The sequence below is a fragment of the Staurois parvus genome, unplaced genomic scaffold, assembly GCF_062004578.1.
Source record: "Staurois parvus isolate SC_StPar_1 unplaced genomic scaffold, SC_StPar_1.0 ptg000104l, whole genome shotgun sequence".
In the NCBI taxonomy this organism is placed as follows: Eukaryota; Metazoa; Chordata; class Amphibia; order Anura; family Ranidae; genus Staurois; species Staurois parvus.
Genome location: NW_028317900.1, coordinates 3,516,945 through 3,661,123, shown reverse-complemented (window position 1 = coordinate 3,661,123; position 144,179 = coordinate 3,516,945). Strand labels below are relative to the sequence as shown.

The window sequence follows — 144,179 nt, the reverse complement described above, 5'->3', positions numbered from 1 at the left end:
CTGGTTTTCAGAGCTGAGAGATCCTGTGTACATTCTGCACTTTGAATGGGTGTAGGGAAAAGACAGGTGTAGATAAACAGGTATAATTTATGTAGAACAATTTATTTAATCTCCATGTCACTTCACTGAGTATATGTAAGGGATTACAACCACTTTAAAGTGTTTGTAATCCCATATGTTCTCTCTTAATATATAGGTTGGGCGCACAGACTACAAGTGCCACATCCATTAAACACATAACTTGAAATTGCAGAAATATCTTTTAAGTAGCTAGTCATACTGGTGTGATTTCACATGTGATTTGCAAATTGAAATCACACCTGAAATTGCATCTAAGTAGTTCTTGCATTACTTTTTCTGCAGTTTTGTTGCGATATCACATACATAGAATATAATGGAAATCACACTGCAAATTGCAAGAAATTGTTGAAGATCCTCACAAGTAGCAATAAAGCTTTCAGAAATCGCACCTGAAATCGTGCTTAAATTGCACACAAATCGCACGATTTTAAATCGCAGTGGTGTGACCGGTGACTTAAATCTGATTTCTGCAGGTTAGGTGATTTCAGTCTTTCTCCTCCACTCTGCTCAGCCCATGTCATTGGATGGCCACAGCATGTGAAAGAGGGCGCTATACTTTGAGTCCGAAGTCATGGGCATGCAGCCACCCCTCCCTCCTTAAATTCAAATTAAAATTAATACGTTTTTACAATCACCTCAGGGGATATTATTTAAGGTTATTGACCCTTTCAAATTTGAAAAAGACGTTTGGGTGGGAAGGTGTACCCCACATGACTTTACAGAAGATTCTAGAATCAGTGGGGCTCAATATATAAGAAAGCCCCACTGGGATATTTTGCCAGCGCATCAGAGTCAGCGCAACAAGCTCCACTGAGCTATAATACACTTGGAGCTCATTGTTAAGATCTGACCATGAAGACCCTCATGCGGCAAGTGTTGGAGTGGGTCAGCGGCAGCAGAGCAGATGATTGGCTTTGACACTGCCTGGAGATGCCTGAAGCTGAAGAGGAATGTCGGGGTCAAAAAGCTGGAAGTGCCGCAGATGAGCAGGTGTGGGAAGACTCACTAGACCGGCGCCAGATGTGAGGAAGAATGGTGGAGCGGAGCCCAGGAGAGAGTCAGCTTCAGTGGCATAAACCTCTGGCAAGGCAAAATTAATATTCGGGTCAAGAGGAGGTATAGATGACACCACCGGAAGAGGCAATGTCCAACTCAGGATCCAGAAGAGCGAGCCTGAGGGAGAAGAAGAGAAGAGTGGCACACCAGTGAGTGACAGGCTGGTTGCTAGGCGATGAGAACAAACTTTGGTCATGCCATCCATAGAAGATAGAGAGGTAGAGCCAGAGCCTGTGTAGGTAATTCCTCCACTATCCATTGGGGCAACAGGGAGCAAGGCAGGGCTCCAGCAGCTAGTAGCAACAGTGATAACCAGTGGTGGGGGTGAATTTTCATGATTATTACACAATATTTTAGATGCTATTACTAGGATGTCTAAAAACAGTAACCCTTTAATGAATAATAGTAATACAGTTAATTCTAATGTTAATTTGTTATGGATTGGAAATTTAGCATCTACAGTAGTTAATAGTCATAATGATTTACAAACCACCAATGGTAATACTACTATTATTATGCTTGGAATTAATTCATTACAAAATAATATTAATATTAATTCTTCCATCCTGGAGACTTGTTGAAAAGAGGTATTGCCACGTAACATATCTCCTTTGGGATATCATTTATCTTCTAATGTAAAAGAAAAAATGTGGGGAATTTGTAGACATATTTTCATTGCTTCCTTCAGCAAAATAATTTACCTTGAAACATGATAAGAAATCAGAAGAAAAAAGAGATGATGATCATCCAAGACCAGTAGCAAGGTCATTTAATAATTGGCTGCAAGCCTTTTCAATTTATGCCAGAGTATTAGGTGAAAAACATCCAGAATATTGTTGTGGATTATTGTTGTGGATTATTCCAACATATAGAGCATGTATTAGAAGCTTATACAAATTTCAGAGGTCTGGGATGGTTTTAGACAAAAATTGTCCATATATCCCAAAATGGGGATTGAAAGACATAGGTTTGTGGCTAAACCTATATTTACCACAAAGAACAGCCTTAACTAAAACACAGGCTTCAGCTATTATATCTCCTTATAAAAGAGGATATTGTTATGCATATAATGAAAGTCAATGCAAATTGGTGGGGGCTTTAGATATAAACATGAATGCTCAATGCCCAGGACCGCACCCAGTGCTCAAATGTTTTAAAAGAACAGGCAATCCATAATAAAAATCTAGAAATTTGTTCACCAAAAGCCTATACACCGATGAAGTTGGCAAACATGTGGTGGTGGCTGGAAATATACCCAAAGCAGGAAAAAGCTACATTTTTATTGCAGGTTTTACTAATGGTTTCAGATTACCTACTGTTTATGGTTTAGGTTGTACGATAGTTAAAAATTTAATTTCTGTTTACAGTTTATCTAATATTGTCAGGGAAAAATGATTTAAAGAAATTGAAGAAGGCCGTATGGCGAGCTTTTAGTGAACCACCATTTGATAATTTCAGAATTTCGCTATTAGGCATTATACCTAAAATAGGAGCCAAGCTCATACAGCCTCATACACCATTTATCATTTCCTAAAAGTGCTTCATTTTATTTTTTTATTTTAATTTATTAAAATAAGTGATGATATGACATCAGTTTCATATTGTACCTTTGAGGAAGCTATTCATAAAATTAGAATGTTTGGCCCTGGAGCATTGCTGGTAAAAATAGGTTGTCTATTGCCCCTTCATCATATAATTCAGTAGGTATATACTTTGAAGATCAATATTTCTATGACATTTGCCTACCAATGGGATGTTCATTATTATGTTCATATTTTGAAACATTTGCAATATTCCTTCAGTAGGCAGTGACATTTAAATCTGGATCTGAAGGTATACTGCACTATTTAGATGACTTTTTATTTATGGGCCCGGCTAATTCCCTGATGTGTTCATCCATACTAGAATTATTCAAACTCATTTCACAGCACTTTGGCGTGCCATTGGCTAATGAGAAGACTATGCTACCCACATCAGTGATTTAATTTCTAGGCATTAATATTGACACAGTTTGTATGGAATTCCTGTTACCACCATCAAAAACAGAAAAAAAATTAAGGCATTTATATGTATTTTCTTGTGATGCAGAAAAGTTCTTTTAAAGGACCTACAGTCATTGCTGGGTTTATTGACATTTTCATCTAGAGTTATGCCAGTCGGCAGAAGTTTTTTTAGTCTATTGAATTTACCTTTTCACACATTAGGATGACAGAAGAGTTAAAAGAAGATCTAATGGTTTGGTATAATTTTTTTCAAGAGTTTAATGGAAGATAATTTCTTCAAGATGAGTTTGTTTTTGCAAAAGACTTTGAATTATTTACGGGTGCGGCAGGATCGTGTGGTTTCGCTGCAATATGGTGCATTAATTGGTGTTGCAGCGAATGGTCGGTAACATGGATTGAAAAGAAGGCTACAAAAAATATAGTTTTGTTAGAACTATTTCCGAATGTGGTAGCACTAGAAATTTGGGGTAAGCATTTTGTTAAGAATATTGCTACAATCGGACCACAAAGGAGTACTATACGCGGTAAATTGTCTTTCGTCAAAATCAAATTTTGTTATAAAACTGATTAGATACCTGGTTCTGATGTGTTTACGACTCAAAATTTGGATCAATGCCAGGTATGTAGCAGGAAAGGAGAATCAAATTGCAGGCTCTTTGTCTCGATTCCAGATGTCGAGATTTCATCAGCTGTTGCCCGACACAGGCAACAAAGGTGTGGAATGCCCAATGCATCTTTGGGACTTAATTTAAGAGTGCTAATTGATGTCGTCACAAATTCGGTAGCTAAAAATACATGGACTGAATATTCAGTCACCTGGAATATAAGGATAACATTTAATAAAGAGTTTTGTCTTTCTTATGTTCATGAATGCAACTGAATTATTCTCATAGCCATATAGTTAAATTCTTGCTGGCATATCATTCTTTAAGACACAGAATTTGCTACCTTTGTAACAAATTATTTTCAGTACAGCAGGCTCTTAGAGGATATAAAAAATCTCACAACATCCATGATGATATAAGAACTATTTCACCGGAAATAGAAAAAAAAAATTGTGTACTAACTGAAACAATTTGCTTCTCTAACTTTGAAACAGTATTATTTAATGCAGCATTTGTAGCAGAATTCTCTGGTGCATTACGCATCTAAGAATTAGTGCCACAGAACAAAAAAATGGAGTCAGGATTAAAGTTTCATGAAGTGAGCATTTCAGCAGGCAGAGTGCATCTCTTTATAGCAAAACACTTTCCTCCTGCGCTGGGAATGGACTCGATGGAACCAGTAAGGATGTTCTGAAACATGCACTGCTTGCTGCCCTCAACAAACCGGGATGGTCCAACTTCACTGAATGCAAATAGAAATACAAAAAGGGCGCACCGACCTAGTGCATTATCGTTTAAAATATTTATTGAAAGAACAAGGTAAGTATTACACTCACAATGAACATAAAAACACAAGCATATCACACCAAACAGGATAGTGAATCCAAGCAGCATCTGAGTCCAGACGATGGAACCCTGGATGACCAACTGGCTAACGCATTTCAAGGCCACAACCTCTTGGTTGGCTCTGAGGAAGATAATACTTACCTTGTTCTTTCAGTAAATATTTTAAACGATATTGCACTGGTCTGTGCACCCTTTTTGTTTTTCTATTTGCATCTCTTTATAGAAAAGGCTAGGAGAGATCAAGTAGGTAAAGAAAAGTGGATTACCCTCCATGCCTGTAGTGATACGGTCATTTGTCCAATAAAGGCAGTTCAAAAATACCCAGAAAAGAGGCCCGACACGCAAGGCCAATTTCTAGTACATGCTGATTTTTCACCACTTGCCAAATATCAATTTGATTTTGTGCTCAAGAAGTGTTTGGCTTGGATGGGTTTGCATAATTATAAATTTACTACTTATTCATTTAGAATAGAAGCAGCTACAAAGGCAGCAAAAATAGGTTTAGCTAATGCTATGATCAAACAACTGGGCAGATGGGAATCTAAGCGTTTCCAAATTTACGTTAGAGCCAATCTTTCTGTTTTATATTGCAGATTTCAAAGGATGTGTTTGGATCATTGGACATTTTTTTGAGCACAGAAAAGAGCTTCTCAACACTGTTACACTAATCTTTAGATGGATCCCTCTAATTGTTACGTTTATTGGAAGGGAATACGAGGTCTACAATGGGCTAACATGTTTTTTCATCTCTCCAGGTAGTTTGCTGCATGGGCATCGCCAGATATTTTAATCATTCACCTTGGGGGAAGCAATACTGGTAAAGTAAACACACTGGAATTAATGTCCATGATGAAGCATGATATAAACCACTTCAAAATGTCACCGAATACTATAATCATCTATTTGGGTGGTTAGTCCTCAATTTAAACACTTAGAAAAAATTAGATGATTGAATAGAGTGATGGAGAAGTTAATTCCTATGTTAGATGTTTTTTCTTACAGGCATGTAGATTTAGAAGGTGGTTTTAGAGGAATGCATCGTCCTGATCGATTTGTCAGACGTGGGTTTCGACATATTTAATGTAGGACTACAGAATAATATTGAGATGGCCTCGGGTCTGGCATAGGCTGAACTTGTTAAATCAAGTTCGGCTTGTGAGGACTGTTAGTTATGTTATATTAATTTTAGCTCGAGTCCCAATTTTTTTATGACTAGATAAGATACTTAATAAGATACTGTATATTGTATTTTGAATTTTAAATATTAAATAAAGTTTTTTAATATATTGTTATTCATTATTTAATGTAATTATACCAAAAGTGTGGCAGCCAAATAGTTATGCCATAAAGCTGTGTTTGTCTCCTTTTTTATTCAAGTTGTATGTATAGTATTTGGAAGAGGGAAATAGGTCCGGACTGCATTCCCATGTGAAAGAGGGCACTATACTTTGAACCCAAAGTCATGGGCATGTGGCTGTCCCTCCCTCCTTAAATTTAACGTAAAACTAACAAGTTGAGTGATATTAATTTATATTATATTATATGGTGATATTATTTAAGGTCAATGGCCCTTTAAAATTTGAAAATGATGTTTGGGTGGGAAGTGGTATCCCACATGACTTTACAGAAGATTCTAGAATCAGTGGGGCTCAATATATAGGAAAGCCCCGCTGGGATATTTTGCTATTGCGTCAGAGTTGGCGCATTGAGCACCCCACCTTCCCAACGTTTGCTGATAGGCACTTTCTGTGGTTTTGTCACTCTTTCAATTGAAAGTGTGGACTGTTAATTATATTGTATTAATTTTTGCTCGAGTTCTTTATGACTGAGCAATTACACTGGATAAGATGTATTTTGAATTTTGATTATTAAATAAAGTTATTTATTGTATTATTTATTATTAATTTTTTTATTTAATTATACCAATAAAATTTCTGCGGCCAATATTTATTCCATAAAACAGTGTGTGTCTCTTTTATTCAAGTTATATGTATAGTATACGGGGGAGAGAAATAGGTGCTACCTGCATTCCTGTGTCATGTGCTGCTATCAGGAAATCTCAGAAGCATATTTATTTTCTGCACTATTATGTCAGCAAGGCTCCCCCGATATCAATCACACACTTGGAGCCACCGTATCATGACTACAATGAAAGGACAGAACAGACTGTGGGCTTTTTTTTTTTAATAGAAAGGAATGGAGCATGCATGTCTTGATGGCATGGCTGCACAGACTGGATTAGTAGGCAGACCTCTGCCACCTGAAACAAGGGCAATGGAAGTAACTGGTGGGATCGACAGGTATTTTATGCTTCCTGACATACTATAGAAAAAAGGGCCCATATACTTTGACAAATTTAATTGGAAGAATAGTTTTTTGATTTACAGACACTTTTAGAATATTTAAGAAATACTTTTCCAAACACAAGAACTGTTTAAAGGGAAATTAATGTTACACTTAAGAGTTTCTAAACTTTTACCGAAAAATATAAATGTGCTTAATTTAACCTTTTGCCACTCACACAATACTTATGTAGGGCTGCATGGAATGTAGGCCTTAATGCCCACACTCTACACAAATACATCCGTGGAAGCCGAGGTTTGTGTGCAGAGAGCATGCCTACTACTTGCTCATAGCAAAGTGACCAAGATGTCATGGACAACTCAAGATCTCCCTTCAGGATCAGCAGCCAGTGGGATGGGATCCCAATCATGTGACTACTGTGACAGCCATGCACTGTAATCATGTGATCTGGAAGTCTGTCCCACCTCCCAGCATTAAGACCCAGTTAAAAGGCCACTTGGAGGGGACAGAAAGGAGTTAAAGGAAACTTGTGTGGAAAAGTCAAGGTCTTGAAATAAGAACACAGATCATATTTTCTGATTAATTGATTTGGCTTTTCTTGCTGTATAGGTTAGCAGGTTAAAATAGTATTGAAGACTGGGCCAGCATGACAGTGAGGAAGCTAACTAGAAGGATATTAGCAATAGCAACTTGTGTATTTCTCCCATGAAGTTTCCTTTAATGAATTTAATCATAAATCTGTATTTTAATAACTGCTTTGCTTTATTAAAATTCTATAATTAATTATATACTGTATGTACATGGGGCCAGGAATGTTTATCCATTAGGCCCCTTTTACATGGGTTTTTTGATCAGGTCCACCTATTTAGGTGGAGCAGATCAGAGGTAGCCAGGAATATATGGACAGCAGAATCCATTTACTCCCAGCTGGCCATACATCAGAGCGGGCTCTGTCTGTAACTTCTCTACAGAAACTGAGTGGACACAGATGTGTCATCCGCTCGCTCTGCTCTGCTCCAATCAGCAGGGATCAGGTCACAGATCACCTGCTGATCAGAACAAAATCCATCTTGTGTGAAAGGGGGTTTACAGATGTACTGTAGTTCCCAGATAGTATTGTAGTTTAGTGATTGGGCTTTAATGTTAAACTCACATTGTTCAAATCTATTAGACTGGTGAAAACAATACAATTTAAAGATACTTTATCTTGTTATCTTTTTTTAGATTTGTACAGTGAAGTTGCCAAGAGCACTGTCTAAAATACAGGCAGTCAATGACAGTCTAAACAAGTACCAAATCCAGTTACTATATAATGAAAACCCTCAAGTAAACAAAAAACTTCCTTTACCCTCCCTGACTGAGCCAAATCCTCCTACATTTGTGTCTCACACACTCCCCCTCAAAGACACTGCAGCTCACAGTGGGAGGGTTTCAGTAACAGATGCAATGTTGCCAATCCAGAAAACAGTAGGCAGAGCTAGGTATGTCCAGGTGCTGATTGACAAGCTTAGGCTTGTGAATTCTCAGTGACAATGCTGATAGCCACACACCCCTGAAGCATTTTTTCATCCTACTGTAGTACCAGCAGGCACACTTTACATAAGAGTGGCTTAAGGAGCACTGCAGTATCATAACAACACTATCACAGGAAGCTACATTATGTGGACTGTTATTGACAGCCTCTACAGTTATTGTAGGGCTTTGTAGTGGACTAGAAAACTGTAAGTGCAGATGCAGTTATAATAAGTGCTGCAACACTTATGTTTTTTATTTGGGTGGCCATAGTTCTACGTTAATAATTAAAAGATGAAGGTGGAATTCTGTTAGGTTTTCATGTCATCACTCACAGTAAATGAAACACTCCCCCTGCCATGGATTAAACTATATTCATTTATTGCTAATGGGCATATAGATTATGGCAGACATATAATCAAAAGTATCTTTCCTATTCTGCTGCCAAGCTTATTCCCAAGGTCTAAAACATCTGAAAGAGAGCAGAGACACAGCACTAATGCAGATGCATTGACTTTCTATTGCACAGAACAGTAATTAATCAACATGCTCTCTGGGTCTGATATTATTTTATATAGAATACAAGAAAAAAGAAGAAAGTCCTACCTTGCCTGGCCTAAAGTCAAAATAAAACACAGACACGATGTAGAGGAAGACTCCACTAAAAAATCTCCGTTAAAGAAGCAGATACTTATCAGATGCCACCAGGTTCCTGAGGCTAAAGCTTTCATCAAAAGTTAAAAGATCAGTTTTAGAAGGATTATGTGTCGTTTTAGCCATCTCCAAGGATCTATGAATAGTGGAAATATGGTGTAGCTGGAAATAATTACACTTTTGTAGGTATTTTATGGAGTATTTGGCATTGCATTGCTGCCCATTTATCAGGGCAATAATATTTTGTGTAGCACAGATGGCTGTTTAGAATTCATAACCTTTGATATTTTAGGTTCCTAAGTAATATTGGCAAATGTTGGAAACTGATGTTACAAAATGTTTTGACAGCTTTCTATTACCTTTCAGCTTTTTGATTGTGAGCCACCACTTGGTCATATGTTTAAGGCTGATATATTCTATCAGGCAGATGTATATAATGTGTAGTTAAGACAGCTTTGTATATAACAGTTTAGCAAAGTGTTCTTCACTTGTGGTTTTCATATATTTAATGCACAAGAACTGGACCACTGGAGTGCTAAAAGAGAGATAGATGAATGCTGAGCTATGCTGAAAGTAGCAATGAAATGATAAGCTTTCAGGCTACAAGCAAATTCTATATTATATATAATATATACTGTAATAAACTACGTAGCTCTCGGAATTGCAAAGGTTCTACACCAATAGCTACAGAGCTCAACTCCCAGTGCTAAAAGGTACACTGCAGATACTGGTCTTTTATGGTTCCCACTTTTCTACCAAGATATGCATTTCACCAGCTTTGTAAGTTCTGGTGTTGACTGAGCAAATGTTTGTGGATCATACTACTACATTACTCTTAGATGATTGCAGTAAATGTAGTAACCTACCAACTGAAATTAAATGTTTGGTTGTATCAAAAGAAATAAAGAAAATCCACAACAGTTACTGCTTAAAAGTCAATTTATTTTACTTAGAGCAAATTTCCTTTAGTGGCATATGTGGTAGAGTGACAACTGTCACAGATGGTGTGTATTCTATTTTAGGAGGTTTTGGCTCTTTTAAGGCAGAACACTGTTGGATCAAGAAGTGATGAGAGATCATTCCACCAGAGACACTGAAAAGCAAGGTCCACTTATTTCTTGGATCTCAACCCCAATTACAAAATGTTACATTAAAATGTAACAGAACAGCCCCAGTAGGAGAAAAGAGAAAATATATTCACCTTGCCCCCAGCTTTCGCATTTGCAAGAAAACACTCCAGAACTTTGCACTGTTCACAAGATTCTCATCATTCCTACAATCTCACCACAAGTATCGAGAAGTCATTATTGCCTAGGCGCCATGGGCAGTATATTTACTAACGTTGGGGTTGAAACCTCTTTTAGGTCATTTTTATTGACTGTGTTTTTTCAGTCCCAATGACAACTGCTCCCTTTATCTTCTCTGCTGTTGTAAGGACAGGAAATGAGGAGAAATCTACCCAATAGTGTCATATACAGCAGTAAAATCTTTATCAAATATTTACTCTTTGAAAGTCTATCTGAAAGGCATTTGATTAGAATAAGACCTTTTATTAAAGTATATGAAAATCAGGTTTATGTTCCAATTTAGGATGAGCCTTGTCCATGATCAATGCACCATCATCTTCCATTCACCTCCATGCATTTCTTTACCTAGACTCTTTCTTCTTACTGCCTTATTTCAATGTTTTCTTATAGTGCAATTATAATTCTTCAGGAGGTCTCTTTATAAATATAATTTAATTGTGTAGACAGTATGACCAGTCCAGATTTTTTGTATCATTATTCTAATCTATATTAATTTCATTTTCACCAATGGTTTTACCTTCAAATAACTAAACTGATTGGCTGGTACATAGACTCGTCCTGCAGTAAGATAATCCTATAGATCAGCCTTTCTCAACCTTTTCAACAAAGAGGAACCCTTGAAATATCTTCCTCGTATCAGGGAACCTCTGCTAAAAATTACTATATCTACAACTCATGATACATTAGTGTGATGGTCAGTGGGAAAAATGCTCCTTACACTTGTGGTCATTGGGAAGAATTGTTCTCTTTCAGATAGCTAAACAGATGAATGATGTCAGTGGAAACTTATCTGAGAGGCAGAAACTGCTCAATGCTCAAGGAACCCCTAGCAACCTCTGGAACCCTTGAGTTCCATGGAACCATGATTGAGAAACCCTGCTATAGATATTTCACTTGAGATAAAGTTCAATAACTTTGAATGTTACTTTTTAGTTTAACAAGGATATTCAATGTCAGTAAAGAATATCCTAAGCTTTTAACTAAATGGACCATTTGATCAGATGTGGACATCTCAGCATTAGGCTTCTTTGGAGATTATGACTTTGTATAGGTGCCAAAAATATTTTGCATAGATTTGTTTCTAATATGATTTTAAGCATTAAAGTGGTGGTAAACCTCTGGCATGAAATACAAACAAAGCATATCCCTCTGTAGTGTAGTGCACTAAGTATCATTTCTGTCCACTGCTTCATTCCTCTGCTATCAGCATAAGTCACTTCTGACAAGTTTTTCTAACACCAGGAGAAAAATGGTGACGGGAGGGACCTTCAGCAGCTTGACAGCCTCAGCTCTGTTCCTGTATGCTGTGTGAAGGGGGTATGTCCCTTCCCTCAAATCAGCTCTCAGAGCTCTCTTGCGAGTAAGTGCAACTTTAGCTCCCCTCCACCTGCTTTCCAGAGCTGAGAGATCCTGTGCACATTCTACACTTTGAACAGATATAGAGAAGAGAAGACTGCAAATAAACAGGTACAATGTGTGTAGGAGGGTTTGTTTAATCTCTGCGTATCACCTGAGGCCAGTCACTTCACAGGGTATTTGTAAGGGTTTTCAACGTCTTTAAAATATTATTTCTGTTACTATTGTCATGATAGTATGTAAAGCCATAACAGTCCTAACTTCACTAGAGGTTCATGGTGTGTGTCAATGCCTATGTTCATATTAAGGGTCTGTTCATACTGTTTAGCATCACCATGTGGCTGTTAATAAGCATTATGATGCAAGTTAATGTGCCTTGCTTTTAAGGTAGATCAATCATTTAAATTTCCTGCCTAACACACCAAAATGCACCAAAAAAGAATGCAGCACATTCAACAGCACACAGCAACACAGGTCATTTCACCGCAGTGCATTGTGCTTCATAGCAAGCAAGAGCTCTGAGAAGGTGTGTTGAGGTACCCTTCAGAATGAACGGCGCCACTTCGCACTGATGCACATACCACATGTTACCATGTGTTGTGGAAAGGTGCATTTCCTGCAGCACAATTTTGTGAATGCCTTAAAGTTAAGGGTTGTGAGTTACATTCAGGAGTTATATTGAGGATAAGTTAGTTAATTCAGTTTTTGGGTTTGAAAAGTGATCTGCAATAGAATGTACTATATACTGTATATACCATTGAAAGCATTAAGCTTGGTCTGTCTCACAAGTCCAAATAAAACAAACCTGTTAGGTCAGAAATTCAGAGCCGTCTTGTGCTAACTTACTTTGTTATCCCAAGAGAGTAGTTAGCCTATTTCTTATTTTGGGACTTTAGAATTATTGCCCTTACGATGTGGAGATGAGGGAGTCTTAGTTTGGCAGGAAAAAACAAGCAGGACTGACAAAAGTCCACAAAAATTCTGTTTTCTGTCAGATCACAGCAGGGCTTGGAAGCTTAGCGCATTTCTGGCAGATCAACAGGTATTTTTTTCTACTTATTGTCACATAGGGGACCAGTATGTCGCTAGATGATAGCATTTTCATTGACACATCAGGGGTCTATTATATTAGACCCCTTATGTTTTCCCTGCACTCCACTGAAGCTAATGGATAGCAGATTGTGCTACATTAGCTTCTTCCTCGGCCACAGTGGCCATGGAAAGTGCCACTAGAAACCAGACTTAACATGATGGAAAGGGTGGCATGTGTTTGGGGAAGAATGCACCCGTGAAAGTACCAGGGGTCCTTGGAAGATGTACAGCCACAGATCCCTTGCACCTGGAAGCTGACAGTTGGCTTGTCAAATGGACACGTACTCCTGGCTGTTGTAGCAGTGGGAGTGTGTGTAAACCCCCCATTGCCACAGACATACAACACATATCGGTGGAAGTAAAAGGATTAAAGAGATACAACATGAGGAAATGTACATGTATTTCAGAGTATGCATATGCCTGTTTATTTGTCCTGACATACACTTTAACTTATCTTAATAAAACTGACCTAATGTGGTTTTTCTACTTTTTTTATTCTTAAAGTTTTGACAAGATTAACCTTTGAGGAACAATTGTGCAAAACATTTTAAACTTTTGACTTTGGCTGTGAGCGCTTAAGTGTCTGTCCCATGGTACCCCTTTGTTCTGCTTTGGATCATGATACAGAGAAACAAATATTTGGTAGTGAGGTAGCTGACCTATAGGCAAGAGTAGGCTACAATGGGAACTTTTCCCTGCTGGGAAGATGCTAATTCACATAAAGTCTTTAGCTAGATTGTATGAATGTGGTAGTGTTTAATTTCCAGAGAATATCTTAATCTACCTATATATTGTTTGCTAAATTCATTATTGCTGAAAGTTCGTCAATGGATCTTCATGTTAGTGGTATTCCTTTCAGAAAACTGTAGTTTATGGTCATGCCAGGATAAGGCCATTCTTAGGAAAGTAAATTGTCAAGTAGACTACAGAGTTTTTTTTATCACCCCTCTCAAATTTGTAGAATAAAATTTTATGGACCATTGAAATTTGTATGGAGAAGGCCCACCAGCACAGATGAGCATTCAGAGTCTGTAACTAATAAGCACTAGGACATGTCTTCCAGTCTTCTTTAAGCCACTAGATACATCAGTGCTTCAAGCTAGAGTTTCTATTCCCATTCATTGAATGTAACTGACTGCAAGTAAAACATGAGTTCAGGGAGGGGGCATAAACATGGTACCCTTAAACAGTTGAATTAAATAGATGCAACAACAGGTTGGGGGCTTTTAATTGTAAATGACTGTGATTCAGGCACCATGCCGAGGCAGAGAAAGAGGACATTATCCTTTTGCTGGTGATTCTGTTCAGTCTTTGAATTTGGTTCAGTCTGTGGTGAAAGATTTTAGCACAAATATAACAATGATATATAGGAGGTGCCCATGCATTCATATCTTTATCAAATTCAGTCCCTACAAATATCACTTAGGTATTAAAAATAAACAAAAAGTACATGAATTTTCATTTTGAGAATGTAACTAGTCAATATCCAAACATTTATGTACAGTATATCTAAAATATGTGATGCCTGCCTATTTGAAAAGGTAACAATGTTACTTTTGCGTGTGATATCTTACTTGAATCCCTCCTATCCTGTAAAACAATGGTCTCCAAACTGCGGCCCATGGGCAAGATGCAACCTTTTGCTTGCCTTTATCAGGCCCTTGGGACCTTATTCCACCCACTGCTATGAGGCACTATTCCTCCAACTGAACACTAACAGTGGGGCATAATTCCTGCCACTGGCACAAATGATGGGTTTGATAGCAATGATGGGGCACTATTCCTCCAACTAATGCCAATGAAGGGGCACTATTCCTCCTCCAATTGACTATAGATGCTATGTAATTGTTTTAATCCCACTGACCACCAAATTTGAGGCATGGTTTGCTTCCACTGATGCTCTGACATTTTTCACTCCCACTGGCCACAATCTGACCTTCCTTAAGTCTGAAGGACAGTAAACTGGCCCTTTGTTTAAAAAGTTTGGAGACCCCTGCTCCAAAACGAGCAACACAAATATCAAAAATTCTTATCTGTTAGCAGGTTCACAACCTCTTTGGCTCTTGGTCCCAGAATAGAGCCACATGAAAGTTATGTGTTCACTGTCAAAGGGTGATATTTAGACAAAGCCAACCAAACAGTTGGGTTGCTGAACATGTACCCTGACAGCACCAATATGGCCACCCAAGGCAGCTTGGTTCCTGGACTGCAAGTCCTAAAGATCCCAGACCTGCAAACAAGTATCTCACAGTTACATTTACTAGATTAGGGTGGATAATATCTGGAGGATGATATAGGATTGTGTATAAGGAGGTTTTTTATTTATTTAATTTTTTTCTATTGCTTGAGCTAGATGGACTTTTGTCTTTTTTTCCAACCTGATTAACTATGTAACTGTGTTTATTAGGTACGTTTAAGGAGTTTAAAGAATGTGTGTATTAAGGTCTTTGCAAAGAAAATTTAATGGGTGTTTCATATAAAAATTTCAGCGAGTTTTTAAAGAAACCATTTTGTTCCAAGCATGTAAAATGGGTCTTTGCAGGGGTGAGCAGACTTAAAAAATGTCCCAAAAATGTTTTTGATGGTCAGTAGTAAATGTAAAGGTGGACTGCATGTACTGTATTTCCTACTGGAAATGGCCTCTACAGCTATAATCAGCAAGATTACCAGAGCAGGTATTGATCCAGTGAATTAATCCAATTTAGTGAGGTCCCCACTATGAGAATACACAGCAGCAACATTACTCCTTGTATGTCTCTTTCCATTGGCAAAAAATTAACATTTAAACAACAAAGAAATAGCAGGCATTTTCTGGTGTCTGCACATACCTTTGTGTGTATTTTCCCACGCTTGGAAAGCCAGGGCATTTTTAATATATAAATACCAACTGTTCTTGCTAAAGATAATGGATAAGCTGCCCCTCTTGCTCTTGTGTTTTATTTTTGGTTCACGAGAATGATGAAGGGTTTAGAAACCAATAGTAAAGCATGGGAGAAGGAAGGAAGGCACCAGGTTTTGGGTGCTTAAAGCATATGTAAACCTTAAATTAAAAAGTTGGATGGCTTTCCTCACAAGGCTAATAGGAATTATACACTATATTGCCTAAAGTATATCCCCTCCAAATCATTGGATTCAGGTGTTCTAATCACCTCCATGGCCACAGGTGTATAACATCAAGCACCTAGGCATGCAGACCGCTTCTACAAACATTTGTAAAAGAATGGGTTGCTCTCAGGAGCTCAGTGAATTCAGGCGTGGTACCATGATAGGTTGCCACCTAAGTCCGTGAAATCCGTGAAATTTCCTTGCTACTAAATATTCCACAGACAAGTGTTAGTGGTATTATAACAAAGTGTAAACAACTGCAAACAACAGCAACTCAGCCACGAAGTGGTAGGCCACGTAAAATGACAGAGCGCATGCTAACGTGAGCAGTGCGCAGAAGTTGCCAACTGTCTGCAGAGTCAATAGCTAAAGACCTCCAAACTTCATGTGGCCTTCAGATTAGCACAACAACAGTGCATAGAGAGCTTCATGGAGTGGGTTTCCATGGCCGAGTAGCTGCATCCAAGCCTTACATCAGCAAGTGCAATGCAAAGCGTCAGATGCAGTGGTGTAAAGCATGCCGCCACTGGACCCTAGAGCAGTGGAGATGTGTTCTCTGGAGTGACAAATCACGCTTCTCTATCTGGCAGTTCGATGGATGTGTCTGGGTTTGGTGGTTGCTAGGAGAACAATACTTGCCTGACTGCACTGTGCCAAGTGTAAAGTTTGGTGGAAGCGGATTATGAAGGGGTGGAAGGGGATTATGATGTGGGGTTGTTTTTTAGGGGTTGGGTTTGGCCGCTTAGTTCCAGTGAAGGGAACTCTTAAGGCATCAGCATACCAAGACATTTTGAACAATTTCATTATCCAAACTTTGTGAGAACAGTTTGGGGATGGCCCCTTTTTGTTCCAACATGACTGTGCACCAGTGCACAAAGCAAGGTCCATAAAGACATGGATGAGTGAGTTTGGGGTGGAGGAACTAGACTGACCTGCACAGGGTCCTGGCCTCAACCCGATAGAACTCCTTTGGGAAGAATTAGAGCGGAGAGTGCGAGCCAGGCCTTCTCGTCCGACATCAGTGCCTGACCTCACAAATACACTTCTGGAGGAATGGTCAAACATTCCCATAAACACACTCCTAAACCTTGTGGACAGCCTTCCCAGAAGAGTTGAAACTGTTATAGCTGCCAAGGGTGGGCCAACTCAATATTGAACCCTACGGACTAAGACTGGGATGCCATTACAGTTCATGTGCATGTAAAGGCTGACGTCCCAATACTTTCGGCAATATAGTGTATTTATAAATGCAGTCTGCAGAACTAGGTAAATATCTGGTGGTCATGCCAATCCCTTTAGGATGTCCTTTTTCTGATCACACTGGTCATGGAAATAGCTTAATCCTCAAGTAGTCAGTTAACATCTTTTCTTCCTGAGTGATATAGAACATTGTGGTGGCACATAGAGTGGAGCCTCAATAAATGACAATAAACACTGTTTTGCCTCCTACAGCCTGAAACTTTGTAAGTCTCCAAGCCCCCCCCCCCTTCCCCAGAGCTGTAGGGAGAAGAAGGGACTAAGTGTCACATGACTGCAGAAAAATTAAAGAAAAACAGGTATTTGCAGAGCGGTTTTTATTAGGGATGCACCAATACCAGATTTTTAAGAATGACACTGATACCAACACTTTTCAACACTTGCCAATACCAATTACTGATACTTAATTTTTTGATGTGGTGTGATTTGAGCCTGTACAAAATGAATGGGCTCGAATCGCACTGTAAAGAAGATTTGAACAGGAATGAGGTGTGATTCCTGTCTGAATCACATGTGGCTTTCCGCACCACTTTTGTGTGAACCCCCTGGGTTCATTTTGTATGGGCTCAAATTGCACACCACACAAAAAAGTATTGGTTACATACAGTATTGGAGCATTTGCATGAGTACCAGTATCGGTATCGGTGCAACCCTAGTTTTTACATTTTCTCCTTAATGTTTGAGGAACAGGAAAGCTTTGCATTGCTTTTCATGTCATTATTTGGCTTTATAGATACTTTAGGAATAATTTCAAAGGTATCAGAAGATGCCTACTTTCAGTAATATTTCAAATCTTTGGTTTTTGCCAAAGGTGAGTGCTTCTTTAGTCTGTTATTATGTAATATGTTTATAGGACTGTACCTATAGGGAAGCAGGTTAAAGACAAGATTTAAATTTATGTGATTTGCAACTGCAATGCGTACTATCAAGGTGTTTATTTGAAGTTATAAAATGTGCAGAAACATCATCTTAGCTAATATGTATATGTAACCGGCACTGATCTAGACATAACAACTTCAGGCATAACCTGATCTTTATTTACCATGGGATTCTCTCCTTCCAGAAACATCATTAAATATGAATGGGGTCCTCTTCATTAAGAAACCAGCTGTTTGGACTTCCCACAGAACAAAGCTTTGCAATACACATTGAGGACAGGAATGAAAGCTGGTGCATGGTTCACTGGAAACCAATCCGATTCCTTGTTTTAGTTCAACTTGTGTAGTTTAGAAAAAAATAGAGAATTCTGCTAAATTGCAGCAAGTACACCAACTTGCATAAATGCCCCCACTCCCCTTCAAAGGAAGAGATATTAGAACCACATCAGAGTACAGCAGTCATACATTACATGAATTTAAGCTTCGGTCACCCCTTCCATGAACTGCACTCCGTCGCACAGGTGGGCTCAGACTTAGCCAAATTACTTAAATTTACCAATTTTTAATGCTTTCACACTGTTTATTTTTTTGTTTTCAAGTAGAAAAATATTTCTCATACATTCAAAGTGGTACACAAAAGAAAATGAGTGGGATTTCTAGTTTTCTTCAATGATTTTCGCTCGTATTATCCGATAGCACCATATCGATACATTCTTAACGTAAACATCCTGAGCACTTTCTTAGAAAGCGAGACCAGAATATATTCATTGTCATATATTTTAAATATATATATATATAAATATATAAAGAGAAAGAGAAAAAAAAGATAATTTGGTGACTATTGCGTTAGCCACTGGGATGGGATGAGATATTTTAGAGTACACTGAGGAGAGTTGGGCATGGCAGGATTTAATAACTGTGTTCACAGATGTAATGATAGACAGGTTTGTGGGAAGAGCAAAAAAAGGGGTCTGTAACGCTTTCGTTGTGATGAATCCATGCAACACAAGGTGTTGTACATCCCTGTGACACTGAATGGGTTACCGTATTGTTTATGGGATAGGGCCACTGGAACTCACCTCATGTCTTCATAGATACACCATATTACTGAGGTAGGTTCCGCTGACCCTAGCAACCTTTGAGAAAACAAAATAAAGTAAAAAAGACAAAATGTGTATGTGTTGACATTAAAATATGAATTCAGCTCCCCCATGAATAGTGAATGAATGGAACATTCTAGGAACTAGGTTGACAGCTGGGCGGGGAAAAGTTTGCACACCTGCATTTTGATTGGCTTACAACATTGTGTTTTCTTTTTATGTTTTTGGAAGGAAGAGCTTTCTTACCAACCGCAGTCAGGAGGGTTCCCAAATGGATTAATCTCTGAAAGACAAAGTAGTGAAAGAGGAAGAGGAGGTGTGGAGAGGTAGTAGCAGAGTGATGTGAAATGAGTTCTAAGGGAAAGTGGATAGTGTAGGATTCGAAAACCATTCTCAGACAGTCATTTAATGGTGATTGACACTTTTTTGTAATGACTCTAATAATTATCTGTCGATCTTCAAACACTTCATTATTAAAACACTGATTACTTGTATTTTATAGTCCATTGACATCTATCATCAAATTTTACTGTCCTGTCATTCAAAATGCTATATACACATTCACTGATGCCCAGAAAGGGCCCGCTCATGACTGAGGTAGAAGCGGAGCCAAGAACCATATTTTCAAACCACTTTTTAAAATTGTGCACTCAGAGGGGATTTGCACCCGTTGCATGTGCCCCCTAATTATTCCTTATAGTTGTAGCTTTCAGTTATGGTATAAAAACAAGTTGCTCCCCATTCACCAAAACCAGGGAAGAAATAACATAACACCCTTGGGACTGGTTTGGTTAATGTTTCTCCTGCAGTGTGGATAAAGCTAACTATTAGCTCCTACATCTTTGCATACTAATTTTATGATGGGTCAGACAGAATGCTGATTCCTTGATTAGCACACCTGCTCCAGCATATACGTCATTCAAATCTGGTTACTCTGTAAATTTAATGTGAGGATAGATTCAAACATGATGTTCTCTTTTCAAAAACACACCAGTGTTTCTTGGAAGAAAATCCTTTCTTGCATCCTTTCCACATCCAAATGACTTTACAACTGAGATGATTCACTGAACTTTACCTAAGAAAAAGAGCTTGATTTTGAGCTATTTATTTTTTAAAGTAAACTTGCCAGCATTATGCCATCTGATCCTTCCGAAAATATATTTTGGAACTTATATATAAAGGATTTTTTTATGTGCTTTCTTGGATGTCATCACTGAAATCAGAAAGCTTGGCTTTTTACTGTGTTGTCCCTTTCTTAAAAATGTTAAAATTAAAGTTTGGTCCAAAGATTTCCCAGTGTGTATTAGTAAAATGGACCGTGTTCATTTAGTGTTGTGTAGATTGCATTAAGATATCCTATCTGCCGACTCCATAGCAGTTGGATAGCCAGCAATGAAGCAGTTAAATGTGGGGGGAAAGATTGTGCAGCACAGCATCCATTCAATCACAGCAAAGTAAATGAAATATTGATTGAAAGTGTCCCTGAAAAGAGAAAGCCATTAAGGAGGCACGGGAGTCGTGGCGTTCTTCATCCTCTGAACTCCCTCCCCCCACCTTCAACAAAGCATGAAAATTAAGTGCATTATTCCCAGGAGTTGGGCCTTTGTCCCTGAGCAGATACTGCTGGTGAGGACAGAGATAATGCTACTGTAAGCTGAACCTCTTGTGTCAGCTACAGCTTACCTCCATCCCAATTGTAATAATGCCTAGTCCTAAAAATCACTCACCCAACCAGCAAATGAACAAAAATGTCATGGATCCTATAAAGTACAAAACCTCACACTGACACGTTATTTGTGCAGCTCAGTAACTGCCAACTGGTAGGACTAGGAGCCCCATGTGGTCCTCCTACCTACTGTTGAATCGACTCGTTCAAGAGTATATTGTAATTATGATTTTCTTGGTTTCTTCCAAACACTTTTTAGGTTCTATTATGATAAACTGAATAGTGGTGGACAATCTAGTGCACTACTACCCCTTCTACCATCTTATCAATTATTCTTACTAGAGACATTACCAGTCATTAATATAATGACTATATTTACCTGAGTTGACCTTTTTTTACAGTTTCCATCTCATAGAGTTAAGTAAAGTTGTAATTTGTGGCCCTTTGAAGGGGTTAGAGGGTTAATTCTCTCTCTGGATTATATTATTAATACCTACTAAGTGTATGTGAGTATGGCTATTTGTTTAAATTTGTAAGAGCTGCTATCCATACTCATAAATTTCAGCATAAACCTTCTATCCTATAATATCACAGTAGCAAGACATCTAGTGGCTACATGCAGAACTTAACATAGCATTATTATCTTGTTGTAAATCCCTGAGAATGAGCATGCTTTATTCTGTTACCTGTGTGCTACTTTGGTTGGCCAATGTGCACTCTATTATTATTATAGCTTTGGCCACAGAAATAACTGGTTACCTTCCTTTGTTTGAAAACTCTTAGAGTTTGGTAGGCCATTGGGAATTATTTATATCCCGTTTGCTACAAGGCCTAACTATGATTGCCAGCCATCAGCAACACACCTGTATCTCAGTGTTATTAAAGGAAACCTTTGCTAAGGGAATATGGAACTCTCCATCTAAAAATGGTAGTTACCTAGCTGTCATGCTGTTCCAAAGGCTTGAAGTATATTAGTCACTAACCCAGAACAAGTGTGCAAATGAGGAGTTCTGACCTTCTAGTCTGCTTGCTTATTCCAGACCAAAGACTCAAAATATTGAAGCAAGAGATGACCAATATTCTTAAAAAGAGGTCAGCAAAGGCAGATTACTATATTTCCCTAACTGCAAGGTTCCATTAACCATTAAAGCTCCAAACATAGAAATTACTTGTGAATGGTGAAGAGTATCTTTGTGTTTGAAACTAGACTTCTTTCGAGGCAGGGTGACAGCAGTACACAAAAAGGGGTGCACAGTGAGAGTACACACACCAATTCTTCAAACTACTTTAAGCGGGAGACTTTAAAGCAGACTTTAATATCTGTTGTTTTGGTGTGAAAAGTATGTATGTACCTTGCTCTATATTTCCCCTTCTAGTGCAAATTCTCTTCTCCTTCACAATTTAGATCTGGCAGGTAGAACCAACAAGCAAGTAAGGTGACAAAACCCAGTGGGAACTTGTGTAAAAAACTGGAGAACAGGAAAAAAGAACAGGTGCTTCAATTGTCTAGAGCAACCAAAATAATACTTGCTCTTTATTTGTAGCCTGTTCTCTAGAAAATAACCTGTTTCAGAATGGAAAAGGGTGGGAATATTGGGATATTGGAAATAGCGCTGAATACCTATTTTATTGGATAAGGTGTGGGCAACCAGGCAAGCATTGGCCACATACATTCAGTGTTTAGTGGCATCCTCTCTGTAACAAACATAAAGGAAATAGTAATGTGTTTTAGGTTCAAATGTCAGTATAAATAAGAAAACAATCTGATTTAACATTTTTATTAACTGGGTATGACTCTAGTGATGTGGAACCATGAACTAACTATAGGTTGTAATCTGCTACATATACTATAAGGAAGGTCCTTCAAAGAGCATACAATCATTTTGGCTAATCCATAGAGCATCCCTGGATCCTGAAAAACCGACTAGGACTTAGGTTTAAGATGATGGCACACCCACCTTCTGTGTTTAACTGGCCCATAACTGTGATGAGTGGTTTTACTAACCTATTAGGGAGTGGGAAGTGGACTAGAGTTGGCAACCACTGAAAAAGGTTATTTTTCTATTTGTAGATTGTCTTGAATTTCTGAGTTACCTAGGAATGCTCAGTAGGACAGCAGAAAGAATGCTCAGGCCACTATAGATGCATTTTTTTACAACATAAAGGGGAGCTGGCATATTCTTTTTAGCACACCTAAACATTGATATTTCTAGGATTCATCACCCACTGGCTTCTTATCTCTCTAGCAGCAATAAATGGAGTCTCATCCTTCATGATGCCATAAATGGAGAGTTCCATCAAAAAGGATTACTGACAATGGTTGTAGCAGGTGCACAAAGTTAGAAACTCAGAACCAGAGATTCTGCAACTACAGAGATATAACCAACTAGTGGGTAGATTTGACCTTCTGGGATTTACCAAAGGTTAATATATTTATTCTGGCTCGATTTACCTTTTAAAGGAAGCCTACACTAAGAGAAATATTCAAATGTCAATTGCTGACCTCCCTCTGCAATGCTAGTTTTTTGGTTGTAATTCTGATTCAATGTTTTTGTTGCTTTCTAAGTCATTGGCCTAGAACAGGGGTCTCCAATCTATGGTCCTCCAGCTGTTGAAGTATTACAAGTTCCATCATGCCTCTGGGAGTCTTGCCTGTGGCTGTCAGAGTTTTGCAAGGCCTCATGGGACTTGCAGTTCCTCAACACCTAGAGAGCCAAAGTTTGGAGACCCCTGGCCTAGAACAAACATGCTGGTTATAAATAGTGCAGTCAAAGCTGCATATTTGTTTTGGACCTTTTTTTCAGCATGATAGGTACTTAGCATTTCCTGAAAGAGAGGTCAGCCTACAAACTTTCCCAGTATGGGTTTCCATTAAGTAGTGAGGAGTTTTGGTATTTCTGCTCAACCTACATAACATGTTTTATGGAATAATGCAGTTATTATAATAACTTAATGTGATGCAATTGTTTTCTTTTTAGGAGGACGTGTTTTTTTCTAATTCTTTGCATAGATCAGAGTTGCGCTGTAACTCTTGACAAGTGCTGCTTTCATTAATTGCTGGTAATAGCTAGTTGGTAGGGCTTACAGCACAACACTGCTCTTTACTCATGTCATTAAATAAGCCCTAGCTGTTTATCAGTAGAAAGCAAACACAGTGGTAGATACATACAATATCTGGGGTGTGAAAAAAGCAGAGTGTACATCTCATGCAAGTTGTAGTGTTAATCCTGTTAAAGCACATGCAATAATCTGTGGTTCTTTGCTAAAAAGTTCTGGGTTCTATTCCGGCCTCAATGTCTCATTTTTCTTAACTGAGAAAAATCTCTTCATCTGCCAGTGCCTTGTCTACTAACCACTATAATGTCACTTCTTATGCAGTGTATATCCAGTATAATTGTAGCCCTGTGAACACTGCAAGCACTATATAACATCAATACATCTCTAAACACAGGCAAAGCAAAACTAACACTAAGCCCTTCTAAACTGCAGGAACTGGTAACTGAGGCCCTCTGTTAGCAGATAAGAGGTCGGTTCAGCTGAATGCATTAAAACTGTGTCAATCATGTTCTGAAATAATCATTAGCATTTAAATTCCCCCATTTTGCAAAGGATGAATTGAGCATTCCAGAGTACAGCTGAGCGGGCTGGCAGGGTCTCTGTATCCATGGCAATCCCGATCCAGTCCCAATGGTCCATGTATGGGAGCTCATGCTTGGACAGAATTAAAGTGTGACAAGGCATAATTGAGTGACTGGTTTACACCACAACTGTGAGCTACAGAATTAAAAAAAAGAACTGCAAGGGGCAACATCTGAGTAACAGGAACTCAGAGACTACTGCAAAATGTCCTTATGTGTTGAATTATGGCTTACAACATGGCAACTCCCCACTGGATTTTGTTTTATTAAATTTGACCCAATATCGTAAAGGAGCAAGCTGTTAAACATCTATTTAGAACAATGGTATAGCAACTCCCAGTAAAGAAATGTTGCTAAATCTAGCTTGCTCTATATGTTCATAAAGTGCAACTGCTTTGTGCTACTGGCAGATAGCCAGGTTCTTTATCATTTTGCATCATAGGAGAAGAGGACAGTGCTGCTTTGTACACCTTTCTTGTACTAAAGTGCTGAGGGATGGAGGGGTAAGACTGTACAGGAGGTGCTAGGTGCAGGAAAATCTATGAGTGAAGCTGAGTTAATGGTGATGCTGTAAAGAAGCACATTGTCAAGACATGAATGGGTCGGGCATTCTTTTACAAGACAAAAGCAGCTTCCTGTGTAGTCCTCCGCTTCGAGACGTGCTGCTGGTTATGATTCGAAATGACAGGCAAAGAAACCTTTTCTTTGTAAACCGCCCCCCTCGTGGTGAAGTTATAATAATTGTGGTTCCTTCTGTCAGGTTTTCAAGACTGAGGAAGGAAATAGATCCATTGTATACACCCATGAGCTATACATAGAAATGGACACTTAACCCTCTCAGTGCCGAAGAGGGACTACAATGAAATGCCTTAGAGACCCTCCTGCGTCAGAGATTTAAGAGCTATTGATATGTTGCAGGCCACTTAAATTGACAAGAAGGCACTTAAAGAGCACTCAGCGGCTATGGAAGAGTAACCATTTCTGAAACATAAAAATATGTGGTACTGTACTGTCACCTGGTATTAACAACATTGAGGTGGCAGTGAATCATTGAGGCGTTGGTTGAAATGGCTGCACTGAAAGCAGAGCAAGTTACATATTCAAAGTGAGAACAAAAAGTACTGTAAATAGCAATTGACTTTAATTAAACAGACAATATGCTAGAAACAGGTACATGAAGTTCCCCCAAAGCAACCAATCAAATGCCAACTGTTATTTCTGTGATGAAAGCTGATTTCTAACTGGTTGATAAGGGTTGGTGCTGCTTACGTTCGTTGTCTCGCTCATTTGTTTTGTTCAGGAAGAGAGTGTATAGTCAAACAAGTGGGTCAGAAAGTTATCACAGCTATAAAGGTGCCTTATTGTCAGAAATGGCTGCAACATGTCAACAGAGATGGATATAGGAACATCCATGTAATGGGCTGAGAGTAAGCCCAGCTCCCACAATACACACAGTCTGAGCCAGAGGGTGCAGGTTTCTCACACTGTGAATGGAATGTATGATTCCGAGATACTGTTGGGATAGAAAGATATGACAAAGGGTTTGTAACATTTTCCCCCAAGAGTTCATATAAACAGATCCCTCAGAAGCCACTTCTCTGCCTCTCACAGCTCTTGGTATTTTAAAGTGTGAAGCAGCTCTTTCTATTCCATGATAAAATAGCTCTGCTGCTGCCTTTATTGCAAAATGAATATGCTGCAATGTGCATGGGTGCTGTGAACTCGGGACTATCTTCCCAGACTTTTCTCTGTAGAGAATAGAAGATTACAATCTAGAGACAAGGAATGACCCTTGTGGAATGCACCCTGCCACTGTTGTCTGACCACACAGTTAACCAGAAGCAGAGCGTTGTTAGTGCCACATACAACACGTCATGAGAGGCTGACGGCTGTAATCACAGTAGCATCCGGTGCAGCATGTTCATTTTAAGGAGGATATCTGAGCATGAAAAGCTGATGACCTGCAGCTCTGTGTTGGTGCACCTGCTAACACCAGGACAGTGGGGAAAAAAATCTGAGAGGTATTATTCACTGTTAATGTATTATAAATGAATTGAAACTAGTGACATGCAAGGAAAATAATGAGACGGGAGACAGTGATGGTACATGATGAACAAAGCACATTTATAATGATATGAGTAAATATATTCGCATCATCGGCTAACCACTAGTTACACTGTATTGTCATAAAAACTTACAGAGCTACAGAGACTATTAACGATAAATAACCATTACCAATTAAAACACAGTTTGTACGACAGCTTTGCTCTTTCCATTTTAAAAACAAGCAATATCATTCCTTTTTTTTTTAATATATATCAGTTTTCTCTTCTTGAAAATGTTTTTTTTTTCTTTCTGTAATCAAAGAGAAAGTGAAAATGGAAGGAAAGTAAGAAGAAATTGACTTGATCATCAGATTGGAATGGCTGGTTTCCCCCAAACTTGAGAAGCCTGTGATACAACTTGTGGGTACCCCAGTATGCCTCACAGGCCTCTGGGAAGTTGGGGGGCTCATAACAGTGAACAGAAACTGTACAGGAGTAAGGCAGGAAAGTTGAGGGTAAGGGAACTGACAGTAAGGAGGTCTTAAATCAATATTTCAGTATCCATTAAATACCGGACACTGTTGACTCAATAAAACCAAAATAGTGATGAAGGTCATTTTTTTTCAATGAACTAAACAAAAAAAATCATAAGGGTAAACAAAAAAGAAAACAAAAGATCACAGTTCAGAAAGAGAGATGCTGGACGAGAAGCCAGACGAGAGGACATCACAATCATTGTTCAGTTATCGGTTGCACAGGAGGAGCAGCGGAAAATGTCACTGAGTTGGTTATGATGGACGTTATCAATGAATTGAAGTTGAGATGGAAGGAAAACTGTTGTTTGGGAATTTCTCAGCCTGATGATCCAGAGGTAGCCAGCATTTTAGTTTTTTTTTTCTTTTTTTCTTTTTTTTATTATTATTATTTACTATTTTAATTACTCTCTTTGTCCATTGATTTTGTTTTTTTTTTATTGTTTTACGACTGCATGCATAGCATGAGAAGATGCTGGGTTTATGAATGGCCACATTTTCAGTGGCTTGAGGTGGCCCAAATGCAGAGGTTAACATAATGATCTGGCTAGTTGGCACTCAGAAACATGGAGGAGGTGACAAGTTGGAGAACAAAAAGGCTTATTCTAGAAAATAAAACCAATAAAAATGGCCCTTGGAGGAACCTGTGCTGTGACAGGTAGACACACGCCGGAAATGAACACTATCTCAGCTAAACGAGCATGCAGGGAAGTACTGACTGAAGCCGACATAAAGATGCCCCACGGAAAAAGAACATGCAGGTAAACGACTATCGGAGCCTGCAATGGCTGGTTGAGCCTTGCCCCGGAGGGATCAAAAACAGCTAAAAATCACAGATACTGTTCACAGTAAAATCTACATTGACAACACTAAGAGATTGCTAGTGTTAAAATTATACACAATCAGAAGCGTTTTTAAAAGGCAACGCCCTCGCTAAGTCGTTGCAGATAATGAAACCTCATCAACTAACAGTTGGCACTTTAATCTGTTGTGTGTGTGCGTGATTTGGCTTAGAAAAAACTCCAATACGCTCACAGCACAGCATTATATCTAAAAGGGGAGAGGATGTTAATGGATCAACTGGTGCATGGCTGGCCAGGAACTAGGGGGTCTGCTTAAAACCCCAGTCCTACGAACCCCAAATGTAAACCTTTAACCTGAATTGAAAGCAATAGTTAAGTGTCTTGATCATATCCTACCTTGGAGAATAACAAACATTGTAGCTAGAGGTTGTGCGTAAAAAAGAGGAATGCCTTCTGAGTTACAATTGTACCACCTCAGCCCTGCAATCATAGCAATTAATTGGTTAACTAGGACTGCCATGATGAAATGTTACTAAACGGGTGACAGCGTTGTTTCTCCAGAGCAGGATTGGAAACAAGGTCATCTAGGGGAGGAAAGAAAGCTAGGCTGATTTATTAAGCAATTAAAACAAGATGGGGTGAGAGACTGGGGATTTAAAAGGATTTCAGCATGAAGGGGCAGGAGGGAAAACCCAATGAAGGAAGAAAACAGACACAGCTCTTGTCAAAACCAAACGTCACCCATCAGAGTAGTTAAATCTGATGAGATTCATGAGCCATAAATGAGAGAAATGGAGCCTGGCCAGCCGGAATATTCACCGCCATACAGGTTGTTATGAAGACACTGATCTGTAAACTTATCAAAAAAGGTTATTTTTTCCACAGTTTTAACCATTTTAATATATATTTTACAGTGCTTTTTTGCAACTATATTGCTTTTAGATAATATATATATATATATCTCTTTTAATGTTTTAATTTAAAACTATTTTTCTTTTTTTTTATTCCAAAACTTGATCCCTCACACGCTGCCACCCCAGGGCAGGACGCATGAGTGAAGTTGGACAGTGCTTTTGATTTTCTTTACTCCCTTTTTGTTTTATAGGTACCTCACCCACCCAACCCTCCTGCTGTTTTCCAGCAAAACAGTAGTTCAGTTACAGCGTCGCTAAGGACTAATACTGATTACCTTGTGATTCTGAAGGGACCAGCAACACGTGGCTCTGCAGTGCATTACTGGACACGTCAGCCCTCACAGAGATTAAAATTAATGTGTCACTTCATGTTTACATTCAGTTCATTTTCGACTACAACAATGCTGGTAAAATGGCAGGCTTCAAAAAATTTTTTTGTTTTTTTTTTTACTTTCTGACGCGTAAACAATAAAACCTCAACAAGAGAGAGATAACCTGTCAAAATCCTTCAAATAAAAATTAAAAAACTTAAAAAAATAAAAAACACTAAAAAAATTCCCTCTCTAAAACATCCGTAGAACATGTATTATTTACAGATGCGCTTTGTCAACACTGTTGCGTTCATTTGCATAATTATATATTAATAACCCGACGCACACACTTCCCCTGCCAATAACAAAAAAACAAAACAAAAAAGAATATTCAAATAAAAAATAAAATATAAATCGCTCCTGCAAAATACAGTACATCCATGAAAAGAAGAAAGGGGATTGGGGAGGGGGACAATTAAGTTAACATCCAGGAAAGGGAAGGAAAGGGAGGTCATTTAACCCACTTTCTGTGGGTTGGCCGCCCGGACACCTTGCTCGTAAGTGACTCGTTGCGTTATTAGATACTGGGCAGCTTGTGTGGCGGCTGGTGTGCCTGTTATGGTTACCTTCCGGTTTCTGGTGCCGGGGACAAACTCCCCCTTTTTAGAGATCTGTATCCTGGCTCCAGTCAACTCCTGATATTCCACCAATGTCTTGCCACCTTTGCCAAGTATGGCACCTACCAGGTTTTCTGGCACAGCAATTTCTACTACGTCCTTGGAGCCGTCCGTTGACTTCTCAGTCCCCAAAATGGCACTAGCAGCTAGAGGGGATGCTGCCCCGAAATATCCATTGGTAGCTGCGGTGGCAGCAGCCAAGCTGCCTAGTGCAAACGTCCCAGCCGCTCCTCCAGCAGTACCACCACCCGCAGTTGCTTCGCTGGCGTACGTAGCCAGCAAATTGGCTGCTGCAGCTGCGGCTGGGTTGGCGCTTGCAGCAGCAGCTGCTAATGCTCCTGTGGCTGCCGCTTGACTTAATCCCAACCCTAGCGTATTGAGGTTGTAACCATAACTGGCCAAAGTGTTGAGTGCTGATGTAATAGCAACTAGATCATTGCCAGTAAAGCCAGAGAGAACAGCGGGGAAGGCTGCTACCCCAGCAAGGTTAGCATGTCCTAGGAGCCCTGCAGCAGCAGCAGCAGTAGGTAGAACTTCAGCAGTGTTGGCATAAGGGGATCCTGTGGGATTGGAGTTAGCTACAGGTCCTGTAACATTGGCATAGCTGATGTTCAGACAGCTACCACTCTGTGGGTCCTCTTGGATCTTCTGCACTATCAGCTCTACTGCCTTGCGGTTTTGCTCTGGCTCGCCACTTACAGTCACCACTCGTTCCTGCAGATTAATGCCATCTGGTTTCTGGGAAAGCTGCACCCATGCACCAGACTGTTCCATTACCGCCTTCACAGTGGCACCTCCCTTCCCGATGATCAGACCTGCAGTGCTGTTTGGAACGATGATCTTCACCTAAGGTCAAAAAAGCATGAAGAGGAGCCCATAAAAAAGAAAAAGAGAAAGACAGATGGAAATCACATGAAAAATAAAGAAGCATAAATCTTAATGAGGTGTATGATGAAGGACAGTAACTAAGCAAAATATAGTAATTAGTATATAGTATAGTAATTGTTACATGGCAGAATCATAATGGGTATCTATTTTTAGTCAATAGCCTTAAGAACCACATTTACAGAGTCAATCAAAAGAACCACAATTTAAGGGTGGTGAAGGGCTTTTTAATGTGAACTCTAATAAGAGTACCTACGTTAACAAATGGGACTCTAAGGGTGCCCAAAATAGCTATGAAATAATAATAATAATAATAATTTACTGTTACATAAATATAAGGGGCCAGTTCACACCAGAATGTGATGCGAGGTGAGTTCTGTCTGTATTTCCTTCACAGTGCTCAAAACACATTGCCTTTGCAATCTTCTTTGGGTGCCAATGTAATGTTAATGGCACCCCAAACACAGATCATAAACACAGTGCTTTTGCAGGCACCAAATCTCATGGTACTGCAGTAAAAAATAGTGCATGCATTTCCCAGAATTCTGGTGCTATTTCAGCCCATTGAAATTAATGGGCTGTAAAATCGCCCCACATCAGAATGTGCAGGAATTCAGGTGTGAACCAGCCCTTTAAAATAAGAAAAAAAAAGTGAAAAATTTTGTTAAAAGCAACAAGAATAACTTATAACTTAATGTCTCAGGAAGGCTTTGAGGTTTAATTGCTTTCAGTTTTTTTTATCTATCGTGTTTCAGATTGTAGGAGGGCTTTACTGATATCACCTACTGTGCTTTTAGTGTGTATATGGTCTAAAGCAAGGGTAGGCAACCTCAGCTGCACAGAATGAATAAACAGAACTCTGCACAGTCTCCCTGTTCATTCACAAACCAAAGCATAGTGAACACAGTTACCCATCACTCACTTTGTTCATTCAGAAAAGGAAGAGGGCTCTAAATGACATATTTAGTGGCCCCTTCTCCACTCCCCATTCTGAAATGATCCCCCACAGCAGTCAGCGGGAGAGTCGACTTTCAGATGTTGCAGGAAGAAGATACAGATGATCTGTTCCAGTAAATGCTGCCAGTCCTGTCCAGGTCCTGGGGGTTAGCAAGGAAGGAATACAATCTACCCATCACCTACCCATGAGTGACAGGTAGATTGCCATCGATGGATTTCTGACCCCCCATCTAAATTCTGATACTCTGATTCTAATAATTCTGTTACTGATGCTTCACAATTGTAAAAAAGCCCAACATGTAGGCTTACAGCTGCAGTCGTTTCCCCATCTAAAATTTTATATACATAGTCTTATATATGTCTAGAAAGTGGCCTCTTGATCTTGCCTATATAGAAGGCCTTACATATTCACATCATTAGGTACACCCCTGCAAAGTTTTTGCTGATTGCCAAGGGTTAGATGTCGGCTAGAGATATATGCCAGAATACATTTATATGCTACTTGGCATCTAATTTATAATTGTTTCTTATTTTTAATGCAGCATTGAACTAAATCACCTAGTGATCCTGCCAATAAGTCTGTTATCATTAATTAAATAATTTCCTTTAACAGAGCAAGCTGTCCAGCAGAAAATGGCAGTTAGAGGGTTGAGACAAATCATTTAACACTGACAGGGGTGCTTACAATGGCCAGCTTTTATTCATTTATGAAAAAACGTATCCCTTGGGGAACAAAACTGTTGCTGTAATTGCTAATAAAAATGTTCAGCTTTAATTTGTTAGTCAAATCCATCTGTATTTGCAACTACATCTAACACTACACTCCCCAGACTGACAATGCTGCTCTCCAATGTGTCTCCATTACTCATCCATCCAGAGTGGAGACACCCTAAGACAGTAAGTGTGTTACTAGACAGATAACCAGATGAAAATAAAGAGGAAAAAAACCTAAAAAATAAATTGGTAAAATATATTACATTTTAGTTTTTGGATTTAATACCGCTTTAATATACATGTGTATATATACAATATATGTAATAACAAAATATTGATTTACATATGACATAGTTAGTAGTTATTTTTGGTACCCTTCAAGTCCCATTTACATGATTAGGTGTTCTGCTCTTTAGGTTACAAGGAATGTGGTGCCAATGGTTCTCTCTTAATCCAACTGAGTTTGTTTATTAGTCCCTAGTAAGACTATAAGTTTTAGAATGCCCAGCAGAAATAGGTCTGGCATTTTACAATACGCAAACTGGTTGACCAAGCCAAAGTTATGACCCAGCACTAAAATCTCCCCAAAAAAAACTGTTTAAAAAGTCTCAAATGGCAAGTCAAATATAATTATATCGATATCATATAATAATATATAACTTTGATCATGCTATTGTTCCAGTGCCATCTGATAAACTTTGGGATGACTTTGGGTATCAACACTGAAGACAAGAAAATGTAAAGCTATTTACTATAACAACCAACTACACTGCCATTTTCCATGGTCAACACCTCCACTTTTTCTTTTCCTTAAGTATAACCAAGACCCTTTGTTTGGTAGTACACCTGGTGTCTAATATAAGGATATTTCTATAAGGAAATCTCAACCTAAAATGTTCTTCTGTCCAAAACTCTCCCATTCTTTGAAAGAATAAAAAATTGTATACTTTATTTTTATTTTGAAGTGTCATAAAATTAAATAGACACACACAGACAAGCACAATTTCTAATACCAAATGTTTAACAGATCTAATCATAAATAAAATGGCTTACATTATATATGATCTGCATGCAGGGATCAGGTAGATAAATTATATTGCTGGTATAATTCTAAACTAAGTCACTAATATTTGTAACAGGTCATGGGAGCAGCATGACGGGCAGCACAGAGGCTAAGTGATTAGCACTTCTGACTAGCAGTACTAGGGTCATCGGTTCAAATCCAACCATGCCACTACCTGCCTGGAGTTTGCATGTTCTCCCTGTGCCTGTGTGTGTTTCCTCTGGGTACTCTGGTTTCCTCCCACACTTCAAAGACATGCTCATAGGTTAATTGGCTCCTGTCTAAATTGGCCTTAGTATGTGTATGCATGAATGTGAGTTAGGGACCTTAGATTGTAAGCTCCTTGACAGCAGGGACTGATGTGAATGTACAATATATTTGTAAAGCACTGTGTAAATTGATGGCTCTATATAAGTACCTGAAAAAAAATAAGAGTGGGAAACATCATAGGTGCAAGGCATTATTGTCAGAGATATTTTGCTATGCTGTAAAACTTCTGTAATCAATTTTGTGAATAAATGTCCCAGTAACATGATAACAACCTTATCGGTCAATCTCTAAGATACTAATCTGTGTATCCACTGTTGTTACCTGGAACACACAGTAGAATAACTTTCAATCAGAAATTTCAGTAAAATTGTTTTTCATAAAAATGATTGACACAAGAAAAGGATCAATTTATCTGAATTTGACTGGATTTTCTACCAGGACAGATCACTCCTAGAATATATGCTGTTTATACATAAAGGCAACTTATTTTTTAAATCAATATCTTTATTATAATATCTATGTATTAAACTTTAGTTGTGATGCATCTCTATATCTATTTGTACTATGTGAAATCTTTTCCGTAGCTCACACTGAGGAAGATTTACTAAAATTGGAGCACTTATAATCTGGTGCAGCTGTGCATGGTAGCCAATCAGCTTCTAACTTCAACTTGTTCAGTTAAGATTTGACAATAAAACCTGGAAGATGATTGGTTTCTATGCACAGCTGCACTAGATTTTGCACTCTCCAGTTTTAGTAAATAACCCCCAGTGTATTTTGCTTTACTGTTCTTCAATGTGCTTCAAATAATTCTCCTTGGATTTAGGAGTGGGCTTTATGCTTCACTCAACTTGTTGGCTACCTTGTGACTTTTGAATTGTGCGGCATTGCATAAGCAGAGACATCTACGTTATTAGAAAGGGTTAAAGGTTCAATGCCACCCAAGCAAAATGCAAAGGGGTGAGAATGGCTCCTGACAGGCGCTCATAGGCAGGAGAACACCCGTAAATTACAAAATCGCTAGCAGGACCAAAGAGCGCAGAGTGTAATTGACTGTAATGAAACATTGTAATGAAATGATTGATCTAATTAGCTCTCCCTGGTTATCAGTCGTCCCCTCTGCATGAGGTGGGTGTCACAGTCTCATTCTTCTTGCATGTAAGGCCCGTAACTGAGAAGGAGACCTGCAGTGTTTGGTGCTGGTTATGAAGTATGTTTATTCCGCACTGACATATATCCATCTATATATATATTAAACTGCTTAACTACTTTATACATTTGTGTACCCTAAATATGGAAGGACAGTACCCAGTTTATCATATGGCACTTGAACTGATTGTTTTATTACTGTTAGCAAAAAAAAACAAAACAAAAACAAGATTAGAAATACTGTTCTGAGCATGTTTTCTTGTACAAGCTGCACCTTAAAACAGTTGCAAAGTTGCAAACTGCAATTGACTGCCTAAGGAAACAGTAATCTGAAACAACCACTCATGAAACATCTGTGAATGATTGACATGTGGAGTCACAAAGAAAAATGTCTCACTAAGGGGGATGTGCCATGATATAACTGCCCATCCATAGAGGCATAGTTCACCTTTACCAAACTGTGGATGTAGACAAGGGATGCCTGTAGATAAAATTGACCTGTGCAGCTTTTATCATTGTTGAGTAATGCCCTTTGCTATATGTGTAGGTCATTATATTTACGGCATGAAGAATGAGTTAAAAAGTCCTAGGACGTTGCTAAGAGAGTCCTTGCTGTTAATGTTCACCTCCACCATCACAGGAGTCAGCTCTCTCTGATTCAAACCCTTTCACATGCACGCTCTCCCCTGATGCAGTATCTCTGAGCTCAGTGCTTGAGAGCTCGCTCCTGTGATAGTGAACAGTAACAGCTAGACATCTCATATCAATGCCCCAAGAGTTTTCCAGTCAGGTTGCAGGATGTATATAAATGGCCTACACCTATACACCTATATTCAAATTTGGTCAAAGCTGCACAATTTATTTTGACACCCTTTGCCTGCATAGGCAGTTTCTTTGGTAAAGGTGAAATAAACCATTAAAGCAGAACTCCAGTCAAAACTTTTTTTCTGTTGCTTTGGAAAGCAGGGGTAAATGTTGGAACCTTTGTCAGATTTTTTTGTAATGCTGTCCGTGGGCCCCTGGGTAGATAGGTTTCCCTTTTCTGCACAGGAAGTAAATGGAAATCTTCCCAAAGTGAGGAGAATTTCCAACTTTGAGAATTGTCACTCGAACAGGTATCCCCATTCTGAGCTTTCGACTGTAATGCTGTTGCAGGTAAAAATGTAAATTATGCATTTTCTTTAGTTGCTTGCCGATCTGCTACAGTACATTTACTGCGGCAGGTCGACTCGTACAGGCACAATCACGTACCTGTACGTTGCAGCTTTCTTCCGGGTCCGCAGGCACATGTGCTCATATTGTATTTCACTGTCATTTACTGCAGCCCAAGCCGATCACCAAGTCCCAGCCAATGGTTTATGGCTGGAACCTGCTGATTGGCTCAGGGAATGACAGAAGAGAGCCCTGTGTTGGTAAACAATACAGGGCTCTCCTCAGACATCAGCGATGTGTGTTTTTTTTCTCCCCGCAAAGCAGGGAGTAAAAATCGGCACATTGCTGAGGAAAACAGCACACAGTACACACACAAACATTGTTAGGCACACATTTAACCCCTTGATTGCCCTTGATGTTAGCCTCTTTTCAGCCAATGTCATTAGTACAGTGACAGTGTATATTATTAGCACTGATCACTGTATTAGTGTCACTGGGGATGTCAGTGGCAGTTAGTCAGTTCCCCCCAGTGCCAGAGTCAGATTGTCCTCCGCAACGGTCGCTGATCGCCACCATTAGTAGCCTAAAAAATAAAATAAATACAAATTCCAGTATCTATAGCATAGTTTGAAGATGCTATAACTTTCACGCAAAAATCTATATACATTTATTGGGATTTTTTGCCAAAGACATTTATCAGAATGCATGTGGCTATAGTTTCTAAAGACATTTGATTTTTATTTTCATTCATTTTATTGAAAATGCTTTATAGCAGAAAGTAGAAAATATTGTTGGGGTTTTTTTTCCAATGTTTTGGGACTTTTTTGTTTTTGTTTGGGGTCTTGTTTGTTTAAAATTAAAAACCAGTGCTGATCAAATACCACCAAAAAAAAGCTTTATTTGTGTGAAAAAAATGATATAAATTTAATTTGCCCACAGGATTGCATAACCGCACAATTACCAGCTATCAGTAGATTAGTGCCGAGCAGCAAAAAATGGCCTGGTCATAAAGGGGGTAAAATCTTCCGGAGCTCAAGTAGTTAGCTTATTGTGATTTTGGATTTAGGATTTTCCTTCACTTGGTGATAATGATCTTCAGAGCATTTACAATAAGGGCAAATCTCCTAAATGGGGATGCAGATAGCAAAAAAAGCATGACAGACGTTTGCACCCTTACTCACTCTGTGCAAAACTAGAAAAAACATTTTGACTGGAGTTCCACATTAATGGCTTTGTCATACCACTGAGGCTCATCCCACTGTTCTGCTTGACCTTAATAATGTATGAATGTGATGACATTCCCATTCACCTTCAAGAAAGGGAAAAAACTGATACCCACTCACATATACACTATTCAAAAACAAATTAAAAATCTTTGTGCACCTTAAGGATTGCAACTGAAACATTCGATCTACAGTACCCCGAGGGAAGATCAGCAATCGAACCAGGTGTACTGCTTGTGTATGGCTGCTCTTATGCCTGTTTCACAAGCCAACATAGCTGAAAGCAAGCAAATTTCGAGCTGGAAGGAAATACCCTTTAAGCTCAATTGGCAAAGACAAACCAAATGTTTACCTTGACTGTTTTAAATTATTTGATATGCATGTGTGGACTGAAACTAGAAGGCATCTGAGCTGCCTGGAGGTTCAAGGCCTTAGCCAACCACTATGATCTGCCTGTATACATTCATAGGATCACACATTCATAGTTTCCAAAACTAAACAGTGAAGTCCCTGAATGATATGAATTAGCATTAGTAGTATGAATTCCACACTTTTAAAAAAGTAACTCTTTGGATACTAGCAATTTATTATTATTTGATTATTTTATATAAGCATTTTCTAAAACAAAACATTGCTATTATACATTGTATCATATCTCATACTGTACCTATGCAATAGCAATATTTTAAAACAAATGTACATGTTATTAATCTAGCAAATAAAATAAAACAAAACTTAGTAAAGTTTTCTGAAATCAATGCAGAGAATAATGGAGTCAATGGATTATCTGAGAAATGTCTTTTCTAGTGTTCTTTGTGGCCTATTTATAAAGATCACATCAATATTTTCCAATTTCTTTCCCAATATTGTTACTTTTAATGCTGTTCCATGCTTTTTCTCGACTCACTGTAACATACTTTATAAGGGTTGAAATAAACTATTGAAATCTCTTTGTAAATCAGATTTACTAATTTATGAACATTTACCCACAGGTTGTTTTGCCAAAAATGTCACCAATAATTTAGGCCACCATTAACTAAACAAGTTATCCATCATTTCCAATGGAGAGGAGCTAGCCCAAGAAATTTCCTTGAAGTAGTCTCTTTTTTTAAACTGTATTCATTGATATGTGGCCAGTTTACTTTCCTACATCTTTTTACCTCATGTATTATTTGCAAGTTATATAAAATGGAAATGTAATGGTGACATACAGTGCAATATGGCTAAACAAACAACTAATTTTGCTGACTTTTATAAATATGCCACATAGTATAAATGATCATTCATAAAATTCTTATAATATGAATTATTGTTTTTACAAAAAAAAAGTGATGTTATAATATAGCAGGTCATTTCTAATTCTTTCAAATCCCCATGCATGTATTTGATGTATGTCTGCTGATTAAAGAAGATGATCATTCTATAATGCGTACACTCAGGGGTTTTATATATATTTCAAGAACAGATTTAAATTTTAATGAATTGTACAGTGCATTAAACTCCAACACTGGGGCCAATTGCTGCAAGTGTAAAGGGTCTGTTGCCTGGCCAGTGAGATTCCAGCAGTCACACATCTGTGCAGGTTAGAAAGTGATATATGAACTTTTACTAGAAGTAAAAGATCATGTCTCCTTCTACTAAAGCAGACATGATCCTTTTTTCCACCCTTTTTTTCTTTTATATTTAAATCTGCTTCATTGAAGCTGACCATGCAGTACGTCTTGTGTGATATGACTCACCAAACGCTATAATGAATTAGGGACTTCATGAATAAAAGCATCAACCAGCTATATTGCCATCCTGCAACAATGTCTGTTGTTATTCTTGTTCAATGCAGGAAGTTTGAGTATCAAAAAGCCAATATGAGAATCTTATGTTATTTCCCCAAAATCTACAGATTTACTATTGCCCTGGCATATGGAACTTGGAATCCTGAGCAGTAACTTGACTGTTGTCTGTTGGGGAATGAAAACAGCTCTTGGAAATTGGACCCAGTGGTTGGCTGCCCTTTTCAGTCTGCTTTTGAAAGATCATGTTTGACACATTCTATCTATCTATCTATCTATCTATCTATCTATCTATCTATCTTTGTTCATTTGATTCTATAATATATAATGATATATATTTTTTAATAATAGTAGCAGTGACTAGTAGAGGCTGTGCATGTAGAGGTAGTAGTAGAGGATGAGCTCAATGCCTACTACAGACAGACAACTACGTATGAAACATAAATTGCCAGGAGCTTACTGGATGAAAAACTTAAAGCTACTTTGTTTTTAAAAAAAGTAGAACAAAGAAAATCTAGAACTGATACACAAATAAACCAGCTGACTTTTTTGTTTTCATTTTCTAACCAACACTGTGAAAAAAAGAAAGCTGGAATCCATTGGTTTCTGTGGGCAACATCTTCTCTTTCATCTTGGTTTTAATGAGTCCCCTGTATATTGTACAATTTAACAGAAACTGAGCATTAATAATCTAGAATGTGAGAATTTAGTTAATGATGATCCCTGGCATGTAGATGGAATTGTACTTTTCTGTGTGAAAAACATGAGACATGGAGAATGGTACTGTACCTGGCTGGCTCTGGAGATGGTCATGGGGTCGGATGGAGAGGACTTGGTGGCTGGTGGTAATGATGACAATGTCTGCAGAACAAAGCAGGGTCAGAAGCAGAATTCAGTCAGCTCTAGTAATAAAATGACCCCTTCACTGCCAACAGGCTGGAAAGCCATTTTGAGGCGCACACTGTCTGGCATTGAAGGAGTTCAACCAAAGGGGGAGGAAACATAAAAACAAAGTAAAAAAGCATTCTCAGGAAGAGCAAGGGTGGAGAGGAGGATGGATGACATTGGAAGAGTGACAGAAAACAAAACTATTTCACCAGGAAAGATAAGAAAGGAAAAAAAATGCCATCACAAGCAACATATACAAGTCAAAGCAAATCAGATTCTTGCTACTATATGTGAGGAAACAGAATCAGGAGTTTTTATAATAGTGTAACCAGTGTACTATTATGTGAGAGGAGAGGGTTTAACATAGTAAGGGCCATACTAATCATGCAATTCTAGAGAGCAATGTTCATCAGGGGATTTTAACTGACTACAGTTAATCTAACTTCATGAGTCTCAGAGACCTGCAATAGTTTCTAACAATTGCCGCAATGCGCAACGGTCAACAACCACTGAGGGTTCCTGCAGCCCATGTAATTAGTCTAATTAACTGCAATTTGTTACAAAACTGATCAGCTGCGGAGGCAGGGGTTATACTGTTCTTGCCCAATGACACAGGGGCTACAGGGGTTAAACATTTTCATACATCTGAACAGCACACACCATTTGGGACCTTCTGCGTGTTTCAGGATTTAAATTAAAATAGCAGCTGCAGAAAGGCTACTGTTCACAATTAACACAACCCCTTCAATTGCATGTCAATTAATTCACAAGTGAAAGGCTAAGCAATTCAATAACAACTCTGGAATCTCTATTTATAACAATTCACCTTATCAATTCTTTAAGAATTATTGATTTAATTGATGCCTCCAGACTTACTTTGTCACTGTTTCTTTGTGATTTGTTTTGAAAAGGCAGCCTGGACTACTCATTGGGAATTATAATTTAATGATAATTAAGTAATATGTATCATATTTGTCCAATAGGGTCAACTATAAAAGAACTAAAATCTCATATGTGTGTGTCTTCAGACTTCATATATTTCTATAGATACCCTAAGGGTGAGATATTTCCACCAGAATTCCCATTTCCAGTCTGATACAGTTCCCATTGCAAAACTAAAACAAAACTAAATTAGAGGGTAACACTTTGTTACAGTCTTGTCTCTGGATAACGGGTGACAAAAAGATATAAAGGTTAGCAGGTGATTCAACCCACTAGGTACCGCTCAAAAATTAGCAATTCATTTTGAGTGGAATTGGCCCTTGCAGGGGTATATTCCGTTTTTTTTTGCAGTGGCCTGTTTAACATTTTAAAGCAATTACAGGTAAACCTGTAGCAAGGAATAATTAGCCAAGCCATGCATCAATATTTTTTAAGACTTTAGAAAACATTTTAGCAAATGGAATACACTAAATACAAGACAACCTAACAAATCATGTATTTTACACACCTCTTGCTCCACATAAATAGCAAAATAATCAGTCACAAAGCATTTTCACAAAACATATATACTGGAAAAATATCTTTATTTAGGACAATAAAATAGATTGTCAGTGATCAAGAGACATCAGTCTGCCATTGTAATGTAACTTTATCACAGCTTTTCTGTTTTTATTGGATATTATAAGTATAATAATTATAGAAGTATCATAATTATTAGCGCTATTTGAACACTCTGTAATATATGGCAGTCAGATTTATTCTTTATAATGGCAAAAAAATAGTGTTACTATTGAACATTCATGTGTAGTTTGATTTGATTTTTCATTATATATGTGAGAAAATATACTCATAGTAATGTGCATGATGGCTAGCATATTTCAGCTGGCATGGATGTACACTTTACATATATACTTTATAATAACCGAAAAAAAGCAAAATCTACTTTCCCAGTTAACAGTAGGGCCATGTTAAATTAACAAGCAAACACAATTGTGACAGTGTTGTTTTCAGTGCTTCCAGTCCAAGCAAGACTAAATTATCCACCACAATCTTAGAGCTCTTGTACAAAATATCCTCACTTGAGTTTCACTGCCCTCCTTTATGTCAGCCATTACATGAGAGTCTGTTTGTTTTACGTTACAGGGAATGTAAGAAGAAGAAGAACGCTTGGATAAGATTCATAGAGGCTGCAAGTCGGAGAGAAGAGAGCTGGGAACTCTCATGAGGAAATCTCTCTGCTGGTATCAAACAGATTTAAGAAGCCAGATTCAACCCAATAACATCCATCTGTAATTGGAATACCAGTTTTGGGTTCATTTAGGGGACAAACGTAGGAGGCCATCTTAGGGGAAGATCTATAAAGCAGTGGCATTGCATTACCTTGGCACTACTGTTGTATTCAAAATAAAAAAGGTATATAAAGCATAGGGCTTAACAAATGTTCCCTCCTCTTCATTATGCTCAGAACTCTGAAGCATGTGAAGCCCTAATTCAAATTAACAAATGTCACAGTAATGTGACCAACCTCACCTCCGATCACAGAATGCTCTCTACAGTGTCATGCAGTAAATACTTTGTGAAATGACTCCTAAAATGCAAAGCATAGTGTGGTGTAAACTCTGCGCAGTGCAGATAGTGATATCTGCTTTCCTTTATAAAATGGCCCCTATGTCTTTAATGTGGAATTTTCTTTTGCCCATTTATAGTAAGTAGTGATTAGTTAAAGGATTGCACCTTTACTTCTGATACTTACCTTCTTACACCCTCAACCCCCACCCTGCACATCCAGAGAAGCAAATTGAAAAAATCCTGATGTATGCTCCATGTTCCCCTGGGCAGAGATTGCTCCTGCATACCCCAAATTACCAGGTAGTTCACCTGCTCTGGTAGGTGTAGTGTTGGTGAGGGAACCTAGGAAAGGTAAGTATGGTATCAGCAGGAAATGAAGGGTTGGGTTGGTCTATTAAGTAAACCTGTTATTTTGCCCTTAATAAGCAAAATACGGATTCGCTTTAAGCATATCATTTTAGAAAGTAGGCTTGTTTTGTTGCCAGCTGCCTCAGCATATTAATGGAGAGCTATGAATATCTTAATTAGAAAAGTGACTTGTAACTTCTAAATATTGCTTCTACTTGCTTTCCCATCAACCATGTATTGTCAAGTGTTTCTAAGCATAACTGAAAAAAGAAACTAATTCTTTTAGGAAAGCCAGTCATTTAGCAGTGTAGGGAAGCCTGTAATTCATCAAGCCAAACTTGTAGAGTTGCAAAACAATTGTGCAGGATTAATTGTTTGCACATGCTCAGTGCTGAGTGATAAGCTCAAACTGTGACATCCAAAGCCACAAAACGAGTGGTGTGATCTCTAGTTAGGTTGTGAAAGGGATGTCTAACATTACAACAGAACATATCTAACAAAATGATGCAACAAATTATACGTTTACTTCATCAGATCTCATCAATATGCTTTGTCAATGTTTCCTGAGTGTGTTATAGTGTACTGTATGCTTATTTTACAAAAAAATAATTGTTTTCTCATTAATGCTGGTAGTTGAAAATACGTGAACAGTGACAAAATAATGGCACACAAATGTCTCTTGAAGACTGAAGAATTAGAGGGAATTTTGTACATGGACATTTGGTCCTTACTATTGCCTCTAGCTGAGCTTTGCTGCTTTCTATTACTGTTCAGTAGCACTTTTACAATGTAAGTGGACTTGGGAGAGAGTTAATGACCCCTATGAACATAGCACAGAGCATGCATACAGTCATTCAGGGCAATGCAAAAGAAGGGCTTCAGAAGTAATTCTTCTTCAAGCTTTTGTCATTCAATGCCCTGAATTACCATATGGCCAGCCTGTACAGACATCCTAAGGGTTAGAAATCAATTTGTCTGGTTCTATGTGTTTACAGTGTTTGCTATTAAATGCCAAGAGAACACCACAGCTCAGCCAGAGGTGTACTACAGAATAAACACCCATATCCAAGCAGCCCGCTATTTGTAATCCATTAAAGAGTCAGTCCATCTAAAAGTGATATTTTAGTTATAGGTGGGGCTTGAATGTCTGAGTCATCCCACAGCTGCTTAAATGTCTTGGATACTCTCACTCATAATAGCCATGGAAGTTGTGTTGACTCAGACACTCAAATTTAAGATCTTACCAATGACATCCCAGGGATAAAAAAAATTTCATGTGGTTTAACTCTCCATTATCTATCAAAAACTGAAATATTAGTTTAGTGTGGACTGGCTCTTTACTGAATCAGCTAACTCAGGACTGGAGAAATACAGGAGTCTGAACAACTTAACTTGGTTTTAAATGATATATGATTTAATCCATTCCTGTGTTAGCCCACTCTATGCGCTTGAGTTTAATTACTTGTTCTCAATAACAATAAGGGGGCACAGAACACATACTTGTTTAATGCGGTCGGGATTGACTGTTGTTTGTGGTTGCAGGATGCTAACTGGCTCAGTCTTGGCCACGTTTTGTGGCATTTCTCGTATCTTCTCTGCAATGAACCCATGGACGGCATTGAGAGCTTCAACCGTGCCCTGGATCAGACAGACCCTCTCTGTGGTACCTGAAAGATAGAAAGATACATGCTTTGAAAATATATTTTTCATGTCATCACAGTAGCATGTAGTGCATATTAATGAACAATTGAAGGCAATACCATAGATCTCTCTTTGGGGCTGATCTATAAAAACTGGATCAAAAAGAATGGAGCTAGAGGGGAGCAGATTCCAATGGCAAGCAATCCAGTTTTATTGTTACAATCAGTCATAGATTATACATTTGGTTCCTTTGATGAATTGCTTTAGTTCTGCCACAGTTTTCATAAATAACCCCCCACACTCCCAATTATTACTGGTGTTCAGTGTCCTTACAGAAATGGCCCTTTCAAAGAAAGTCTAAAGTCAGCATTTTTTCTAGTTTTGGACAGAGTGGGGAAATGTTAGAACCCTTGTTGAGTTTTTATTGCTGTCTGTGTCCCTGTTGATGAGATTCACTCTCTCTGTCTCTTAGTTACCTTTCCTACCAAGAACGTCAGGAAGGAAAAATCCAAAAATTGGAGTTGCCACCCAAATAGAAGTAAATGTAATTCTCCAAAATAGGACCCTGATATGACCAAAATTAAAAATTAAGTTTTGGCTTCAGATGCTTTAGGCAGTAAAAGGAAAGCACTTCATGGAATGTACAAAGCTGAATTGGAATATAACAATGGAAAAAAACTCATTAAAATATAAAATTAAACATTCACATCAGTCCCTGCCCTCAAGGAGCTTACAATCTAAGATCACTAACTCACATTCAGACATACACATACCAGGGCCAATTTAGACAGGAGCCAATTAACCTACCAGCATGTCTTTGGAGTGTGGGAGGAAACCAGAGTAATAAATTACATTATTACAAGGAGAACATGCAAACTCAGAAATGCACTCTATGTCATGGTTGGGATCCAACCCTAGTGCTGCTAGGCAGAAGTGCTAACCACTTAGCCACTATGCTGCCCGATTCTGGTCAAGTGTTGTATCCATTGAAAAAATTATACTGTTCATCCATATTGAGTTTTCTTCTCACCATCCTGACTTTAAGGTTTATTGGTACTCATTTACAGAGTCTGGCTGTCAAATAATGTCAATCAGTTCTGCATCTTTTGTTTTTCTTTGTGGATAATTAATATGGATATATCTATTGAAAGACAAAATAGATTGATCTATCTTTACTCTTTACAAAGGTTCTCTTGAAATATTAAATAGTCTCTTAAAGAAATGATAACCAGAAAAGGAGGTTATATATCCCCCCAGGGCATTCTGAATATTTCACAGTCTATCTGGGGTTTAAATTATGGCTACACACTATAGACAAGATTTTTGGCAATACTAGGACTAAACAGTATACTGCACAACCCAGTCATTCTTTTTCTGTGGAACTGTATGCATAATTGTATATGTCAAAGCTTCACTACATGAACTGCTATTATTATAATGGACTCTTGTCATATAGTCATCTGCCTTTACCTTTTCTGTTGCAGGCTTCACAGTGAATAGCATGCAAATATAATGAAGGCATTTAAACAACTAAGCTTATTTAGCCTGCACAAAGAGCAATCATGATGGGATCTAACCCAAAAGAACTAGATTTAAGTAGAAGAATGCCACCCGCAATTTATATTACTTAAAATCCAAATTTTATCCTGGTTATTAAACATTAACGTCAGCTATCTTGGACTAGCAATTGTTCAAATAACTGAGTATTTCTATGAAAAGTAAAGCACATATCAGTGGGGTTTCTGAAAATCAATGGGGTTGATTTACTAAAACTGGTGAGTGCAAAATTGGGTGCAGCTGTGCATGGAAACCAATCAGCTTCTAACTTCAGCTTGTTCAATTAAGCGTTGACAAAAAAAACCTGGAAGCTGATTGGTTTCTACGCAGAGCTGCAATAGATTTTGCACTTTCCAGTTTTAGTACATTAACCCCAATACCTTTTGTATTGGCGTTACTAACAGAAAGATACAGAAAAGTGCAGTTTAATGCTATTCATGACTATTGATGCTGCTAGCAAATGTTAATTGCTGTAAACAATGTGGATATTAAAGCATTGGATTTGACAGCAGAGAACAATACTTTGGCCATCTGCCCAATCTGCATATTGGCTGTAGTTGAAACTTCTATTTTGCATCCAAGCATAGCTGTCATTCACCAGACCACCTACTGTTTAAAATAAGCTGATCCCAAAAAAAAAAATGGTGTCCTAGATACCCCTACTTCTTTCCCATGTGAACAGGCAGGCCAGGTATTCTCAATCCCAGCTACCAGAAAGTCCTTTCTATCTTTTGCATACAAAGAGAAAGATTTGCAGAGTGCAAAATCATGTGACAAAAGTCTGCGCCCCACACATGTCAATATCTACTGGCAACAAGAACAAATTCACATTAGATTTTAGATTAAGGCAATTCTAGTGGATATTTTGACTTCAGCAAATCTGCAATTTTAGCTGGAGACACTGAAGGATCAGTGGGGCAGGTCTTGATTTTTGTAGCAAATACAGAACAATTAGATGGACAGATAAGGTTTTACCCATATATTGGCAGACTAGGACAATGTTTTATGGTTCACAGGACTGCTTACTATGTGTTAGAAGTTTATGTAACTAAGCTATTGTTTATACATGAATACAAGTAATGGCTTCGTTCAAGCATCTTACCATGTTATAATATATAGATTAACGCTTTATATCTCCTGGGGAATGTGGTGGCCAGATATTTGCCATTAAATTCCTTCTTCTGCACACCTATGAATGGTACCCTAGCTGGGACCTTCAAGAAAAAGAAAAAAAAAAGGAGGGAGACTTTTGCCTCAACATGGAGTGTGAAATTCTGTGGCACATGGCACAAGGGCACTCCATTGCAGAGATCCACTAGATATGTGATTCCACCTGCCAACTGAAATATCAGTTTTGGGGTATAATGCATCTTTAACAACGTGCAAAGAACAGTGAGGTGTTGTAAACAACCAGAGTGGCTAATGTGACATGGATTTCTAAAAGGTCAATTGAGATGCCACACAACAGCTGGTAATGGGTCACTATGGGACTAAATAGGCCAACAAATTATTCTCTGGCTTTTACTCATTTCTGTGTGATAAGGAAATCTTACTGGAGGGCAACAAGCAGAAACTTCTCTGCTTGATAATACATTGCAGAGTTGGAAGAGGGAGCAAACAACAAAATGTCTCCCTTTAGATAAATATACTTGTTGAGGTTCCTCTCTCTGCTGCATGTGCTACCAAGCCATTGAAAATCACTGTTGAGAAAAAAAACCCAAATTCTTCAAAATCCTTCTTCCAGTACCTTTCGGCCAGGCATTATACATTTATGAATGCCCTCTTATTTCTAGACTGACAAATACAATCAATATCTTTTGCTGGAAAATAGTCAGCGAGTGGAAGAAGAATTATCTCCCTTTATTTTAGTGCTTTTTGTTGCCATAAAGTGGCACAGCAATTCTCAGCGGTGATCCACACACCCGCCACGCTGGCAGAGCTGTGGTTACCACCGGTAATAAAAATAAAAACCGTAAATCAACAAACCCGAGGAAAATTTTGTCATGTTTAAAAGCTTTCAGGCTTCATTAGTGTCTAAAAGGAACAGCAGGGTCCTTCATCATGGTTACTGAGCTGACAGGACAGAGCACTGTATTATAATGCTGCTGAGACGTGCTCACATAAAGCAAGGAAAAAAAAATAGCTGTGATAAGTGCTTCCCGGTCCACAGTATAAATCAAGAAAAGGCACAACATCTTCCTTGCGGACACACAACCCTCCCTCTCCTTTTTGATGCCAAGATCATGAAATAATTGAAATAACAAAGTAATCACTAAAATAACCCAAAAGAGGTAAAGTAAAGGTATAAAGACTGAAAGAAAGTTTTTGGGAAGGCTACTACCATGGCTCTGCAAGATGTCACTATGGCCCTCAGTTGTCTGAAAAATGAATCGTGCTTTTCATATATTTACTATCACTAAATTGAATTTTCCATAAACAATAGCAAATGTGATTTAAAAACTGAAGAGACTTTATCAGGCCACTGTTTTTATTGTCCTTTATTGCGATGTGCTATTTTCAGCACCTAAACATGGTGTCACTGTGGTTACCCCATTATAGAGAATAAAACATTGAAAAATACAGGGCTTTGTGTACAATGGATGTGTTGCTCATAGCAATCACGTTTTGCATTTTTATCTTTTCTGTTCTGTGTCAGTTAAAGAGTATGCACACCCAACATTTCATATTTCTGATATGTTTCTGTTGTACCATGTACTTAAATGTATTAAAAAAAGTATTCTGTTGTCTTTGTAGTGCTTTGTTTGTCTGAAATCCCTGGTGTTCCTGTCAGTCCCTTTGCTTTCCTATTAAAAACTGATGACACTAAGTAGGAGAGCACAGTGTGGTCAGTTCTCTAGCTGTGCTGGGAACTTAGCCTGCTTTCCTTCAATGATCAGACGTGTACTGACACGCCCCCACCCCTGCTGCACAGCCATTTACTGGAAAGGTCAGAGGTCAGTGGACTGCTGTTTCTCCTCCTCCAGCTCTTATGCAGCTGAGAACAGAGAGAATGTGATCACTTATAAAATAAGGGGGAAAAAGTGTTTATAATTTTTATTTAATATTTATACACAAAATGTGTTACCTTATATTTCCATTTTCAACTGAATGGGTTACTTTACATGGTTAGGGTTTACATATAGTTTAAAGGCCAATTAGTTTATTATGGAAACACAGCCAAAAGTCTTCACCTTTAGTTGCATTTTACTATAAGGACCTCTGAGGCAGCCATGCAAGGAATGATGTGAGCATGCTTGATCACTTCCCCTGCTTTTGCTTGAAGAAGTTCTTATGAGTGCATGAAAAACTTTAGGTAGCTGATAGCATTATTAAAATTTAAAAACATATTTTGCTGCGTACATAGAAGGTATAGGTACCCCAGAAAAAAGGGGCTTCCCGGCAAAGTAAAAGGGATCCTTCTTTAGATGTCCTTTGTGCTCTCAAGCACAAAAACAGGGGTTGATTTACTAAAACTGGAGAGTGTAGAATATGGTGCAGCTCTGCATAGAAACCAGTTTCCAGATGTTTATTGCAAAGCTTAACTGAACAAGCTGAAGTAAGGAGCTGATTGGCTACCGTGCCGAGCTGCACCAGTTTGTAGACTCTTCAGTTTTAGTAAATCAACCCCATAGTGTATAGGAGAGCTAATACTAGACAGGAATGGGGTAGTCATGAAACCAGAACCCGGGACCAGAACCTGGAAGATGGAGGACCTATTAATGAATACACAAATAAAGAGATGGATTTCAAATTACCTGCCCAATGGTTGTCAGTTTTCAAAACACAGGTGGAGATTACCAGTCTGTGTCCATATAGCCTTCTACCAACTGGTTTGAACAGTTCTCATCACCAGAGTCATAGATATTTGGTCAGCATTCAGAAGAAAATAACAGGCATGAAAAATGCAAAAGCAGCCGTTATTGAATAAAAGTTTCTTTAACGTTTCCATACTTGCACCTGAACTTTTTCTCTGAGCACCAGAGTATTGGAATAGCTCCTTTTTCTTTAAACATTATGCAGCTTCCAAGTGTTAACTGTGATGGTGTGCATGGACTTTTTCTAAGTTTATTGATTGATTTATTAAGGTATCTGTAATAAGAAATTCTTTATCCCTTATGTTTTTGTCTCTGGCTGCACATTTACTGTGGGGTAACATTGTTCTTTTTTTGCAGATCCCTTGATAAAAGTATACTCAATATACAAAACCCTTTTGCTGTCAAAGGGGCCACAGATTTCAATGAGCTATTCGTTTGGATCCCTACCTAAGAGTTTACTTTTGTGTTGGCATCCCATAGCCAAGTAGAGCCCAAAAGAACCTAGTAGGCAGAAAGAAAAACCTGATCTGCTAGGGACCTGGCTCAGGATGCAGGATACATTCACGAAGGATAAAACAGAAAACCTGAATGTGAAAACACTGGATTATCAGTGTAATGTATAACATAGTAATAGGAGATAAAGGTTAGTTCATTATATATTGAGCTCATTATCCTGAATTTATATAATTGCGTAAAACTTTGAATTAACTACAGCCCGGAAATTTCATGGCAGACGGGAAATTGGTAGAGCAGCTAATTCAAGTTGTTCTTAGTGATTTCTGTGGTCTGGCAACCTTCTTCCCACTAAGCTTTGACAAACATAACTTTTTATAACCTGCACAGAGCTGCCAGCTCCCCATTTATTGCCTAAAGAAAAGGACATTAAGTACATGTTTTCACTCTATCCTGCAGCAAGAACGCCCCATGTGATCTCAGTGAGACAAGCAGCTGCCTCAGTACAAACGCCGAACAGCCTTTAGCTGCACTGTGCCTATGAGCTCATGGGTGCCAATACTGTTTCTTAATGTTTAAAGACAAATAAAATGAAATCTTAATGTGTTGCCCCAATCACTTAAAGACTGAGGGCTAATTGTAATAATTATCAGGCAAATGGAATGTGCTAATTGTTCAGAGTGGCTAATTGCTAGTGTGTGTCTGTCACTGGGTGAAAACTGTATTTATCATGCACCCCCAACCACCAGACACCACTCACCGCACAAGGAGAGATTTTCAGGGCAAATGATAAGCTCCTTCCTGTAAGATCCTGAAGTCTAAGGACCAGATAAAGATCTTTTAACACTTTCTATGCAAAGAAGACCCCGAAGCACAAATCTGCAAAGCTGTATACACATTGATATATATGTAGCTTGCACCGATAAAGAAATATTGGAGTTAATATGCTATAAAACTAAATTAAAGGAAAGTGAAGATGCCCATACTAACCAATTAAATGCCAGCTGAAGCTTTCTAATGTAGGTTACATGGAGAGTCAACTTTTCTCCCTAAGGCTAGGTTCACACTATTGTGGGTGGTTGTGGGTACAGGAATTGCAGACGTTCACTCACCCACAACCACCTACAGCCACTTCATTCTTAATGGCACCCCCAAACATATCAAACTGCAGCATGTGCGTAGGTGCAGGAACCACAGGGAAATCACATGGTGCAAATCCACCAAGCAATTTCCTGGCCACTGTGGTTTAAAAATGCTATAGGAACCTTTTTTTCCTGCGTAAAATACAGGCACAGCAGCCCATCCATGAATAGGCAGCCACGCCTGCACAAATGCGGTCCGCAAACCAGCAACAGTGTGAACCTAGATTGTAAGCTCTATCCCTCTTGTATTGAACTGTATTGTTGCTGTATTGTCTCCCATTATATTGTAAAGCACTGAGCAAACTGTTGGTGCTATATAAATCCTGTATAATAATAATAATAACCTAGCCTATTTATAATACCTTTCATTCAGTACAAGAATAACTCACAAAACCTAACATATAAAAACTGCAGGCAAGGAAAAGTGGAAGAGATGCTCACAACAATCAATAACATCTTAGACTTAATTTGTTAAAGGATAAATTCACCTTATGTTTTCTGCCCATATTGGGGGGGGGCATGTAACATGTTTCAGCTCCTGCAGCATCTCTCCCCCCTCCAATCCTTCTTCCTGTGACAGCAGGCCAGGGATCTTCTCTCCGCACCCACTGCCACAATTTAAAAAAAATACAGTGCAGGACTCCACCCACGTGACTGTGTCACCTATTCACAGTTTCCTTGGAATGCATGCCTACACGTAGCATCAGCCTTTGCAGCTGACAGCTTGTAGTTCTTCATGGACTGTGACGGTGCTGGTGAGCTCTCTCGTAGTCCATTGATTCTTGCTGCCATTCAGCAATTTCCTGCCTGTACAAGGTATGGGCAGACAGCTTACTGAGTGTCTGCAGGATCCAGGAATGGTGCCCATGATCTGCCGATGCCTTATAGACTGTAATGTAAAAAATAATAAATGCACATTTTTTTTTACCTGTAAAAAGAAGTGCATTTCTTCTTTTGTTATTTTTTTGTGAAAGGCATACTTATCTTTTGACTTGAAATTGTAAAAATGATTTCAAACACATGATCATTTGCTTCCGATTTATTTGGGAGATTCCATATCTCTGATGATGATGTTGTGTGTATGTGTGTGGTGGGGGGAGATGGAGTGACATTTCTATAAGGATGGAAATCTACTGCAAAACAAAGAACATTGAACTTGAGCAAGTAAAGCTAAAACTGGTGAGGCTTAAAAAAATCTGTATAATAATCATGTTTATCCAGTTGGACTCTTGCTTGCATTCTAGCATATCACATGTTGCATAATATCATGTTAAAGGGCTTGATTGGCTTTGCGATAAATATTAAAAGCTGTAAAGTCTTTGGTGATCTACTAGAGTACTGGCAAAAGACATACTGAGTTACATATACATATAGCCAAAACCCAAACTAGATTTGTAAATACTTTTCAGTATATATCAATATAGAAGTGAAGGGGTTAAGGTGTCATACTACAGATGCAAAGCATTAAACCCTACTGGTTTAAACCCCTTTCCATACTTTGATTCCTGCTGGTATAATCTGCCAAATGCCTTGTTAATCCCAGATCTAGGGGCAAGTATTATTTTTTGTGGGATTAAGCATATGCCACCCTTGAATGCAGGGACACAGATTAAGGAGATGCCACTGGGATACATATTAATAACTTATAAAAGATCATTTCTTCCTTCACAGTCAAGGAGCATTGAATGGTGCTACTGGCTGCAAATAAATTCCCTTCCTGAGACAGAGGGGTTTTTTTTTAATATACAAACATATTTTTGGAAATGTATATGTTATGAGATGTTGCACAAATATGGCCGAGGCACCACTTGTTTACTAGAAAGCACAGATGGACATTGGTAAAGCCGGGCTTAATTGGACAAGTTTAGTACATCCAGCCACAGAAAAGAATACTCAGATTTTTATTCTTTTGCTTGCAGATGTGCTGTAAAGTTAATGTATAACAGTTTATACAAATTTATATTGTTATTAGCACTAAAAGTGAACTAATAAGTACAGTATGTATCCACATTCTCCACAGATCATGCATCAAGGACAGATCAGATTTTTAGAGAGCAGCTTCTCTTCCTGTTTAGTTTGTTTGGTAGTTCCCTCTATTAAAAAGCCAGACATTTTTCTGTGTGCAGAATTACAGAATTTTGTAAACATTTATTAAAGATAAAATAGTAAAAATGACTTGTACTAAGCTGCTTTGTGGCTTTTAAAAAAAATAAAATCTACACTCTACATATACTGTATGCTGTTGAATAAAACATTTTATTTTGTATTTCTCTTGGTATGTATTGTCTGGAATGAAAGATGGGTGGTATTCACATCTTTTACCACTAGAGGGTGACAAAACACATTTAGTACATTTATTCAGTAATCCAAAAAAAGGCCTAAGAATAATAAATTCAAAGGAGCCTTGAATGCTAACTCTAAATGATGATGATATATATATATATATATATATTTTTTTTTTAGAAAGACAAATATTTAACAGCTGGTAGAATGAAGAGCTCTGCTCACATTAAAGTTTTTTTTGCACCTACAGTTGTGTTCAAAATAAAAGCAGTGTGTTGAAAAAAGTGAATAACGCTCAAAATCCTTCGAATAGCTTTTATTTCCATACACACAAATACATTGGGAACACTACACATTATATTCCAAATCAAAACGTGAAGAAAAATATATCAAATTTGTGTTGTTCCTCTAAAAAAATTGAAGAAAACTGAATATTAGACTGTTCAAAAAAATAGCAGTGTTTGTATTCTTCTTTACAAACTCAAACATTCACTATATAAACTGACAAATGTTTGAAGATTTTGCTTTCCTTTGAATCACTTAATTAATATTTAGTTGTATAAGCACTGTTTCTGAGAACTGCTGTACATCTGTGTTGCATGGAGTCAACCAACTTCTGGCACCTGTGAACAGGTATTCCAGCCCAGGATGATTGGACTACATTCCACAGTTCTTCTCTATTTCTTGGTTTTGCCTCAGAAACTGCATTTTTGATGTCACCCCACAAGTTTTCTATTGGATTAAGATCCGGGGATTGGGCTGGCCACTCCATAACGTCAATCTTGTTGGTCTGGAACCAAGATGATGCACGTTTACTGGTGTGTTTGGGGTCGTTGTCTTGTTGGAACACCCATTTCAAGGGCATTTCCTCTTCAGCATAAGGCAGCATGACCTCTTCAAGTATTCTGATGTATTCAAACTGATCCATGATCCCTGGTATGCGATAAATAGGCCCAACACTGTAGTATGAGAAACATCCCCATATCATGATGCTTGCGCAACCATGCTTCACTGTCTTCACAGTGTACTGTGGCTTGAATTCAGTGTTTGGGGGTCGTCTGACAAACTGTCTCCGGCCACTAGACCCAAAAAGAACAATCTTACTTTCATCAGTCCACAAAATGTTGCGCCATTTCTCTTTAGGCCAGTCAATGTGCTCTTTGGCAAATTGTAACCTCTTCAGCACACGTCTTTTTTTCAGCAGTGAGACTTTGCGGGGGCTTCTTGCAGATAGCTTGGCTTCACATAGGCATCTTCTAATTGTAACAGTAATCACAGGTAACTTTACACCTTCTTTCATCTTCCTGGAGCTGATTGTTGGCTGAGTCCTTGCCATTTTGGCTATTCTTCTATCCATTTGAATGGTAGTTTTTCACTTTCTTCCACATCTTTCAGGTTTTGGTTGCCATTTTAAAGCATTTGCCATCATTTTAGCTGAGCAGCCTATCATTTTCTGCACTTCTTTATATGTTTGTTTTCCCCTCTCCAATCAACTTTTTAATCAAGGTACGCTGTTCTTCTGAACAATGTTTGGAACGACCCATTTTCCTCAGTATTTCAGAGAGAAATGCACTGTAACCAGCATGTACAACATTTGCTGCCTTCCTTCCTTAAATAAGGGCAATAATTGCCACCTGTTTTTCAAAGAATGAATGACCTCACTAATAGAACTCCACACTGCTATTATTTTGAACATGCCCCTTTCAATTAGTAATTCAATTACACAGAATCAGCAGCATGCATGTCATGACTGTTGGGTCTGTTGGATTTCTATTACTCTACTACACCTGCTAGTAAATTATTTGCCATGTAGAAATATCATTTCTACCAAAAACAGTGATTGATCAGGTTAGTGATGTCTGACTGCTATTATTTTTAACACAACTGTATGTGCATGCGGTAATGTATGTAATGGGGGTTACTATGTGTAGTTTAACCTGGGTTTATGTGTGCTTTTAAAGTGCATTATTTCAGGTCTTAAATGATTTTGTGGTTCATATGGTATCTAATAAGGAAGAGGAATATTCATGAACTGTGATTTCGCACCATGCAAACATCTACACCGTTTCACGTGCATTTATGTAAGTCTGCCATTGACATCAATGTGCTCACTTAAAGAGTAATCCAACATTTCATACTGCTGATATGTGCCTGCTGTACCATGTACTTGTGTGAAAAAGTATCCTGTTCTCTTTGTATTGCTTCCTTTGTGTGAAATCATTAGTGTTCCTGCCAGTACCTCTGCTTTCCTATTAAATACTGACCACGCTAGTCAGGAGAACATAGCAAGGTCAATTCTCTAGCTGTGCAATAATCACACTTCTGCTTGCACAGCCCCTCCCCCCTCACAGCCTTTCACTGGGAAGACTAGTGTACTGCTGTTTTTCCTCCCTCAGCTTTTATGTAGCTGAGAACAGAGGGAATGTAGTTACTTATCAAAAATAGAAAAAAAAAAGGTTTTTTTTACATCTGTACACAAATGTTTTGCCTTTATTTTCTATTTTAAACTGAATAGGTTATTTTACAAGGTGAGGGTCTACAATCACTTTAATGTGGATTAATGGATAAAAATGCAAAATGTTCTATTAAAAAATACAGGTATGCAGGCATATGTGTGAAATAACTGTACAGGCATCACCAGATTCAGACTTTCAGGGTACGTCTGATGTTGATTGGTGGAAGAGCCTTAGTTCTTAACTAGAATTCAAGTTCTCAACAAAAACAGATGCACAAAGTGCCCCGCATAACCTCTGCTTTGTTGTAGAAAATCTAAGGAGTTGCTTTGGACACCATCACTTTTTACATGTGTTCTCTACTGTCACTGGAATTACAACACATTTAGAATACAATTTCAATGTCAGAGAAATGTCACATATAGTGGAGAGCAGTATTATAGAAATTCCTGTTTATTCCTTCATATTACCACTTAAGTTCAAAATCACATATATACACACATTTAATCCCACCGACAAAATTAAGCATTTACATAAGTGTGATGTACTCAGTGATGAACAATCATTGTTTGTTTCAGATCACACATTACAGAGGAGGTTGTATGGAAATGTTTATTCATGACAAGATTATTTGTAATGATCACCAACAAAGAAGCCACTGTATCAGACCGCAGGCCGGCAGAGCATTTATAAATCTGTGGTGCTCCCTTGGACTCCCAGCTCCATGTATAAAATGTAAGAAGAAAGTATCTCCTTGTGGAGAATTGAGACCTTGGAGGGTAGATTCCAAAAGGGACATAATACCCAGAAACCCAGAATAGTCATCAATAAGTACCCACCAATGCAGTTTGATCTCTGTATACCACAGGTAAAGTCTAATTACATTGTTTGATCAGTAGCCATGCAATTATAAAAATAAAAAATGAGCTCTCAGGGCAATGCTAACCCCCTCGTCCTCTTCTAGGTTAAATGATATCCAACATCACTCAATCCACCTTTGTACGTGTACAGGGCAGGCTGGAATTGGGTTTTAGGTACAGTTTTAGCACAGCTGAGCTCTTACATCACTTGTAAAAACCCTATTCAGTAAAGAAAAGTAAAGACTTTTTGTCTTGGCTGTGTTTTGGGGCTGCATTGTCAAGGATGCTGTCCAAATTATCTGGTGTGAATGGTCCCTTAGGCATACAGTATAAGGTGAGTCGACTTGATGTTTGGAATCCTAATTTCCAGAACCTATGACGTCGATCCAGAACAATACACTCAGTTTTGGGCCAGAGCATTAGGAAAGGTTCAAGTCAAATAGTGAGCAATGCTCTGCAAACATTCAAATATTCTTCTGGAGGAGCAGTTTCGTGTATACATTAATTTTCAAACAAACCTTACTAAAACTTAAAAAAAATCCTTTCCCACTGTTTTGCTGAGTTTCAGAATTGCCTGGCCTGGATGTTTATAAATGAGATTCTACCTGTGAGCTATAGATGGATAGCACACAAACTCCCCAGTGGTTTGACTGCTCCTTATTTTTAAAATGACATGCTAAAGGTAATGCAGCACTGGGTCCTTCCCCCTTCCTGACTTCCATCCCTGCCTGTTTTCTAGGCTTTGTCTACTCTTTTGTAGTAATCCCCACCCTTCTAAGCTGTGTATTTGAAATGCTTCATTCTGTTTTGAATTGCAGCAGGGCTTATTTACCCATCTGGAAGGGCAGATCTGGCCCCATATCAGTAGATATTCTGGTGGAACATAGAACCCCTAATATACGTACATTTCCTCTCACTCTTAATGCAAGGATGTTGAATGTGCAGATTAACGTGTTACATACCTTGTCTAGGGATTCAGTTTGACATGTTGTTGTTCTTGTATTGCTTGGAAAAATGTTCATTAAACATTCATTGAAACGAAAACTATGCATAATAAGTCAGCCAGTAAAATCTCAAAGTCATCAAGACAATCTGTTGTACCCAAAGAAGCTTTGGCCACATGCAAGAACACTCACTCCTACCAGAGGGAAAAACAGTTCATAAACCCTCCACAGATGTATGACTGTGGTGCAAGGTTATGCACCCACTACGATCCCTCAGGAAAATATTCTCCAGGGGTAGCATGAAGAGGGTGCCCATGGGACACCAAGTAATTAAAGAGATCCTGCCATCAGACCAATTATTTCAACAAAAAAATGAAAGTGTTACTAAACCCACAACAGTAAAATCAGTCTGTATATGCTGTAGAGAAAACTTGTTATACTCACTGTGGAACCTAAGGGGTTAATCCTCCGCTGTTTGATCCTGTCTTCTCTGACCCTCCCCTTCTTTTACCATCCCCAATTCATCTGCTGATAGTACAGAGCTATAGGAGTCACTCTGCTCATGCTCAGTTTATTGTGTATGGCTAGAGATTTTTCTTCTTTGGGAAGGTGCATGTGATCGGCACAGGGCCAATCAGCACTGTCCAGACAGAGGGACAGGGGTCATGCAGACTCATAGGACAGTCAAATGAGAATAAAAACTCCTCCTACAAGCTTTAACCAGTGCTCGGGCAGACACTGATAGAAGTCACAAGACTGCTATATACTGCTGTTGAGAAAAGGTATTTAACAGTTTATATTTACTAAAATAATTGCATTTGCATGTTGTTTGTACTGTGGGAGACCAGATATAGTGAATGCAGGGTCCTGGGTTTAGTAACATTTTACATTTTAAAGACTTTAAAAATATTATCTGTGTGGTTAATGTATTTTATCCATGTTATTTACCAGTAAAATCCTCTAAAAAAAGACTGATATTGCTGCTGGGTGGCAATAACTTGGATGTGATGTCAGCAGTCATAAAAGTTTCTGTAGGGAGATGAAGGGAGGCGTGGAAAAGCTGGGGCAGTACAGAGAGTAATTAGACACTCCCAGAAGAGGAGAAGGCTACGATATGTGTGAAGGGAGGGGGCTTGCTAGGGAATAGATTCTTCCTGAAGTAATCACATTTTCTAGCAAGTTCAGAGACACATTGCAAATTAATAAAAATTGTTTATGGAAAGGAAAAACACTGCGAGTAAGCATTTAAAATACAGTACTTGATTGTTTTCTGTGCTTTTACCTGCATTTTTTAAATTGGAGACTGGGTCTCTTTACTGCAGTGCCACTCAACATTTCATATGTGTTCAGGTAGATAGCTTTATTACACCAGCCAAGGGTAAAACCTGATGTATGAGAATTAGCACAATGTATTGACAAATCTGCCACTTTTTGCATTATGAGCATTATGGCTACCATACAAGACTGGTACATGTAGTACAGAGATCAAGAGAGCTAAGAGAATTCTGAGCTCAAATTCAAATTCTTGTTTTTTTGTTAAGGGGGAAATGTTTTTGTTGCTGGGCAGAATCAAAATGCAAAGCATAAAACGTTAATCTCTTAGATTGTAAGCTCCAAGGAGCAGGGCCCTCCTTTCCCTCTTGTATTGAACTGTATTGTTGCTGTATTGTCCCCCTTTATATTGTAAAGTGCTGAGCAAACAGTTGGCGCTATATAAATCCTGTATAATAATAATAATTGTGGCAAAAATCCAGCAAAAATGCACCACATCCATTTTGGAAGCATCTCCATTGAACTCTTTTGAAGCAAAAACACTGCTTTTTGTATTTAAAAAAGTCCCTGACCCTTTCCAAAAACACAGCAGCTCAAAAAAGCATAGGTGTGATCGTGTCTCATAGGAAATCACGTTAAATGGACTGTAGTGCATATCTGCCAAAAGCAAAACAAAAGCTAAAAAATGTGTTGGTATGACCCAAGCCTTAGGAGTAATGTGGTGTTCAGGACAATTACATGAGCTGAAGGCTTTACACATGTTCAATGAGCTCCGCACTGAAAACTAAAAGCACTAAGATCCAACAAACTGGGGTAGTATGGGTTTCAATATATGTAACAAAGCAGACCATGAATCATAGGTTGTATCACATGTACACAGGGACTCAATCTAAGAATCTGGACAAAAAAACACAAGTGCACTGTTTATAGTTAATGCCATATGTGAATACCATAAAGTTGAATTAATACAATATTGATAACAGGAGAAGAAACAGTCCGTCTACTACAATGTGGTGAACACTTATTGAAATCTACCTTTCTGCTGTCATCTAGATTTATCTAGGTAACACACACACATATATATATATTATACATACTGTACATATAATCAGATGGTAATATTAATAATACTACGGTAACTTGAATTATTATGTAAATCATGCATCTAGGTCATAGCAGAAGTGGGAGTACAGCGTTAACATATGAATCATGTATGTATGTATCTATCCACATTTAGCTGTGTAATGGAGCAGTAATAAATATGTACTGGCTCTACTGATATCCTCTGCAGGGGTCTAGTGAATACAGACTTTTTACCACTTCTCTTTCCCAAAGTGTTCCCCTTTCTCAAATTCCAGGGCTGGGAGGCTTAAAACAGGGCATGGAGAATGCAGTTAACATATTCTTGTAATAAACAGCATTCATATAACTGACCCATAAAAAATCGTGAGCAGTCATTATAGCTAAAAGTCCCATCATTGTACCTGAACCACCAGCAGCCATGGATCTATCCCCGCAGCTTTAAGTTGTACCCCTCCAAGTCTCTAAGAGTGCACCCACTGATTAGTGAGACCCTCAGATGGGGACAGTTAATGTAAGGGACTCTGATGGGGACAATTAATGTAAGGGGAACTCTGATGGGGATAGTTGATGTAAGGGACTCTGATGGGGATAGTTAATGTAAGGGACTCTGATGGGGATAGTTAATGTAAGGGACTCTGATGGGGACAGTTAATGTAAGGGGAACTCTGATGGGGATAGTTGATGTAAGGGGCTCTGATGTGGACATCTGATGTAAGTGGGACACACTGATGAGTACACCTGATGTAAGGGTACACTCTGATGGGGGTACCTGATGTAAGGGGAACTGTGATGGGTACACCTGATGTAAGGGACACTATGATGGGTACACCCTGATGTAAGGGACACTCTGATGGTTACACCCTGATGTAAGGGACACTCTGATGGGTACACCCTGATGTAAGGGACACTCTGATGGTTACACCCTGATGTAAGGGACACTCTGATGGGTACACCCTGATGTAAGGGACACTCTGATGGTTACACCCTGATGTAAGGGACACTCTGATGGGAACTGCTGATGTAAGGGGACACTCTGATGGGGGCACCAGATACAAGGGGACACTCTGATGGGGGCACCAGATACAAGGGGACACTCTGATGGGGGCACCAGATACAAGGGGACACTCTGATGGGGGCACCAGATATAAGGGGATACTCTGATGCGGGCACCTAGTGTATAGAAGGACTCTGATGAGGACCCTAAGGTATGGGGGGACTCCGATAGGGACACTTGATAGAAGAAGACATAAATTCTGTTTCATCAACCTAATCTAATGACAGTCACATACATACTAGTGTTCCTTGTTCACTCCTGCACTGCCTCTGCACTACCTGTCAGATGTTAATTCTGGGATGTAACTTGTGGTACAGAGAGTGAACTGGGCATACTGGTTCCCTGCATCTCTCTCACACTGTTGACATTCTGTCCCCTGACTTTTTATAATGCGGATATCCCCAGATAACATAGACTAGATCCGTCCATGATCGCCAGCCTAGCTGTACAGAGCTAGCAGTGAACATTCAGTGTTAAACAAGGAAAGCTGAACACAGCAGAAGGGAAGAAGGAGGCAAATAGAAAAAAAAACTACTTTTTGTTGTGCTTACAATAGCCCAGAGAGAATCTGTACCTTTACTTATGAAATACCTGCTGAACTGTACACTTTACATAAACAGGTACCTTTCTGGATAGATACCTGTAGATAGCTAATTTTCTTGACAACTGACTTCAGCATTTAATACATTAAATTGGCCTAGTAAGGTCATACAGGTTGTAGACCTTTAATAAAGGATGTGTTCCAGAATACACAGTGAAAAAAAGAAATTATAGATCACTTATGAGCAATATATGAACTGAGCCCCAAGTTCCCTTTGTTTACATTACCATATGGTGGGTAACCATATATATAGTTTAAATGAGTACATTCAGATCAGTTGTAATTGGACATAAAGAAACATCTAACCTGCTGATAACTAGCCAAAATGCATGCCTGCATAGTTATATATGTTGTATTTATGGTATAGCAATATCGTAGTCAACTATGAAGTGCATAGAGTCAAATTAGTATAGACTGGGTACATGCATTGTCATTCCCAGAGAGGATATAAAAGTCTGCTATTATATGCATGCAACAGAGATCTTAATGCTAATCATACATGGACCGTAACAATTCATTTTTTACCAAAATATTCCCATAGCTTTTGGTGCTATTACCACATAAAGCATATAAATATTCTATTAGATGTGATGACTTTTTAAATCGTAATTTCTCCCAAAAACAATTTTTGGACACTTCAAACTAAATGAAGTGACTTATAAAAATAGATTCCAATGTGTGATTATAACATTAGAGATGGTTTGGACTTGTGGATGTCAATATATTTGACAATACTACTGGGTGGGTTTAGGCTATAAATATGAAAACACTTATCAAGAAGAAACCTAATGACACAAGAAGAAACCTAATGACATGACATCCAGTGCTCCAATGCTAGGAGAAGAGAAGAGTTAAAGACCCTCTCGTTGTTCTGGCTGAACTGTCCTATATTTGTGGGTTCTGTAGCCTGCTGTGGAATGTAAAAGCATAGGGAGTTTCATGGCCTTAGTTTAAGCTGCAGAAAGAGAGGAGACAGCTGTTCTTTTCTAAGCAATCATCACAGCTATTAAAATGAGGGGTTGTTCCTTATCTTCATGACACTGGGCTCATGTCCTATTCACTTTTTCCCAGTCCATCTGCAACATGGAAAGCTGCCTTCCTGATGACCTTTGACCCCTTCACCTCTACCTGTTTTAACAACTGTAGAGAGAGGGATTGACACAATTTGATTTTAGCGCTAATTAATCCTATTAATTCATAGCACAGCAATGTGTCTTTTCCTGGTGACATGATGAAATATAAATACTTCATCTCTTACAAAGCAGAACCACATTATTTATACCAGCTGACATATAAAGACACTTAGATATTGCCTGAAACCTTTTACCTAGAAACCTTGTAGGATTTATTGTATGCACCATATACTAGTATGACAAGTAATAACTACACATGTAGGCATATATGTAGACTGTGCCTCTGTAAAGAAAAGAACAACCACTAACATAATGAAAGAAACAACCTCTATAATACTAACACCTTCTCCATTAAGCTTACATTTATTTTTTTGTATTATAATTGGTCCATTTTGCATAAAGGTATAGTGTTACAGTCACATAAAAGTTCAATACAATGATATGGTCTGTTGGCTGAACTGCTCATAAGCATCAAAATACACCCAAAAAGCAGGTCCATCAACATGATCCGGATCCTTCAACATGGCCACCCTAAAAAATACAGCAAGTCCCAGTCCTGGGCTTTTCTTTGACTTTTTGGTTTTAATTGTCTCACTTGTAAAGGAGCTCCATGCTAGAATATAGTATGAGACGTTTAGGAGCACACGTGTAAAAGAACCTGTGTAGGCACCTACTAGCAGTTCAAATAAACATTTTTACTTGAAACTCCCCATGATGGGGTTTTACAATGATTTGTGTGACAGAGTATTGTCTATTAAGATGTTTTTCTTTAACTAACATAAAATTCTACAACAAAGAACATAGTAGTCTAGTGTCTATCAGGTAGGATTTATCTGTACATAGAGGACCAATCCAAGAATGTAGTCTAGCTCACCAATTCTTGATTCAAATTCTGCCTCCCAAATAGAGATGAGGAAATCATGATGGAATGTTCAAACTACAGAAATCATAATTACTATGTGGCAGTAAATTACACCAAATTCCTATTTAATCCATCAAAGCGGAAGTTCAGGCAAAACCTGAAGCTAAACCTACTCCCACTCCCATTCTAAGCCTATTCTATGTAACTGTAAAGAAAAGATCTGTATACTTACCTATCCTGAAGCCACTCCGGCCTGGTCTCCAGCTGCAGCTTGGAGTACAGATCTCCGACAATGGCTAGAAATGCCTAGGAAATGATGCCACCCATAGACTTAATATGGGGCATCTGTTGTTAGCTGCCCCTCCTCTACATTGAAGCCACCGCTGATAGCTGATCATGGGACTGGACCAGAGTGGATATAGAATAGGTAAGTATACAGATCTTTTCTTTACAGGGTTAGATATAATACTCTTAGAATGGGGGTGGGAATAGATTTAGCCTTAGTTAGGTTTTGCCTGAACTTCCACTTTATAGCATATTTAGGTTCAAATAAAAGCATATATTATTTTCACGTTGAATTTCAAAGTTCTTATATATTTCTAGACTGTCCCTATTACAGAAAGGTTGATTTCTACTAGGCAAGCTTTCTGTTCATGTGTCCTTAGGAATACATTGATAAAAAACATCACAGTGGAACCAACCACTGACTAAACCTATTGCAATGTATTTTAAGCAGAGAAATCAAACCATTCTTAAACAAATAAGTAATGTAAATTTGCTTGATACAGCATGGGACCAAGCCTTGAGTTACTCCTTCCCCCAGCCCCTTCTGTTCTTATCTGTCCCTGAACAGTGTGCAACCAAGGGACTTGTCACTGGAAGTAAATGTACTAGAAGGTGCAGGAGAAAAGGTTAAGCCCAGTGCAGTGGTTGAGAACATCAGTTTGTGGGTAAGTGCTTGAATCTGTCCCTTGGGTTTCAAAGGATCAATTTTTCAATTAATAAAACACAAAAGCTTGGAGTGCATGAGATGCTGTACTAATGAAACATGGCAATCAAACAAACTCTTGCATTTAACTCATGATAAACCAGAGTTGCTATTACATGGATAATACTGAATGCAAATTGTACAGTAAGCAGAAAATAGGACTGGACATAGATCTACCGCATTATATTCATTCATCAATTTATGTAGTATATCCTCTAGCATTATCATACACAGGCACTTCTTAAACACCAACTACATATTACTGAGGGATCTGTTCATCACAAGCTAATAGGACTTAGCTGGCACTGCTTAGGAGGACCTAAAAAATAGATCAGCTGGTATTCAGCTGATTTCTCTGCACCAGGCTATTCACAAGTCTTAATACAGAATACTTCACCAGTTAATTAGTACTTTATTTACTCATTGTATATTAAATTATAACATTAATATATTATACGGATCTTTAGAGTCCATAAAACTTTTCGCATCCATTCCCTTCCCTTTATAAGCTTATGTTTTCACATCCTCAGTCACACAAGAGCATAGATTATAAGATCCTTTTGGGACTGGGGGGAAACAAATATGCAATCATAAGGGGAAACTACAAACTACATGCTTTGTCCTATGAATGGATAGTGAGGAAATAGCGGCACATACTGAAGTCAACCTTGTGCTCTCTCCTCCAATCAACAAGCTTTCTGTGTTAGACTGACAGCATTGTTTATTGGAGGATTGGAGCATGATTAGCTAATAACTGTGCCCCTTGTACTCCTAGCCCTGCTGTGTACATCCAATTAAAATACATTTAATGTGGAAGTCTAGGCTAGAACTAACAAGGTTTAAATCTGCTCCTAACCACCTTCTAGCTCTTATACTAACTAACCTGTAGAAGAAAGATGCTCTGGTCCGGTCCGGTCATGTGATCGTCTCACAGTGGCCAGTTTCAGGGGAGAGGAGGGACAGCTAAAAATGGATGCCATATAGCAAGCCCATGGGTGATGTCACTGCCCAGGCATTCCATCCGTTGTTGGCGCTCTCTCCTCTCTCCTGAAGCTGGCCGCTGGGGAGATCTTGTGACCGGAATGGAGCGCTCTGAAAATAGGTAAGTATAAGCATCTTCCTTTTAGAGGGTAGTTAGAATAGGAGTTAAAAGGGGGAAAGGGGGAGATTTCAGCATAGTTGGTTCTAGCCAGAACTTCTATTTTTTTAAGTAAAATATAAGTATATTTTGTGTAGGTTTTGTATTTTTACCTATGGTCCTGCTTTAAACTCTTGGCATACAAAGCCCAATTCATCATTATTTGCACCTGAGTTTCTGCAGTGAGCTGCCCTATTTGGCTTCTACCTATCTCACTACATCACCCCCACTGATGTCAGAGATATCCTATTCATGCTGGTCAGTCGGAATTTCCAACAGAGAGCAACAGAGAGTGGACACGGTACAACTAGAGGGAGGGAGAAGGATAAACTGACGACAGGAATCAGTTTGTCTTTTCAAAGCTGCTACTTTAAAAATAGATGATTGCAGGATAGCTAAGGCTACATTAGTCCTCTGTGTACTCCACTAGGCTAGGGGATATGTAGAGGAAATTTTACATGTTACATAGCATGGTCTAGTCTTCACATTCAAAACAAATATCTGCTCAAAAGAGTTTTCATGTCATGAAATAAATGTGCACTTTCCAGGAACAAAGCAGTTTCTCTGTCCCACTAGAATGGCTATGAAAGGCCATGCACAACTTTTTATACTAGGTGAATCATCCTAATAATATTACTATAAAGGAAAGAACGAGGGAATGGGCAGTCCCAGGACTTAATAAAGTACTAAAGGCAGGCTCCTGGCAAGATGATGCAGGCAAAGTTCATACATCCACACGCTAGATTCAGACCTATCTTAGCCACATTATTATATGACTACAGTGTATGACCTTTAAAGCAACAAGACTTACTATATCTGTACTATTTTTATCCTCATTGAAAGTGCAGTTGTCAAACCTCAATTGGGCGACTGTGCTGAGCAGAAATTAATTTTGTAACTGCAAAAGAGATATACTTTATATGCCACCAGATTCCTTCTCTTGTTGTCTCTCGTGTCCCTTCAGTTGACAAGAAGCCAGGATGAAACTGTATGCTGTGCCCTTACAACAGAAGGGGATTTCATCACCATCAGTCCCATGCTGCCTGCTAGCTCTTAGATACTGTATGTGACTGCAGGAGGTTTTCTGCCCTGCTTTTGGAGACAATCATACTGCCATGTGCCCAGTGTGCAGGGCTGATGGTGTGATTTCAACACTAAAAGGAATAAAGAGATAAATCAAGGCATACATATAACATTTTTGAGTATACTTTAAAATATTGCCTTCAAGACAGTGGAACAATTTAAACAGAGATGCCTCTGTTTAGGATATAATCTGGAATTTTTCAGTCTATCAGAAGGTCTTTGCTGTTGTCCAGGACCCTGCAGAGAAAATCTCCCCCACCCTGACCATGGATATGAACACATTTTAGCTAAACTATCTAACGCATTGTATTACCATGGTTCATCTACTCCCATAGACAATCCACTAGAGGGCGAATACATTCTACATCCTTCATTCTGTACTGGATTACCCTTAGGTATACATGAAAGACTAGTGACTTAGGTAGCCTGGATGAGTAGCAGATGTGATAACAGAATAATATTACAATAACACGTTGGGAACCTGTGTTAAGAGGCTTTGGGCTTGTGTCGATGGCATCAGTTTGCCATCAATTTGAAATGTTTCTGAGTTCATTCTGAATTTATTGACAGGTGCATCTGATCTGCAGTTGACATCCTGAATTGATCTGCTTCAACCTGGTTTTTGTATTCCTGAAGGTTTGTATGGGAATGCAGAACCCACTTGAAGCAGATCTTAAAATCCAAGTGTTCTGCCTTTTTATAATCTCATATTCTCACAGGTTCTAATCTTTTACATTTATTTTTGCTTGATAATGGTTTTTAACACCTGAAAAATGCTTCTTCTTCCTGCCCTTGTTTCCAGTGCTATCTCCTAGCCAGGGGCGGACTAACAACTCATGGGGCCCCCGGGCAATAGGGGATCATGGGGCCCCTGTGTCCTTGCCCAAACTCAAAAAAGCCTATGAAAAAGGTACCAAGGGCATCTCATGGAGCCCCCTACTGACCCCGGGCCCTGGGGCAGTGCCCGAGTTTCCAAATGGTCAGTCCGCCCCTGCTCCTAGCATAGCTGAGTAATAGCTACACCCTTCAGCACAAATGTCCTCCCACAGACTTGTATTGTAGGAATAGAGGAGGTGTGTATGACCAGGGCACTGAGTGCAGATTACAGAGAGCATTTGATCCAACTATGCCTATTAGACTGCTTGGACATATTTAGACACAATAAACAACTGCTGTAACAGGAAAGAGGGGATAAGGCAGCCAATACAAAATGACCCGATTCCGCCATCTACACATTTGAGGTGGATGAAGTAATCACTGCCGCTGAGTTTATTTATTCTGGCAGCAGGGAGACTTCCCAGCGGTCAAAATACACTGATCGAGGCTGCTGACTATAGTCAGTGGCATTGATCTTATGGACATTTTCCAACAGGCTGGTAGTACAGAGGTCAGTAGATCAACTTCTGCACAACCAGCCAGCCCATACATTGACCAAAATTTGACCGGTCCCTGCTAAATTGGCCAAATTTCGACCAACGTGTGACTGGCTTAAGTCTATAGAAATGGAGGTTATTAGTACAACATCGGTTTGCATATTTATTTCTGTGACATCAACTGGACATTAAAATTGTGACAGTCTTGGGAGGAATGTAGCTTGATTCAGACTCTTGGCATATAGGCTATCACTAATAGCACACCTTCATTTTGAGTTTTATTTGAACCCTTTAATCATGATATTATTGTTCTTTTTATGAAACAGTAACTTCCCAGTTATAGAAAATCTGTGCTGAAAAAATACGTAGGCTACCTTTGTGAATACCACTTTCTGAAAATGCTAGTTGCCTAGCTGTCATTCTGATACAGCGGAGTCAATACCCTCTGAGTCACTGACCCGTAAAGGATATGCAGAGCAGGTGTTCTGCTTTCACTTGCTTACATATTTGTTTTAGGCCAGTGACTCAGAGGGAGTATTGAAGGCAGAGAGAACCACCAGGCTAGTGTTTTCAGAAGGAGGTCAGCAAAGGAAGCCTATATTTCACTTGTTGCAGATTTTCTTTAGTTATACAAATGCCTGCTTGTAATAGACAAGCATTGTGTATCATTGCTTGCATGTGTTGACTTTTGATATATAGACCTTTCTGAATAGATATTAAAATCTCATACCTCTTTTGTCGGTATTAACTAGATATGATCTATATTGCCAATGTTGCCATAAATTATAACATTAATTTATTAGAGGCACCTCAGCACAAAGATACACTTTCCCTGTCATAGGTCACATAACCATACAGGTACGATCATAGCTCTTCCTATTCCACGGAGCAAATTTACAAAGCTATAGCTATATTAGAGCTTAAGGAAAAGCTCACTAAGGTCTCACAATATAGACCACCACTGGTGACCTTGTTAAAGGTCTGTGTTAGTGGGGAGAGGGATAATTGCTATAGTCTTCGACTTCAGGACTGCTTTAGGATGGATCAAGATAAACAAAAAAATATTAACCACTTGCCTACTGGGCACTTATACCCCCTTCCTGCCCAGGCCAATTTTCAGGTTTCAGCACTGTCACACTTTGAATAAAAATTGTGCGGTCATGCAATACTGTACCCATATGAAATTTTTATAATTTTTTTTCTCACAAATAGAGCTTTCTTTTGGTGGTATTTAATCTCCACTGGGTGTTTTATTTTTTGTGCTATAAACAAAAAAAAGCAAAACATTTAAAAAAAAAATTCTTTGTTTATATTATAAAATTTTGTAAACAGGTATTTTTTCTCCTTCACTGATGTGCATTGATGAGGCTGAACTTATAGGCAGCACTGATGGGCATTTATAGGCAGCACTGATGGGCACTGATACACGGCACTGATGAGCTGGCACTGATGATGCTGCACTGATATGCAGCAATGATGGTCACTGACTGCTGGCACTGACTGGCAGCACTGATGGACACTGACTGGTGGCACTGAAGGGCACAGGTGGGTGGCACTGCTTGGCACTTGTGGGTGGCACTTTTGGGCACAGGTGGGTGGCAATGATCATCAGTGCCGATCTGTTTTCTGACAATTGCCGGTTATCGGCAGTTAAGTGCAGCCGATAACCGGCAACTGCATTTACCCAGTGATCTGCTGTGTCATTGGACACAGCTGATCACATGGTAAAAGGCCACTGTTGTTGACCTTTTACTACATCACATGATCAGCTGTGTCCGTGCGCACCGCTGGGGGCAGGCGGGAGGGCGTCATAAGACGCTCTCCCAGAACCAGACAAATGCGCTGTAGCTGTCATTCGGCTATAGCCCGGTTGTCAACTGGTTAAATGACTGAAAATGGCCAAAAAAATTTGCAAGATTTTTTATCTGTGAGCATTTTAAAAAATAAAAATAAATCAGTAATCTGTACAGTAAAAGCTACAGGCAGAATGTTCTAAAAATATCCCTTTCTCTACCAGTTTTGGGGCATAAAGAGGGCAAGTCCCATGAAAAACTATGCTGACCTATTGCGGCATTTATCAACACAGCATGCAGCAATTTATAAAAGTGCCATGTAAAGACTTGCCTATTTGACATTGCCCGAAGAACATACCATACAAAGCAAGGTGCTAATGTCTGATGGCCACCTTGAATTGCACTCAGTGGATGAGTGAAAGTTTATTTTTGATGACGGCAGCCTCACAAGCAGATGATCTTTTCAGGCCTCCCATGCCTCCATCTGCTTTCTCTCTGGCTCTCAGCTATTCTCTGCAAGTGTTTCCTCTAAGATTAGAAGATGCCCTACATTCTGCCCTACTTCCCAGCAGCACATGGAATACAGCAGAGGATTTGGAGATCTGAAATTACTCCCTCTGCTAGTAAAATACATACAAGAGGTTCATTTAAAGGTAAATGACTGGCAATGGGTACAACAGATGCCAGAAAGATCCAATTATTCTAAGAACGTTTAGTAGACTGTCAAGGCTCAATTAACACAATCATTAAACAATAACTAAACTTAATATTTGAGCAGTGCGTTAACACAAGTGCATAATGTTGCAGATGCATTGTGTTAAAGAAGCCCATTTCTCTTGAATGGACTTGAATGGAACGTCCAACGTACCTCAATAAGTCCAAAATTAGATCTTTTTATAACATACCACAAGGCATTTCTATGTGTTGTGGCTTGCTACAGCAAAGGTGCATTGTGATAGGTGTGCTGGGGAATGCCTTTAAAAGTGAATGGCACCACATTGCACCAAGGCAGGTAATATGCATTACCACAATGAAAAGGCAAGATTCAGCCCTTAATGCTAAGAAGAATTTTTGGTCACCTAAAAGCCAGTAAGCTTAAATGGGAATGAAGAATAGAAAGGAAATAAGAAGGAAATGTGCACTTTGGACTAAACTGCATGGGGCCCTCTTGTCCAGCAGCTGCATGGGGTGCTCTTGTCCAGCAGCTGCATGGGGTGCTCTTGTCCAGCTGCTGCATGAGGCCCTCTTGTCCTATTCTTGTAGTGACCAAGTGACATCAATTTTTTCTTCTCAAACAAATTCTAATGTGAAAAGAATTTTAGTTTAGTACTTGATACTACAGGTGCCCAAGTGTTTCAATTGTATCACTCCTTGGTCAGATAGTTGTAATATTCGGAGCATACAGTATATGTCAAAATATAAAAAAATGCCATTTATAACAGTTCTAAAAGATATTTAAGAGGTCATGCACACCATATGCATTGAGTGCGACTGACACTGCAGTCCCAATGCATAGATAGGGCAGTTTACTTTGAGTTCTACGAGTTCAGTTGACACCACTGAAAAAAAAAAAGAAAGCTTGCTCTACTTTCTTTCTGCACAACATGTTTTGACACACTAAACCACATAGCAAGACGCTGTGGTGCATTAGATGAATGAAATGTCATTTTGTGACATTTCAATAAAGTTGAACAAAGTAAACACACATCACAGTGCACATCAGCGTCCATTGCAAAATCCAGCCTCTGGTGTCCTTAAGGTATAAATTAGGAGGAAACAACAGGGCAAATTTTTTTATTTTATGTGTGGTTGTTGACTGAGCTATCTAGTCAATGATCTTTTGCGAAAGATATGATGGTCTGTTGTCTCATCATAAAGAAATTTCCCCAGATATATAATATTCCCATATACTGTAGATGATATGGTTGAAAAGATGGATAAAAAATAAATAAATACGCAAAAGCAAATGGCAAAATGTATTTGTGTGAATAGTCTGCAATCCTAGTACTGTATTATTGCCAAGAACTACCGTAACTAGTACATTTGTGCCACTGATGGCATATTACTGAGCATATTGATATATTTTCTGTCCTAATCCTTTTAACTTCCCTGTTCACTAAACAAAATTCAAATTGTATTCTGGAATGGCTGAGGGGCCCTCAAAAACTAGCCGATTGTCCATCCTTGGCTTACAGGAACCACTGACTCCTTTTTTCTAACTTGTACAAAACAATTGACAGTTAGGGTTTCAATGATGCGGGTAATGCAATCCATTTTAATAAGACCCAAACATTTGCTTCCAAAGAAAGGTCATATTGTATATAGTAATATTTTGTAGATTGACTACAGTGAACGCAGCCCAGGCATTCTGCCATACAAGAGAATTTCATCCATCCAGCTGATTACACTGCAGTCTTCAAAGGCAGCCAGAATTGACATTATTTCACAGCTGGACAGCCCTTCTGGCTACTTCTTAAAGTAAGAGTTATTTTATGAAATGGACAATTTCCCTGATATTTTTATCAGGTATTTGCAGATAATCAGTATAAAGGGCACTGATGATGTACAAAGTTACCAATAGCAAACAATCAGATTCCAGATTCTTGAAGTCACAGCAGCACAACCCATACATACATGGTTACAGCACCTTTCATATTGTCCTAAAAAAGTCAGTAAAATCACGATTTTTGTTTTGGTGAGCAAAATAAAAGTGCTCTGCAGGTTGGGTAATGAAGTCAGTGATAGGTCTAGAGGTGATGTGCTCAGAGGGAGCGCTAAAACCTTTTTACAGCCATAACAAATGACTGTTGGAGAACATGATTACAAACAGTTGGTGAATATGTGTCCTTTGGGTAGAACAGTGCTCTCTGACCTATTTTCTTACATGATTAGCACATTTGGGCTATTACAGACCTTACAATGGTTAATGGTGTGTAAACCACATTAAATGATGACATCTCTAGAGTGCGTGTAGTTCATTGAATTTCTTTCATATAGGTACAGGTGCCACAGTGCACCTACATCCAACCATTGCCCTGTGCTAAATGTACTTAACCCAGATATAGGATTTGTTTTCTACAGATATACACCCAGTCCACAAAGTGAGGGAAAAATACATTATTGAGGGAAAGTAAGTAAAATCAATAAGTGAACACTAATGCTAACCAGAAACATTATCTTTGCACTAGAAACATTGTCATTGCACTAAAACTTCACAACCCACACAATGGGATTGATTTACTAAAGGCAAATATGCTGTTTGCTTTGCAAGAGAATGAGGTGAAGCATTGCTGACTTTTATTATCCAATCATGTGCAGGAAAAAAACACAGTTTTTTTTTTCTATTTAACTTGTACATGATTAAGTATTGCAAAGTAAATTGTCATCATATTCTCTAAGCAAAGGGAAAATTCCACTGCAAAGTGAACAGCCTAATTGCATTTGGTAAATCAATTCCAATGTATCTTTATAAACGTTATATAGACCAGTACAGTGAGATTTAAAAATAATATTTTCATGGTACTTCTGTGGGGACTGCAGCCTCTTATCACATGATTCAGAGTGGTGCTCAAAGCCAAGGAACACACTGGACTAGGTTTTCTTAAAGAACCAAAGGCAAAATTTTTTTTTTTTTTTTTTGGGATAGAGTAAGGGCGTTGTCAGTTGTATTTTGCCATCCATTTTTCCTTCACTTCCTGTTCCATAGCCAAAACAGGAAGTGAGAGGAAATCCCAGGGTGACAACAGAACGAGTGTCACCATTGGAAAATTTCCCTTCTATTACTGTTTTGGCATCAACGTAGAGTCATTCTCTCTAACAGGGGCACGGACAGCAACAAAAACCTGACAGGTGTTCTAATCCCTCTTCACTCAATCCAAGACTAAAACTGAACTAAAATAGAAAAGTGTAATTAAAGGCCAAACTTTTCTGTTGATTTACTAAACCCCGTACTGCACTCTGCAAGTGCAGTTGCTCCAGAGCTTGTTAAATGATATGAAGCCTTGCTGACGTCCATCATCCAATCGTGTGTAAGCAAAAATGCTGTTTTTTTAATTTTTCTTGCATATGACTGGGTATTTTGGTGAAGTTCAAGCTTTTGGTGAAGGCGAAGCTTCATCTCATTCACTAAGCACTGGGGCAGCTGCACTTGCAAAGTGCACAGTCTATTTATTGTTAGTAAATCCACCACTTTAAGTCATTTGAATAATAAGGATATAGAGCAGAGAAGCCAGCAACACAAGATAAATGCTGTGTTACAAATAGATCTGCTCGGAAGGCAGCTTGTGTACAGTGAATTTAAATACAACATTATCCTTATTAGAACTGTATAAATATATTGTTCCTGCATCTGTGGACATACATAAAATGTAAATCAAATACTGCATATACAGTAGGTGTAATCTGTGAAATCTTCCCAAAAGGGTATTGAAAAAAGAACTCCAGGAAGGGCTATGTATATTAATTCCCTGAACAGAATCACACTTTGCCTTCAGAGAGACAATAGTTTGATCTGTGTGAAAACACTGTTTTAGGGGCCCCTGTGGTTGAGATGCAGGAAATTTCAAACATGCAGCATTTCAGTGTGGCTTCCTTTGAGGTCCTGGGTAGATCTCAGCAGGTTCCAAAGGTTTTACTGCTGTATATTTGGACATATTTGCAGCGGAATCATTCCAATGTATATCAGATTTTTGGCTATATTTCGAATTCCTCAAAAAAGTGCTGCACTGTTCACACTTGCAATTTTTTTTTTTACAGGAAAACATGTTTGAGTTGGACCAGAGCAGGTAAAGTGGTGTTTCGTTGTGCTGCGGTGAAACCACATCGATCACTCTAGTAAAGTAAGGCTGAAACAGTAAAATGTTTTTAAAATGATCATATGTGGTGCAAACATTGAACCCTAAAATGGCCCTACAGTTAGAGCAGCTGGGGGCTGGACTGTGACCTAAGCTTTCAGATGTACCCCTTTATAAGTGTATGCAAACCATAGCAATTAACATCTTTTATTTTGGTCTGCTAAATGTTCCATTGAATCTGTTTTCTATGTTATAACTACAAAAAATACCTTTTGATTTTGGCAGAAATCTTGTGAGCTTCCTGTGCTTTTTGCCTGTTCACAAGGAGATGAGAAGTCTGCGCTCTTCATAATCCATCAGAAATCAAGTAGGCAGAGCTGACACCACATGCTTAGATATTCAGAGCGGTGTTGTCATGTCCAAAGTACTATATTTCTGGCACATCAAGTTATTTTTCTGTACATGCTGTGTATTTAAAGAGGTAGTAAACATGGCTGGGACACTTATAATAAAGCTTACCTGTAGGTACAAGGAATATCCCCTAAACTTGCACTATTTAGGAGTTATTTTCTGTTTCTTCAGCCAGTGACATCTTGTAGAATGCACTTTGAAGGGGCGGCATACTCATGCCATCCCTTCAGATCACTGTGCCGTGGCCATAACTCTCATGTATATGAGTGACGTCATCGTGGCTCGGCCATTCAAACGGCTGGCGCCTGCCAACTCTGGAGGAAGACTGGGTGAAGATGGAAGCCCTGTGGAGAGGTGACAGCACACTGCATGAGAGCTTCGTTTTAAGGCACGTTTTTCATAATGTGCTAGTATGCAACACATACTAGCACATTATGATTTTGCTTTGCAGAAGGAATTTTTTAATGAATATTTACTACCCCTTTAAAGAGATAAAACATTTTAAAATGTTCATATATTGCAGAGATGTACTAAATATGTTTTTTATTTTATTTTGCCTTGAAATCTGCTGAAACAGTGGTCATCTCCTAAACTGTAAGCTCCAAGGAGCAGGGCCATCCTATCCCTCTTGTATTGAACTGTATTGTTGCTGTATTGTCTCCCGTTATATTGTAAAGTGCTGAGCAAACTGTTGGCGCTATATAAATCCTGTATAATAATAATAATAATTTCACTACTGATCCAGGTACACGTAATGATAAAGAATGCATGAACAGTTTTTACATTACAATACTGATAGATTCTTTATAACAATGCAAGGAGGATATACTGTGCTTTCAAAGAGGGCAAACCTGGAAGCTCAGCTCTCAGTCAGTGCTGTGAATATGGGTACAAATGGAGAAACAGAAAAAGGGCGCACCGACCTAGTGCATTATCGTTTAAAATAATTTATTGAAGAAACAAAATAGGTATCATACTCACAATGGACATAATAACACAGGCATGTCAAACTGAACAAGATGTATGATCCAAACAACATCTGAGTCCATACGATGGAACCCTGGATGACCAACTGGCTAACGCGTTTCGAGGACACAACCTCTTCCTCAGAGCCAAAGTGCTGTGAATATCACAAGACCTCCCCATTACGTTTAAGGGCAGTAAATATTCACTATATCCAACCCCTGGTTCACTCTACCCCAAAACTAAAATGCTATTCAAAATGGTAACATTTTAATACTGACAGTTTGGGCTAGCTAAAGCAAAATCAAGTATTTCAGGAATGATATTAGAACAGAATGGCCAGTGATCCTAACAGGCTGACAGAGGTAGGCATACAAATACGAGCAATGAACAAATAAAGTAGCTTTTCCTACAATTTTCTAGGTTATGAATTCACCTACTACTGTTAGATGGTCAACTGCAGTGCACTTAGACTGCTCATACAGGTCTTTAATGTAACCATAATTAGCCCTTGCTCGTTTTTGCCCTTTCTGGATTTCTAGTGTAACAGTGGTCTAATGTAGCTTCAATTATTATTATTGCTGGTAATTACCAAATGCTCTTTAAAGAGGTTTTCCTCTTTCAGAGACAAAGTAAAAAACCTCTACAATTTTCCCTGTTTCTGATCATAGGTTTCCAAAGACAGGCTATGGAGGCCAAAGAATTTCATGCAGTGACCTTATCCTGAGACCATTTCTCTGCTTTTTGTTCACTCAAGGCCTATTTGAATGCTACATGGATGGCCTGATCTATTGTCATTGCCAGTCTCTGACTCTGATATCTGTTCTATTGTAAAAGATAGTCATGCAATGTTGCCAAGGAAAAGTGGCATTGGAGCGGATTGGAAAGTGGGGTTCTGAATATCATATCTTTGCTCATCTACAGGACAATTTGAGAGCTTTAAACATTACTAAGTGGAGAGCTTCTCTAACACACCTTATTTAGACCTACAAGCCTACTAATTGGAACAGATATATATAAAAAAAAACATAAATATATATATACACACAAGGGGTCTTCAAAAAGTTTCCGCAAGTTTATATACAATATATAATATAGTTTAACAAAGTGCAGACTTTTTGAAGAACCCTGGTATATCCATAAATCTACAAAATAAACATTATTAGAACTCCACCAAGAGGGTGAAAATCAGCTTTGATTGGAGTGTTTCCTCCACTAGCACTGTTATAATATCAGTGTCTTTGCTCTGCATGATGCAGCATGAAACTCGCCAGCCATGGTAACAGATGGTAAATTCTAATCCTTTGATGCTGATTGGCTGTGTGCTGACTCCTCTGCAGTGATTTGTTAATGCCTGATATGATGGTGTTTGGAAAAAAACTCGTTGCGTATTGAGTATCAGATTGTCAGCGTGGGTCCACTTTTATAATGGGAATGTTGGAAGGCTTGCAAGCTATAATCTTTGTTTTGCTCAGCAGTGGTAACAAATAGCATGAAAAAGTCAGCTGAACAATGTATATCAATAAAGATGACTTTGGGCTGTTAGGTTTGCATACTTAGTCAATTTACAATGCTATGGATAGCATCCGCTATTATATATTTTGTTGGTGTGGCTTTTCCAACACTCTAATACATAATGTATCTAGTGCAGCTACTAAACTCACAGCAGCTAAACAATCCCCTAGAAATTTGTTCATTTTATTATTTATACGCTTCTCACTCCACTAAGCAATTTAATTCTACTTCCAACTTTGGAAATGCAAAGTCTAGATACAGCTATTCTCTGTTAAAGTGGCACTAAATTCTATTCAAGTACGTATTCCTAAATATAAAAGGTACTGTACCTTCCATTGCGGTCTAGCCTCCTCAAAATAATTTTTTTTGCTGCTTTGATCTGACCTGGAAGTGTGGCTACATCATGGTCCCAAAGTATGTAAGAGTGTAGCCACCCTCTCCTGCTCGCTCCTGACATGGACTATGGACTATGGGGTTTGTAGAGTGCATAGAGCAGTGTTCATGACTGCAATGAAGGTGTGCTGCTTGTTCCAAATAAACAGTAGTGAGGAGGAAAAAGAGAAGAAACCATTTCATAAAACGTAGATTACAGAGCCATTATATAGTGGGTGTGTATGGATTTTTTTTAGACAAAAAGAAGATTTACTAAAACTGGGGCACTCAGAATCTGGTGCAGCTGTACATAGTAACCAATCGGCTTTTAACTTCATCTTGTTCAATTAAGTTTTGACGATAAAACCTGGAAGCTGATTGGTTTCAGCAGAGCTGCACCAGATTCCGTGTGCACCAAACCTAGTAAACCTCCACCTAAGGATATCATTTAGTTACACTTTAAGAAACCTTGTAAAGCTTAACCTAGAAACAGTTTAGCAAAATGAGAAATGTTGGTCAACAGAACCCATCTCCTCATTCTCCAGTTGGCTGACAATTCTCTATTTACTCAGCTGCTACCATCTCCACTTCTTTTAGTAGGATTGTAGTTGCTAATGCTCATTACTAGTACATTTAAGCTGTCTGACTGCCATACTAAAGGCTGTCAATGTTTGATTAAGGGTTAAGCCAATCCAAAACTCACTGGAATGTAGATCATGGTGAATAGAGTTACATCCAGCTTCTTATACATTGGAAATTACATCTCTGCACCCAGTTCCCAGGGCCACCTACCTTGCGCAACTATTCAACAGTGTTTTACGGACTGATTCTTTTATTTTACACAGACTGCTATAGAAATAGGGGAACATCCACTGCTGAGTGCCCTTCCATATTAAATCTCTGAACATTGGCATATGTTAAATAATTACTGGGCCCATTGCAAATTCACATCTGGATAGCTCTTGTCATACTGAAATTGCCATTGTTTAGCTCAATACAATTTTGGGTGCTCAAAGAAGCACAGATGCAATCTACAGTATTCACCATGGACTCATTGGGGTTGGTTTTCCTTGAACATAATTGGATATTCTTTGCAAAGTGAATTTCCTCCATGCTCACTAGCCTAGGGGAAAATTTCATTGCCATATAAACAGCCTATTTGCCTTTTGTAAATAAACCTCACTGCTGTCTCTGAATAGTCACATGAAGCTAATAAGGGGACTGGAGGACCTCAACTACATTGAACTTCCACAAACATCAAACTTAAAGATGCTTGAGAGGAGATTTGATAGCGATATACAAATGCCTCAGTGGTGGTTCTGGTATAGGAAGGAAACTATTCAGTTTCAGGGAGCTTAAGAAAGACAAACGGCCGCACAATGAAATTGAAGGAGAAGCAGTTCAGCCTTAAACTGTCTAGAGGGTTCTTTACTGTTAGAGCAGTGAGGATGTGAAACTCTATCCCACAATCAGTCGTGTCAGCAGAAAGTGTCAATAGTTTCATAAAACTCTTAGGGCCCTTTAACACAGGTGGACTGATCGGGTCCTCCTGTCCAGACAGGGGGACCCGATCAGACCACCCACTGTTTTTTTGGGGGAGACAAATGTAGATGGACATGTGTCCATTTACACCTGCCTGCATCCCATCCTGTCCACTAAAATCAGATGGGTGGGGGATCAGTTCCCCATCTGTCTAGTAGATCAGATGACAGTCAGATGTAAACAAACAGGCGGTCCATTTACATCTGACCGCCACACAGCAAACAGTGGGCTGTGTCCGTTTCCACTCTGCATAAGCAGAGAGGACACGGACCTACCATCTGCCTGCTCAGTGTGGATAAACGAACAGATTCCCCCATTGAGAAAGCAGATCCACTTGGTGGAGTCCACCAGTGTGATAGGGCCATAAGATGGGCATCTTAGCTAATGCAACATACAGGGATATGGAAAATGGTACTGATATAAGTACACAAACACACACTCAGGTCAAACTGGATGGACCAGTGTCTTTATTCAACCTTACCAACTATGTAACTATGTATATCTAAATTTAGTGTAATAGAATGAGAGCATATTACAGCTGACATGTCTTACAAAGAGTATGTGTGACAGTAACATCCATTGCAATTCTAATTCAGGCTTCAGTAGAAGTGTTTCAGAGCTGCATACAAGATATTGATTAATGATAAGCTCTATGACAATCAGTATTAAACATAAGTACAACAATGAATTCATGTTCTCTGACTCTCACTATAAAAATATAGGAGGACTATTTATATCTGTGCCCAGGAATAACAGAATAACTCCGAGATACCCAGCATATAGTACAGGAAGAGGATAAAGGAGCACAGCCACACTATGTAATTAGAACAATGTCCTGCCTCTGGCCTACATATTCTATATACCCAGGGAAATGCACAGAGATTTGAGAGGGAGAGAGAGAGAGAAAAAACCCACTATTGTCACAGAGAGTCTAAATTGGCCTGGTCCCCAGGCGGCGGGAAGAACTATAAATAACTTTTTGGTTGGTTTCCATGATTTTCGAGTGTGCAGCATTGCTCAGGATTGTAGCTGCAAGGGAGGGTCTCGTATTTTATTATGGCAGATAGTGAGTAAGAAAGCAAAATCACACACAGGATTCTTACTGAAAATATACTTATATAGGGCAAAAAAAATGGATTTTTACCTTCACTACCTGGGATGTACATACACACACCTGAACTGGTCACTGAAATAATAATGATCAGTTTAACCGAAAGTGGAAAGAATTGCTGTATTTATGACATCCAGTCAAACATAAAAGACAGCTTATCTTCTGAATGACTCTCCTCGTTCTGTTATTTCCCTGCTAGCTCATTACCATACAAATAATAAAAGGCTGCGTGGAAGATTTATGTATAAGGCTGGCCATACATTTTACAATATTCTTGAGAATTTTGCTTTAGATTTACCAAAAACCATATAATAGGAGGTCAAACCTAAACAACACTTTCAATTATAGCCAATTAGGCAGGCCCTTGAACTACATAGTTGAAGGAAATTCTAAAGGAAATTGGGCAAAAATTGGACAGAAAATTGTATAGTATATGGCCAACCTAATGCAGGCCATAGATGGGTCGGAAATCGGCAGATTTTTCGGCCGAAAAAAGAAATCGGCCAATTTTTGCACCTTTAATGGGTTAATTGGTCGGCCGTTTTTCTGGATTTTGGCACATTTTTTTGATCGGTAAAGTTGGAAAAAAATCGGTCGATTTTGCCGATCGGCCAATTTTCGCGGCAATGATGGGCAAATCGACCAATCTTTTTACCGATAAAAAAAATCTGTGCATGAGCCATGACCTGCAAGAAGAAGGAAGAAGGAGGAAGGAAGGAGGACAGAAAAAGGAGAAAGAAGAAGAAGGAAGAAGAAGAAGAAGGAAGAAGAAGGAGGAAGGAAGGAGGAAGGAGGAAGGAGGAAGGAAGGAGGACAGAAAAAGGAGAAAGAAGAAGAAAGAAGAAGAAGGAGGAAGGAAGGAGGAAGGAGGAAGGAGGAAGGAAGGAGGACAGAAAAAGGAGGAAGAAGAAGAAGAATTCCAGTCCGCTATGATATTTGACATGAAAAAGTATTGTGTTTGCAACAATGTATCTATTTGTATCCAAATAAAAACCATCTGTATCCGAAATGGATACAAATAGATACAATGTTGCAACCACAATACTTTTTAATGTCAAATATGATAGCGGAGCTCTCTGCAGGGACAGAATTAAATGCTGGCCGTAGACGGGACGAAAATCGGCCGATTGTTTTTACCGTTGGTGGTAACGTTGGTCTATTGAACGACAGATTTTCTGTTTTTTGGTAGTACAATATAATAATTAGTACTAGCAATTATAGTGGTCTATACATCAGACTCAGAAAGACAGACAATTCAGGAGGAAAGAAGGGCAGAGGGATTTAGTTTTAAGAGGGACGGTCCTTTTAAATTTGTTTTGAAGAAACAGTTTTTTAAGGGCTTGTTCACAATAGCGGTTTGGGGTTGGTGGTAAAGCCCCACAGTTGAGTCATGCTTTTACCACCCCTCAACCACTACCCCATTTAGCTGCAGAGGCATTTTCAGGAATTATACACCCTGTCATTTCGGTGGGTGAAGTGCCTGCAAAACACGGCAATTCAAGTGAATGGGGTTGCCCTGCAAGCTCCCCGCAACAGCGTGCACTGAATGCGGGAGTAGGGCATTAGTGAAGGGATCAGGGGTTTAAAGCAGATAAAACACCTCCTCACAGTCTGTCATATTCTCTATTAAAAGCGATTTAAGCACAGATCGCTCTTCAGAGTGCAAAGCTAGTGTGAACAAGCCCTAAGTGAATATTGTTTTTTATATAGAACTTGACCGTGCAAAAGAACATTTTTCTTTATATCTAAGCAATTAGACACACATACCTTAATGTAGGAAAAGATGGTACAATGCTTGTGGAGTGGGTCCACAATATGGAGAACTGGTGCAGCTGTGCATGGTACTAATCAGCTTCTAACTTCAACTTGTTCAATTAAGCTTTGACAATAAAACCTGGAAGCTGATTGGTTTCTATGCAGAGCTGCACTGAATTTTGCACTCTCCCGATTTATTAAAGCTGTATATAGATTTTTGTGGGTTTATTTTTTCAGACATACCTCTACTAGGTGCTGGGACAATGGATGACTAGTGCATGTTCAACCACTACTGCCACTAGGCCTCAGAGATTTCTTTGATCTCTTGCAGCCCTATGGTAATAGATCTGTACCAACGATTACCAGGCAAAGCAACCAGATTGATTGGCATCACAGTAGGTACCAGATTCATGCAATAACATGTTTCGGTTTGTGTAAACTACTCACAAATTCAAGCCTCATGCACACAGGCAGAAAAAAAAAATGCCACTGCTTTCCTATGAGAACCCAGCTTGTTTTCCTCTACTGATCAGACATCTGCTGACACGTTCCCCTCCCACATAGCCATTCACTGGGAAGACCAATGTCCTGGTGTTTCCCCTTCCCAAGCTCTTATGCAGCTGAGCACAGAGGGAATGTGATCACTTATAAAAAAGGAGAAAAAAAAGGTGTTTATAATTTTTTTTATATCTATACACAAATGTTTTGCCTTTCATTTCTATTTTAAACTGCTTTACAATGTGAGGGGTTACATATACTTTAAAATTATTATGTTTTGTACTGTAAAATGAAATACAAGGCTTATAATAAAAGCTTTTGATATAAGAGCTGCAGTGCCTCGGAGACTGATGTGTCAGTTTTTTCTTTTTTTTTTGGCAACTACTTCTAATATCACTAAACATACTACACATTGATCTCCTGTAATTGTTTAGCCTGCACTCTTACATTTGTCATTTCTCATCTTACAGCCAGCTCATAGCAGGTGCAGGTAAAGTTTCCACTACAACCAATTTCCATGGACAATATAACATTTTTGTAATACATTTTCCAAAATGGTATTTTATTTCATCTAATACTATTGCTATATCATGTGTCCAACTAAAGAGAGATTCATAAAAATGAGACTAATGTTGGTAGAGTTGACACCTATAAATTACAAATATAGTTCAGTAGGATGTGTCACCAGTTGGCTTCTTATATCTCCTGTAGACTCAGCAAGACCTCTTAGCTAGTTCCTGGTTCCCCCACTTCGGAGTCTCACTTATGCTTCTTCTTAAGGGCTTGTTTTCATGAGCGGTACTTTCTGAAAAGTAATCTGCAGTGGATCAGTTTTTCAGATGGCTGCGGCCTATGGGCATTCAGGAAGCGAGCTCTGGATTTTTTTTTTTCATCTCAAAGAAAGTTTTATATTGAAATACAGTGCTGCATTTGGCTTGTGCTTGCAGAGAGGTCACATGAACTCCAATGGACGAGTTTGACAGGCAGTGCCACCTATCAAACTTTGCATGCCAACTCCAAAGACATGCTGGTAGGTGAATTGGCTCCTGTCTAAATTGGTCCTAGTATGTGTATGTATGAATGTGAGTAAGGGACCTTAGATTGTACACCCCTTGAGGGTTAGGGACTGATGTGAATGTACAATATATATGTAAAGCGCTGTGTAAATTGACAGCTCTATATAAGAACCTGCAATAAATAAAATAAATAAAAAATAAGCTAAATTTATTGGTTAATAAACTTTTCAAAATGACCTTTAAATGATATATAAACTTCTGTACTAGGCGATCCCTCACTACTCAGCCCAGAGCACTCTACTATAACATTAAAAAACATTTTTTGATGCTTGGTCTTTATAATATTGATGATGAAGTCCTGTCCCTCATTACATTAATGTTAGCTATAAAGGGACCCTCTCCCTCAAGGTCAAAACTAAAGATAGTGCAGCCTGAAAAAAAGATCATATACACTTACCTTTCCTTTAGCTTGTGCATTAAAAAGTGTGTCTGTTCTCCAGCTGCTGCAGGTATCAGACACTTCTGGGGGTGTCAAATACCCACTCTCCAGCCATGTGCTGTGGGTCCCAACTCTGGTTCTTATGTCCTGTACTATGGTATGGGAGCTGCTTTACCTGAAAAGAATTTGCATCTCTGCTGTTCATCCAGTGCTGAGAGTTATACAACCCTGCAATACTGAACAATCAGGCTGGTGACCTGACTTTTCTCTGCTGAAATAACCCAAACAATGCAGGTCCTTGTTCCCATCCTGTGATTGGATTTAAATAAGCAGCAGTAGTTCACCTCTCTGCTCACATTTTTTTTCCGCCTGTCAGCATATGTGCATGTAGCATAAATTTTATTTCATATTCTTGATATGTGACTGCTGTACCACGTACTTGCATGAAGAAGTATCTTGTTCTCTTTGTATTGCTTCCTTTGTGTGAAATGCCTGATGTTCCTACCAGTCCCTCTGCTTTCCTGTTAAAAACTGACCACACTAAGCAGAAGAACACACCATGGTCAGTTCTCTAACTATGCTAGGAACTCAGCCTGCTCTCCTCCAGTGTTGGGACTTGTTCCTGACATCCCCCCCCACAAAGTCATTCACTGGGAAGATCAGTGTAATGCTGTTTCTCTTCCCCCAGCTCTTATGAATTTTCTCTGCTGAAATAACCCAAACAATGCAGGTCCTTGTTCCCATCCTGTGATTGTGTCCTGTACTATGGTATGGGAGCTGCTTTACCTGAAAAGAATTTGCATCTCTGCTGTTCATCCAGTGCTGAGAGTTATACAACCCTGCAATACTGAAGAATCAGGCTGGTGACCTGAATTTTCTCTGCTGAAATAACCCAAACAACGCAGGTCCTTGTTCCCATCCTGTGATTGGATTTAAATAAGCAGCAGTAGTTCACCTCTCTGCTCACATCTTCTTTCCGCCTGTCAGCATATGTGCATGTAGCATACGTTTTATTTCATATTCTTGATATGTGACTGCTGTACCACGTAGTTGCATGAAGAAGTATCCTGTTCTCTTTGTATTGCTTCCTTTGTGTGAAATCCCTGATGTTCTTACCAGGCCCTCTGCTTTCCTGTTAAAAACTGACCAACCACACTAAGCAGAAGAACACACCGTGGTCAGTTCTCTAACTGTGCTAGGAACTCAGCCTGCTCTCCTCCAGTGTTGGGACTTGTTCCTGACATGCCCCCCCTGCACAGCCATTCGCTGGGAAGATCAGTGTGCTGCTGTTTCTCTTCCCCGAGCTCTTATGCAGCTGAGAACAGAAGGAATGTGATCACTTATAAAAAGAGCATTACACATATCTATTTCTCCCTTTTTTATATGTATATATGTATTAATTTCTATTTTAAACTGAATGGGTTGTTTTACAAGGTGAGTGTTTACATATACTTTAATGTGAAGTGGTGTGTGGGAACCAGGTTCACTTTAAGCTAGCTGCGTTTTTAGATGTGCCTTTATTGTTGCTGACTGCATATGGGCGTTCTGTGCTATTAGGATGTTTTTCTGTTATGGTCTGAACTGAACATTATTCTTGGACATATTTTCAGCATGATGTCAGATCTGTGAACCCAAGAGAATGCAGGATGCTGGGTATTGGACATAGAGCTCTGACACAGATAAGGAGCAGGACGTAAAAAAAGCAGGAGGTTTAGCCAGACATTTGGATAGGTTATAGCCAAGATACTATACTCCAGAGGTATAAAATGTATACCCACCCTTAACTTGTTCTTTGCCATAATGTGCTAAAAAGCAAAGGGAGCAGATAATGTATGTTAACTTTCCTAACTGTGATTAAAATTGCAGCAACAATGCACAACGGGGGTTACTTTACTAAAGGAATACACCTAGCAGAGTGAATGTTCACTTTGCAAGTGATTGTTAGTAAGTACGGCAAATCTGTTTTCAATTTTAAAAGAAAAACACATTTGCAGCATACGATTAGGCATTCAAACTGAACCCAGCTTTACCATAAAGCTAAACTCTTGGATAAAAATACCCCTGCAGTGGGTCCTCACACGCTTCAAGGGTTAAAAGCTCATGGAGTTTAGCATATAGGAAAAAAAAAAAGCTTGTATAGCTTAACTTATCCTTCGTTCCTTCCCTTGGCTGGTGACCTGTCTTCAATCTGGTGCTCTGGGAGGGCTCTTAGCGCTCTTATATACAATGCAGAACTATTGGCCCTGCATTGTACTTGATGGGACTGCTGGCCCAGGGTGTCTTAAGCAGCCCATAGATGATTTTTTCCGTTCAGTCAGCAAGTTGAACAAAAATAAATAAATGACACGATTCCCTTGTCCACACATTCGATGTAGATGGCGGAATCCTCCCACCGTGCCTTTGTATTCTGACAGCGGGAAGACTTCCCTGCGACCACCATACACTGATCAGCACTACCAGCTATAGCCTGTGGCGTTGACTGAGCTGCAAAGATCCGACAGAAGATTTGTACAGAGGTGTATCGGTAGATTGACTTCTTCTCATACATGGATTGATATTCGTCAGAATTTGGATCCATGCATGGCATGGGAACCTGATGAAGTGACGGAAAAGGTAAGTATTACACCTTATTCCTCTATCCCTAGACCTAAAAAGCATTTAACCAGTATAGCCAGATGGAGGCCGGGCGAACAGCTCGTCCCTCCGGGTGTACACCATATGGCGTCCTTTCGGAGCGCGCATTGCTGCGGCGCGATCTGTCACCAACCGGTACCTCGGACACGGCCGATGACAGATCTGTGTACCGGCCCCGTTGCCAGTACCATGTGACCTGCTGTGACCAATAACAGCAGGTCACATGACAGTTGTATACAATGGATGGCTTTCTTTTATGCCATCCATTGTATACAAGTGTGTCTAGTTGTGATTGGTCACAGCGATCACATGCACAAGCTGGGCCAATCACAGCCCAGCTGTGTCATGTGATTAGCCGTGGGCAAATCACAGCTAATCACAAAAAAAAACCCTGAATGAATCGATTTCATTCAGGTAAATGCTTGCTTATAGCAAAGTAATTCTTTGCTATAAGCAAATTGTGTAAAAAAAAAATACTGATCACTTCCCCAAAGTAGTACAATGTTACTATGGTGCTATCTGTAGTGGATGGCTTTTCAGAGAGCAGTATAGGTGCAGCTGACAGGCATTCAGGAAGTGATACTTCCATTTTCATGAATGCATGTATTTTATGATGGACAAACAGAGCTTTTGAACAGAAATACTAGTCTGCAACCATGAGCCTAGTACTTGCCTTGTGGTCGCAGCAGTAGGGGCTCTTTTACTTGAAAGGGTCATGTTCTGCATGGGTACTGCACACCAAACACGTGACGTGTGTACAACCCTGTCTGGCTATCTTTGCAGTTTAACCGGCTCCACCCCGCCCTATAGCAGAAATACTGCTACGGGGGGCACGGGTGCAAAAAATCACATATATATATATATATACACACATGATTTTGTAGGTTTGATTAGGGGGCGCACGCACGCCCTACTTGCGCCGCCATTTGTGGCCTCGGCTGTCAATCACTGGGTCCCGGAACCCAGTGATCACCGAGTATCTCCATCGGGGAAGAGGTCTGTGTATAAACAACACAGATCTTTCCCCTGTCAGCTCCTGCACACTGCTTTGTATGGCTCTGCATGGCAGAGCCATACAAAACAGTGTGCTTACAGTGAAGCACACACACAGCCATAGTGAAACACCACACAGTTAACCCTTTGATTGCCCCAGAGGTTAACCCCTTTCTGCCCAGTGCCATTAGTACAGTGTCAGTGCTTTTTATTAGCACGGATCACTGTATTGGTGTCACTGAGGATGTCAGTGACACCAAGTTGCCAGTTCCCCCCAGTGTCATGCCCTCTGCATTCCGGGCGAAAAAAAAAATTCCAGTATCTATACCGCCATTTGTAAACGCTAGAACTTTCACATAAACCAATTAATTTACACATATTGGGATTTTTTTTATTGGACATGTTTAATAGCAAACGGTAAAAAATATTGTTTTTTTTCTCAAAATTGTTGGTCTTTTTTTGTTTATAGCAAAAAAATAAAATGCACAGGCGATCAAATACCACCGAAAGAAAGTTCTATTTGTGGGGAAAAAAGGACGTAAATTTCATTTGGGTGCAGCGTTGCATGACTGCGCAATGGTCAGTTAAAGTAAAGCAGTGCTGTATCGCAAAAAATGGCCTGGTCAGGGAGGGGGTAAATCCTCTGGAGGGCAAGTGGTTAAAGCAGTAATAAACCCAAAAGCAAACATTATTGCAGCTTACCAATTCTTAGATGTGATGGCTGCATTAGTTTCCTTTTTGGGCTTTCTTTCTTCTATTTTCATCTGCTGAATCAGCAAGCAAGTCTGTTGTTTTATAGCAGCACATGCTCTCCAGCAGAATGTAAACGTTTACATGGATGAGACAAAAAAATTTACTACTGGAAGGGGTGATTAAAAAATGCAGCTTTTATTTATGTAAAACTTTTATCCCAAAAGAAAAAAAACCTGTTTGCTGTAATTAATTATAAAGTGTTAGCTGGAATTGGCTTCAGTTTATTGTATTCAAATCTGCTAATACATTTAACACCCTCAGGGTGACAATTCTGCAGTCTGCTATGCATCCTGTGCTCATTCATCCAGAGTTGTGTCTCACAAATATAGAAGGTGTGTTGCAGGCCAGATCACCAGGTGAAAACAGGGAAAATGCCCAAAAAAACCTCATATCTAATAATTGGTAAGCTGCAATATAATGCATTTTTTGGGTTTAATACCGCTTTAAGAGGGATGGTCATGGGGTGGTAAAACTGCAGCTGAGCTGCCTATTTTTACCACCCAAAATATAAATGAACCCAATATTTTTGGTGTGAAATGGAAGAGTTCTGCGACATACTTTGTACAGAAAGTCTGACTTTAGTTTGATGTTACTTCTGATTTGAAGTGAATGTGAAATGTTAGCTGTTCACTTAAAGGAGTTTCTCAGATCACAATGACCTTTCCATTTGTACCTCAATCTCAGCTACTTCTCACTTTCTTCCACACGGCTAGACCCACCATAGCCTATGTTTCATCAGGTTTCCAAGCAGGCTTCAGAAGTGAAAACCTACCTACCTGACACGTTGTCAGATGCAAGCGTACAGTTATTCCCAATCCATCCCTCCTTCTTCCTCACAATAGCCTTAGGTGACCCCTGGTGGAATATTTTACCACCTCTTGATCCCTGAAATCATATTTTCAGGCACGGTTCTAAGAATAGATACAATACGGAGGTAAACTAATACTCGAACGCAGGAATAAGCAGGATATTTTCAGAGCCGGGGATGGAATGCACAGCAAGGAAATTCATTCAGTGCAGCCATGGTGATGTTAATGAGGGATACAGACTAAGTGAAAACAGAAAGCAATAAATAGTGAAAGGAAGCAGACAATGGAACCCAAGACAAAAGATAAAGTGACAGAGAAAAAAAGTAAAAGAGTGAAAAGAAATGGGAGTGCAGATGAGGAGGAATAATACTAAGGGGTCAAAGACTCTGCTTTTGGCCTTTGTGAGTAGAGGAGGTCGGATCAGGCAAAGAGGCCTGGAAAACAGTGTAGTCAAAGCCAAGGAAAGCAGAAAAGGCTTTGCTAACACTCACCAAACAAGACTCAGGACACTCCCTGCTTGAATTGTAAGGGAGCAAACCGGCCAGAAGGATGCGGTCATGAGTTTACACAGCATGGATACAGTCCAGTGGCCTGCGCCTGTTTGTGATTGTGCATGCCCTATACATTCATAGGCATGCCTGTATAATTCAATATGACGTTAGGCTTTGGATTTGGCATATGGGGAAATGTGTGTCTGTGTTATGTTTGATATGGGTGTGTCTGACCATGCTGTGCTGTATAACTGGGCATTAGACCACCTAGCCTTGACTCACAGGGAGAAAAAACATCTGTACTTCCTCTGCAATACAATTCCATAAGTTCTATGTTAACAGAGGCAAAGGATGCTTGTCTTTTCCTATACCCCAGTGTGATATATATACATACTATCGGTTTTATTTAAAGTAGAGCTCCAGAAAAAATTACTTTTTTAGTTTTTGGGTGGAGTAGGGAAGGGTCATGTAACAGAGGTGGGTGATTTCTGCTCCTGTCCTGTCATGGTGTTCAATGTGTACATGGACAGTAATAAAAACACAACAGAGGTTCTAATCTTTTACCAACCTGTCAAAAAGTTAGAAAAAAAAAATGTTGGATGTTTAAAGAGAAATATATGATTTGTTAAAAAAAAATTATACTCACCTAGATGGATGGAACATTGATCAGATTTTGCATCTGTCCCCTGCCGCATCTACACTGAGAACTGAATGATCAAACACCACTGATCGCTCCATTCTCCCCCTCTGTTCTCAGCTGGCTCTCTGCTCTACCCCACCAGTGCAGGGCTATGGAGGGGAAGGAGCTGCTGACTCCGAGAGGCTGAGCTAGGTACCAGTCTAGGCATCTTGGTGGGTCCCGACCATATGGTTGGGATCTTTTCAGAGGTTTCTATGCACCAGATTTTTCACTCTCCAGTTTTAGTAAATCCACCCCATAGTATATATCATATCCACCTTGGCTGTTGTGCTAAACAATCCATTACATATGTATACATTACTGTGTTGTATATATGACCGTGGGTATTTCATGATATGTGCATGTCCACCTGGTAACCACTTTGTTCTTTCTGATGAACATGGCTTGTACAACATCTCCTTCTTGGGATAGGTCATGCAACCCATTCTTAAATAAAGAATGTTAAAAAAACAAATAATCCATTACAGTTTTAATTTTTGTGCGTACTTTCTTTTTTCTTTCACAAATTCCGCAGTTGTGTAACTTTTTGGACAACACCATGAAGGGGTTACAATATTCTGCCAGTGACACACATCTGCCCAGTCTTATGTAATAGCACAAACATCTGCCTGTTCTGCATTAACACTGATTGTTTTCTTTCATCGTTGCTCAGTCGATCTGCTGGATAAGAGCGTCTGCAGCTTACAGAGCCCTCAGCTTAGAGGGGGGAGCGCTCTTTAGAGACTCCCATGTCCAATGAGCAGGAGGTCACAGCATACTCGGCTTGCACCTGCCATCAACAAGTAGAGGCACTTCACATACTCCACTCACAGCAAACAAGGTACTCTCAATTTTCACCAGAACACTCAGTCTGTAGGGGAAGCACCTAGAAACATATGGCATTATAAATTATATTTACTCTTAGCTATTACAATTTATTAAAAATACTAAACTCCATGCTTCCCATGCCCCCTCCCCACACAAATATCTTTTCAGAAGTATATTACAATACTAAACATGAATAGACACAATCATCTTTGACCAAATCATTTTAAGATGACATCATATGTTTGCATAAGAATGTTTGAATAATAATTTCCAGTATACGTGATTTCCTTTAACCCTCTTGGTGACGCCCGCCTCCTGGTTCTTTTAGGGTTCTAAAAGCTGGGAGGCTGAGGTGGGCCTTCGGGTGTCACAGCAGTTACATGATCGGAAAGGTCCTGATTGCAAGTATGGGTTGGGAGCTTACCGATCACCGCTGGCTAGCAGCTGGGAGCGTGATCTCAGCACGGTAAGTAGTTTTAACAGGGCTGCATATATGCGGCCGCTCGGCACTGAGGCCTACACACTGAATGATCGCATATGTGCGTGCGGCCAGCGTCAAAAGGTTAATGATACCGTGTCATCTGATTATATTTCATAGAAAATGTGTACACTCACTACATACACATACATATACACATCAAGCATAAATGATATGTTTAAATCTGAACTTAAAGTGGTTGTAAACCTCAGACATGAAATATGAACAAAGCATATCCCTCTATAGTGTGTGCTTGTCTGAATCCAGAACACCAAGTGTCATTTCTGTCCACTGCCTTGTTACTCAGCTATCAGCAGGAGCCATTTCTGGTGAGTTGTCCTGACACCAGGAGAAAAAATGGTGACAGGGAAGGTCACAGCCTGTGATTGACAGCCTAAGCTCTGTTCCTGCGTGCCGTGTGAAGGGGGGTGTCCCTTCACTCCAATCAGCTGTCAGAGCTCTCCTCACTGATGTAACTTCAGCACTTCGACCCACGCTTTTTAAAATTGAGAGATCCTTTGTACATTCTGCGCTTTGAATGAATGTTGGGGAAATAATGCTGTAGATAAACAGGTACAAATTATGTAGGAGGATTTGGTTAATCTCTGTGTATCACCTGAGACTAGTAACTTCACTGGGTATATGTAAGGGTTTAGAACCACTTTAAGGAAGGTGTATTAAAAAAAGAAAAATGCAATTAATTGTTCATGAAGATTAATTAAATATGTTTTTAAATGCAACTAGTGAAAGTATCTTTACCTATTTTCATATCAGCTGTAGTCCCCTGAATATCAGCACTGTGGGAAAGATAAGAACATCACTTGGAGCTAATTAGAGAAGAGCAGAGTGAGGGCCTCCTCAGTATGCTGCTGCTCCTTTATTGTCAAATCAGCAGGTTGGGGGTCTGTTCATGACCAAGCTTTGTTGTTGCTAACTAGAGGTCAAGAATGGGTGTTTGTATCACAAAACTGGTTTCACTGGATTACAAATTCGTTGTCAGGTAGAACATTTCATATGTTTTGATTTTGTGTTTAATTCCTCTACAGAGTTTAGATTTGAAAAGAAGAAATCTATAATGTGTTATAAGGCTTTAAGGCATGTAGAAATAGTTGGACTTGCAAGTAGGTACAAATAACCTTTTATAAAGCTGTCCCACACAGAATTTTCAATCTTAATAGCGTGGGAAAATTTCTGATTCATCATGGTTCAGTCAATCACCACCATAATTTAGTGTATGAGTTGGAATAAGTAAACTTAAGAATCTCCAGTTCACAACTTGACAAACTGGTGCATTCCTTGTCAAGTCCCACACTATCCAGACCTGCCTGCTTGACTTCACTGGCAAGGCACCTCCTTAATAAGAATACAGCTCATTCAATTGCTATAGCTACACATCCGTCTTGGTCTTATCCATGTATAAAATGTCTATTCAGTTTATCATATTTGGGTATTCTGGGATTGGTTTATCTTTGAACCTCATGCTTATCTACTCTTCTATGGAAGAGTGGGGGTAGACAGAAGACCAGGAATGAAGTTTAGACCCATCTGGTGCTCTGTAGATGACAGTTTGCATAGCAGCTGCGCAGTGCTACACAGGAAAGTAGGTGAAGAAATGGGGGTTCAGTTAGTCCTCCATCACATCACAATCAACATGCAACCCGTATGCCTCAAACTCAGTGTGAAATTCCAACTGTCACTGTTGCAAGGATGTTGGAAAACTTTCCTGAAAATCCTCATTTGTTTTTTTCTGGAGACATTAGTATTGATTTACTAAAGGCAAATAGGTTGTTCATTTTGCACAGGACTTTTCACTTTGCAAGGTAAATTTCCTTTTGCTTAGTGAATGAGGTAAAGCTTGGTTGACTTCTATCATGCAATCATGTGCAACCAAACATCCTTTTTTTTTTTTCTTTGCACATGATTGGATTTTCTATCTATTCACCATATTCTCTAAGACAAGGGAGAAAATTCCCTTGCAATTAGTAAATCAACCCCATTGATACAGGCCTTAGTATTGCACTTCTTAATATGACTGATATGTAGGAGGGGACGCTTTTATGGCAATCACATGAACAGAAATGAAAAAAGCTGCAGCCCCAGTGTCTTTTTTTTGAGTACAGAAGCTAAATGCATCTCACAAAAAAAGGAAATCTTATGGCGGGGATGTCTGTTATTTTACCTCAAGTTATTTGCATGCTTTTGGTAAATTCAGTTGGATTCAGTACACCATGCCTTATTGCTTTTGGGCAATTTTAGAAAATCATAACTGGATATGACTAAATAATTAAAGTGGATATAAAGCCTAAACATTTTTTACCTTAATGAATTCCTTGTATTAAGGTTAATGTTTGGGTTAAAGTATTGCCCTCTCACCCCCCTTATAACCATCTGAGCTCTCACTCGTTCAAGCGTAGTGCCCTCTGCAGTGACTGTCACTTCTTCTCACTGCTCTCATAGGCTTGGCTGAGAGCAACGGGAACCATTGGTTCCCACTGCTGTCAGTCAAATCCTGTGATGAGGGAGGAGGAGCCTTGCTGTCTGTGTCAATGGACACAGGCAGCGGGGCTCAGGTTCGATCACACAGGTGTGCCACGATAGAGGGCAGCTTCCTATGGTTGCACACCAAGAAGAGGAGGAGCCCAGAGTGCCAGCGGGGGACCCGAGAAGAGTGGGCTCGGGACCTCTGTGTGTAATTCCATTACACATAGCAGGTAAGTATATACCCATTTGCTATTTAATAAAAATACAATTTTAAACTTTACAGTCACTTTAAGGTCATTTTATTACTATTAAGTTTACAAGAAAACAGAATTTTAAAAAAAATTATACTAAAAACAGTATTAATTTTTAAAATCTAGAAGCCTTTTTTTCCACATCAGTGTGTATATTGATATGTTCCCATGTAAATATCCCATATAACCAATATGCATATATTAAAGAATGTTTTCATAGAGTCACTTAAGAAAGAAAGTGGAGCTCTGAGCTTTCAGCATGGTCACAGGACCTACTAGGTTTGCCTTCTAAAGAACAATGGCAAAAGGAAACTAAAATTATGCAAAGCCATACAAATGTGATTTCCAGCATAAAAATCTATCAAACAAAGCCAATCTCTATACAGAAATGCTAATAGGCAAGCATTTGGCATCAGTTGGCAGTTGTCAACCATGTATATCAGAGGACATTATCTGGAAGGAAATGTTTTCTCTTACTGTGACTGCTAAAAATCTTGGGTGTTTTGCCTACCCAGAGCTTCCCTTTAAAGACAAGTTTTTGTGTTCTGTATCCAGACTATATTCAAAAGAATCCATGCTGATTCTTTCCCTTGTGAGTTCCTGACATTTGTATTTAGAGCTGACTGACTGCAGTTGCCATAGTAACATGATTATCAAATTTTATTTTAATAGCACTTTTTGTGTTGCTGCATTATAATGGCTGGAACTGGTGGGTGAAGACATGTTTTCTAGGAGAATATTTCAGCAGAAATGTTAGACTTGAACTGATCACATGCATTAGATGATCATCACATGCTACATTATACAGTATAGCCACACAAAGACCTTCTTGCCACCTACCACATGATTTTTTCTTTATTATAGGTACTTATATAGCCCCATCAATTTATGCAGCGCTTTACATATAAATTAAAATTATATTTATATATATATATATATTATATATATATATTCACGTCACTCCCTTCCCTCAAGGGACATACAATCCAAAGTCCCTAACTCACATTCATACATACTAGGACCATTTTAGACAGGAGTCAATTAACTTACCCACGTGTTTTCAGAGTGTGGGAAGCCGGAGTACCCAGAGGAAACACACACAGGCACAGGGAGAACATGCAAACTTCAGGCATGTAGTGCTGTGGTTGGGATTTGAATCAACAACCTTAGTGCTGCCAGGCGCTAACCCAAAAAGCATTTCACTTGGTAATTTGAGGCTTGACTATCAAAAATATACACAGGCAAACATTTTAAAAAAAGGAAACTACAAAAGGCTTTATGAATCAGATTTTTATCAGGAAATCTAATATATTTGCCCAATAATGCCAGCGGCTTGATGGAGAGTAAGCAATATTCCACATGGTTTAATAAAATAACCTAGTATTTGAGGGTTTTGTAGGATGAATTGTTAAGTAGTCCCCGGTGATTTGCCCCGTGATTTACCCTTGTTGACCCTGACGCGTGGAGTGGAAATATGAGCTCTACTCCTTGTAACTAGCAATAAAATCAGGTTTACATGTGCAGTTCAATCTGTCACCTTATCCTCCTCCTTCAACTCAAACAGATATCTTGTAAAACCTGGAGGATACAGTCTATATTTCCAATAGCAACACAAAATATCAGTTTATTTGCTCACCTGCGCTAAAATATAGTAGAAGGTATCTGTTTGCTATGCGCAACAGTGACGCAACGCAATCAGTCCCTCTGTACACAAAAAGCCCTAAGTGTTTTCTGTGTCACCTACTTTGCAGAGGGAATGCCATGTGCCACGTAAAGCAGTTGTTACTTTCATCCTCTAAAGAAATTTGGGAGTGGTGGATTTTCTTGGACTGATGCCACAGTTTCACACAGAAAGCACCCAGTGTGATACCAACAATTGTTTCATTATCACAGGGTGACATGGGTATAATGTCCAACACTTCAGCTGTAGAGTGACACAGACAGATGGTGCTACCTCTCCTCCTTTCTATTGTCAGATATCTTTATGCCACACTACAACAATTTGCTAGGTATAGCAAAACCAGACGACGGTCTCGTCACTCTGCTTTACAATCTCGAATCTGGCTAAGAGTAGAACTCCAGCTGAAACTTTTTTTTTTTGTGGAAAAATATTCTGTCAAGATTTTATTGCCGTCTATGACTCCATTGGAGAAAATTTCTTTAACTGCTGTCTCAAAGCAACTCACTATTTTACTGTACGTTCAGCTTATATTAGCTAAATACATTTCAGGAACTTAAATAAAAGGATTCTTACAATTTGATTTCTTTTGGAAGCAACCACAGCCTGTGTAGTAAAGTCTGCCCTCTGCCAGTTTGCAATAGAGAAGTACCCTTGCTATCTGTGTGGAAGCAATGGACTCTTTGTGGATATCCTGCACACCCCCTACTGATACAGAACGAGAGCTCTGCAATCAGTAAAGGTCATGACTCCTGCTAATCGGAGAACTTTAGCTCTGACTTAGCAAGGGAAATTTCAGACCTCTGTAGAAAGACCACTACTTTCAAAAAAGCCCCTGTGTGTAAAGAAAGGGATACTGACACTGAAGGCAATCACCAATATTATGTTACTACCACTGTCCGTTCTGCAATCAGTACAAGTAATCTCCTTTGCTAATCAGTGAGCTCTAGCTCTGACTCGGCAAGTTCAGACCTCTGCAGAGAGACCACTTCTACCAAAAAAAGAAAGGAATACTGACACTGAAAGGGAATCACCAGTATTATTTCATTACCACTGTCCACTAAAAACTGATATTTTAGCTATAATCGGACTGAATAGCTCACTGGCTTCCTATAGCTCTTTGGAACGCAACCATATTGTGGTTTTAGGTGCCCCAGTCTATATCAAAGTATCATTTTTAGGGGGACTTTCCTTTTACACCTTTATTGTTAAAAAGATTTACAATGAAAGTTATGGCAAGATGGAAAAACATTCCCATATGTCATGTCATGTTGTACTAATGAATACATATATAGTATATGTAGGGGGGCACCTAGCATGATCTCCCAGGAACAAAGACTTGACCTCTTTAAGGCATTAGGGATTCTAACCTGTGGATGTAGATATTATGCAACTATGTCAGTACCTATAGAATATTAAAGAATAATACAATGGAACCATGGGCAGTTCTGTTTTGGCAGAAGACAACAAAGTGAGATTTGTTATGAAATAAAAGGCTTCAAAATATTAATATGAAATCAACCTGTTTTGAGACAGTGTAGCTGCAGCAAGTTCAAAGTACAGTTTTCCTTTTGTGACAAATTTTCACTTTCATAGAACTATTCTCACAAGCTTGGGATCTGTATTGTAGAAGTAACAATTTGGCAGCAACCAATAAACAAAAAAACAAACAGATAGAAAGCAGTGTTAGTTTATATAAACACTGTAGCAACAATCATCACTTGATTATTTAGACCAATCTACGTCCAACCATTAATCACCATGTAAAACACTGCTGATGCAGAACAATTACACAATGGCTATAGCTATCTACTTTATCTATCTCTAGTTCCAAGATTAGTCATGGCACTCTATCTTTGAAGTAAATGCCCTGGTGCTCACCTACAAAGAAATCCATATAAATCCAAAGCTGGTTTAGAGGCACTCACGGGTGTTGCAGAGGAAGAAGATCAAAAACAGCGGTGTCAATGTTTCGATGAAGCTCAGTCCATCTTTCTTGTCTTGAAAAAGATGGACTGAGTTTCATCAAAACATTGACAATAACAACACTGCTGTTTTTGATCTACCTCCCTTGCAAGACTCGTGAGTGCCTCTAAACCAGTTCTGAATATATATATATATATATATATATATATATATATATATATACAGTATATACACGCACAAACTGTATATATCCAAAACGTTATGGCACTCCAAAGTGTCTTGAAAGAAATCTAGAAGTGCTGTAAGTTCCTTGGATGAGTATGCTGATATGACAGTTTGAAGCCCATCAGTTAACTGCAGCTGTATGTAATAATGGAGCAAGTATCTGGGTATTTCAGTCACAAGTTCTTGCCTCATTAGTAAACATAAAAGTAAAATATTGTTGAGACCTTTTTGGTTTCCATTAGCTGTCGTCTTACTGGGGAGATTTCTAGTTCACTTCTTGTTCCAAAAACACAACAGGAAGTAAGAGTAAATCGGGGGGATCACTAGAACAGATGTCCCCATTGGAAGATTTCTCCCCACCTCCTGTTTCAACTTTAAAATTTTTGATTTTCCATTGCTTTCTGTAGAGAGTGAACCTTTCTAGTGGGGATACAGACAGCAATAAAATGCTAACAATGGTTTGAATGCCTTTTCACTCTATCCAAAATGTAAAAACTTGGCTATGCATAAACTTTGATGTCTTTAATGGCAGTAATATAAAAGTATTAAGATTTGTCTCAGTCTCAATCATTTAGATTGCTGTTTGGTTGGTGTCAGTGTACCATGTACTTCACCTCTGCAACATCTCCAAGATACGCCCGTTCTTAACCTCTGAAACTACTAAGCAACTTATTCACTCCCTGGTTATCTCTCGCCTTGACTATTATAACTTCCTCCTCATTGGCCTCATCACAGGCTATCCCCTCTTTAGTCTATCATGAATTCTGCTGCCAGACTCATCCACCTTACTAACCATTCCATATCTGCCATCCCTCTCTGCCAATCCCTCCACTGGCTTCCCATTGCCCAATGAATAAAGTTCAAAACATTAACAATAACATATAAAGACATTTATAACTCTGCCCCAAATTACATCACCAATCTTGTCTCCAAATATCACCCAAACTGTCCTCTCCACTCCTCGCATGACCTCCTGTTCTCTAGCTCCCTTGTCTCCTCCTCCCATGCTTTTCTCCAGGACTTCTCCAGAGCCTCCCCCTCTGGAACGCTCTACCCCAATCTATCAGACTATCACCCACTCTGCCCACTTTTAGGCGATCTCTGAAAATCTCTTCAGGGAAGCCTATCCTGTCTTCAGCTAATAACGGAATCTTCTATTCCTCCTACCAGTGCATCCCCCACAGTTTTTACCTTTTGTACCACCAGCCCCTCCCTCTTAGATTCTAAGCTCCAATGAGCAGGGCCCTCCTATCCCTCTTGTATTGAACTGTATTGTTGCTGTATTCTCTCCCTTTATATTGTAAAGCTCTGAGCAAACTGTTGGCACTATATAAATCCTGTATAATAATGTTACTAGTACCATGTTAATGGGAATGTGGTAGTATTGACTTTGTTACATGACCATGGGTCTTTCTTTTCCAAAGCAGGGAAAGGGCATCAAAGTGTTCAGTTTATACCAACACCATCATGATTTTGTGTAAGTGTTGAAAGATAAGTAAACTAAACTAAAGGATGGGGGACACTGTCTAATGACAAGAGTCTCTGAAGGTCAAGGTAATGGTTCCTGAATGATAAGCAATGGGTGGGTAACTATAAATACTTAAAATTAAAAATTGTATGTAACTATGTCAAAACCTTATTTAAAAGAAGTTAAATCCAAAAAATTAATAATGGAAGTATTTATGCCAGATTGTCCAACTAAGGTCTGTAAAAATGTCTGTTAATTACCTTAATTAACTAAATCATCTTCTTAAATTCTTTTTAAAATCAGATTTAAATTTTTTTGTATGTTACCGCACTGAATGATTTGCTAGTTAGATCTCCACTTAGCTGAGAAAGTCAATAAAAAGGAGTAGGATTTCTAGATACATGCTAGATCTTCACATATGGCAAACACTGTGTATGCACATAGATGTAAGCTGACCACATCGATTTACATTTGTTCAGATCTGTCTAAACAGAAAGGGATGTAGCCTTGTTCTATTAAAACATTTTTAAAATAGACCTGAACGGACTCAGATGTAGGCAGATATAAATGAATTATCATCCGTTTATATCCACCCGCCCATAGACCTACACTATGGTTCAGTCTGGATTTGTCTGAAAAACTGACAGATGGATCTAAACTGAATGCTCGTGTGAAAGAGTGCATCCTTTTCCATTTAGGTGGATCTCAATGGATGTAAACAGATATAAATGGATGTTGTTTTTATGTCTGTTCTGTTTATGTCCATTTTTAAGAAAGAAACATTTTTTATATATTATATTTTTTATACTTTTGTCACCTATGAGTGGTTTCTGAAACAACAAAAAATAAAACAGATGCAAAAACATACATGGGTTGATCTGAGTGGAACTGAACAGATGTAAACTAAACTTAACTGAATTGAAGACAGATGTAAAAAAATTGATGTAAACAGATGTAACCTGAATCCATTTTTTTCTTAGCAAAAGCGTGACCGAATGGATGGCGCCTGTGTGAAAGGCCCTATTTTACCATTTTGTTTTAGCACAACACTGTAAGTAGCTAACACTGTGCATCATCATTAAGCTTTTAGCCATCAGCAGAGCTGCATTTGCCATTCATTGTGCCTTAAACAAACATAAATGATAGCCCTATTTCATACAGTCTCCCCTTTTTTACACCAAATAAGTTAAATTAAAACCTGAAAACCTCATATGAAGCAAGATTATTACTATTCAGAGCTCCCACAGTTCAGCATTGTGCAGTCTACGGGCCATGGGCAGGAGGTGGCTGCTTGTCCCTTACAGATATTCTTCTTACAAAGAAACCCATACAACATTCCTCCCCTCTGGCCTTCTGTTGAATTTGTCAATAGGTGTCCAGAGTTAGACTAGCTATAGATGGGAGGGAAATATCTGCCCATTGTCTGTAGAACTGGTAGCCACTGCTGTTTCCCATGACATTCTCACAGCAGACTGCAGTTAGTAGACTTCTCTCTTCTTGTTGAGAAAAAGGAAAGTTCAGATAGGTCACTATTCGGCAGTAGAATCCACCCCCAATGACTGGAATTACTGCTCATGGCTTTCAAAGTTTGTCCTAAACCACCCAAACATTGTCAGGCCATCATATCTGGTGGCAGTACATACTGAAAACACCTATAACAAACAAACCAATCCTTTCAGAATCTGCTATTATGATGTAGAACATATAGTAACCATTACCATAATAATGTTCTTAATATGTCCGTTTAAGAACAATAAAAATATGTTCAAATGGATGACACAATGAATAATTTTGCTGAAGGTACATTGAAAAAGCAGTGAGCGATTTCCATGGCAACTGTGATAATCAATAGCAAAGCAATGCAGATGTTGAAAGTAATGAAGGTGATTTTTTTTTTTCATTCTACACAGAACCTTCTTTTAACATGAATGTTTGAGGCTCTTATATAATAAGTGAAAGAGAAAGATTGCAGTACACCATGGCAACCGATCTGCAGCCACCATACAATTTTTTGATTGGTTTCTATTCACCAGGTCAGGATGAAATCTGATTTTCTGCTAATGGGCACATTTGTTGCTTTTGTACTGTGATTTTAGAGCCTCTCAATGAAGAAGCGCCATGCCCTTTGTGCAATACTGATTAATTCTGTATAGCACAGAGTTTTTCTAGTCTGGGAAGTAACTTTCAAAACAGCATTTTCTAAGATCTCAAGAACAAAAATGCAAAGTGTAAAAGCATACTTTTCATACCTCACCCCGACCATGCTTCCTTCAACACATATTTAGCTGAGCAAGCTAAATTGCCTTGTTCTGTAGTATGGTTGGAGGAGAAACATAGAGGCTTTCATGTATCTCCAGGGAACTCAATTAAAGCAAACATGAGTTGAAATAGGCCAATGGCTTTCAGTCCGTGGCTCGGGTGCCTCAGGGATGTTTCCGACAAATCTAAGGGTACTTCTCTTTGTTGGTATGAATTTTCTCCAACAGTTTTAAGTGGATTATTTTCAAGAAGTTTACAGTATTTCTAAAAAAAATTTGGAAAATGTTTGCATGGCGATTAATAGATGAAATAATGTAAACAATATTGCAGCTGAGCACGAGTTGGCTTTTCAATGGACTGAAACACTGTCTCAGTATGACCATCTATTAAATCTGGAGCACCTACAGAATTTGGAACACCAGGCATTATAGAATGTTTCTTCCTAATCTAGTCACTGAAGCAGATGTGTGAAAAGTATATTGTATGAGATTTCTTGATGCTCATAGCAAGCAGTCAGAATCCTTGTTTAATTTCCAAACTTGGGCTGCAAGACGATATTTGGAATCTGATTGTGTGCTTTAGACTCGTAGATCATGCACTATAGCACTATAGAGAAATCTCCAACTGCATTGCTATAGTGTAGATCTATAGATGATTTGCTTTTTTAAAGCATGGTATAATAAAAATATACAACTTTCAAGTTAAAACATTATTTTACTTTTGATAAATAGTATTAATATGGTATATGACCAGGAAATAAAGTGGTGTGTATTGCCATTAACTACAATTTCACATATGTTAATAAGAAGGCTTCTACAATTATAATCTGTCCCTGTATACCAGGGTTTCTAAACCAGGGTTCCTCCAGGTTGCTAGGGGTTCCTTGTGCAATTTCTGCCTCTTAGATAAGTTTCCACTGACACCATTGATTTTTTTTTAGCTATCTGAAAGATGGTAATTCTTCCCACTGTCCAACACACTAATGTAGCATCATCTCTAGATATAGTAATTTTAACCAGGGTTTCCTGAGACCGGAAAGTTTTTCCAAGGGTTCCTTTGTGTTGAAAAGGTTAAGAAAGGCTGCTGTATACCAACAATCAATTAATAACAAGACACAAAGTCCTGCCTGATACACTGTACCTAACATAGTTATACAACATAGTCATATATTGAAAGATCTTTCCTGTTTTTGTTAAGACCTGTTTAGATTCTACAGAGAATCAGTAAAGCCTTGATAAAAATTGACCTCTAAGAGTTATGACCCCAGATATCAGATTCAAATTGAATAGAGTGAAACTGTTCTGGACTGATCATGCAGTTGCTAGTCAAAAGTGCAGATTTAATCCCCTGAGCTACACATTGATTTGAGCCATCAATGGGTAGTATGGCTAAAATGGCATTTAGCCTGGATGGAAGGCACACCTCCTGGTCCTTCTCTCCAGAAAGAATATGCAGCATGGGTTCTACTACTGTAGACTTCCCAAAACTGGTGCATCATTTTAATGCCATGCATTAATAGTATATTGCCAAATAATAATAATTGTAATAATACTATTTATACCATTAGCATTAATAAAAGCCTTGAGCTATATGAGTACATGCTACATCCAATACAAAATCACATTAAATGACCAGGGAAACATTTTTCGTAGTGCAATTCTTCTCTGTCCTCATTCTAGCCAGAGCTGAGCTAGAAATGACACACAACACCCACACAGGGGGTCTCTATGATGACAAGGCTTTTACGAAAATACTTATAAATATTCATGAAGTTTGATCAATTTAATCAAAAAGATGTCCTTGGAAGGGTTCTGTAGCAAATAAATGAAATTAAATCAGCATAATTGTGTGGTGAGTTATTGCCAGAGATAGCAAGTATATTCCCTGCATTTTGTCAGCCTGTCAGCACTCAAAGGACAATTTATCAAAAAACTACCCAGCTTCTGTAATTAATTTATGTACTCAGAAATACTTCTCAGACATCTACCTGATACACGACAGGCCATCCAGTTTCTTTCCTAGGGAAAATGCGCTGCACTGTAAGAAATATATAACATGTTCTAGATAAAGATAGAGCTGACATACTTTTAATTAAACTTGTGTTAATATAGCAATATACTATAAGTCTAGTCACCCCTGAATAACATGATTAAATCTAAATTAAAATTCTTCTGAGGAAAGCATGGGTCCTCTCATTGCTGATTTCTCATTCTGCAAAAACTAGCTGATTGGCTGTCAATCTGAATCTCTAGCTTTAAGGAAGAACCCACGGGATTGGCAAAAAAAATCACCCATTTGTACACCCTCCTACACAAAACACTAAACAGTTAATATCATTTTGAAAATACTTTCCATTTAGGAGAAAAGTCTAATTGAATTTTCATGACTTCATCTCTGTAATTCAAAAGATAACAGCATCTGCTCTGCCAAGAAGGAGGTGTAACAGCAGGGATTACATCATATCCTCCCCTCTCTGTAGTAAAAGGAAACTACAGTTCCCATCAATCACAGGGAATTGTAATGTGGGCAGGTACACCAGGCCTCTACATGTTGAATGTGTCAGAGTCTCGGTCCACCCACCACTGCAAGTGGGCCTGCATTTCATCCCTGTCTCCTGGAAGAACTACAGAAGGGATGTGCCAAAACCAGTGGCTGGAAAATAAGATGCATAGCAGCCTTACAAACTGGAAACCAAAGAGAATTAACAGTTTGACTTGAAAACGAATAGGCTATTTCAGAGCAACTACCGAGTGAACCAGAAGATGGATGACATATTCAGTGAAGGTAGGAAATCAGCAACAAGGCCATGTAAAGAAGTTTTTGCTTGGAGTTCTGCTTTAAGAGTTGAAGTAACAGACCCATAACAAGTACTCAGAGACTTCTCAATTGTCTCTGACTTTGATGATCTGTATATGTGTTCCAGGTCTCTGACTAAATATTGAAGCCACTGGATCAGCATCATCAAGCAACTAGCATTTTAGAAGGAGGCCAACAACAGCAGTTCCATTGTTCTTCCCAGGTAAATGTTACTAAACTATAACCATCCTAGTCACAATAGCAGCAACATTAATGCTTCCTATTCTCTCAAGGCTTTCTATTGCCTGGGATGGATTTACTAAAAGCAAATAGACTGTGCACTTTGCAAGTGCAGTTGCTCTAATTTTTCCCAGAGGTTAGTAAATGTGCTAAAGATCTGTTGATTTCCATAATCCAATCATATTCAAGCAAAAATGCTTTTTTTTTATTTATCTTGCACCTTAATTGGGTATTCTTTACAAAATTAAGCTTTTCCAGATTTACTAAGAAAAAAGTTCACTAGAAAAATGCACAGTCTATTTTCCTTTATCAAATTCACCTCAATTTATGGTACAAAAGATTTGTCATACTAAGCAAATTTGTGCTTTATATACCCATGTGACATATTTCACGGTGGAAGACAAATCATTTTATGTTGTATTAAAGGGTCATTGGACCTAAAAGTCAAGTTAGCATAGGTAAATGTCCCAGCAAAGACAATCAAACCTACATAAGGGTTTACATCAACACCAAATTTTGGGTATTTGGTATTTTTTAAGCTATTTTTTGTTTAGGCTTTATTTTTTACATCATTAACTACCTGTTAATTACCTGCTGCTCCTGCCAGGAAAAGGTCTAATGTAGTTTCTTGTGATGCTAATGGAGCTTCCTGTGATGGCGTGGCAAGAATGCTGCACTGCTCCTGAATTCAGAGCAGAGTTTCCCCTTTCAAGTAGGCTTTGCTTGCCTGTACTACAGTGAGACAAGAATATGTTGCAGCAGTGGTGTGTGGCTTAGGTGGCTATTAGCATTGTCACTGCTGATTCACAAGCTTGTAGCTTACCAACCAGCACCTGCCCAGACTTAGTTCCACCCACTGCCTTCTGGATTGACAGCACTTTTGCTGAAACTCTTTCACTGTGAGCTGCAGTGCCTGTAAAGGGGAGTAGATGAGACATAAATGAAGAATGGTATCACTCAGTCAGGGAAAGTAAAGGAAGTTTATTGATTACTTTATAAGACTGTGCATTGCATAGTAACTGGATTTAGCTTTCTCTTAGACTGTCATGCAAGAGCCTTAAATTGCACTCCATTTACACTCAATAATCCTTATAACCCCAGCATTTACTCTTCCCATAACCCCAACACTGTTAGTGACTCGGAAAGCACCAAAGCATGACAGCCAGGGGATTAGCATTTTCACAAGAAGAGGTCAGGAATGGCAGCTTACATATGTCTCTCAGTACAGGTTTCTATTAAGAAATAGCCTGCTCACATTTTCATATCCAGCATAACATTATATGCAAAGTGGAAAAGTAGAAATCAAACAAATGTAGGGCACAACTGGGTATTTGAAAAGGCTTTGTGGATTAGAGTAAAACATAATCCCTTTAGCATATCATCCTGTAAGTATATGAGTTCTGCAATGTCACAGAGACAAGATACAAAGACAGCATAAATCAGTGTAAAAGAATGCTTGGACATGCAACATTACACTAATTAGCAGCATGTTTCACTGAGTCTCTCATGTCTGGATTACTGTGACACTACAACACTAAATTCACTTTGGGTGTGGCTATTCTGAGTCATCGCCATCAAAGTACGGAATGGTCAGGAGCCTCTCTGTTTATATGTAGCTTTCTGCCATAAAGGCTCCATGCACACTGGCTTAAAAAAAATGCTTCTAGAGGAGTTTAGCACTTTGCCAGTTGAAGCAACTCATATTAACCTATGTGTCCATGCACATTAGATAGTCTACAGGCGTTTTTTTAAGCTCTGCGTTTAAAGGCAGAAAAAACACTTCTGTTTTGTATTTTTAAGAATGTTTTTCGGGCAGAAAAATACCACTAAACCCTGCAGAAGATAAAAACAGGGAGAAGAGGGCGCCAATCTAAGTGTAGAGGGTTATTATTTTAATAATAACATAGGGTATTAAAACTGCTCACAAACATCATGAGTTAAAAAGCATGGTAAGGTAATCCTTTGGTAAGCCGCAAGTTGAGGGTTCTGGTCGTTTAGGATGAATGGGGATGGAGACATCAGCTGTCAGCAGTGCAGAGAGTTTGAAAATGGCGCCAAAACCAGTGTGGACCGCAAGGAAGACAGGGACTCGGCGAGCGACCAATGGCAGAGCAGGGAAATGTCAGGTGATGCATTTCGAAGCAGTTGCTTCTTCTTCAGGTCTGACATTTCCCTGCTCAGCCATTGGTCGCCCGCAGAGTCCCTGTCTTCCTTGCAGTCCACGCTGGTTTTGGCGCCATTTTCACACTCTCTGCACTGCTGACAGCTCCATCCCTGTTCATCCTGAACGACCAGGACCCTCACCGCTGATGGATTTACGGCTTACCAAAGGATTACCTTACCATGCTTTCTTACTGATGATATTTGTGGTTAGTTTTAATACCATATGTTATAATTAAAATAATAACTCTCTACACTAAGATTGGCGCTACCTTCTCTCTGTTTTTATCTTCTGCAGAGTTTTGATTCACTCTATGGGGAGCTGCCTTCACCTTCCATACACCATTTAGGATCCCTGGATTATGGACTTTTATGTCTTATCTGTCATTTTTATTGTATGGTTTCTTTATATGTATAACTATTTATTTTTATTATCATTATTAACACATTCTATTCTATATCCCCCATTCCTCCCTCCTTTATTTTATACTGACCATCCACTATATTTTATCAATTCATTTTCCAGTTTGGTCCCCTCCCAGCGCCAAATTGTTCCTTTTTTTCAATACTCCTAAACCCTGCTAAACGCTCCTAAGGCTAGTACAAAAAAAGCTCAAAATCTGCATTTTTTTCTGTTAGTGTGCATGGAGCTTTAATGAGTGATTTTACACTGTTCATTACCTAGCAATGACAGCATGAACTAGATATCACGTTTACAACCTTTCTATATGCCCAACAGCTCTCTTATCCTGCTTAGCCTGTTCAGTTTAAGGTTATCCAAAGACTGGAAGATCCACCACCCCACAATGTATGCATTTAGGAAGATGACCCTGGTTCAGACCTTCTCTTCAGGAAACAATAGTGATGATCTAAGATCTTTTTTCAGATCTCTCCTCCAATATTGGCCAAGTTGCTGCAACTATACTAATATGAGCCGGTCATCTTACGTTGCTGTGTACCAAGGCTCATAACCATTTTCATTATAATTAACATAGTTCTATATTTACAGAATTTTATCAGATCACATCCATTACCAGATAAAGCTTGCAAAGACTTTCAAATTCCTATGGCTGGGAAGAGCCAACACTTAGGGACTGGCATAATCTGTACAAGAGCCGTGGTCTCTATACAATGCTCTGACAATCTCCTCTGCTAAGCTACATGCCGATTGCAGAACTGCACTTGTGAGGGGGACATGGTGGATTGCTGCTCTCACCCAGAACACAGCTATCTTTAGCTGCATGCTTCTGCTTCCCACAGATGTTTTCTGCTGGTGCACAGGAAGCATAAAAAAATGAATGACAATTAAAACAGAACTCCAGGATTTTTTTTCCCATGCAGTGGGGCTGTGCCTGTACTATATGGGTTAAATACTTACTTTGTCCAAGGGTGCACAGAAATGTTATACTCACCCCTTCGTTCGGTCCTCCGGAAAACAGCACTCCCCCATGTCCAGTGGTGGCCTGTTCTTGCCCTTCTCACATCCAGAGGCGGTCTATGGGTGTGATGACGTCAAGAACAGTCCACTGTACAAGACCGCTATACCATGGGGGAAGGGGGGACAGAAGCGACAGGGACTGGTCTTGCGCTGGAAGAATCAGTGGATTAGGTAATTATATCTCTGGTCTCTTCACCCCAAGACAAAAATTAGCAGTTAACCCATGAAGTGCGAGCAAAGCCCCACTGTATGGGAAAACAACATTTTCCTGGAATTCTTCTTTAACACTACTTTTTGGATCCAACCCAACTCGTTTGTATAGTTCATTGTGAAATTACAATTGGGCTTTCATTTCAAGTTCCTTCTTGCTTCTGTTACAGCACCATTTTCTTATGGACTTCTAACATTTTTCAAAATTGGAGCAAAATGAGGATTACGGGGCTCAGAGGGGAGAAAGGGAGGTTTTTCTAGCCAGTATAACACCTGCATATCTGTTTCCCTCAGTTATGATTTATCTGCCCAAGCACAGTCAAGAGAAAGCGATTTCTCTATAAATGTCCATAGACTGAGAAGTTTCCATTGCAGTATGTTTTTATTTTGCTATCAAAAAGGTGGGAAATTTAGCTTTGAGGATAAAAATAGAAAAGAAACAGCATATACTTATTGATTCATTCATATAGCATTTGGGATTCTAAGTGTATTTCTACCAAAAAACATGAAGTTTTTAACTTCGTGTTGGCTTGGCTTTTTGATAAATTCCACATCTTTTGATTTTCTAAGATCAAGGACTTTTTTTCTGTTTGATATTGAATGGTTTCTTTTCGATTGTTAGATGTATTGTTCTGCCTACAGTTAAAAGCTGCAGCCAGAAAAGTCACATGTGAAAATGAAAAAGTGTCAGCATTCCTAGCCTCCATTACATTGCAATGAACAGGTGATTATGCATTGTTGACTCAGTGCACTCTTCACCCTCCATCCGTTCAACCTAAATTCCAACATAAAATGGGAGTCTGCATTATCAGCAGACGTGTATATTGCAATAAAACATCTGTCCACAGTTTGTAAACACAAAAGTGAGCAAAGCATAGGCAGAATAATCCCTCAGCCACCATTAACACAAAGAACCACCTGTTGAGCAAACAAAAAACTAGAAAGATAGTGGCTGTTGGCTTTCACAGAATGCATGTCCTGTTTGCTGATTTATTGCTAATAATAAGCAACTGCAATAGTAATAAATCATTTACTTCAGCATCTTGAAAATAAACGGAAGCGTACAGCCAGGGCAATGTTCTCAATCTGTTTTGGTAAAGCTGACGCTTTCACATATGTCAGTCTTATGTAATACAGTATTGTTACACTAAACATATACAACATCCAGTGCCAGCCAGGACTTTATTGTGTGTATAGCTGCACACGCCCTGTACTCATGAATGAGATACTTGCATGTGCTTGAATGTTTATATAGGCCTAGAATCAGCATTCAATCAACATTTTTAATATGGAGGAACCCTTGAAATAACCTTCTGCTTTCAGGGAACATCTGTTAGCAATTACCATATCTACAGCTTACAGTGCATTGGTGTCATGGTCAATAGGAAGAACACTCCTTACATTTGTGATCAGTAGGAAGAATCCATCGCTCAAGGAATAGCAAGCTGGTTCAAATCACGTCGAGGAAGACACTACGAATCTCAGCCGATTCAGTACGGACCGGACGAGATTCAATCCATGTAAAATCAATTGTTAAACTAAACATATACAACATCCAGTGCCAGCCAGGACTTTATTGTGTGTATAGTTGCACATGCGCTGTACTCATGAATGAGATACTTGCATGTGCTTGAATGTTTATATAGGCCTAGAATCAGCCTTTCTCAACATTTTTAACATGGAGGAACCCTTGAAATAACCTTCTGCTTTCAGGGAACATCTGTTAACAATTACCATATCTACAGCTTACAGTGCATTGGTGTGATGGTCAATAGGAAGAACACTCCTTACATTTGTGATCAGTAGGAACAATTGAGTACTGTCCGTGATACTTTTTTTATTTGCACTAACATACAATTTTGAGGACAAGCTTTCGAGGACATTCCCCGAAAGCTTGTCCTCAAAATTGTATGTTAGTGCAAATAAAAAAAGTATCACGGACAGTACTCAATTGATCAGTAGGAAGAATCCATCCATTGCTTAAGCAATAGCAAGCTGGTTCAAATCACGTCGAGGAAGACACTACGAATCTCAGCTGATTCAGTAGGGACCGGACGAGATTCAATCCATGTAAAATCAATTGTTAAACTAAACATATTCAACATTCATGGGCAGCCAGGACTTTATGGTGTGTATAGTTGCACATGCACTGTACTCATGAATGAGATAATTGCATGTGCTTCAATGGTTATATAGGCCTAGAATCAGCCTTTCTCAACATTTTTAACATGGAGGAACCCTTGAAATAACCTTCTGCTTTCAGGGAACATCTGTTAACAATTACCATATCTACAGCTTACAGTGCATTGGTGTGATGGTCAATAGGAAGAAAACTCCTTACATTTGTGATCAGTAGGAAGAATCCATCCATCGCTCAAGGAATAGCAAGCTGGTTCAAATCACATCGAGCAAGACACTACGAATCTCAGCCGAATCAGTAGAGACTGGACGAGATTCAATCCATGTATGGGCAGGCTGAACTCGGGATCAACTTGGGCACAACCAGCCTGTCGAATTTTACATGCGATTGTTGCTAGTGGCTATTACAGCTGCCAGCAGTAATCAGTGTTCTCCTGGTGGTGAAGGCTCCCCCTGCCCCCCCAGCCAGGAGAACACAATGGCTCCACGAGAGGGATTCCTCCATCAACGCTGATTGTGAATCAAGCGGTTGTATTATATATTTATGAATTCATAGATGTATGAATACAATGCTGCATCATTTATCTGAAGAAATGTATACCCATTCAGATGGGTCAACTTTAAGTTGCTTGAGCCTTGACCATTTTCAATACTATAACTGTCAGCTCAGGTGTACGTATCCCAGCACAAACAAGAGAAACAAAGGATGCTTTGGAGCAGAGTCAGTCTATAAGATATGATAGTTTTCCCACACAATATAAAGCTCTGCTTTAATTGGGTTTGTTAATTAGCGAGCAAAATGGCTGTAATCATCCGACACAGAATCTGATGAAGCTGTAATTGCTGGCAGGGCTGTGGGTTTGTGTGTATTTATTAATTATTGTGTCAAAAGCAAACATTTGATTTGTCACACAGCAGATGGAATTTAAGCTCTGGAAATGCTGAGGTATGAAAGAAAGACGAAATCTCCGCTTCGTTATTATGTTTGCCCTAAACGGAAACCAGCTGTCAGCGGAGAGCGGTATGAAAATTCAGTGGGAATAGGGAAAGTACAGGTCACACACCTTTTAATGGAACTCGGTGCCATAATGCAGGGAAGCAGAAATAGAGCTAAATGAAAAAGGGAGAGCAAGCCAGAGCATTCTGTATGGGGGGGGGGGGGGCGCTGATAGGAGTTACCATTATAGACCACAATTTCAACCCCTTAGGAAAATGAGCTTTGAGTTTCACACACCGCTAATTAATGACAGTGTGTGAAAGGTTGTTGTTTTTTTTTTTCTCTCCAATGAGCCAAAGAGGAAAAAAAATAAACTTTGCACTAATTGAGCAATTACTAAAACATCGGCAGCAATCTTAAATTAACAAGCCCCGTGCATAGTGCCAGACTGCAGTGCCAGAGACCAAAAGATGAGATGGAGACACTAAATGCTGAAACTGTGAAGACAGCCATGTATCAGCATTTTAAATTGTTTTAAATATGCCATTCATGTTGACAGTCTTATCATCCACATGCATCCCAGCCAGGGAATTCGAGAGCAAACCAAGGCTGTGCTTGTTGTCATGTGTTTGGCTGTATGTAAAAGGGTGTTGGATAACATGATAATAGTCTGTATTTGTTCAGCTAGGAAATCCTAGGCAGCCAAAACCCAACAGAAACCCTGTAATCAGGATGGCCCACAGATACCACACCGTCAACAACACGGCTAACCAGCCAATTCTGTGGCCGCAGTGTTTCCTAATCTCACACAAGGTTTTGGAAAATGGCTTATTAACCCTTTTGCTCCAGGCAGGGCTTCATAGTAAGGTGACCGGCTTACAGTAGACACAATAATATAATATTACAGTAGACACAGGTTTATTCAGTAATATCAGAAGCAAGCTTTCATTTTAGAATTTCTCTTTTAAAAATGTGGTTTCGGTAAATTAAAGAATAATTCCAGGCATTGGTATATTGTACCTATTTACACGGACCCAGCTTGGACCAATGTAACAAAGTTTTTCACCAACCTGGCTGATCCACTTGGAAGCTGGAAATCACTGAAATAGGCACTGCTACTTCAGTGACATCCACTTGCTTCTGGGTCCTGGGCCGAGTGACTGCTCTCCTGCATTATGAACGGAGGTCGGCTGCTCAGCACAGGGGTCATTCAGAGAATGCTTTGCATTTTCTGAATTAACACAAAGGGTTCTCTGATTGGATGAGGTGGATAAGTGGGGCAGTGACATCAGTGATTTCCATTTGCTTCTGGGTCCTGGGCCTAACGACTACACTCCTGCATTTATGAACAACTGAGGTCAGCTGCTCAGCAGGGGAGTCATTCAGAAAATGTATTTTCTGAATAAATACAAAAGGTTCTCTTATTGGATGAGGTTGAGAGGTGGGGCAAGACATCACTCTCTCCACCTCATCTAATCAGAGAATGATTGGAATTCATTTAGAACATGTAATGCATTGTCTGACAGGCACCTGCTCCATTGGCTCCTGATGCTGTCAATCACAGCCAGTAAGGAGGAAGTGAGGGGCGGGTCTGAGCAACGCTTTATGTGTCAATGGACACAAACAGCCTGCTTGGGAGCAAGCACACATGAGGGCCCCCAGAGCAAGCAGCTTGCTCTGGAGGCACTTGGTGGTGGGGGGGGGGAGGAGCCAGAAGCACTGACTGGGGACCCAAGAAGAAGAGGACCAAGCCTTCTCTGTGCAAAACCATTGCACAGAGCAGGTAGGTATTGAAAGTTCACAATCACTTTAACTTTAAAAACATGCATTGTTCCATTTAATTCTCCCTCTAGATTCCCTTTTTTAAACAACTCTCTCTTTTTTAATCATACAAAACTGGAGCTGATGCTGTCTTTCATCCATTGTTTCCCAGAACTTCTGGCCGGGGAGCATGCACAGTGAACCTCAGTAAATGACCACTTGATGCACTGCACATAAAAAAAATAGTAAGATCAGGCAACCAGCTGACAATCACTAGCTGGTGGGTGAGCAGCCATTATGTGAGTGAGCAATCTTTCTGTGTGTGCCTGCAAGTGGCATCTCAGTCCGGAGCATGTATCTTGAGGTGGTTACGCAGGAGGTTCCATAGAGTCCTCTCAATGGAACTTAGTCACCCCACAAAAGGAAGTGTTCTTTTATATTGAATTTTATCTTGTGGATGATACACAGTTCTGAAAAGGAAGACAGTCAGCAGCTTGGAGTAAGTGTGACTTACAGATTATAAATGATGTTTAATAGGTTTAATAAGACTTCCAACTTTGCTGTTGGCAGCACTTTGCTCAAAAATCATATCTATGAGTAAATCAAAGCTTGGACTACAAAAATAGCTCCACTTTGTTCTGCTATATTGCACAGTACCCAAAATAAAAGGATATATTGATTACTACGCTACAAGACACATGAGTTCTATAACCCCCGTGCAACAACAGCAGAATTTTTTCTAATGCTGGGTGAATAAGAGTCCCCAGGGTCCCGTGAGTTTTGATGCACTTAAACACAGGCAATCATTGCATGCATTAAACATACAGTGTACACAGTGAAGAGAACCAACCTAATGCAAAATATATATATATATATATATATATATATATATATGAAATGTTGAGGAACTGCTTCCAGTTGCCAAAATCATTGACAATTTTTACAATTGCTGGGTAAAGATGAAAGTAACTCTGTTTGTATCTGGATTAACCTAATCTACTGCACTGTTGTAATTTTCAGAACAGAAATTTGGATAATATGATCAGCCTATGACAGATGTCTCTGATTTATTTTAAGGAAACATGCTGAGAATAATATGTAGGTTGTCAATCCTAACCCCGTTCCTGGTTGTCTAAAAAGCCATTTACACACAGGCCGAATATCGGCCAAAATTAGCTGGTACAGTAGATACTAGCCTTATTTGATAAAAGCCGAACTCGTGGCTTCTGTCAAACGAGGATGCTGGAAAACCAGCAGCCAATCTGATGGGTATGTTCTGGCGGGAGGGGGGGGGGGGGGAGATCACTGTGCTAACATCAAATAGTTAGTACAGTGACCTCCTTGCGAGCTGCTCAGTGTGTACCAGGCTTTAGGGTACATGTTGGAAGATTTTCCGTCTAATCCTGTTTACAGTGAAAGTGTACAATTTTGGATTTTCAGCCCAATTTTCTGTCCCAATGACAGTGCTCACTGTGACAAATAGAGTGGGTGAATCTTCCTGTCAAGAGCACAGACAGCAGTAAAACCTGACAGGACTTTTAACACTTCTATCCAACACTGAAATCATCATTTTGGCTTTAGAAACACTTAACAAAACATGATCATAAATGGTTTTGTTAGTAACAGGTGACCAATTACAAAATGCCTGTAAAAGTTAGAAAAAAAAATGAACAGGTACTAGTGACGGTTGTCTAATGTGTTCTGAATAAATACTATGTTTATTTCACAATATTCACATACTGTAAACAAAACAAGAATACCAGAGGCTTTGCATAAACAATACCTAAAACAAAAAAACTAGCAAGACTAAAGCTGCAGAGAAAACAAATGCTAAATATCTTCTTCACTAACAATAAAAAGGAGTGCTACTCTTTCCCAAATATTAGTCCATGTGCCCTTTACCTCTTGTGTTCTTATTATGCTGCAGAATTATACTTACAAGCACAGTGGATCCAGCACTGTCCTGTCCTGCTACAGGTCCCATCCTGCGCCGCCATCTCTATCTTGTATGCAATATATTTTATTCTAGAGCCACACTGTACTGTACTTTGCTTTGGGGCTTTGGGAAGGGGAGTGTGTGTTGGGGGAGATCAGGAATATTATTATTATTATTATTATACAGTATTTATATAGCGCCAAAAGGTTTGCTCCGCGCTGTACATTATAGTGGGGGACAGTATATGAGACAATACAGTAACAATACAATACACGAGGGGTTCGAGGGCCCTGCTCCTTGGAGCTTACAATCTAGGAGAAATCTAGGAATATGTGAAATGGTGACAATGGGGGAGATTTACTAAAGCTGGTTCACTCAGAACCACGTGCACCTCTGCATGGTAGCCATTCAGCTTCTGTTTTTGATTATTATATATTTTATTAAATATTCTTATAAGAAAAAAAATACATTACAAAACCACCATATATCTTATTACATCATACTTATAAACTTTATTCCCATACCCACCCCCAAAACACCCCAGTCCAATCTCATCTTATCCTCTCTTTCCCCTCCTATTAATCTAGTCATGTATATAGATCTATTTAACCATTTAAATTCTCTGGTACTACTATCGGAGGAACTTTCATTTTTAAGTATTTTTCTGAAGTTTTAAACTCATACCATCTACCCCAAATCTTTCTAAACTTTAACATTTCATCTTTCTCCATTAAACAAAGTTCCTCCATCCTGCTAACATATTAAACTCTGTCTATCCAATCCCTCATTGTTGGCGGATTCTGGGCTTTCCAAAACCTAGGAATTAAACCCTTTGCCGCACCAATCAGATGGTATAATAAGCTGTTTTTATATTGTTTTACCAACAACTCTGTTCTATAGAAGAAACACACCCACGGATCCTTCTGGATAGATGTCCCCCAGATCTCCTGTATATCAGCTTCTAACCTCAGCTTGTTCAATTAAGCTTTAGCAACAAAACCTGTAGCTGATTGGTTTCCATGCAGAAAAGCAGGAGATTCTGAGTGAACCAGCTTTAGTAAATAAACCCTACTGTTACCAAACAAAAAATGTTTTTTTCTTTCTATTCATGACCAAAAAATAGGGGTAACTCAATATTTCGGTAGAATCATGCAAAGTGCTGGACTGTGAACAGTGCTTGCAACATCTAATAAAAATTACTAGTACAAGAAAGACTATTGCAACGATACAGTGTATAATTTATTAGTGTAAATGTAAAAAAAATTTTTTTTTGTAATTTTTAAGGGAGTGTGAAAAAGTCAGTTAGGCTACGTTCACACTAGCCTTGTGTGCAGGCGGCAGAGAGGCGTTTGGGAAGCGTTTTTACCGCTTCCCAAACGCCTCTGCCAATTCTGCATTGCGTTGCGTCGCGGCAAAACGGACACCTCTGGACGAGTCAGGAGGCTTTGAAGCCTCCTATTCTCGTCTATGATGCCGCTCCGCAAACGCCCGGCCGGCGTTTGCGGTGCGGTTGCGACGCGGTTGCGGGGCGTTTGCGGAGCGGTAACACCACTCAAACTGCATTATAGGCGTTTGTGGGGCGTTATTAACGCTCGGCAAACGCCTAGCAACCGCCGCTAAACCGCGCATGCGGCGTTTGCGGAGCGTTAATAACGCTCCGCAAACGCCGGACCAACGCTTGCCAAAAGCTATAGGGGCGTTTGGCAAGCGTTGGCAAAACAGCCTAGTGTGAATGAGCCCTTAGGGAGATTTTATTTGTAGCAGAAATAGCCAAGAAATCTTCCACTTGCCACTTCTGCCGAAAGGCATTTCCCTCACTTTGGAGCAATTTCCTCTCACATTTTGTTATGTTTACAAAACAGGAAAAAAAAAAATGTATCCAAAACTTGCCAGGGGCCTTAACCATTGCCAGCTCTATCCAAATGAAAAGAAAAAAGGTTTGGTTAAAGGATAAGTTCACCTTTTGAAACATGTTGCACCAGTTTTTAGGCTAGGTTTACATCTGTGTGGGTGGTGCCACTGCGGATCCGCACGAAAATCCGTGCAGCCGCATCACCCACACAGAGAAATGGGGACCAGCGGGTGGGTGCCATTAGTTCTAATGGCACGCTGGCCACACTGGAAAACGCAACCATACTGGGAACCGAGGTTCCCGTGTGGGCTGTGTTTTCAGAAGAAGTGCAGGGACTTCTTCTCTGCATGTCACGGGGCATGGCAGTCCTTTCAAATGAATGGGCTCTCATGGCCGCGCAAAACGCGGCCCGCACGGCTGCATATATGTGAACCACGGCTTAAGGTGGAATGTGTAACATGTTCCTACTCCTGCAGCCACTCCCTGACCCACCCCCCTCCCTGTGACAGCATGCTGGGGATCTTCTCCCCGCATCCACTGTCGCTATTTTATAAGAGGGCAGCTGTGTGGGGCTCTGTCCACATGGGCACATCTTTTATTCACAGTGAACTGAATGAACTACAAGTACCGTCAGCCTTTGTGGCTGTCGGCATGTAGTTCTCAATGGACTACCAGGGCACTGTTGAGCACTCCAGGTAGTTAATTGATTCTCCCTGTCATTGTGTAACTGCCTTCCTGTATGAGGTGTTAGCAGATAGCTTGTACTGACAGTCTGCAAGAGCCCTGCGTGGCACCTGTGATCTGATCGCAAGTGCAATGCTTTCCAAATTCCTACTAAAAAAAAAAATAGCAAATGCACATTTTTTTAAAGCTGCAAAAAATGTGCATTTATTATTTTCCTTTTAAAGGCGAACCTATCCTTTAAATGTCCTGCAATACACAGGTAGATTGTACTGTATGGGAGTCATCCAATTCAGGAAACAACTTCCAAATGAATATTCAAGCCAGCATCAGATGAACAAGGGATTAGAATCTGTACGCCTATTCAAAGAGGGGACAACAATGACAGTTTTGCAAATATTTATTTTTTACAAACTTTGCTGAAAATCTTAAAGTTTATCTACTATAAATTCAACTTTTTTTGGACAGAATACGGAATTTGAGCAAAAATCCCTCCAAAGTCTGAGCCAATCTCATTTTAGATAGCGGTCATTTGAAAAAGTATCTGCAATGGATGAGTTTACACTCTATGGCTGTTCCAGTGAAATTTTGGATTTTGATAGAATTTTTTGTTCTGCTGAATAGGGGTTTTAAATCTTCCGCAGTCTATCTACAGTAAATACTAAAAAATGGATTTATATATACTTTTATTAGTCTGAATTTACATATACCATATACTTAAGTCGGAACCAAAGTCTGTTGAGAAAACTCTCCTGTACTCCAAAGGAAATGTTACATATACACTAGCCTTGCACCATTTGAGGTGAAGTAAGCCAACATTCACCACTGCCTCCTTGGGTTGCCAAATTGCCTAATGGTATCATGCTGAAAGGTAGCCTTTCTATAGTAACAAAGAGAGATGGCTCTTCCTAAACTTTGATATGCCCCTGGCCCTGCACAGCTGCCATCTGAAGCTGAGAGAAAGCTCAACGTGTTTCTCTATAAATATTAGATAGCACCTCTCTAAGCTGCTGAAAAACTGGCAACCCTGTAGAGGCTTGTTCACACCAGGGTAATTGTCATGCATTGTGCCGCATTTTCCAGTACAATCAAAAGGCATCAGAAAATACATTAATGCATACTTTCTAATGTTAACAAGCGCTTAGACTGCCTGCTGTGTCACCTCCGTTATAATACACAGCTAGAATGATATAGCAGACCATTCATATGTGAACCAGGTCAAACCGTGCAATTGCTTCAAACCTACAATTTTGCGGCTATAAAAGAAACTGAAGTAAAATTAAGCCAGTGTCCATTTGTATATAAAGGTCAACTTAGTAGTACTATTTACCAATGCATATGCTTACTTTCTAAAACTGCAGACCCACAGCCACAATATCACTACCATACAAAACAAGTACATAAACACAAGAAAAATGCATTACAAACACAACCTGGCATCAGCATCACAGAAGATTTAATGAGATTGAACCTTTTTCATACCCTGTTTATCTTGCCAATAGAACGCAGATAAATAGTTATAATGCCGCAACAAATGCGGTGATTCTATGGGCAGAATGGAGATTACCTAACATGCAGTTAAAGTAGAATTTCAAGCCAAATCTAGCAAATCTTAAAAGTGACTCCCCCTTGTAATCTGTGTAAGAAAGATGTATATACTTACCTATTTTCAGCTCTCTCCAGTCCGGTCACATGATCCGGTCCCCCTGTTTCAGTTAGAGGTGGCTGAAGAGGAAAGGAGAGAGTGCTGACAACGAATGAGCCATAGGAACCTATTGGTGATGTCACCACTTCTAGGAATTCCAAGCTGTTGCTGAACACTCTCTCCTCTCCTTTGAAGCCACAGCTGGGTGACACAGGGGATCACGTGACCAGATGATCACATGATGTGAAAATATGTAAGTATATACATCTTTCTTACGCAGGTTAGTCAGTATAAATGTTGGGGGGAGGGAGCATTTTTTAAGGTTAGTTAGGTTTAGCCCAGAATTCTACTTTAAAAGTGGATGCGGTTGACAGGTGAACATGAAACCTTCTGCCAGGTTGACCATTCAGTTCCAAATAATCAAATCCACTTTTGGTCAGTTTTTGCCACAGCTACAAGGTCTGTACAGTCAGGTTTAGCTATAGCACCAAGGCACATCCATCCATGTACTCCCACCATTTTACTGGGAACTGCTTCAGTCTCCTATGATCTGTAATAAATAGGACATGGTAAATAAGATTCAGATATATAGACATACTTCCAGATTACATGGGTCCAAATTATTCTGTATTTCAGTATAGCAAGCCTCGACAGACAATTATAAATATAGAAAAACAGCTACTAAAAATGTTTAATCTCTACCCCATAACTACACCACATGAATTTGGGCTTACAAGTTGATGCATCTGTACCAACCCAACGCTATTACATCTTAATCGTCTGTTTTAGTACACTTAAATGGACCAAAGTTCGAGACCTGTCCTATAAAAATGTCGTTATTTTTTCCCTGATGTCAACAAAAATGCTATAACAAATGCATATACAGTATCTCATGCAGCCCTGTCAGATTTACTGAAGTAAGCAGACATGGACAGGGTGACAGGTTTCAAATATATATTTAAAAAAATGGTAGCTTGGCTCCTGCTAAGATCAGTGTATGGCAGCCAGCCCATACAGATGAAAGGCAGTCATGTATTGTACTGCACCCTGACAGATAAGCTGCCTCCCTTCTTGCTCCTGCACAAGGTTTGCCTCATTAGTTATATACCACACTTCTTGTTTTTCTGCTCCAAATCAGCTTCATTTGCAGACAGTGCCTCGCTCCTGCACTGCCCTTCCTCTAGATATGTGTCACTCGTCATTACATTTGCACAGGCCAGCGTGTTTACAGATCACAGAATGGCTTTGTTAAAATAAAAACTGCGAGAGGAGATGAGAAAAGATATTCTGGAGCAATCAGCAGAAAAAAAAAAAAACAGCAAAGTCTTTCTCAACAGAATGTGCCTTGTGTATGAATAACATTTATAGGAGATTAGGAGCTAACTGCATATAAAATCATAACTGAACAACAAATTGCATAGATCAAGACTTCTCAGATTGCCTCTCCTGTTTCGGTTAGACCAACCATGATTGCCTTATAATTAGATATGTGTTTTAAGCCTTTGGTTTGGTATTAAAATAGATGCAATATCTTGTCAAACAACAACCAGAAAATGCAGGCAACAAGTGAAATGATCTCAGTGAGTTAATTACGCCATCCTGAGTTCATTGCAGCTGTACCATAATCAGAAACTCTATTCAAGTTCCCTTAATCTGACATCTATGTAGTCCGCAGGAATCAAAATTCAAAGAACACCTCACAAGTCAGTTGGAGTATACTTCCTGAATCCTGTATTGTGCATCCTTTTACTCTCTGTGCAACTTCTTGCTGTGTAACTCACTTTTTCTGCTTCCTGCATTGCCAGTCACAGCTAAAAAGATACTTGGATTCATGCAGATGGCTCTGCCAAGTTGTGTTGACCCTAGTATTATGTAGGCACCATCAGTCGAGACAAAACTAGCAGAATTTAACACTTCATATAATATAAATATAATATGCAAAGAGCATGACCACTGTGCAACACAGGCTGGATGATTGTAGCAGTGCCACCCTCCTCAGACTCTGGAATCTTGTACTAACAAAAAAAAACAAGGAATAGGAGGGTCTAAACGCCTAGTGCAGTGCCTCAAGAACTTTATTAATAGATAAAAGATCCAAAATGCACTCACAAACCAAACATGGAATGATAGCGTATCAACATACCGAATGCAGAAGTCCACCCTCGAATCTCAAGGGATCGCCCAAATGGCTGAACCAGCTGATGCGTTTCAGGGGACTGGCACCTTTCCTCACAGACTGCTTTGAGAAAGGGGGCCAATCCCCCAAAACATGTCAAATGGTTCCACCATTTGGGTGATCCCTTGCGATTCAAGGGTGGACGTCTACATTCTGTATCTTGATATGCTATCATTCCATGTTTGGTTTGTGAGTACATTTTAGATCTTTTATCTTTTAATAAAGTGCTGGGGTAATGCACTAGGCATTTGTGCCCTTCTGTTTTTTGTTGTTACCAACAGATGGGAGGTCAAACAGCTACAGCTCAAGGAATCCCTAGTAACCTCTCGAGGAACCAAAGGGTTCCAAGGAATCTTGGTTGAGAATGGCTGGTTCAGAGGTTTACAGCCGTCCCATTAACAATTTTAAAAACATTTTGTTAACACCAAAGTACTAGTAATCACATTTTAGATATACTGGTTATCAAAGAGTGTTTAGCCCCTCCATCCAAAAAGATATCTAGAGAGATACTGGGCAATGTATCCCATGTCACAGCATTGTATGTTGCAGAAATCAGTAATCTTGTTAGATTTTATTGTGTAACTGACTACATTGGGTCTGTGGGATTTTGTCACATGTGCAGGTAGCTAATCAAGAACATTTTCACTTTTGCTCATGGTAGAGGACTTGATTTATGTGTAACTGACCTGCTTAACAGTAAGTGGTATATAGATTACGTTTAATAAATGACTATGTAAGGTCAGGTGTATTAATGTGGATTGGTTGTTCTGGGCACAAGCACATCAAAACAAACCAGTTAATCAGCTTGTTGCTATAGTGCCTATTTCCAATGAAATAATCATATATTTAAATTATTTGTATATTAGCTGCCTAGCCCCATAAAGGTACTTCTGTGCAAGCTTGACGTACTTGTGGTCTAGTATGTTTAAACTCTCTTTAGGATTTAAAGCATGCTAAATATACCACAACAACAAACACATTCCCAGGAGGGTACACGTCAGCCCTTTCCTGAATTTTGCAGACAACAAAACAATAGTCAGGAGGACTCTGGGGAGAAAAGAGGTGAGAGTCGTTGTGGACAGGATACAAAGGATTGCTAAAATATCTCTGACAGTCCAGGCGGTTGTGTAAAATGTATCATGTCAATGTACATAATCTAATCTAATATAAAGCATGCCAATACATTTTTATATTATTGGTAGTATAATTTAATATTATAAACAAAAAGGATAAATATTCTACAGTAGCTATATATACACACACATTGAGCTGTATTTAATAGCAAGTATTAAATGTAGCATTCTTCAAAGCCCAGAAACCCACAGAATCAACCAGAATCAATATTTCCTGATTTGACTGCAGTGAAATGAAATCTGGTTGGTTGGTAATGCCCATTAGTCTTTTCAATGCTTCACTGAATAAACTCACTACTCAATATTATGTACAAGAATATGTAAACCCAACATTTACCATTCTTTATATGTGCCTGCTGTACCATGTATTTGTATGAAAAAGTATACTGTTCTCATTGGTTTGCTTCCTTTATGTGAAATCTCTGGTGTTCTTGGCAGTCCCTCTGCTTTCCTAATAAAAACTGACCACACTAAGCAGGAGAGCACAGCATGGTCAGTTCTCTAGCTGTGCTGGAAGGCATCTAACACTAATGGGCCTCTAAGAGCCACTTCTAGTAAAAAAACATGTATTGTACAATAGAAAACAAGCACAAAAAAAAAAAAATCTAATCTCACAAATTGACAGCTTTGGCAATAAATGTCTGGTTTTCATAGACAATTCACTCAGTATCATTCCTTTCTAATGTAAGCCTGCACACGCTGCTGTGAATGGACTGTTTAATACATCACAACACATGCATTGCTCAGTGTATCACTGCGGTTTGAATGCATCCTAAAGGATACCAACCGGTAGTGTTTTTCTGTACAGGAAACCAGCTCTGTGTTGGAAGATATCACTCCCCACTACAGCCTGATTTTAAAAATATCAAGTCTTCTACATGTCCCTGTAGAGATTCGACTATTCATCTATTAATATTATAAACATTATTTTACATACATTAAAGCAGTATTAAAAAATAAGTTCACTTTTATACAAAAAATAATAAATGCAGTTAAAAAAAATATGCATTTATTATTTTTTGTTGCAGGAGCCTGTAAATCCAATGCACCAGCCATTAGCAGATTGTTGGTGCCATGCAGGTCTTCTGCAGATTTGTCAGTATACGGGATGTACGGGCAGCAAATATACTGACAGCAAGACTCAAAGAACTACCAGGGCGCGCATTGATAACTACAAACCGACAGCCGCTAAGGCTGTTGGGACTTGTAGTTCTCATTCACAGAACACAGTGAATGAGTGACATTGCCAGGTGGGTAGAGCCCTGCACGGCCACATTTTTTTTTTTACTTTGACAGCAAGTGGGGGTAGAAGATCCCCCGCTAGCTGTCAAAGTGTGGGAGCAGGGGAAGTGGGGGCAGGTCTGATCATAACATGGTACATGTTACACCCTGAATGTGGCTGTAATATGTTATGAAAGGTGAACTTATCTTTTAAACCCACAAGCAAACATTTATTATATTGCAGCTTACCATTTCGTAGATGTGATGGCTGCATTAGGTTCATTAGGTTTTTTTAGGCTTTTGTTCTTCGATTTTCATCTGGTGATCCAGCCAGTAAGTCTGTTGTTTTTCAAAAGAACAAGCTCTCTTGCAGACGTACCAGTTGACAGGGATGCGACAAATCATTTACCAATGGCAGGGGTGCTTACAAATCTGCTATTTTTTAAAAGAACAAGCTCTCTTGCAGACATACCAGTTGAAAGGGATGCGACAAACCATTTACCAATGGCAGGGGTGCTTACAAGTCTGCTGTTTTTCAAAAGAACAAGCTCTCTTTCAGACGTACCAGTTGACAGGGATGCGAGAAACCATTTACCAATGGTAGAGGTGCTTACAAGTCTGCTGTTTTTCAAAAGAACAAGCTCTCTTGCAGACGTATCAGTTGACAGGGAAAAGACGTACCATTTACCACTGGCAGGGGTGCAATGATCAGCTTTTATTATTCATGTAAAACCTTCATCCCAAAACGAAGAAACAACTGACTATAAAGTGTGATCTTGAGTTTGGCTTAAATTTGCTTGTGTATCTAAAGCTGCTAGTAAATCTACCACTCCCCTCCCTCAAGCCTGACAATGGTGCTGTCCAGAGGTGCCCCCTGTTCTCCTTCATCCAGAGTGAGGGCATTCTAATACAGGAAGTGTGTTACTGGCCAGATCACCAAGTGAAAACGGGGAAAAAAGCCTAAAAAAGAAAACGAATGCAGCGACCAGCTGCAATATATGAAATTTTTAGTTTTGGGTTTAATACCTCTTTAACTTGTGAAGTACCGCTGGGTGTAAATATAGGCAGTTTGACAAACCATACCACCTAACAATTCTGTCAAGTCTTTTCTTCCTGTCGGTAAGCCAAGATCAGTTTCCTAAATAACAGAGAGGTCACATATGTGTCGGAGTGCGGTTTATGTCACCTTTTCTAAAGTTTCTGAACCCCGTGGATATTATTAGTGCCGGAGTGTTAAATAATATTGCGTGAACAAAGCGCTGAGCATCAAGACAAGGAATTCTCAATCTCTTTGCAGGAAAATCTGACTTTCCTCGATGATTTCAGGGTTGGGAAAGCACAGACTGAACAGAGCTCTGTTGTGCTGTTTTTTTCCAGTGCAATCTGACCTTGATCCGCACAATCTCTTTTGTGCATTATAATTGCACGTTAATACAACTCACACACAGCTTATTTTGATTTCAGATCCCCCAGCTGGCGCTCAGTGTCACTTCAGCTGTTCGCTGGGCCCGCTGATTCCCCTGCTCCTCCCTACATCATCCTTCATAGGAGTAGCCAGAAATGTTATTCTCACAGCCAAGTAGGGAACCCACACCTTCCCAGCTCTGATACACATGGTGCTGGCCCACCCGTCTCCAGGCTTCCTCAGGAAGTTAGACCTCACATGTGTAACCCTTCCGCTGCCAGGAGGCCTCCAGGAAAACGTGATCTGCTGCTAGTCTACTGTTTCACAACAATTTCTTTTTTGGAGCACACTAGCATATTGGCATATTGGTTTACTGCACCTAATTTATTTATTGCTGCTTGTGCTGTGTCTTCCTGTTCCTGGTGACACCAGGACAAGAACTGAGGCACATGGGTGTCACTGGAACAGACACAGCAATAAAGCTGGACGGGTGTTCTGAACCTTGTCAATGCTCTACATAAATCTTCCCATCTCTGTCTTCTTTGGAGAGGTATCTGGCAATTTCCTGTTTGTACTACCTAGTCACCGGGACAGGACATGAGGTGCAGTTAGGGCAGTGCCAGGGCAGCCATTTTTGCCTTCCCCAGAACACCTGCAACTACACACACACACACAGCTCAGTGACGTTACGCCTGTTAAAAGCGCAAACCAGCATAACTAGACAGAGTTTCCTGCCGCTGCACCTGTCATACTGAACCTGTAGTTCTAACAGGCTCCAAGTCCCTGAAGAGGTTCAGCCACTATGTGACAGGCGCAGAGCCACAGTGGCTAGGCAAGGAGCTTGGTAATGCTGAGCCTATGGTTTTACCAGGCTGCCGTTTCTCTTAGGTCCATTTCACATGGGCCAGATCCATTTTTCTGAGCAGGGGATCTATCCAATGATCCTCTGCTGAGCTGGTGGATGACAGTTCCGTGTCCGGTCTGTTCATGCAGAGCAGACATGGACACAGTCCGCTCTGCTCTATGGGGAGTTGGATGCAAACAGACCACCTGTCTGTTTACACCCGACTGCCCTCCTATCCTGCCAGATTGAGTGAAATGGATCCCCTTCTGTTTGTTTTGGATTGGAGGTAGGTGGGGGTAAATGGACACAAGTCCATTTACATCTACCGCTCCCTAGAGGAGAATAGAGGGTCTGACCTCTGAAGTGAAGGGAAATTATGCACATGTAACCTAGGTGCCACCTCCAACCATGCCATGATGAGTGCTGCTCGAGGCAGCCACCTCAATTGGTCTTATGGGCTGCATGATCCAATATTCTATCTTTCATATGTGGACAATGGCAGTAATAAAAGCCTGACCTATACAACTTTTACTTTTTCCTTCTTTGTCTAAAACTACAAAAAAAAAAGATTATGCTGGAGTTGGGCCTAAATAAAATGAGAGTTTTGCTTAAATACTGATGATACAGCACATACAAAGTATAATAATAAAAGTAGTTCATTTTAGCATATGACATATAAATCATTTCTTTGAAGCCCAACTCCAGGAAACCTGAAAAAGGGTTAACTGCTCATTTAGTTTAGAGGACAATAAAAGCCCCCCCCCCCCGCAGATGGAACCCCATATGCTCTGGGGGTGGACTGTCCCTGATTCATCCTCACATTCAATGCAACCTATACTGGTCTTGGTAACACAGTGAACCTTGGACTGCTGGAGCTTGGGGACCAGTTTAACAGTGCAGAAGAGCCTGCGGGAGTGAAGGATCGGGTAAGTATACCTGATCTTTTACCAGAAAGGAGCAGGTAACCCTTGCAGTGAGGGCACAACCCCACTGCAAGACACCATTTTTAGGCTTCCTGGAGTTCAGCCGGAAAGATCTATATAAAGGTAATGGCAATTTGAACACAAATACAACACTAGAGCCCCACCCCGGCCTCAAGATGTATCCATGATGTATAGAAGAAGCATAGCCTGTTCGGTTAATGGAGTGGTTACCATGGAAACACCTTAGTTATCAACCAGTAACATAGAAAAAGCCTTCTTAATAACTGTGACATATAAAGTCCTCAGAGAGTAGAGAATGGCCCACAGCTCCTCGAGTTGTACAAACAACAGACAAAGAGGTACAATATTACACAAAAAAAAACAAAAAAAATCAGGGTTCCATGCGAGTCGGGCACAACAACTCAAAACACAAGCTGCCAGTTTCCATCAACCGGCAGTCAGTTTAAGGCACCAGCTGTTTTAGGTTTTAAGGTAATGAAAAAAGTGTGTAAAGTACTTGTGTGGGTGGGCAACAATTCTGCATCTAAGTGCTCCTTGGATCCTTGTGACATGTATAGTTTGTTCTTAATGTCACTGACAAGAGTACAAAGAAAGGGAATGTAACAGGATTACCAATGCCTCCTATCATTCATCCAGATTAAAAATCTGACTAGCTTGAAATCTGAATGTGTCCAGTATTTATTGTATGACTTAGCTTTTGTGCAGTATCTGGGTTTTTTTAAATACATTTCAGTTAATTTAAATGTTGCGTTATTAGCATTCTATGTCTTGGTAAAACGAAAACACAAATCTTACAAAAAGAAGTCTTAAATATTAAAATTGTGGAAATGTTTGGGTGTGCTTAATTGTGATAATTAATGATCAACCCTGAATGTTGGTACATCTCATGTTCCCATGTGTAAAGATGTACTACTCTGTTGATTCTTATTGTATAAGTTAAATAAAAACCCTATTCAAACACGTTATTCATACTTTCATTTCTTGCCATGTGGCCTAACTATAATTTATTATAACTATACTTTTCATAAAGGTACTGTATAGCACGGCGGCTGTGATTAGTGCTCCTGTCTTTGCAGATTTGTTCATATTTCAGTTTCCACCAAGGTTCCTATCTGCATGTAGGCTTTATATTCTCCAAAATAAAAGTTTAGGTTGAGTTTCATTGGCGTTTGACCAATTGTGGTCTTAGGATGTGGTTGTACAACAAGGAGAAAGAGCATTTAGGTGTAAGACCCTATTGCACTAAGGACTATTGCATATTTTTCTATAGTTGGGAAGAGTCGGCAGGTTTTTATTGCCCTGTCTATCCCGAATGGTAAAGCTGGCTGTACATAGATCAAAATTTGGCCAGGTCAGCAGGAACCTGATGAATTTTGAAGCATGTATGGCTGGTCCCGTTTAAGAGGAGTTAATCTAATGATCGACTCCTACTGAACGTGACTGTTGGTATATTTTTGGCCGAGCAGCGCTTGCAGCCAATCGGTTGCAGTGCTGATTAATGTATTCTGTCAGTGGAGGAGTCCTACTGCATCCAACATACAATATCACAGCATGGGGGGTTATCCCATCCACCTCGAATGTGAGGATGGGGGAATGGGTTTGTTTTTTTTGACCAGTCGGATGGCTGATCAATAAAAACTGATCCATCTATGGCCTGCTTTAGATTTCTTTTTGTGATGGAATGTGATAGAAAGAATCTCCAGTAGGGGCACTTTTGGTAGGGTGCATTTTTAGCAGAGTGAGGAAGGAGAACACCTTTTAACCATGTTTTTACTACTGTGTCTTCCTGTCTTCCTCCTGATTTCTTGTTCTGGTGTCACAGGGACACAAAGAGAGGGAAGATCTCTTCAAATGATAGGGAACTTTTTAAGTTTAATCTTTAATTCCCCAAAGGACTAGTACATGAATATGTTTTCCATATAGCCCTTAATATTTGTATTAGAGGTATACAAAGGGAAATTAAAATAAAGAATTACCACTATCTTATAGTTAGCTGTAAATATGTGAATGTTTTAATTATTAAGCCATGAGCAGGACCTTTATTTTTCCATCCAAGTCCTCTATTATACAGTGCAACAAACACTGCACCTCTAGACTGTGTAGGGTGACTCCAGAATTTTTTTTTGGCAAAAAAAGAACCATCTTTTCTTGCTAACAGCCCAATGTTACCTTGTGTGATTCTCATAGAAAAGTGCCTTAATTTAAATGTATATTTCTCAATAAATAGGTAGCTTACATCTTGCTTTATTAAAAAAAAAAAAACTTTAACACACCTTGCATTACCTTAAGGGGCCCCTAGATTCTGGATGTGTTTACTGCATGTTTGGCAGTGATTGATTGTTTGATGTGACCCCTATCTGTTGTAAAATAGCTGCAAATTTATGATTTTATAGAGCAGATTTATTGCAATTTTATTTTGTTTCTTTCTGAGAATTAGTCATATAGTACCAGTTTCCCTTCAATGCCATCGCTATCTATATCATGTAACCTTCTCCTTAGCACAGTTTTTTGGCGCCATTGCAGCGACAGGGCCAAGACATGAAGGGAATGTCCACAGAATGTCTCTCCTCGTTGGCAGGTGACTGAATGTATGCATAGGACATAACTGTCCCTTCGGCAGACTGAGGGTTGCGAGATTACAGGAATATCCTCACTTCCAGGGTGGGGGGAGTTGATGTTCCCTAAAAGCTGGCTTGACTCCAAACTTATAAATGAGACAATCTTATTCTTTTACTCCAAGGGTACATAGGAATACAGACAGTAGATGTGTGCAATTTCTTATGCAGAAGATTTCTTACGCACAGAAATTTGTTGCCAGCCCTTTAATAATGACCTAAGATTCATTCAATGTGCCAAGTGTAATAACTCACAAAATGCTTTCAATGCAATTTTTTTAAATCACAAAAACTAAATGTACAGCAAAAGCAAATTAAGTTAGCTATTTTCTTTAAATTGGAGAAACGTTTATGAGTTTCTGAAGCTGGGAAGCTGCGGGATCTAGAGATATTATTGCTTATTTAATATGATTTTGACTTATCTAAAATTCAACCTTGTCCAACTACAAAATCTAGCCCAGTATTAAATGAAAGACACACCATATCAAAGCTGGTATAGCAAATTAAGGCTGCAATTTCATTATACTGCAGCCAGTCAATTATTAGTCATCATTTTTGAGAGCAGGTTAGAAAATAGATCCTACCTCCTGCTTGGTAGACAGGAGCAATGTACCAACTTTTAGTTTTTGCAAATCAGCCACGGTCTTTTTCTGTTTTTCATTTTTTTATAATGCCAAATAGGGGAAAGTGGGTGAAACTTACAGAAATACAAAGTTAGTTCTGTTACGGCAGAAATCCCAGCTACACTGTATGTTTATGTATGAAGTGGTTTTTAGTGTCATGTCATTCCAGTCAAATAGAAGGGGGGCACAACGAAAGTCACATAGGGTGCCAATAGGAGCTTAGTGGCTGCTTCCCTGTTGGACGGAGTTCCTCCTCCTGCCCCATAGGTCAGGGTAATTAAGCCCAACAGCAGCTGCAGTGAAACCAGACACTGCTGTAGTTGAGTTCCTACCAGCTGGGCCCCAATTACCTGCGGCTTTCTACTGATACATACAGCATATCAGACCTTTTTCCTTAACCCAAGTAGTTTCAAGAAGACTTGGTTAGTGTACAAAACTGTATAAAGGGTTAATATGGGATTCTACTCCCACAATTCAATAAAACACTTGTTCTTAGTTTCTTCTATAGACAGACTGCAAACATCCAGCTAGACAGAGCCTGATATATGGAATCTCGATGAGTGATAGCTCACAATCCACAGTGGCTCCTTCTAGAATATTGTGCACAAAAGTGACACATGCGCTCACATATCTGTCTAACAAAAAATGTTTCCTTACTCACTGTACTCATGTTCAACGGCAGCTACCATTGTTTACGTTCTCCATCACTAAATACCTGCTTTATACTAATCTCCTCATTCATTTAATAAATGAATCCTGAAATAAATAATCATATGAATGTTTCAATAAAAGTGTCCATCATTACAGTTGGTGAAAGAGCATATACGCCCATGGAATTTTTTTTAAAAAAGGACCTTAAAATAAATTACCTGTTTGGCAAAAATTTCAAGAATGTGGCAAAAACTGCACTACTTTGAAATTTAAGGAGGAGCCAAGCAATTTCAGTTATGGGATTTGGGATTTGGAAATTAATTATCCACAATTTTCCAAAATTACAGAAAGGGGTGATACAAGTGGCAAGCATTTGCTCTTAACCTAATTATGTGGAGCGCTAATAAACAATGTGAATAGGAATGCTAGGGCCAGTCTGGGAAAGGCAGGGGTCAATCACTAATTGTAATATAATACACACTGGGCACATTGCTACAAAGCAGAGAAAGATTATTTTTCTGGAAAGCACCATGTCCCAAGTACTTGTCACAGAATATATTTGCGTTAACTTTTGTCAAGCTAACTTGACGAAAGCCATTTGATAACTTGTTGCTATGGGTTACAGTATTATATAGCCCAGTGAGCAAAAATATTTGCCGGTGAAGAGTTTTACCAAAAACCAACCAGTTGGACTTAACACGCCCTCTTCTGGTTAAAGGAGTCTTCTTTTCATACCACCTTTTTGTTTCTTCTTTATATTGCATATTATGAATTATCTATATGATTATAGTGAGTCCGCAAGTATCTTGTGAAACAGCTTTCAATGACAAAACTCACATCATGAAATGGCATTCATGTGCTAGATGTAATAGGCCTTTTAACATTTTAAAATCATTTTTAAATTGAGGCATGTGTAAGCTATCAAATGTACAAGGGTCCATGTGTGGCCTATATTGATAAAAGAATACAACATGTATTGTAAAGTTGTAAAATATTTTATTGTTAGGTTTTTTTAATTTGGACTTTAGTTATTGCTTTTAGGTCAAATACAACTAAGTGCCTTTTCTGAAACGATTATGCGTTTGTTTCAATTAAGAAAAATTACAAATGTTACTGCATTTGCTTGCCTATTAGGTGAACAGAGTTGAAAGCCCTGCAAATGATTGTTTTCTGTTGTATTTTATTACACATAGAGACATGACGTGTGAATTACCTTAACTCATAGCTAGTTTATCTTAGCACTGCTAGCAAATAATGTGACCCTTGCATGCCTTTCTAGGTTAACACCTAGAAAAAAAGCGTTGCCTCTGCATAGGAGCTAATTTATAGTTAGTTACTTATGCTTAAGGGGAAGGTGCTTAAAATATGAGCATTTATCAAGTAGCCAGGTCCTGTTACAGCACACATGGACATGGTTTTAAATCTGCTTCTTTACTTTTAAATGACATCATGGGAATGCAATATGCATGAAACATGCGCACACCCTCAGGGATTGTTCCGTTTGAGGTCACAAAATGAGGACAGGTGAGGAATTTTAAATTTTAAATGCTATGGAACTGTTTTTAAAGCAACGAGCACCCAACAGCGGCACATACTCATTACGGTTTTTGGACACAGTTACAGTTTGATGGTTCGGCATCCTGCCATAAACTGCTTAGGAGACGAGCGATGGCTTCATTGTCTGCATCACCCACAGAAATGGTGGAGAAACATTCCATTTTTAATATGAGGCTGAGTAAAAGTCTATGTTATTTCACAGCCAAATAATTAGCGAGATAGACACTGAAAAAAAGCAATCTGATGACACATCACTATGCAGCATTTGAGGAGAACGAGACAGATGTGTTTGGTGACCGTAACAAACAAATGTGTTTTGGCTTTCAACATTAAGATTACTGATAGAAATCCTTTATACTACTCAAGATAAAGATAAGCAAAGCTGATGCCTCCACTTGTGAGCATTGAAATATGCACTGCTGCTCTGTCATAGCCCTGAATGGACGCCAGTCCTGACAGCTACTCCTGCTTTATCACCCTGTCTGTGGTAAAGCTCTCTCGTTCTCTGTTTACTGCTGGCTGAAACCCAGACACATTCATATAGTCAGAGCAGGACACAAATAAATAGCTGAGTAGGGATGAGGTTCGTCACTACTGTGGGTATAAGAGTCTTGATCCCAAAGAATTTTTGTGCAGCTTTGCCTGGGAGATTTTTTTATAAACCATACACTGCATGCTCTTTAAACTTTGGCCATCAGACTAAGAAGGTTCAATAAGGAGCTTTTAGATAAGCCAGTTTCCTCTTTAAAAAAGTGTGTGGGGGGGGGGGAAGACAGCCATATTGTCAGTGAACTGGAAGCTGTGGTAGGGAAAGCACAGGGAGAGATTAGGGTCAGTTAGAGAAACTGCTAGTTCTTTGGGTAATCAACCCCTTTGTTGCCATTTTTTCTTATTATTGAGGGCTTTTTTTGTCTTTCAGTTTATTGTATGGTTGATCTGAGGTCATCGGTCAAGCTACTGTCCCAATAATAGCAAACTTTTTGTGCTGCAATAGGATTTTGTTCCAGCTGGTGCTATATGGGGATTTTGTTTATTTTGATCAGATTGGAGTTGAATTTTTTCTAGTGGTAGTATTTTTAGGATTTTCATTTCTTCTTTGTTTTCTTTTTTACTTTTTTTTTTTTGGTATCGAACGTGAAGCATTCACTTGTTACTCTCCATCTGTATTTTTAAGTTGCCTCGTTTGCAGCATCCTGCTGCATCATTTGAAAAGGAAAAAAGTGCTGAAACAGTGTGCGCCTAAACCACCTCACAATATATGACTCAACTCCAATGCACCCCATATCCCTATGGATAAAATAAAAGTTAGGCATACATCAGTTAGGTCCATTATCATTGATTAAGACTGTCCAGCTCCTGGCAAATGTTTTACTGCTATATCCTCTGTGGAATCCTAATTCTAGTAGTAAAGCCTCAGCTTGTGCTCTTAGTCTCTAATAAATCTGAGCCTAGGCATGTTTTTAAAAATGCCCTGCTGCTGGCCAATCTTATGCTGTGGCCTCTTAATTCTCAATGAGAGCTTGATAGAAATTGGCCAGTGGCAAGCTTGATAGAACGGGCCAGCGGCAGAACAGTTTTGCATGTGTGAACATCAGCAGCCACAGCGAACTACTGGCCATATTCTATATGCCAGTCAAAGCATCTCTATTACCATTTGATGATATAATGTGTCACTACTAAAGCTACGTGAAAAAAAATCTGTTTCAGATTTTGGGGCTACTGCTGTATGTAAGTCAAGCTAATTTTAAATGAAAAAATAAAATGTGCCAAATATTTCCTGCCAGTATACTGTCACTAAAACTCTCTGGGAAAATAAGACAGTTTCATAATTTCATGTACAGCTTTAAAGTATCACCAAGCATATTATTTAGAAGGTTAGTGTATTTTCAATGTTATCTTTGGAGTTGCATCAAAAGACCTATTCCCCGTTGTATTTTTTTTTTGCATTTTTGCGTTGACACATGTGCTCTGTGGTAGTGCCCAGCTTTCCATGCCTTTTGACTGTAATTTGCCTATTAGCTCTACCGATAGTCATAATTTACCACAACATTATTTGCCTACAAAGACTTCAGTGGAATTCACCTCCAACTGGATTTACTAAATTTTGAGCAAGCTTCACAAAACCCTGGCAACACCAAACCTGAGCAGATTCACCCATCTCCATAGCTAAGCTTGAAACAAATAGGCGTTTCCTATATTCCCCATATTGAAAATAAGGACATTGGTGACTTCATTACAGAGCTGAACAGGGAGATGAAGGAAACTGGCATGCTGGTCTTACACAGGTGAACAAGCGGTGTTCTACAAGGGGCATTTCATTTAAATATGCAGCTAGTCTTCAATCTTAGGTAAAACTGCATGGATTGAAATAGTGGTTTTTTTTCAGTTGTTTTTGTTCATTGATGAAATTCAGCCGTGATGAAAATCCAGGAGTGTGAACCTGTAGAGGAGCCAGAGGAGTCTCTGTACCAGTGTGCTTATCTTGGTTAATAACTGCTTGTAGCACATTTTGGGAGCAAAGTAATTGTGTGACACGCTTCAGTAAATCTTTTCTTACATCTCTGGATATCGCTTTTCATTGAGATAACGGCTGGTCAGTTTAGACCACAGAGCTTTACAGACAGAAGCACAGTATCAACTACAACTAAAATTGAGAGAATGTTTTCAGAAAATGAATGGGTCTGGGTAGCAAAGGAGAGCCAAAGTATCTTTTTATATTCTTCATGCAATTTGCCTTGCTGGTATACTGTGCCTATTTAAACATACTTGAAAATAGTAAAAAGATATTCGAGTGACTATGGTCCAAAAAAATATATTACATGTCAGAGAGGAGAAGATTCTACTTGTTCATGCAAGCTGGGACCTGTAGATACATAGGCCAAATGGTTCTACTAGAATGGACTAATGATCCAAGTATGGACCACAATGTGGTTTGGTGTTCATTCATCTTCTATGCCCTGATACCCTTAATTGAAAATTAAAATGTCCTTTATCTTTCAGTTTTCGCTCCAGTTGAAGGCTTTCAGTCGTATTGCCAGTTGCTTTTATAAACTAGGTTTTCCAAAGACAATTGGAATAAATAACTGTGGTTTCAACATAGGTGGTCAGCTAGTGTGCTATTGTACATCTCTGATTGTTATCTCCTTTTTTTCATCATTGTTTGTCTCTTTTGTATCAATAGAGTCACTAAACGCGACTAATAGTCAACATGAAGTTCATATTTGATCATTTTTGGACAGTAATATAGTACTTTGTGACACTAGAAAATGAACTCGTTTGGGATTATCAGTAAGGTGATTATGAACATCAGAGAGCTATGATTGCTGATGGTTATCTGCAATGACGACACACAGTGTTTGGTAAGATGCGGATTCAACGCTCCAGCACTGCCACCTGCGGAATTTTTACTGTAAAGAATGTATCTAGGCATGGATGTTCCATGGAATCTTTTTCACCAGCTGGCCATATTCAGTATAGACGTGTGTTTTCTATCAAACAACAACTATATTGCAGTCATCTACTATGGTTTCAATAATCCCCTTTAGAGTAGCTGGGAGAGTTTGACAAAGCTTACCATCAAATCTGTATAGATCAAGGTTTTACGTTAGTCTCAACTGGTCTTCAGGAACCTTTGAAAACTGGTAACAAGATCCTCTACAAAATGATTTAGTAGGAAAATGAATTATAATATTATAGCCACACCAAACACTTTATTAAAATTGTTGACTGTTTAGAATTTATAACAATTTGTTATATTAGTTTAACATTTATCCTGGAACTGCCATTACAACATAGGTGGATTTATAGAGGGAGATCCAGTAGAAGTGCATTGCATTGCACTTTTGTTAAGCGAATAATGCGTGCAGATTTGCATAGGTAGTATTCGAATTGGGGTTTGGTGAGACCTTAGTCATGGAATACAATAGTAAAACGATTTCAAGACATTTTAGCAGTTTAGAGTTTAGCAAGCCAACTAAGAGTGTAAAATATGTTCAGGTATTTCCATAGGAACTCAATGAAACACTTCAAAATATACCAAGCATCGAAAAGTGTCAATGACATTCTGTGAAGAAAACTATGACATTTATATTACACGTATAGCAACATACTGAATTGACACATTCCTGAATAACATTAAACTTCCCGAGACAGAAGTCATTCCTGCAGGATAGTGGCATGCCTCAGCATCACAATAGTACACAACATGACTATGACTTTGGATAACTTGGGAGAACAATCGACATGCGTGTACATTTAGGTGTACATCATGTGTGCAAAGTGTATGTTTACACCTTGGGAAAACATTGTCAGCTTTTCTTTATTATCAGTATCGAAAGTAGGGATGACGACATTAAAACAAAAGCTTCTTGGATATACTGACAAGAAAAATGCCATGAAAATGTCCAGTGATGATAAGGTTAAAATGGAAACCCCACCAGCTGTCACAATGAAGAGTCACATATAGTGACATCATTTCATTCCTCATTGTCTAAGTGATAGCATGCAGCTAGACATCCATGTAAAAATACATGCACCATTGTACATGTAGACGTCCACTAATAGTGTATGATGAAAATTTTCACTAGCCAACAAACTGAGTGTATGTATCAAACTATTGGTGGCTTCCTTTTCTTCCATTCCTTATTTGAACTATTATTCCACCCTTAAAAGTGCCTCCATTGTTAAACAATCTAAATCAACACAAGACATATGTCTCTCCCACAATTCTGTGGAATTATCAGATATGTTTCGATATTACATGAGCTCACCAGTATAGACGTTCCTGTACTGTAAACTCAAATCACAACCTAATCACAAGAACAAAACTGAAATCTCAGGCAGCAGAAACACCTCTCTCTAAATGTCAAATATATTATACCTTCTAAATCGCACATAGGTGCCAATTTTCTTAAAGCACAGCAAAAACCAGTGAACCAGGACGGGTTACATCCTATTCAAATTGTTAAAATGTATAGAAAATAAATACTGAAGGTTTGATTCCTAACTAGTACATCAACAGGTCATTGGAAAGATATACATATCATAGTACACACAAACACACATATATATATACTATTGTGTATACCCAGCTCTTTGTTTGTTTTAAACTAATAGAAGTCAATGATTACTTCAAAATTAAGTATTTTCGTACAGGCCTAAAAGCCTTATCTCTAAAATGTAATTTATTAGAAGATGGTTATCTAGTCATTTAATTGCCACACCAAAATGATAGCTTAGGCATAATAATGCTTCCTTGTTGTCTGCATGATATTGTGATTTTATTGTTATTTTTTTTTAATATGATGCATTTATGATGCTAAATGGCTTTTTTAGAAATGGTGCCACAGTTTCAATCCTCCTGGCATGGACAGAGATAAACCATGCACAGAAAAATAATGTAAAAATATACATAAAACATAATATATTTATTTTAATATATAACATGTTATTAAAAGATACTGATACACTGCACACCACTACAGAACAACAAATCATTTCCATGTAGAAATATAGCAAGGCAGCTAATAAAAGCACAACACAAATAGCAGAGACAGACACATATGTACACTCTGCTACAAGTATGGCCCAGGACTGCAAGACTCAAACCAATTCAAGTGGCATTATATTATTGGCAAAACAAGCCCACTTTCAATCTGGAATTTGGGCTATCTTTACTAAACACCGCTTTCCTACAATATCTCAGCACATCTAATACAAACTCATGTATAATGCAAGAAATGCTATTTCATTTTCAGCTGTTAAACAGCAAATTCAATTTGGCTGAACGGTTGTCTGCCAGATATATTACCTTATTAAATCTGAGCATTAACCACCCCCCGTGTTATTTTTATCTGACTATGCTGCAGTAAACTCTGATCTTTGCTAATCTCCATTTTTGAAAACATTAAATCTATACCTACATGTATGCATATAAACTGTCAATCCTAGTGTAGGATGTGTGCATTTATATAGTGAGTGGCATGGTCTGTGCATAGGTATGTGCTAGAGGCAAGTGGGTATAGTGTCCACATTCAGTCCAACTAAAATCACATATATAATTGACGTAACCGTAAGGGTATAGCTACCTAGATTACAAAGACAGACCGTTTGATGAAAGCTGGATGCAGCCTTGTCACATTAATCCTACAACCCCTTCCTGATGTATCCGCTACAATAATTAAGTGCTGCATTACAGGTGATGCTCACAATATACATTTGAATAAGGATAAAGGTAATTCAAAGGACGAACGCGAATGTGTTCGACAATCAACAATTGTTTAAATAATTCTAACACGAAAGTCATGCATACACACGGGTCTCATACATTCCAAAACCTTCTACCATTAAAGCATAATACGGCAACATTATCTCATTAAAGAAATGCTAGGTGCAGCGCACGAACGGTAGCTTGCTTAAACAATGTTTTGTCTGGAAGAGGATGAACACTAGGCATTTGCTAATTTTTTCAGATTTTTATTTGCAAACAGTGCCACTAAATAACGCGAAACAGACGTCCTCCACGCTTTTCATTTGCATGATCTTTCCTAGAAAATGATATTAAATAGACTTTCCCAAATCAAACCGTGATACGAAACAATGGCTCCTAATTGTATAGTAGGGGCTGATGCAATTACAAATGGTTTGGATGGTACGTCTATGTATTTGGTAAGTGACTTTCGGCCTAGTGTCTTATTGCAGTCTTCTTTTGTGGTCTAAGAGTGGCAGCCTTTGAAGTAGAACATCTAATTAACTGACTGACCTTTCACACTATATTCTTACAGGGTGACACCACTGCTTTAGCAGATCATTGCAATAACTGTCCTTATATATGAACATCCAGCAAGTGATACCCATTGTCAAATCTGCTATTTAGATACTATTGGGTTGTCTATAAAGAACACACCAATATATTTAGAGTCCGATCAGCATCAAGCCGCAGCTGCTGTAGATTTTGCTGGTAGAGTTTGGTTCATAGTAAAATACGTAATCTGTTTTATAATTTATTTGGGTATGTTCTGTGTGTGCCGACTTCTGTTTATTTGTGCTGTAAACTGCGCAGAGGAATATGCCATGGCATCTGCCATGGCATCCACTCACTTTCACAAAACTAAAATGTCACCAAGATTGCGTGACTCCAATCTGAATCCTCCTACACAGCAAGTGTGTCATAGACAGGCAGCAATTTTTCTGCCCCTTTACCCTCCCCATATTCCAAAATGATCAGAAGCTCTATAGAAACAAGCTGCAGGTAAATGTGGCTTACCACTAGCACTAAGATGCATACAATGCTCAACAAACCTAAGCAAGGTCGATCACCTCGCAGCCAACTACAAAGATAAAGCAAGAGGAAAAAAATATCAGGCAGCAAACATAACTGAACATTCCATTCTTATCATCCCCAACACAGTTATTCAATGATGCATTTATATCCTACTCGGCAGTAGACTTGTTACATGCTGGCACGGGTATGATCTTTACCTGGATAGAAGTCTTTGGATTTGGACAGCTTGATTGTAGCCCCTGTCTCTTTCTGTAGCTGAACGATCGTCTGCCCACCCTTTCCTATGATAGATCCGGCTGCATAACTAGGAATGAGGACCTTCAGGAAAAATTGGCCGTCTTCTGTCAAGGGGGAAAAAAAAAATCAAAAAAAAATCAACAGTTAAAATACAGCAGAGATATATACAAGACAATTTTTCAGGCATTCACAATTCAATGTACATAATGTAAAGTGTTTTATCTATGTCGCGGTTTCCGCTACACGCTTACATAAGTCCCTAAAACGCTGCTTGTGGGCACAAATTAAATATATTCATTTTTTTCTTATTTATGTGAAGATCAGCCTATAATCATTGACAAAAATACATTACAATGACATAATCTATACCCTATGTACAGATAATAATAAGAATAAAAATAAAATACAAAGCAATGGAACATGAATATACGTGGATGGATGATGCATCTGACAAGCAAATCTCTTTATCAACATCTGCTATGAATGAACCCATGCAAAATCTCACCTCTGAACAGCATGTTTAATTTGTAAGCATTAGGTAGTTGCCAAGAAGAAAAAAAAAAAAAAAACTCAATGTAATGTGGAATGACTTCCACACTAATCCCAATGTATTTCTTTAGCGTCTTTCAATCTCTCATGATCCTCCTATAAGCTTATTAATTAAAGTAGTTTAAGAAGATTTTCCCCCTTATTTCAAACTGATCTAAAGCTTAAATCACAGTTATCTTAAATACACACAGGTCACCGGATAGCGACGCGTTTAACCATCAAAGTTAAAGCGAAAACAGAATAGAAAAACGTAAAACATGGCAAAATTGGAAAATCAATGCCCCCGCTTAATGGAATGATTGAAAATGTTGAATGTTTGTTCATTTGTTTTTAATATAAAACAAGTCACTGACTTTGCATAACCTCAACATGTTCCAGTAAATATATATCCCTGTACAGTTTATGATAAAAGTGCAGGTCCATGTGTGATTCCTGTGCTGGGAGCATACATCCAAGCCAAGGAAAAAAAAAAAATGATCTTCCTTCAATTCCTCAGCAAATGCATTCACCTCTGCATCGTTGCATTGTTATGCCTCCAATAGGAATGAACGTGAAGATGCTAGGACACATCACCAGGATGCAGAAGAAGCAACCCCCAGCTCCTGTGAGCTGAGCTTCTCTCTCTTCCCCCCCTCCCCCAAGCTCACAATTAATGATTGGGGGATAAAAAAAAAAGGCACACAGTATTACTCCAAAAATCCGGGCACTCGGGAAAGGGAAGGTTTGTCTTGCTAAATAAAAGGATGCCCAGAAACAATGAGAAGGGACCGAGAGGTGCAGTCACTGATGTGCAGCTGACTGGTCTGGTCCCTGCCTCCTCCATGCATCTTCCAGCACTGGGATTTAACCTGTTCCTTTCCGGAGGGCTGCAAGTGATGCCAGTGCCTGCATCCCCTACATCAGCAGCCGTAGTAATTCACAATGAAACCCTTAAATCAGCCACCCTTACATCCACAGCATCTATTGTAAGCACACAATGACATGCCCATGAAGGGCAGGTACCCCTTTCCGAGCTGCCTCTGCACCCCAGAAGCATTAAGGGGTGTATACGTGCATTGCCTTAATAGAAAGCAGATTGCAATGGGAGCCTAGCACAGGTTGAGGACGTAAGCCATAAAAATCCACAATAATAACACAAGAAGACGCCATTTTGACCATAGATTACAATGAACATGCTTGATTTAGAAGCCCCCAGCAACGTACCACACACCCCCAATATGGAGCCTGTACCAGGGGTGCATGCAGGGCCAGGAGCGGCCAGAATCTGTCTAAATACATCAATTCCACCCTCTTGCAAAATAGCAGGCAGTGCACTCACCTCCAGTGTTGGTCCTCTTCGTGCTTCCAGCCTCCGGGGGTGCTTCCAGGGGTCTCTTCCTTGAGTCTGGGGGGTCCAGATCTATGGGCACCCCACTATGGGTCCCGTTTTGTTGGATGGGTGCTGCCGCCATCATGTTGGTAGGCTGCAGCAGGCTGAGAGCACAGGGTGGGGGGGGACTCTGGGGGTAGGGGGGCACAGGCTGGAGCAGGAGGGGAGTGAGGGGGGACCCCACTACCTGCACTGCGAGCACTGCAAAAGGGGAGCCCCCTGGTGCACCTCCAAAAAATACAGACACCGCTATACAAGGAAAGAAGGGAAACAGACAGAGAAGAGCAGCCAAAAATAAATAAATAAAAGAGAAGCCAGGAGGGGGAGGAAAGGGATGGAGAGAGAGAAAGAGAGAGGGAGAGAAAAGAGGGGGAGGAGTGCAGGACGGTGGGGGTGGCAAGGAGAGTGTGCAGGGAAAAGAAGAAGGGGGTGATAGAGAAGGATTGGGGGAATGAGAGAAATATAAAGGAGGGAGGGAAGCGGAGAGGTGGCAAGCAGAAAATAAAGCAGGATGGCAGAGATGGAGAACGACGGCGAAGGGGGGGAGGGTGCAGAGTGATGGGGAGGGAAGGGGTGTGTGGAGGAAGGGGATGAAGAAGGGCTGAGGAGGAAAGTAAAGGAGCCACAGCAAGATGTGTATGTGTGTGAGAGAGGAGCAGTGCTGATTGCAGCCTCTGACTTGTTTCCTTGCTTTCTCTCCTCCTCCTCCTCCTCTCTCTTTTGTTTCCTAATAATCCCCCTGCCTGCTGCTCACACTGGATCTCTTGTGGCTGCTGCTGCGTTCAGTTGTACAGCGTTCTGTCCTCTGCTGGCTGGGGTCTGAAGTGTCTGTATATGAAGGATGCTCTAGTACATCCCTAGCCCAGCATCCCACACAAAGGCTTTCTGCTACCTACACCTACCTATATAGGTCAGCCGCAGGAGCACAGGCTCAGTGCGCTCAGATAGCTTTGCCTTCCCAGCACCGTGACATGCTCCTTTAACTTCTTACTTGCCAGATGGTTCCTCTGACAGCAACGCCTGAACAAAAAAAATACACATTATTAATTGAAAGCTGTTTAACCACCAGATGTCTGAGTACTTTAGCCTGATGCAGATAGATCCATGCTACTACACTGCATTTTCATGCCATTTCTGGCTCAGTCACTAGCACACTGCAAAGTACATTAATGATCGAGCTTAAGATATCCTA

At 39.2% G+C, this 144,179-nt stretch overlaps 1 protein-coding gene across 5 annotated transcripts; it reads right to left on the bottom strand.

Moving 5' to 3' along the window:
• Positions 1–26,560: 26,560 nt before the first annotated feature.
• Positions 26,561–143,789, bottom strand: NOVA1 (NOVA alternative splicing regulator 1). 5 transcript variants are annotated; one of them, XM_089671273.1, is made up of 5 exons: positions 142,937–143,789; positions 141,030–141,173; positions 44,191–44,357; positions 39,733–39,804; positions 26,561–30,589 (listed from the first exon to the last, which is right to left on the bottom strand). In XM_089671273.1, the coding sequence occupies exons 1-5, from the start codon at positions 143,070–143,072 to the stop codon at positions 29,582–29,584; spliced, it is 1,527 nt and encodes a 508-aa protein (XP_089527399.1). In that variant the 5' UTR covers positions 143,073–143,789; the 3' UTR covers positions 26,561–29,581. The 5 variants fall into 5 exon arrangements, with proteins under 5 accessions (XP_089527399.1, XP_089527402.1, XP_089527401.1 ...); XM_089671276.1 differs by lacking the exon at positions 142,937–143,789 and adding an exon at positions 142,128–142,422; XM_089671275.1 differs by lacking the exon at positions 142,937–143,789 and adding an exon at positions 141,972–142,121.
• Positions 143,790–144,179: the final 390 nt, after the last annotated feature.

Excerpts from the sequence above, each read along its gene's own strand:
- NOVA1 (XM_089671273.1), bottom strand. The coding sequence starts at position 143,072 with ATGATGGCGGCAGCACCCATCCAACAAAACGGGACCCATAGTGGGGTG. Across the intron at positions 44,358-141,029 it reads ATCCAAAGACTTCTATCCAG|GTACCACAGAGAGGGTCTGT; the intron begins GTAAAGATCATA and ends TCTATCTTTCAG. Across the intron at positions 30,590-39,732 it reads CCATCTCCAGAGCCAGCCAG|GTGAAGATCATCGTTCCAAA; the intron begins GTACAGTACCAT and ends TTTTGACCTTAG.